Source organism: Pipra filicauda, unplaced genomic scaffold (assembly GCF_003945595.2).
Source record: "Pipra filicauda isolate LSUMZ 115617 unplaced genomic scaffold, ASM394559v2 scaffold138_size1969278_pilon, whole genome shotgun sequence".
Taxonomy (NCBI): domain Eukaryota; kingdom Metazoa; phylum Chordata; class Aves; order Passeriformes; family Pipridae; genus Pipra; species Pipra filicauda.
The window spans coordinates 1,689,754-1,820,685 of record NW_024103862.1 but is presented as its reverse complement, the minus strand read 5'-3'; the positions used below and the strand labels follow the sequence as shown (position 1 = coordinate 1,820,685).

Below are 130,932 nucleotides of genomic sequence, written 5' to 3'. Positions count from 1 at the left end.
TGTATCTTCTAAAGATTTGTCTTAGCCATTACATGGCATACCCCTATTCAAAATCCATATATGCAGAAATCATTCTATGCAAAATGTGTGGTAGTGCTTATGCAAGGGAAGCTCTTGAGATGTTGGAAGTAAATTTCAGTTCAATGTTCCAATCTGGAACTGTAAGAAATACAGCCATCAATGATTTTACACACGTATTTCCAAAAGCTTCTTTGAAGACAAGGACTTTTGTACTCCACCAGATTACTGCCATCCTGGAGAGTACACAAATGATTGTTTAATATTCTGAAAACAACAAAAAGAGTAAGAGACAAAACCACCTCTTACACAGGAGGGAGAACAAATGAAGTCCAAATTTAACTTCCAGAACATTAACATACCTTTCTACAGAAACATTTCCCAGAACAAGCAGCTCCAAGGTGTGCTCAGTTTGGATTCCACCACAGAAGTAAGGGCATCTTTCAAATCATCAGAGAGATGGAGATAGGAAACTTGAGGTTGGAAAGGTGGCACTGTCTGCATTTCTAACAAAGGTCAAAGCAAGAACATGATTGCTCATAGCAACATTTTGTGTCATTTTTCCTATATGAGAAATAAACTCCTAATCTTGGTTTCATTGGAATTAATCCCCCTGAGCCTTCTCTTCTCCAGGCTGGATAGTCCCAGCTCTCTCAGCTACTCCTCAAAAGAGAGATGCTCCAGTCACTTCATCATCTTAGTGGCCCTTAGCTGGTCTCCAGTATGCCCATATCTCTCTCTCTTGTACTGAAGAGCACAGAGCTGAACACCAGCACTCCAGGTGTGGCCTCATCAGTGCTGAATAAAAAGGGCAGGATCACCTTCTTCCACACCTGGCAGTACTCCTGTAGTGGAGCCCAGGACACCATATGCTTTCTTTGCTGCCACATTGATGGCTCATGTTCAATTTGGTGTCAACTAGGACCCCCACGTCCTTTTCTGCAGAGCTGCTTTCCAGCTGATCACCCCCAGCCTGTGCTGGTGCCCAGGGCTCTTCCTTCCCAGGGGCTGGGCTTTGCACTTACTCTTGGTGAACTTTTTGGGCTCCTCTTGGCCCATTTCTCCAGCCTGTTGAGGTCCCTCCGGATGGCAGCATGACTCACTGGTGTATGAGCCACTCCTTCCACCTAATTAACTGTTTTTTTAAGGCACTAAAAAGTGTGATATAATTGATTTAAAAAAACCTAAAACAAAACCCACAACCGGCAGCAATTTGGAATAATGTTTCATCACAGGAAAAATTTATTAAACATTTGCTAACACAGGAGGTTTTGGTAGCATTTTGCTGCTAAATACAGTATCTACTCAATTTATTAAACTATTAACCATTCCAATTCAAGCATGAGGGAAATTATTTTGGTTTTGCCAGTAATTCATATTTGCAAAAGAAAGGCCTGGCACGCAGGAAGAAGGGCAACACCAGATGTAAAACCTTCTAAAGAAAATTTAAAAACACATAGCATCATTAAGACATTAATAAGATAATGAGCTCTTTGTAGCGAGGAAAGGGGGAAGTTGTTCAAAGAAAATTTGCATTAGAAGGTTTCAAAGTTTTCTTCCAGGAAATTCATAGAATCCTAGAAGCCTAGAATCCTACAATGGTTTGGGTTGGAAGTGACCTTAAAGATCAACTAGTTCCAACCCACTCTGCCATGGGCAGGGACACCTTCCACTAGAATTCCTTGCCTACAGACTGCTCAGGTGGCCTGACAGACTCCAGCCCAGTGAGGGGCTGCCCTCCCTGCAGGGCAAGCCTGTGCCCCCAGCCTGTGGCACAGCAACGCTCTTCTGTCTCAGGCACAGCCAGGCTCCTGACTGCAGGGCAAGAAGCAACAGGCAGTGCCCTGCCCGGGCTACCACTGTGGGCACACAAGGGTACACAACCAGGGGAACAGGTTTGCAAGACAATACAAAACCAGGAGAAGCTGTTGACTCCATCGAAGGCAAGGAGGCCCTGCAGAGAGACTTCAACAAATTAGAGAGATGGGCAATCACCAACTGCATGAAGTTTAACAAGAGCAAGTGCCAGATTCTGCACCTGGGATGGGGCAACCCTGGATGTATGTACAGACTGGTGAGTGAGAGGCTGCACAGCAGCTCCACAGAAAAGGCCCTGGGGGTCCTGGTCAAGGGCAAGAGGAATATGAGTCAGCAGTGCTCTGGCAGCCAGGAGGACCAACTATGCCCTGGGGGGCATCAGGCAAAGCATCACCAGCTGGTCAAGGGAGATTGTCCCACTCTGCTCCATACTGGTGCAGCCTCACCTCGAGTGCTGTTGTCCACAAAATTCTGATTTGTCACCTGGTATGCAACAAGTCAATAATTACACATTGAAGAGAGACATTGATTATTTATTCAGAGTTGCCCAAGCCTGGATGCCCAGTGGAATTCCACAAATCAAGCACATGAACTATCAAAACTTTTTACTAGTCATACGTTTTAGCAAACAAAGGAATTACTGTTTTTTGGGTACAAGTTACAAAATTCTCTTATTAATTAGTTCTGTCATCTACTAGTTAATGATTCTCTCACTTTTCATGCTAGTAAGTCCGCATGACCAGTTTTTCCCTTCTTTTGGGTCGGTAGGCTTCTTGGGTCAGTGGTCTCTGAGTCAGTGGTTGTGGACCTCCTCCTGTCGGAATTATCTTTTACCCAGTTGGAACTGATTTCAGCACAATTGCTGAGCTGGGTTTATTAGTTTCTTCCTTATCTTGGGAGTTCGACCAGATGTCTTCATGGCTCATAAATTCTGCATTCTTTGCATCCACTATCATTGGACATCCTTTTTTTCAAGTCTTGTTAACCTCCCTCTAGGTATGAGATCACTGAAGCATGTCAAGCCCTAAACTTTAACAAGCTAATTCTACCAACAAGTAATCTGTTTTTCTAACACATAGACATCACTTAGAGCTTGCTTGTTAGCTGCCGTTTCACAGATTAAATCTCCCTTCTTGTTGATTAGGCTTGAAAGTATACAAATATCAAACATCAAAAAACATTCTTTCTTAAGAAAATTCTTACATATTTCACATTTTGCTAGAGTACTGCGTGCAGGCTTGGGCACCACAATATAAAAAAGACATGAAGCTGTTAGATAGCATCCAAAGGAGGGCCGTGAGGATGAAGGGTCTGGAGGGGAAGCCTTATGAGGAGCAGCTGAGGTCACTTGTTTAGCTTGGAGGAAACTGAGAGGAGACCTCCTAAGAGCCTACAGCTTCCTTGCAAGGGGAAGCAGAGAGGCAGGCACTGATCTCTCTCTCTGGCGATGACAGGACCAGAGGGAATGGCATGAAGTTGTGTCAGGTGAGTTTTAGGTCAGTAAAGGTTCTTCATCCAGAGAGGGTGGTTGGGTACTAGAACAGGCTCCCCAGGGAAGTGGTCACGGAACCAAGCCTGACAGAGCTCAAGAAGCGTTTGGACAATGCTCTCAGGCACATGGTGGGATTCTTGGTGTGTCCTGCGCAGCGCCGGGAGCTGAGCTTTGATGATCCTTGTGGCTCCCTTCCAACTCGGGATACTCCGCGGTTCTACGTTCACGGCCACCACAGAAAACCACCGGCCCGAGGGCGTCGACTGCGCAGGCGCAAAAAACTCCGCCCCTGCTCCCTCTTGTCGGCGCTGATTGGGCAGGGAGGGCGCGCGCCGCGGCCGTTGGGGGGAGCGCCCCGCCCCCTCGGCCGTTGGCGTGCGGTTGTCGTGGCAACCAGGGGCCAGCGGCTCGCGCTCCTCCGCCTGCCGCCGTCCCAGGCCGGGAGCGTTTCCTCCTGGGACGGACGGCTGGAGGAGATCCCGTCCCACACCTGCCATCAAGGCCGCCTTCCCGCCGGCCGAGCTGGGAGGCGCTTGGTGGTGGGGACGGGACGGGGAGAGCGGTGTGAAATCGCATGGCTGTAGGTAGGCAGGAGCTGGGGGACCGAGGGAGGGAAACCTGCCTGCCTTTCCCTCTGTTGTTACTGCTGGGTTTGGAAGGAGGTCCAAGAAAGGGCTCTGAAAGGTATTTTTTATTTAAAAAGCAAGAAAGAAACACCTTTCTCAGTAAAAAAGCCAAGCAACCTCACAATGTCCTTCCAGCTTTCCTTCAGCCCCTTTTAAAATAAAAGTAAAAAGCAAAACCCGCGTGGATAAAGGGGAGCTGCTGAGCTTCAGCTTTGTTTAGTAAGCAAGGAAGTTTTTCTGCCTTTGCAGCTTCAATCTCGGCTTTTCCTCAGTTTCTTCTAAATGTAATATTGGCAAGGAGGATTCTCCGTCCCTTGGCTTATGTGGCTGCGTGAGGTTTAGCACTGGGATGCTTTTTGGGATTGGCATGTTTTTTGCCGTCTCCTCAGTTCTTCTAATACACTGATGTAGGGTGTCGTGTATTGGCGAAAATATATAATGTACATTGGATTATGTACTGGCTAAAAAGGCAACGTTTTTCTTCTGAGTTATTAACTTATATTTGTTAGGGTATTTTTATCCCCAGGCTGTTTCTGCATCCAGTTCAATATTAGTATATTGCCGCCTTCTCTCTCCTCTATGCCCTGATTTATGAGCTCACTTGGAACCATAGTCAAAATATGAAAAAAAAAAAAAAGTTGTTGTTGTTATAAGAGCCTTTACAGTGTGGAAAAACTCAGTTTTTCACTGTGTAGAACAAACGCACGTGCAGTTGTGTGCATGACTAAAGTGCTGTGCAGATGTGTAAAGAGTATTGTAGCATAATATCACCTCTCACAGCCTTAAAACCTGCTATAGAGAGTCTTGTATTTTCTGACAAATAATTAGGTTATGAGCTTCCATTAATTAGCTACTTACATATTTCTTAAGTAAACTTAAGCAAACTGAAACAACCAGTCAAATATAACAATGTATTTTAAATGCTTTTTAACCCACCAAAAGTTTGAAAAATTGCCAGCAAAAAAAGGGGTAGATTTCTACAGCAGCAAAGTGCGTACATAAATGTGTCACTGTAAGCAAAAAGGGAATGGGTGAGGAAACATCAGATTTGAAGTACACATGTAAGCTTTGTTGAAGATCTGGGATACAAGTAGTAAACCATCTTCCTTTTCTGTTTTTAAGGCATTTTGTAAAACAACTTATAAGAGCACGTCTTAGAAGAAGCGGTAGAGCAGCTTGACCTATTACAGAACTATGGTTCGACTAACACTGGACCTCGTTGCTAAAAATGTTGGTCACAAGAGTCGCAATGAAGACAACTTTGGACAGTATCTGCAAAAAATAACTCATCTGAATTTGTCAGATAAAAATATAGACACAATTGTAAGATTTATTTTTCATTCCTTTTAACCTGGCTACTGAAATGTTTTGTAATTACTGTTATGCTGAGTTGGTTATAGTTGGGGAGACAAAAAAGCAAAGCCAATTTTCCGTTTTATAACAGCTATAGTATGTTTTAACACTTCTATTGGCTTTCAATTAGGTTTTAATAATGCATCTGTTTGGGAGCATGCTTCAGCATTCAGTGCTCCTACTGTGTGGAACACTACTTATATGTAACATGTTGAAACATGAAATGCATGACATTTGAAATGTGAAAATAAACTTTTAGCTGTAACTTTTAATGTAAAACATCAAAGTGACTAACTCCAACAGTCTGCAGGGGTTCTTATTATCAACATGACACTTGTTTCTTTATGTGACAAGTCTTGCTGAAGTATTTTACTTACTTGAAACTGCAGAAATATATATTATCAGTACACTGTTTTTGCCATTAATTAATTAAAATAGAAATCCACGAAAGCAATTACACAAGAGAGATGAAGTGTTAAAGTGAAGTATTTTTTGCAGTATTTCACAGAACTATTATATAAATATGCAGTTCTTAAACAAAAAAAAAAGAAGCAATTTACTACTTTGATTATTTTGTACAATTCCTATTTATTGATGATTACCTTTATAAAAAAATGATCTGTAGAATAGAAAAGATGTAAGGAACTAGTAATTTTGCAGATCAGATTTTCTGTTAAAGAAAGCAGTAATGATATTACATACTATTAAGCACAACACTTATTTTTGTTAACACCATTATTTTTGTAGTCTTGGGAATTTTACAGAGTTGTTAACTCATAGCACAATCTTTTTAATCTATCTGTGATTTATTCCTTAGATTTCAGAGGAAGTCTGAGAAAGGAAAGGGAAATTCAGGAACAGGATATAACCTGAGTGAGGTTAACAAATTTGGACTGGTGTAGTGGCTTTTTCAAATTAGTCAGGTTAAAAATCTGCCTTTTTTTTTTTTTAAATTGCTCCCTAGGGATTACTCATTTAAAAAATAACCCGTGAACTTTTCATTTTCAAAGACTAAACCTACAAACTCAACCCAGTCTTCCTTCCTCTGAGTTTAATAATAGGAAATTTATACAGGTCCCGAGTTAATTCAAATCGCCTCAAGATACTGAGTACATTTTGAAACTGCTGAACCCTGAACAACTACATTGTTGTGTATCGTGAATTTCTGCTTTAAAAGTGTGATTTCAGTCAAGAGGAAATCACTTGTTCTGTATGAACAGATCCCTGCAAGCAAATGGGTTTGTTTAGCTCACTCTTAGGAATGTTGATAGCCACAGCAAATTACTAATTGGATCAGATCATTTGATGAGGACTGGCTCATCAGATGCCACAGTGAAGTTTTACAGAAACCTTCATAAAAGGTGTGACCTTTTAGTTGTTTAATAGGAATACATTCAAAGACACTCAACATTTGAGTGCAAACTCAGGCTCAGAAACATACCAAAATACATTGAAGTACAAGGTTTTTGTATAAATCAGTATTCCTTTGCCAAGAACTGGTTTCCATTACATCAATGAGGTTTGATGGAGACAACTACACTAACAACTATGCTTTTCTGAAATCCACCTTATGAAGGCAGGGAAGGTAATGAAGTCACACAGGATGTGTGTACCTGCTCATTATGTCTGTAGTCCTCAGCTTCTGTATGGCAGAATAGTAATGACAAATTTCAGTCTTAAGGCTGATGATTGCTGACACTAACTGAGTTTTTCCAGGAAAAATAGTGTTTAAAAGTGTTTGTTAAAGGTGAAAATTTATAAATCGTGCAACAGAACTTAAATATAAGAACAATCAAAAGCTTCCCAAAGCAGGCATTGAGTGAACATTATGTAGCATTAATTTGTAATTGTTTATTTCAGGGTGTCCTCTCTTTCTGTAAAAATCTAAAGGTTCTATATTTATATGATAACCAAATCAGCCAAATCCAGAACTTGGACTTTGCTTCAAATATAACACACCTTTACCTTCAGAACAATTGTATTTCAAGTATAGAAAATCTCTCATCACTGAAAAAGCTTGAAAAACTGTAAGTTGAAAATAATGTATTTGTTTTACTAGTAAAAACAATAGTTATTTCACTAAGAAATTTTAAAAAATTATGTAGCTGTTAAGATCCTTTTAGTTCTTAAATTCTGCTTTTCAAATAAAAGTAACTGCTTATTATTTTTTTATTAAGTGTTCTGTGTTGTAAGTAATGACATACCATCTTTACATATATATTTGCATTTAAATGATTTTATTTTTTCGATCAATAATAATAATAATAATAGCAAGAGATAAAACTGCTAAAAAAACCCTTGGATCAGTTAACTGAATGTTCTACTCGTATGCTAGGTTCTTTCCTTTTCTAATTTCCAAATATTATTCAATAATACTTTAAAAATATTTTTCTTAATATATTGAAGTGTTGTGTTTGCTCTTACTTTCAAAGGGTATTAAATCTATTTTGGGTTTTATTCTGCAGGTATTTGGGAGGCAATTACATCACTGTAGTAGAAGGTTTGGATAAAATAGGAGAAATAAGGGAGCTACATATTGAAAGTCAACATCTCCCTCTTGGTGAAAAGCTTCTGTTTGATCCGGTATCTCTTAGGTCCCTGGCAGTAAGTACATTTTGAGAATTTCAGTGAGCCATTAATCAGTGGATCAGTATTTTAAGAAGAACTGATCAGGACTTGATCACTCCGTGTTTTCCTTTTCTGCCAATTGGTGGCATTCTTTCAAGTTCTAACAAGGAGATCCCACACCAATTCTCATAAAAGCTAGTGGTCCAGCAGATTCTACTTCTTCATTTTTTTATTATGAAGGATGAAAATGAAAAAATAGAGAGGAAATGAGGAAGTATATAGATGCCCTATATCAACAGAATGTGAATAAACTAAAAAAGGGGTAGGAATTTATCACTCTTAGTTTTCTTAGTCTATTTAGTTTGTAGTGAATTAGTTTGTTGGTATTTCTCCGATTTGATTGTTACACATTTTATTTACTGCCTTTTGTATTCCTCTCGAGAATGTAATGGAGAAAAAAAAAGTGCAAACAGCTTTTTTTTTCCTGGATAATAAGAACAACACATCAAAAGCATTCTGTTTTAGTTCTGCAGTTTTTCTATATTGTGGTATGTCATGATTTCAGGAAAGTCAGCTTTTGAAGTTGTCTTTCAATATCTTAGTTGCTCAGAAAACATAAAATGTACACTTGAAGAGGTTAAAGAGGAGGCTTTAGTTGCTAATGGATGTAGTTCTATACTAAAAAAAAATTCCTCTTGCTCTATTTCCCAAAGTGTAGTCAGTACTCAATGAGCATTTTTTGTGAAGATAAAGAACTCACTGAAAAGTGAGTTCTTTTGTTCACATGTATATCATAAACATTTGGCCTAGCTCTAATTTCTTCTCTTTTGAGATTAAGTAATCCAAGACATGTATTGCAGTTTTTCTTTCATAGAAATGAGCCATTACTGTGAGAGCACTTGTACTATATTGGAGAAATTGTCAAAGAAGAGGGGGATTATATAGCAATAATCCTCCCAGGATAATAATTTATAATAAACTCATCCATGTTTTTCAACATCCTGGCCTAGTCACTTGCATTTTGTTCTTTATGGCTTTTACTTAAGGCCTTTTGGTGTGGGTTTTGTTTTGTTTTCTAGGAAACACTTTGCATTCTTGACCATGTAACATCTTTGTGGAGGCTAAATGTAGAAGAATTCTATTTTATCCTCTGAATGCTAAGTGTTTAGACCCTTTTTAAGACATCTCTTTTTACTTCATCTTCTTCTGTCTTTTTCTGGCTCTTAATGCTGTCAGAGATGAAAGAGCCAAGAGCATGAGGCCATATAGCTCTCTTTGTACCACAAGCAAATGTTTTGATGATGACAATGTCATGAATCTGAGGAGGTTAGGTTTATGAACTGGGTGTATCAGGATGATACTGGTAATTTCTGTCTGCAGTGTAGATCTTGGTCAGATTTTTGAAGGGGGTTGTTTTCCTGTATACGCTGCTGAAATAGAGATTTTCCAACTAATGGTAAGTCCCATACCTTGTATAGTTGTAAACTCACTGTATTAGGTGTCCCTTTTCATTTCCTAGAGGTATAAACTTCTTCTTTCTTTTATGTGAAGCCTAATTTAATATGTCCTGGGATAAACACCTGAAACACATTTTGTTTTTATCTAAAATGTAAAGATATCTGTAACTATTGCTTGTTACAAAAGGCAAAGTGCATTATGTGACTCTCTATTGTTCCAAAGAAAGTTAAGGATCAGAGATATGTATGCCCAAAGGTTTGTAGGATCAAGCCTGAAAGAAAAACAGTTAAATGAGACTATGTGGGCATCAGATACAAGCTTCAGCTCTATGCAGTTCATCTGCAGTCTTGGGGCCCCCAACATAAGAAGGACATGGACCTGTTGGAGCAAGTCCCGAGGAGAGCCACAGAAAGGATCAGAGGGCTGGGCAACTGTGAAGACACGCTGAGAAAGTTGGGGTTCTTCAGCCTGGAGACAAGAAGGATCTGGGGACACCTTGTAGAAGCCTTCCAGTACCTGAAGGGGGCTTATGAAAAGCTGGAGAGGGGCTTTTTACAAGGGCATGTAGTGATAGGACACAGGATAATGGTCTTAAGCTGATTGAGGGCGGGTTTAGATTACACATTAGGGAGAAATTCTTTACTGTGAGGGTGGTGAGGCACTGGAACAGGTTGCCCAGAGAAGTTGTGGATGGTCCATTACTGGAAATATGCAAGGCCTAGTTGGATGGGGCCCTGGGCAACCTGATCTAGTGGAAGGTGGCTCTGCTTATGGCAGGGGGATTGTACCAGATCTTTAAGGTCCCTTTCACCCAAACCATTAATTCTATAAAATGCAGTCAATTTCCATGGCTGTTTCATACTTCAAAAATAGAGTTAGTAGCACTTGCAGAACTCTGGAAACCATTTGAACATGTTTAAAGTATAACAAGCATTCAGTATTTACTGAGAATTCCTGAAATAATTGAGAAATAATCTTACTTTGGTTTGACTTCAAAACCAAAATAATTTGCATTTTACAACAAGATAGCCAACATAAAACACTCTGTGAGGTATTTGATAGTTGTGTTTGCATGTTTCTGCTTCATATGCTTATTCATCCTTTACAATACTTTTCTGTAAGAATGTACAACTTGACTCACACATGACTTAAAAAAAATATTTCTTTTTCTGCTTTTCTTTCTTCAGAAATCTTTATCTGTATTGAATATCAGCAATAACAACATTGATGAATTAGAGGATCTGGCAGTTTTGGAAAATCTTTCTTATCTTAAAGCAGTTGACAATCGACTTCAACATATGAAGGTATTAAAATAAATCTTTGTTATATTAAGTATGGGTGATAAGAAATTAGTCACATTCATCTTTATCACTAAATATAAGAGTAAAAATAAATTTTACTTCTGCTGTTACTGAATCTTTGACTTGTCAAGCGAAGCTGTTTCTTCTCATCCAGAAATCTTATTGAGATTAAAAATGGAGAAGCATTAATGTAGGATGTCAAAATTTATATTTTTATTAATTAATACTAAAATGAATTGGCTTAGATAGTAACCCAAATCACGAAGACAAAGCCTTGATTAAAATAAGCTCTTTCATTACTATTTCTACAGTCTATTTCCTTAGAAAAGTTAACTTTCATTGGTTAGTAATTATTTAAAAAATTGTTTGTATTACTTCTTAGAATGCTTAATATATTTTTAACAGAATGTAACAGAATTTGGCAGTTCTGTTTACTAATGAGGAGATTGCAGTATTTGGTGTGCATAACCTATAAATAATCTAGGTCAATATACTTTATTTGGACTTTATTTTCTATACTTTAATATTAAATGTTGAATGGTGCATATCTGTTTTACTAGAGAACTATTAATGCTTTGTATTTCAACCTGTGTTTCTGGCTGGCAGTTGTGATTGAATTCACGTCAAAATACAATTCGTGTAAGTTTTTGCTGAGTAATTAAAACCACGTTATATCAAAATAACAGTAAGCTTTTTCAAATGGACAGTTTCTCCAAAGCTTCCCTTTTGAAAAGGATTCCCTTTCTAAATAAAACATATTACAAATATTTTTAATTGGCTCTTTCTTTTGTATAAATAAATATACTTCAGTTGTGATGATCTTAGAAGAAGATTGTTTTAGGCAAAGAACCAATTAATTTTAAGAATGAGGATGCCAGTTTGGAGAGTGTTTTCAGTATCTCAGAGGGAAAAACGGTGTGCTCTGAAACAGAATAAGGAGAGGTCAAGAAGACTGCACTATTCAGTAACTGTGTATGTATTATTTAATCATTATTAAATTTCATTATTTAATCATCAGGAAGATCAGAGTTAAATTTGCCCAAATCAACTAGACATGTAGATTTCTATGTTATATGGTCACAGCTTTTGAAAAATTATGTGGTTAGCATTTGAGTTTGCTGCTGCTGTCAGTTACACTATCAAGCTCTGGTATATTTTCAAAATTACTGTCCTGTGTGTTTTCTAAACAATCTCCAAGTTTTGAAACATATGGAACAGAGAGGATATTTCTTTTCATATGTTTGCAGACCTGTAAAACTAATGAACATATCAAATGTATTTTCCATACAGTGTAACGCACGTGGATATCCAGCTTTAATTAAAACAATTACTGTGTTTTAAGAGATCACATTTGAGTGGGCTCTACTTATCACTAATATAAATTCTTAAAGAAATAAAGACCAAACTGTTGAAAAAAAGCATTAAGCCATGCAAAGTATTTTTTAAAAAGTCAGTTTTAGCTCTGTGTAATGTAAGAGTCTTTAGCTCACAGTGGGCATCTAGCAAGAGAACAATCTTATACAGCCACTGACTGTTCAAAAAAAATAGCTGAGGGAAATTCTGAGTATGTTTCAATATTTTTGCAACCCTGAATTTCATGATTCCATGGCTTACATTATTCTACAACTGTGAAGGCTGAAAGGATTTGAGGGGTGTACAGTTCTATGCACTTCATTGGTTTTGTGGGCTGAACTTGTCACACAGAGCAAAGGCTCTTTCACTCCCACACAGGCTGCCTCCGCTCTCCTCCCTCTTGCCCCTCTGTTATCAAAACTCTGATGTGTACCTGTTTCTCATGCCAAAAGCTCTGTGTCCACTGTTTTCCCATTCCTGCTGTCCCATCACTGCCATTGAGAACGTCCCTGGGAATGTCTGGCATTGATCAGAGATCATGGCAGTGCTGCATGACAGGGAAGTGTCAGAGCTCTGTACCCAGCTGTGCTTCACCCAGTGGGAAGAGAAGCTGTAGAGGAGTCATCCGTATCCGCGTAGGGCTGGTCAACAGCAGGGACCTGTGCAGCAGAGGTAGATGGCTGCAGGAATAACATGGAGTCTTTTTAAAGGAGGAAAATGTGAAGGGCATAAGAAATGCACAAAATGCAGTCTTCTTATGTAGACTTTTTGCACATTTGTGTATTTAGTATAATTATTTTATATCTAAACATTTTTCTCACTTTTTTCACTTTATTATGAAAACCCATATTCTCTTGCTTTTCAACTATGCCCACTTGATTTCAGAGTAGTTGAAAATTAGGACTAGTAAATTCAATTGCTTAAGCTTCTAGCTAATTCAGGGCTTTATTACCATAACTAACAGACATCAGGGCATATGACCTTGTTTCACATGACTGAAGTTTATGTAATGCAGTCTGAACAGTAGACCGAAGTAAATCAAGTAAATTTTCTTAATTAATGCAAAATAACTATGACTAGCTACCACATGCAAAAAGCATAATTGATTTTAATAGAATTGGCATTTCTTTATTTTCTATTGCTTGCTACTTGATTTATTTATCCTTTTCACTTTAGTCAGGATCCCCAGGTCTTCTAGACTGCAGTGTATTTGGGTTGGAATACTAAGGGAGTTTTTTAAAAGCACTATATCTATTAAAAAAAAAACCACAACTATTCCTGTTTGCAAAAAGCCAGAATATAATTTATTTATTAATTAAATTAGTTTTGAGAACTAATTTAGTGTGTTTGGATAGATAGAGAAAATACATCTAGAAATACCTGTAAAAATCTGTATTTCACAAGTCTTTAATTTATTCAACCTCTGCTCAGTATTGATTATGACAAGAGGATATCACAAAAGATGAATTCATTCGCTTCAGAATTGAGTCGGGAACAAGAGAAAAATTATAGATTTTCTCAAATAGATTATGACAGGTAATCAAAATGGTGACAAATTGCTGTCTCTAGATGTATCGGGGCAGATGAACTAGACGTTTCCGATAAAAAATGGAGCATACTGGTCAGATACCAATTCTTAACTGACCATCGTTAATTGGTAAGAAATTGCCAGCACTACAGCTGCCTACTCAGGCACTTGCCCTTCCCCCTCTCCCTCCCTCCCCATTGGAATATAATTTGCTCGTCAGTATTTTGTAGCAGACCTCAAAGTGATAGCATGACATGATCATTTATCAAACGGAGCCTGCCCAGAAGAGTGTCTGGTCCCTTTAGTACAGCTTATTGAAAGGCTGGGATGTGAAAGCACTTTATTAGAGACAGGAAGGCAATGAACAACTAGAGCGTATCGAAAGGGTAATCATATTTCAGCACAGGATTAGTGCACTCTTAGATAAACATACACTGGAGTAAGCATGTTCTGGGTCATTTATCAAGTAAGTAACAGCTAACAAAAATCTTCAGGATTCTGTATACATTCATCAAAGTTAAACTGTATACATTTTGTTTCAATAATAGACAACTTTGTGTTGCAAAACTATTACTTGAAAAAATTATTTCTAGTGAAATCTAGAACACATTACAGATTTCAATGATAATGATGAAGGCTCAGGTAAGAATAAATAAATACATTTGCTCAATTATTTTTCTTTTTTAATAAGTCTAGCCTAAAATACTTCTTTCCTAAACTGTGTTTGTGATTCAGTGTTAGCACTTAAGCTACAGGGGTTATCATGTTGCTGTACTGATGCGTACTGATTAAGCTTTACTGTTCAACATTATGAGAATTATTAACATTTCTTCATGTAGACCAGTCCTCAGAGTTTCTTGCTTTGTTTTATCAATCTCGATCCTCACAGAACCAGACTTTTGCTCTCTATTTTACTAAAAAGACATTATTATCACTGAATAACAATATGACGATATCACCATCATCATTGATAGACCAAGAATTAAATGGTTTGGAGGTGTGAGTCTGTACTGCCACTTTCTCTTCCATATGATTTTTTCTAAACGTATGTTATATAACCCATAGAAATTTCCTAGGAGGATTTTCTACCAAGAGAGAAGAGCCTGCAAAAGCAGAATTCTCCCTGCTTGCATTACCCAGGCAATTTTCTAGATTTGGAGGAACTAAGAGATGCCTACATTGCTAGGTACTTCATTATTGGCATCAAGCTGCAAAATTCTACACACTTTGCAGTTTAGAATCTGTCATAGCATGATTTGTAGATTTTTCTAAATTATTACAGCAACAAAAGTTCTCTCTCCATGTATTTATACAGATTGTTTTGAATACCTCCTTAACCTTTTCACATATATAAGGAAAGCCTATCCAGAATGACAGTTAAATGAAATTTTGGAAAGAAAGTATTTCAGAAAGTAGGGTATCTCAGTAGAAGGGACCAATCTGCTAAGCTTTGCATGCTTTTAATGTGAATTTATTGTATTTAAAAGACAGAGTAGGTCATACTGCCCTTGGGTAACCAGACAGAAAGCCAGATGGAGAAGGGTATATTTCACAAATTTCACTGTTTGGGCCAGTACTGTAACTGACCACCCACAGTTATGTAGGGGGGATTACTGTTTCTCCTGTAAAATACATACATATAAAGAGAGAGGCAGTTTACTGTAGCTTTTTTTTTTTTTCCAGTCTGTTCTTTATCTGTATAAAGTATTTATTCTTCCACACGCTGATACTCTAAGGGCTCTGTGAGACCATAGGGATGCATTAAGAGACATTACATATCATACAGATTTTTTGGTTGGTAATTCCTCGGCATTAGGTGCTTATAAGAGGGATTGAAGTGGTCGTTTTCCATAGCTGACATAACTGTATCCTTAAAAATGCAGCTTCTTCCAACTGTATCACCATTTCTTCTGTGTGATTATGATATATTCAGGGGATGTTATGTACCACACTATTTGAAAATGTACATTCTTAATGTGCATATTCATACATATTAATAGTTTCATTGAAATTATTTCTGTGTACAGGATTTGGGCCTGGCTGAACAAATCACATTACTATTGAATTTTGTTTTGTTGTTATATCAACTGCAGGATTTGAAGGTTGTGTTAAACAAATGGACAAAGCTACGCAGAATGGATCTTAGAGGAAACCCCATCTGCCAAAAACCAAAGTACAGGGACAAGGTTGTAGTACAGTCACAAACTTTAGGTAAAAAATCAAACCAATAGCCCACCCATAACCCCCACTCTTTTAGAAAACAACTGATACATTAATAGTTCTTGAATTGCACTATGTATGTAAACACAGTTACTGCTATAGAAATTTATTTCAAGTGATAAATTTTTAATTTATGTACAAAGCTAAAACCGTTTATATAATCAACTTCACAAACCATGTTGTTTGACTTTTGCTATTAGTGGTAGTAATTTTTTTTACAATAGATGATTGGTGAGATTGTTACAAGATAATAAGGCTTTTTTTGTGTTCGTGTTCCAGATGTAGTGAAACTGATTTTCAAAGACAATTTTAATCTACTCCCCTATCAATCTGTAGCAGTTGCCTAGGTGTTTGTTGTACAGTGCCAGCTGTACAGATCCTACCTTACTGTGTTTGAATTTGTTATATAACTTTTGTCCTTAAACTTAAAAGCAATTTACATTTATGTTATGAGTGTATTTGTTAATCTTAACCTTATATATCCCATATACATTTTTATTATTTTGATATAATTTTAGCATAAAAGGAAGAAACTTATTCTTCTATACCTGAATATTCATTCTGTAGAAATAGGTTAAAAAAATCTGCTAATTTTTTTACTTTTTTGGATAAAGGTGGCAATTATCTTTCAAGTTGTAATTATAGAACTTGGTTTTTCTAAGAGTACAAAATATCATCCATTAAGAAAAAGAAAAAGCCTATCTGCACAATCAAAATAACAGTACCTTAGGACACTTCTAATGCAACCAAAATTTGTGGACATGTGAGGTACTTCATTTGGTCTGACTCAAAAAATGCAGATGCAACCAATGAAACACAGAGTGTAAACCTGATGGCACCTAAGTGAGTAAAGTTAACCTTAGAGAGCCAAATCTGTGTGTCTGTCTTCATGAGCAGTAGGACTCTGTGATTGCTAAGACGTAGTTTCCCTCTCAGTCTGAGTTTCTGTGTCTTATCTATATCTTGTGCAAGAGCATAGCTTTTCTTCAGAACTTTCTATAAGGTGCTGCATGTTAACCAAATCTGAAATATATATATATATTTCCCTTGAAAGTTATAAAAATAATAGATGTTTCTTTTGTAATTAAGACGTGTTAACTCACTCTTGCAGCTTGAATATGAATATCAATCTGTATTGGGTATTTTTTTTCTTTACCAGAATGCTAAAAAGAGAAAAAAAGATTTGAAGGGAGCATATATAGAACCAGTACATGTTACATACAGCTTTGTAGAACCCTTTAGTTAACTTTGTATCACAGAAAACGTTCACTTCTCTTTGACAGAATCCCTTGATGGGAAAGAAATTAAAGAAATGGAAAGACAGTTCTTAATGAACTGGCAAGCCTCCAAAACTGCCAGGAAAAAAAGCAAGGAGAGAATGACAGATGAAGGTACAGTCTATGTGCAATTTTGTAAGCAAACTAATCAATTACTTCATGCTTATTTACAATATTATAGAAATAATAAAATAGCAGCTAACAGTAAATATACTAAGAATGAGACTTGTACCGGTGCTGACTCCAAAACGCAGGAGTAGAAATTGAACTTTTCCAATATAAATTTAATTTTAGCACTAATTCATGTGTTGTTTTTTTTCTTTCCATCCCAATCTCCCAGAATTATGGAAGGGAGGAGCTAGTACATTTTGAGTGTGTAAATACTTAAGTTTGCTTTCCATATTTAAAGAAAGTGTTGGGCATTTGAAAGAAAACATGCATGAAATACATCAGACTTGTAAAATCTATTTGTTGATACTTATTTGATCTGTGTAAATTGCCAGTCCTTTGAAAGGGCTTCACGAGATACATGACTAGCAGAAGTACAAGTTTTACACTTGGGAAGAAAATAAATGTTTGGGAGGTAAAAAAACCTTAAACCCTTTTGGGGGCTTAAAAGCAACATGTTTTTGAAGTGGGAAAACCAATTAGTAGATTAGTTTTGAAACCGAAGGAAAACCTGAAGTATAATGAGATTTTTTTAAAATTGTGGTGTAGTAGTGGCTGTTACAGAGTTGACTGCATGTTAAAACATAAATGACTTAGTAGCATATCTTGCCATCTTGCAGAATTTGGAAAGAGACATTAGACTTCAAATTACTCAAAATGGTTTGAATGACCATAATTATAAAATAAAATTGATGACAGTTACACTGTTGCTTTTGGAAGATAAACTAATATGTTATTTTGAAGACATGAAGTGAAAACACTGCCTGTCAGCCCCAGCCCCCAAATAATTGTAATCTGCTCAGTGTTTGGAAGCCATATGTGAATGGCAATGGTTCTAAAATAATCATCTGAGTAACTACTGATATAAAAAGATGCTATGTAATTGAATTTACTCCCTTTCAAATAACTGTACCTGAATGGGAATACCTGCTTTAATATTCACCTTCATCAGTGTTTGCAGCACCTTCCATGATTCCATACAAAGTTTTCCATTCTCAATTATCAAATGCAAAGTAATTTACCTTGAGGCTTATTACACTGTTTTCTATAACAAGATATATTGGAACCTATGATCAATCACACTGAATATTAAATAGATATGGTTTGACCTGGCATATTAAATTAATCCTTTTTTTATTCTGTTTCCTGCAGCTGATTCTGAAACATCTCATCCTACTCTTGCCTTTCACCACAGTCACTCTGTGGAAGAAAAACCAAATTTTTTAGTTTTGTCTCAGAAGCACAAAATTGAAAGAAAACCTCTGCCAAGAATCCGTGAAAGAAAAAGTCAGATGAAAGCTCAGGTGTGTTCTTCAGACATCTTCCTTTTACTTCTGTTATTGCTTGTACAGCTCTTGCTGAATCAGTTGGAAAATGAGTACAGGAAGGTAGAATTTAATCTGAAATAATTTTTTTAACCGTGTTATATTTATTGTCTTTATTTCTTTAAAAGACAGGGTAATAGATTTCAGTTTCTGGTTATAAATCCATAGACTAGCTAACAGTAGTAACTTCATTGTTACTGATTTCTGTCATATGCATTTGATTGTACTATTTTTCTACAAAGGTAAAATAATATCAAGTTAATTTTGATTAATATCAATCGAAGTTAATTCTTGGAAGTACAGTTAAGGTGTCAGCACTATTGGAGAAGGGTGATCCTGTGCAGAGGAGAAACAATCAGTTTTCATCATTACAACTTACTTCTAACAGACGTGTCAGTGTATTATATATTTGATTAGCATTTTCCTGTAGCATCAGCTCAAGAACATGGAGACAATCGAGAAAGAAAAACTCACGTGTGTGCCTTACAGACGTTTAGACACTACATGAATTTAAACAATTCAGAATTTATGATATGTATTCTTTACTCATAGCCTTGTGCACTCTAGTGCAACTGTTGGTGGGAATAAAATCTGCTCATAGGCATTTGCAGTTTCACCTGTAGTAATAGTTTAATTTGGCATTTGGGATCTAATATCACTCCTTCCAGATTTATAATTATATTTTTAACCTAACTGTTTTATTATTTACCAGCTGAACTGGCCAACAACAAAAAAAATCATCATTTATGCAGTGCTGTAGATAAAATAAATAAATAAATGTAACCAACGCAAGTATTCTTTTGTAACTAAATTACTAAATGTAGTGTTCTATTTTACATTCAAATTAGACTTTATTAGTATGTTGGACAATTTAACTGAGCAACATTTAATGCTATTTTATTCTTGACAACTTACCACTTTCCATTCCATCAGTTTACTTCCTTCTGATTATTTGTTCTGATTAAAAATAACTGCCTTTCCCTTAATAAGAAGGGAAGAAGAAGAATTACAAATCACAAAGCTGCTCTCTTTCAAAGGATCATTTTTGTCCTTCACATGGCAATGGATACATTCTGACCTGAAAAGAAACTGAACTTGTCATATATATGTGCCCATTCTTGAATTTTTTTCTTGCTTCAGAAAGCAGTGGAGCAGTTTAAAAACAAGAACTGCAGGAACAATGCACTAGTTATCACAAATTAGTACTACTATTAGTACTACTATAGTGAATAGTCCAGGCTTGTGAGATTTAGAGGGGCACAGACTAATACTCATGCCATACAAACATGTTTGTGGGGTTTTTTTAATTCCATTATGAGTTTATCCACATGGTTAGTGTTCTGTCAGCTTGCATGTCATCTTTATTAGCATCCAGTCTTTTGGGCCAGACTGAGTAAAACTGCTTTTCATGTACCATTCCCCTTAGTCCTAAAAAAGGATGGAACATGTCTGTACAGCATCTTTTCTTCAGTGTAAGACCTTCTGCTATCCCCTGTGAGATAAATCATTCTGATTCTGCTTTACAATGTTGAAAAACTGTCCAGTTGTTGAGCTTCTTTGCTTGACAAAAGTTATCCCCATATTAAAAAGTTGGAGCACAGTCCTGTTGAAAACCCTTTTGACCCTAGAAAGGCAAAGATTGCATCTTTCATACTTGATTGGAATAAAATGTCTATATTTGTATTAATTTCCATTTGCAAATTAAACTATCCTAGTGATTTTTTTTAAACTGTTAGTCTAGAATATTTAGTCTGATTCACAGAAAGGTTAGGAGAAACTACAGTCAGATGACATGCATTTAGTATTTTCAAAAAACTTGTGAGAATTTTGTCTTAGATGCTGAAGGTTTCCGTACCTTACAATTTCATGTATAATCACTGATCCTGAGCTGTATTCTAATCTTGTTAGCAGAGGAATTCCATGGAAACCAAGAAGTCTTGGGAGTTAGTTAAAGGTTTGTGAATTCTTTAGAATGTTTTTGGGAGGAAAAAATACCCTCAAAATACAGAAATATTCATTCTCAGAGTATATGCATGTATGAAAAAATGACAAATCACAGTATTCCCTTGTCAGATTCAGTAATTAGGGATATACATAAATGTGCCCATATGTAAAGGAAGGAAATTTCGTCAAACTGAACAAATACCTGTATTGTTTAATTGAAATTCAGTATTGTACCAAAGAAATCAGTGAATTTTAATCTTATCCTCTATGTTAGTCAAATAAATTATTTGAACAGATGTTTCCTCTTTCCCTATACATGCTAGGTGATGTTTGACCTTGGCAACTGAAAAACAGGCATTAAATACCTTTTTAACCTACATCTTAGATCCACTGAGGATTGCATATCGCTTGAGCAATGAAAAAAGCCAGTTATTATGTGTCATTAATCTTTCTTTTTTTATAATATAAAAACAATAGTAGTATTGGATTTTAAGTTAGTTTTGAACATTTAGAGAAAATTATGGATATTGGCAGGAAGTAATTAAAAGAAAACAAATCACTTAACTATTTTAAAGATACCTAATACCTTGCAGTGAGATACACCATTATAAATTTTCCCAGAGTACAGAAGTTGTTGAAATTTTGATGTTGTAAACTTAATCTGTAACCAGCAGTTTCTGCCTGCATTTCTTTACTCATGGAATTAAATATTGTGGTAAGTATTCGTAGAACTCAAAATGTGGTGGGAAAGTCACCTTTTGTCTCTCCAGCATATGTTATGTGATTAGCAGTATGGTAATATCTTTAAATTATATAGTCAGTACGTAATGACACTGGATTGTGTCAGCTAATCATAAGCCACTCTGCTGCCACCATACACATCCTGCATAGTTCAAGTTCTAGTCCAGATGAAAGGAGCTTGCAGTGAGCAATGTTATGTACATGTTCTGCGTGTATACTGGGCTTTTGTTTAGATGAATCTAACCAGCATTATAATAAATAGAATTATTAAGGCCTGTTATATGACAGGTTTTTGGGGAGGGCTGATACTGAGATTTTAATGATGTATACTCAAAAGATTTACAATTGTATGCTTATTTCACATTACAGAACATAGTTTTCTCATTTGAGAGGGCAGTGGGGAAATAAATCTTGTTCTCTTACTGAATATCAATTGCAGCAAATCTGAAAATTCAAAAATAAAAAGTATCCTCAGCCTTGGCTTCAGGAAAAGAAGAAATACAGAGTTAAGATACAAACCAGTGCAGTTTTAGCTCCACACCCTGGAGCTCCTTTTAGCTGCTGAGTATCCCACAAGCACTCCAAATGTATTCAGAATTAGGTGCATTAAATGTTTGGAGATACCAGCTGCAGTGCTTTGGCAGAGCCTAGAGCGTGTTTTGAATGGACATGGAGTGCCTTTTCCAGCACCTACAGCCCATCTCACTGCCTTTCATTGATGATAGTGTTGAAGGAAAAATGTAAACATCTCCTTGGTGAGGTCTAGAAAGTATCATTCAGCATTTAGTGATGAAGGCTGGGGAAGAGAAATGTAAGGAATTTACTTGCCGTTGAATTATTCAGCCATGACATAGGATATGGAAGGAGTTGCTGCAATGCTTAATAAAGTGTAAGGATAAAGAGATAAAGTGAAGTTCTGAAATTAAATAGTGTTGCTGAAGCAGAGCCATTTGAATAAGGTCAAGTATTAGCAGTTTCTGGTTACTGTGACTCATGTAAGGTCTCAGCAGGCAATTCAGCCAATTGGTTGGTTCCTTTTCTTTCTGGAGAATATGCACTACTTGTAAAGGTGAGTATAAGTGCTTTCACAGGACCATAACTGACATTACAATAATGTGTATCTTCATGGTATTTTCGTATCCATGTTTTGTATCCACATGCTGGACCCATGTCCATTCTGCCCAGGATCATTCATACTGTTCATATACAAGGAAAAATATAACTCTGTTACCACAAACATGCAAGATGATATACAAATGGCATTGTAAACTTTCAGTAGTGGTAATTTAACAAAACAACAGAGAAAAAGTAGTTCTAATATATGCCAAATCTGTGGTACTTAACACTGCCACATCATTCAGCATCCTAAAAGCAGTGAAAAAAGGCATCCCTTTTTGACCATGCCCATGCCCGCTCCAGTTCTCCATGCTGCTGGCTGTGCCCAAAACTGAGAAGGAAAAATGACGTAAACACACACAAGACATGCATTGATAGACCCCCTGCACCCTTGAAAGGAATAAATGCTTTTCAAAATGCAGAGAGAGAGCACACATCTCCTGGTGAGCAGATAGACCACACATACTCTTACATGTCTGGCTGACCATATATATCAGATACACTTGATATATTGCCACTTGACTGGCAATCTGGCAGGAACACATTTGCTTGCAATAGACGGCTCCTTCTTCCAGGAAATATGGGCTATTTCCTAGACATTTAGAAGACCAAATGGCACATGTGACTTGTCAGCCAATAGGTCAAAAAATTACTGGGGCACATGTGGGTATGCAGGCTCTCATACACTTTCAAGAACATTGAAACCCTTCTGTTTTTTTCTGTTTGAAACCTTCTACATAAAATACATGAATATTTAGAATAATTTAGATTAGAAAAGGCCCCTTAAGATCATCAAGTCTAAATGTAGGTCCATTAACATTTTAAACAGAATGCAGAGAGGACTACTCAGCGATTTTAGAGTGAATTGCATCTTGTAACTGGCTCCATCAAAACTGTATCAGGAATGAAATGCTATTTTAGGATGTTAAATGAAAAGTAGATTCAAATCTTTGCATATCTATTTTTCAGGTGTTACTTGTTCACCCTAATAGTTAACTATATAAATGAAGCATTCAGTATGAAGTGTTTATTTCTTTCCTATCCTTAGGTCTTTATATGTATAAGTCAGTACTTTTAGACTACTGTTGAGATAAATCTTCAAAACTTCATAATGTTTTTGGTCTGCTGCATTAGCATTGCACACTTTTTATTGTGTAACTAATTTACAAAATTATAAAAATCACATTTGTAAAACACACATATGAAGAAAATAAACAAAGAAGTAATGCTATATTTTCAGGTTTTTAGAATACATGCCTGCATGGGAGATTTAAAAAGTAATTTGAGGCTAAAATAAAGACTGCTGCTTGAATAGGGATATATAAATAACTTCTGTAATAATTTCAGTGTAGCTCAGGTGAAGTCAGTTCCACTAACTTAATTTACTGCAATGATATAAATACTGTTTCAATATTTGCCTTCCTGTATTCTGTCACATGTTGTGTGGGCACACTCCCTTGTCTGAAAAGTTGAGAGCAGCTGCTTTAATAAACCTGAGGTGAGCAAGGTGAGCTGCTACATTTTGGAGGACAGCATTACAGTCACTAATTGCTCCTCAAATTCACTTCCATCACCTTGAGATTCATCCCATCCAGTTGCAAACACTTGGATATGTCAGATTTGCCTTAGTGATTCCTAAATCGATCATCATCTACTGTTGGTAGTATTTCTCTCTACTGAAAACTGTTCCTAGAACCCAGGACGTGTAAGACCAAGCCTTGCCAGTAAAGATTCTGATGCTTTAGAGCTTCCATGGTACTGTTGGTGTGTTAGAATTACCAAAAGGAAAAAAAAATTAGGGCATCAGCGCCTGAACACCTCCCCTTGGTACTTCTCTGATCAAAATCAGAATATATGGATAGATACATAAGCTTTATAATCACTGTGTATACCCACAGTGTTTGAGTTACTGATCTAAAGTTCACATTTGAACTTTAGAACCATAACCAATGAAAAAATCCTATTTTTCTTAATTATTACATTAAAAACAGTGCAAGGTGTAAGTTAATTTAATGTGGTATTATTTCTTTATATATGCAGGTATAAAGCAGTACACAGGACTGCCTGTGTATATAGCTTTTTATAAATCTACAAAAGCCCCACAATTCAAAAGTTCTGAGATAGGGGCAGAAAGGGGGAAAATACAGCCAGAAATGACTGACAACATCTTTCTATTCTCTTAATTCTGAGCAGAATTAAGTGCTGCATCAAAACAAGGTAAATCCAAGCCAGTCGTGAAATGAGCCATGTAACAGGCTAATACTTTAACTCAGAGAGAGATTTGAAGCAATAAGCTCAGCCTTTCTTGAAGAGTTAATGTATTAGACTGCCCAAAGTAATCACTAATTACATGTCCAGTAAAGTTGGGTATAATCAGTTACACTTAGTTTGTAGAAAAATGTTTTGGAATAAAAACCCGAGTCCTATCTGGTTTCATTTATATGAGAAATTACTTTGATTAATACTAAGATTTTATTTTTTATGGAACTTGAAAATTATCAGTAAGTATTTGATACAAACTTATGTGGAAAAAATGCTAACTATCACCATTTTTGTCTGTGGAAAAAGTCAGTCAATTTTGTAATAAAGGAATGTACAATGCCCCAGATGGTCAGATTATGTCAATTCAGAATAGCTTGGCCCCAGGTTTGACACTGGAAAAAAAAAACAACAAAGGATTTTCACTGCATCAGCCAATAACCTTGCAATAGGTAAAGGCCTTTTTGTTTCATCAGCAGCTTTTCATAACACTGCTTGCAAATTTTGTAGAAATGTTGAGTGGTCTCAGGAAGCACCAATGACAACAGGAGCAATGGGGGCTTTTGTGTGGTTCTGATATGAAGATCTCATCTATCTTCTGTGATCTTTCTGATTTAGGTTGAGGAGGCATCGAAAGTCAAGGCAGAAGCAAGTTGAATTCTAAAAGCCAGAAGTTATGAAGGATGTGAAGATTTGGCCATTACTGGATTTTTTTCCCCTCAAAGTTTGCAAAGAAAGATACTGGTGTCTCTATGGATATGTTATCTGTGTCTTTTTAACCTCAAAACCAGACAAAATTAAGTATGTTTAACTTCACACTGCCTTCTAAGAACATTTGGAAAAATAAGGGGACTAGTTATTTATTTAGAAGCAATACTTTGTATCAAAAGCATGTAAAAAACATCTGCAAGTGCAAGGTTAAACTGATTGCCTAGTTCTTAAACTTCCTCAGAAAATGAGCTGGTTTTAGGCAGTGCCTTACCTAGTAGCTGCTTCTTTCCATATGTGATACTCAGCCATTGCACAGAGGCACGTGCATAGCAGAGTCATAGAATCATTAAGGTTGGAAAAGACCTCTAAGATCAAGTACAACCTTTAACCTGACACTGCTGTGTTCACCACTAAATCGTGTCCCCAAGCACCACATCTGCAGATGTTTTTGACACTTCCATGGATGGTAATTCCACCACTTCCCTGGGCAGCCTATTCCAATGCTTGACCACCCTTTCAGTAAAGAAATTTTTCCTAACACCAAATCCAAACCTCCCCTGGTGCAACTTGAGGCTGTTTGCTCTTGTCCTATCACTTGTTATTTGAGAGAAAAGATCAACCCCCACCTGTCTACAACCTCCTTTCAGATAGTTGTGGAAGGTGATAAGGTCGGAGCCTCCTTTGCTCCAGACTAAAGAACCCCAGTTCCCTCAGCCAATCCTCCTAAGACTAGTGCTCCAGACCCTTCACCTGCTCCATTGCCCTTCTCTGGACACACTCCAGCACCTCAGTGTTCTTGAAGTGAGGAGCCCAGAACTGGACACAGGATTCGAGGAGCAGTGCTGAGTACAGGGGGACGATCACTGCCCTGGTCCTGCTGGCCTTGCTATTTCTGATACAAGCCAGGATGCCATTGGCCTTCTTGGCCACCTGGGCACACTGCTGGCTCATGTTCAGCCAGCTGTCGACCAGCATCCCCAGGTCCTTTTCTGCTGGGCAGCTTTCCAGCCACTCTGTCCCCAGCCTGTAGTGCTGCCTGGGATGATTCCGACCCAAGTGCAGGACCCAGTGCTTGGTCTCATTGAACCTTATACCATTGGTTTCTCCCTTCAAGCAGAAAGGAGCTATTACCACATGATTTTTGAGAAGATCTGTAGTCCTAATAAATAATTTCCATCACTTGGATTTTTCCAAGTTCTGGTGAATAATGTGGAACAATTAGGAGAGAAGGCACAATAAGATTAATGATGTCTGTGCTGGTTAATTTTTGGATTGGGAGTATTACACATTAATTTAACTTAAAATTCTGTTTTAAGTAACTGAGACTTGAGTTTGGCTTCTTTGCACTAGTTTGAGTAATTAAATGAATGCTCAAGACTTCTGATATAGGAAAATTCCAAACCTACAGGTAAGGAAAGGAAAACCCAGTTTACAAATTGCCCCTGGAAAAGAAACCTTTCCTAATGCACTTTCTCTGTATGAATGTCAGCTGAGCATCTTACACTTAAGACCCTCTCTGAAATAAGAAAGGATTTTTTCCTGAATAAGAAAATCAGGATCTATCTTTTTGCATGCAATGTTGTGTGTATTTTGTTATTGGTTATAAAGATAAATGTAATTTGATAGAATTTATTCAAATAAATTTAACTTTTGCATGTATTTTCCCCCTTGAATAACAAGATCTTCATCTTCATTATAAAGAACCAGATTTCCAAAGCTGAGGTAGTAAGTGAGTGGTACTGTAACTCTGAGGTGCCACATGCTTCTGTTAAACTGTTGTGGTCTAACCCCAGCCAACAACTAAGCCCCACACAGCCACTCGCTCACTCCCACACCAGTAGGATCAGGGAGAGAATTGGAAGGGGTATAAGCTAGGAAACTAGTGGGTTGAGATAAAGGCAGTTAAATAGGGAAAGCAAAAGACACACATGCAAGCAAAGCAAAACAAGGAATTCAATCACCACTTCCCATGGGCTGTCAGGTGTTCAGCCACCCCCAGGAAAGCAGGGTCCCATCACATGCTATGGTTACCTGGGAAGACAAATGCCAAACATCTAAACATCCGCCCCCACTTCACGTACTGAACATGATGTCATATGGTATGGAATGTCCCTTTGGTCAGTTGGGGTCACCTGTCCCAACCTCCCATGCACCCCCAGTGCAACCCCCAGTGCAACCCATACCAGCCCCTGTGAAGAAAATGAACTCTACCTCGGCCAAAACCAGCACATAAAGCTAATGAGCCATTTGCCTTCAGAATCAGAAAATTCAAATCACTAAATAAAGCTCTTATGTGTAGCTGTCATTGTTAGTCCTGAAATTAATACTAACCGAGAATGATACTTCTTGTTTTAGCTGTTGTCATCAATGATATTCAGATCAAGAAAGACAGAAAAGCATACATCAAAAAAAAGTTCATTCTTGTTTAAGCAATTCCCAGAGAAGAATGTCAATACTTTCAGTGAGCGTGTTCAAAGTGGCAGCTGCTCAATTGCTGACTCAATGCAGCACATTGGGAAGTTGCCTCCTGGTCTCTATGGCGTGGAGTTATCTTTCCATCTTACACTTCCCTCTGCCTTACACACACCCGTTTAAAACTGTTTAATGAATCATTGGTATTTCTTAATGTGGGTTATGCTGTGTCAGCCATCTAAAAAGTATGGCTTATTTTCCATAGGTTCTGAGTATTTCTGGATTAAAGATTTTACTTTCTTATATGTTAAATAAAACATTGAAGACCTGAATTAATTACTTCTGATACAACATAGGCCATGGGGTTTCACACAGAGAATCCCACAACCAAGCAACTCACATCCAGCTAAAGCAAACCCCTACCAAAATCTTCCTCTGATGAAACAGCAAAGTGGGTCTTGTTTTCACTCTGGATCTACTCTCTCTCTCACTTTTTGTATTCCATAATAGTTTGGCTACATCCCAGCTGCATACATGTATCATCAGGCCTATACTTTGGCCTGCCCTAAACCCCTGCATCCGAAGTCTGCAATTGCCCTTGAGTAAAATCATCCACACTGTCATTTGATGCATAAATATTCACACTTCTCTAGCTCCAGTCAAGCCTGCTCAGCTCTCACTGCTCACTCACACCAGCTACAATACTGTGCTTCTCACATGGCTGCTACCAAAGGGAAAATGGAGGGCCAGACCTATGGGGGTTCTCTTTACCCTGGTTTTCCTTTCTCTTTTCTTAGAGTGAGAACAGCTTTTACAGAGACCCTCCCAGATTGAACATGTACAAGGGAATAGTTTAGAAGTATTTCCTTAAATATGTGTGGGTCTGAAATGGAATTATGGTGGGATCTCAGTAACTCTAAATCTTAAAAAAAATCCCTTGATACTATGTTCTAACACTTATGTACACACCCATACAGTAGAATGGAGCCCTTCTGATATGTATTTTAGATGTATTTTGAAATTAATTATTACTGAGAAAATACAATAAAAGGTTTATTGCTACACTGTGATGTAATGTATTTAACACAGTTGCAGAATATGCTATGGTTCTACAATACACCATATTCTACAATTCAAAAATCAACATGGTATTTGAGACAAAAGGAAAAAGGATGTAATTGGAAATGTTCAAAATACTTGTTTGGCTTTGGAATGCATTCCCATTATAAACATTGAGATTTCCCCAAGAAGAAGAAGTTCTGAATTTCAACATATTTTTATTCTTCTGTGGCTGTGTCCTGCCTTTTATTTGCTCCTGGGCTAGAACTGGAATCTGTGGGACCTGACCAGATACAGTCCGCGTGTGGCTTCGTGCGGGAATGGTTTTATTTGGACAAGTGACATTTCTACTAGTCCATCAGACACCAATAACCAGTAGGCAAATACACTTGAGAAACCCTTATACAGTAATGGGAATGAGATAAAATGAACAAATTGGAAAGAAATACCCTAAATGTTCATGCTGAATTGTAGCTATAAAATCAGAGAATAATTTGACATGAAGGGAGCAGAGTGTACCTGGAAAAATATCACTCTGTCTCTGGTAGAAATTTTTCTTACCTAAATCATGCTGAAAATCTGGCTCTTTTGTGGCTCTGGCATTTCTCAGATTTGAAATGTACTTTTGAAGGTAAGGCAGGAAAGTAATTCTCAGTCATTTGGGAAAAAAGAAGAAGAAACAGCTGCAGCAGCTTGTTACAGTTTTAGACTTAAACAGTGTGTTGATAGAAAAAAATCACTGGATGTCTTTGTGGTTATAATGGTGGAGTTGTCTGGTGGGAGAAAATCTTCATGGACCAAAGAACAACTATTTCTACCTTTATATGTCCTTGAGTTTTTTTTAAATATATCTAAAGCACCTCTTTTATGGTAACAGGGTTAGCAGCCAGGGTGGTGTCTCCGAACTCTGACCACAAATCTCACCATGCCACTTCCCTAAGTGCACTCTGCAGCAAGCTGGGTTTGGCACTGTCAAAAAGATGGTAATGGGAATTCCATCACCACTTTTCTTCCAGCTCCTTCCATTGGATTTCCTGCACTGAGGCAGAACACAGTGTGTGTACAGTGGGAAAGCCAAAAAAATACGTAATATTGTGTCATCAATTACATCAGAGCAGAGAAGAAGAGCACAGCACTAGAGATCTGCTAATTTAGGGTGGCTGGGAAGTCCTGGGCAGTTGGGACACCTGCTGTTAAGTTCTCTGTCAGTGACACGGCTAAGTGTTCCATAGCCTAGTGAGAACACCTCTTTGGGGAGGCACTTGGGCAGGCAAACTGAGGACACCTCCCTGGGGGATGGGTCTGGGGTACCCCGGACTTGTGTGCTGGACCCAGTCAGTGCATGTTCGATGCTTACAGAATGACAGAGGAGCCCCAGTGGAACTGGGGCTGGAAGGCAAGTCTCCCTGCTCCCCAGGGAGTCTGGGGTCAGTTCTCCCACATCACACCACAGTGAGGATGTTTGAGTATAATTTTAAGGACGTGTTCAAGCTTGCTTGAGCCCCAGAGGCTGGCTGAGCATAGAGGTGTCTGGCTGCAGAGAGGATTCAGCAATTCTCACTTGGGCTGGAGGAAGGGTTGGAAACCTCGAGGCAAAAACGTGGCTCAGCACAGCTGCTTGGAGATGCCTCCCTGTCACCCAGGGAACCCCAGCCTTCACTCTTTTGGGCCCCGGGAAGCCAAAGAATGGTCTGTGGTGCAGGTGAAGTCCATCATCGTGGTCTTGCACATACCGACAGAGTACCTTTTGAAAGAGTAGCCCGTGATGGATGAAGGGACCCCCCCCCCCCCCGAGGCTGCCAGCGTCAGGCAAAGGTAAACGTTGACACACAGTTTCAGTTTTAGTTCCGTTTAATTTAGAATTTAGTACTTAAATTCAGAACCTTTAAAAAGCCCGACAGCATCCCTCCCCGGACAGCCTCCTCCGCCCGGCGGACGCGGCTCCGCGGTGCTGTGGGTACCAGCCCGAGAGCACAAAGGCTAGCAAGGCCTGGGCGGGGCGGTGGGCGCCAGGCAAGGCAGGGGTCCCACCCGCGGGCAGCCCCTGCTCGTACCCCTCAGCGCGGCGATGGTGGAACAGTCGGGCTGGAGCGTTTTGCTGGCACGGCCCGGCGGCTGCGGCGGGAGCTCTCCGGACACTGCCGGGCCGGGGCCGGGGCTGAGGGCAGGTGTCCGGCTCCCCCTGCGCGGCTGCCCCCGCCGGGTCCTCACCGGGTTTGTCCCTTACCGGGACTTCCAATTATCGCTGAAGCTTAAGTCCTTAATTTTCTTGGCTGCAAACCCGGTAACGAATCGCTCAGACTTTGTTTTTCCACTGCTCCCGAGGCTTGATTTATTGTGTCTCTGTTATCGCACAATCGGGCTTCGTTCCAAATGTTATTCTGAGCTAATTCTATATCCCGGTATTTATTTTGACTGTCCCTTCTCATTAGCGTTACTGATTTTTATTCGCTCCCCGTTCCCTGTTAAATCCCCCTCTCTGCCCGCCCGGGCTCCCCTCATGCCGTTCGTGTTTCCATCCCGCGTTGGACCCACGCGTGTGGGTCGGGCCCCCGAGTGGTGCCTGGGCAGCCACGACCCCGCTCCCTCCGCGCGTCTCACTCGGGGGAACCCTCTCGGCCCCGGGAACCTCAGCGAGCCGGAGAAGAGGCGGCAGAGCGGGGAGGAAGGACTTGCTTTTAACAGGGCATCGCCCGCGCTCCCAGCCCAGAGATTAAATTTCTCTCCTCCAGCAAAACCGTTACTTTATCCTAAGAAAAACAGCGCGGACGGGGCGAGCGGCGGCGGGACCCGCACGGACCCGGGGCCGGGCCGGCGGAGGGAGGGGAGCGAGGGGAGCGTGGGGCGCTGCCGCCCCCCGACAGCTCCGTGATTGATGACCCACCCGCCCGGGAAGGGGCGGTCGCTGCCGCCCGGGCTGGCGGGGGGAGCCCGGCGGCCAGGTGCGACCCAGCCCCGCCGCATCCACCGCCGCGACGGCTTATAAGTGGCGCCGCGGGGCCGGACGGGGCGCGACGCGACGGGACGGGACGGGAGAGGAGAGGAGAAGGAAAGGAGCGGAACGGGCTGCGCCGGGCTGTCCCGCTCCGCACTGGACGGGAACGGTAAGTTCATCCCCGGGCCGGGCACTGCGAGGTCCTGCCAGGTCGCGGGGAGCCGGGTTCGCCCGGCGGGGTGCGGGACGGGGGCGCAGCAGCCGCCGCGTCCCGCCCCCCTGGGCAGCCGGCGAGAGTCACCGCGAGCTCCTCGGTGAGCGCCGGTGCTATCCTCGCACATCGACAGGCAAGTTCCTATTTCCCTGCGCCAGAGAAAGGATTTTCCTTGCCTGTTACCAGAGTTATGCAGAGGGCAAGGTCATTTTAAAACCAATGCAAGATAATTCAGATCCGCTATATTCCCCCCCCCCCCTCCCCCAAGGAACAACGGAAAAGTTTAACTGAGGTTTCCACCCGTTTCTTTTCAGCCTATGTGCTCTGCTCTGGCGTTTTCCATCTTTTCCTTGTCTGTGTGGGCAGGTTGCCTTCATTGCCGTTTCGTTCACACGGAATGTAAGACTAAAATAAGTGTCGTGCCGGTTGTTTTGGTAAAAGATTTTAAACCAATTATGTCTTTGTAATGTCATGTTAAAACACAAATGCGTCTGCCCGCATTAGAAATACTGCACTAGAAATGCTTTAGAAACAATACAAATACTTTAACTTACTTTCACAGCCCCAGTTCTCTCTGCACATCAGGCGGCAAGTGGATGTTTGCAAAAATTACTCTCTTTCTTGTAAAATTCTGAAGGGAAGATGACTGTTGCCCAGAGGCATTTTATTTACTTTAGTTTTCAGCAGCATTTTTTGGATCATGAGGTTTTGGTGACTCCTGGGTTTGTGGTGAGCACAGCACCCAGAGTGTGTGTCCTGATCGCACAGGGGAGAAGAGTGATGCTGCCCAGTCCCAGCGTGCAACAGAGGAGATCCTGGTGCAGGAATCACCGTGGTTTGTCTACACATATCCACATACCTACAGCAGATCCTGTGTTTCTGCGTAGCAGATTTTCACAGACCATTTGCTGTTTGTACTTGATGAGAAGTCTGACAGTGGAGAAATTTAATTCAGAGTGAAATCTCTGATTTCCACAGATGAAGCCTTTTACATTTTTTTAATATAGGCCTAGGATTTCATCTGATGTAGATGTGAATCTCCTAAAACAGAAACTCCTACTCCAAGGGGCACCCAAGGAGATGAGGCTTTTAGGTACATGCATTACTTTGTAGTATTCCAGTTCTAAATCTGGTTATACACCAGCACGGCGAAATCAAAACTGTGTGTAAACCAGCCTTAGTCATGTATTTCATTAGAGGAGCAGGTATTTTTACTAACTCAGTCTGTCCATATCCTTGGATATTCTGGACTTCTCCAGTAATCAGGGAAGACTTCCTTGTATCAGTGGGAATTAGACGGTATGGCAAATGAAAAGTCCTGCTGACAAACATAAACTTCTGCCAGTTTTCATGATTGTCTTAACGATTGTCTTGATGTCATCTCTGCAATGATAATTTTTTTTAAACTAAAATGCATCCAGATCTGACTGTGCCTGACACAATGAGAAAACACCAAGAAAAAGCACATAGGATTTTTTTTATTTTAAGCTAGAGGCTAGGACCATTTTTCAGACCTTGCTCTAGACAAGCTCACGTAGTCTTAATGTGAGCTTTATTTTATATCAATCATAAATACTACAAGAAAAAAGAAGAGTGACATTTTTTCTCTTTGGTTTACAGTTACAATGTGCACAGAATATTTCACAAATAATTTCAGTCTAACCTGTACTGATATTGAAGAGACCATGACATGATAAAACTGTGAACATTATTATTATTAACATCAAATTAATCACAATAGAACACCAGAAATAATAACAATAATAATAATATCTTATAAATACCATCAAAGTATTGCAAAAAAGATTGTTTAGAAACCTTTCCTTGTTTTTGCTAGAAATCTTTGACTTCAGAGTGTGCTTGAAATGCTTTGCAAAATCAAGACCCAATTCTTGTAAATTTAGATCTTCAGTCACTTATGTGCATCAATTTTATTTAAAATTTTAATATTACATAGGGTTTTTTTATTAAATCAAAAGGTTTAATAACTTGTCCTTGCCCTTGTCTAGCCAGACTGTCACAGAAACACCTGAAAGCTGAAATCTGGGACTACCAGGAGGGCTGCTTGACTGAGGACAACAGGATCAGGTATTATTCCAGCTAAAAAGTGCTACACTTTGGGGAATATTGATCGAGGAACTGAATTAATTAAAAGATTGTGAGTTGTATTAGAGGCAGAACTGACTGCCCAGTTTTTCTGAAAGCTGGGAAAAGACCTTGTGGACATTATTTTCAGCTTTGCTCAAAATAAGTTTTTTGTCACTGTTTTCAAAAGGTTCTCTTGCCCTGCAATGGCTATAATAGAGGTTAAAAGATTCTTTTGAAATTCGAAAAAGGAGATGAAAAAAAGCACAGAAACTATTTTAGTAACATTAGGGGTGGGACGACAGGAAAAGTCAGTTCCTGATCCTTTAAAATTATGGACCAAATTTTGCCTTTCAAAAGCTGAGTCCGTGCTCTGTGGCTCCACTTATTGCTGCATCTGAAAATGATATTTTTCTTTCTGTAATCCATGAAGCACTGATCACCTGTGAGACTGTTGATGAAATGATTGCAGCTAAATAGAAAATATATAAATAGTCCCACATCCCAAACCATACGATGAATATGTTTTAAAAATTGCATTTAGCCTAATTTTTGGTAATTTGTAAACGGAAACCACTGTGTCAGTGCTGCTGAGCGGTGCCTGTTGGATTTTCTCAAAAGCCATTTCTGGGCTACGAGTAACAAAAAATTTGCTCAGTGTAATACTTTCAAAAAAAATTATTAAATCCCAATCATTGAAGAGTTTAACTTCTGTTTCTCTGCCTGTGTGAAATCAAATTTGTAAGCAGCCAGTAGAAAAGCAGCTCGCACAGCTGCAGCCCAGCTTTTCCTGGCACAGGCAGCGCTTGCATTTCTGATCATCTTTGTTTTTAGAGAGTTTCGGCGCAGTGTAGCAGCTGCCCTTAGAGATGCTTTTCTTGCTTGCAGGACCCTCCCTGCCAGGGAAGTCACCAATGGACTGTGGACACTTAGCTGGCAGCAGCGAGGAGATCTCCAGCCCGGGCGTAGAGCCCGATTCCCTGCTGCCTTCTGCTGCCGGCGGCAATTCCTGCCCTCCCTTGGTGGGTGGGCAGCGGGCTGGGGCACCCCCGGGCCGACCTGCGGCCGCCAACGCCGCTCGGGAGCGCAGCCGGGTCCAGACCCTGCGCCACGCCTTCCTCGAGCTGCAGAAGACTCTCCCCTCGGTGCCGCCCGACACCAAGCTCTCCAAGCTGGATGTGCTCCTTCTGGCCACCACCTATATCGCGCACCTCACTCGCAGCCTGCAGGATGAGGAGGAGTCACCGGGAGAGGGCTTGGGCACCCTCCGAGGGGATGGATACCTCCACCCTGTCAAGGTAGGAGAGCTGAGCAGCAGCTACCACCTTCTGTCAGTGAAGAAGGACATTGGCCTTAGATACGTAGATGAAACTAAAGATTTCAAACTCATGTATTGTTGGTAAAGGTAATACATGAAAATCCTGCCTGGACCAACCATTGTGCTTAGGTGCTAGAGGCCTGATGGAAATATTTTGGAGCTTTGTCCCTCTGGTTTCAGGGACTTTGCACCAAAATATCAAATATAATGTAGGTCCAAACCTAGTGGGACTTGGTCCCTTGGAATTGAAGGCAGAGGGCAGCACCAGAGAAGTACTGGCACCTCCTTGTTCCCCACATGGAAACCTTGGTGGTCTCCCACCAGACCCACTGGATTCTGCTGGTAGCGTGTGTTTGTGGTGAGGTGATGCACGGTCCCGCAGCAGTGACCCCAGCCACGGCTGAGCCTGCTCTTCTTCTCCTGCCAAGGCAGCCACAGTATGGAAGGTGGCAAGAACTACCAGCCATGTGTTAATTCCTTCCATAAAAGTGCTTTTCTGAAGCATTTATTTTGTCTAGTTGGTATATAGTCTTCCCTTCGTCAAAAAAATCACAGTGATACAGAAGTAATGAGAAAGGGGAACTGCTCTTGGAGAGGGCCTGGGGCTGGAAACTGTTTCCAAATGCATTGCTCACTGACTGATGGGGCTCAAATACCACGGGATATTTTCTTTGGCGCTGGTCACAGGGAATGACTTAGAGTGCTGAGGTGTTTTCTTTTCTTTTTTTTCTTTTTTTTTTTAAGAGTCTGAATTCAGAATGATTTAATTAAGTTAAATTTGTGAAGTAATCTCTAATTTCTATAAAGTGCCTAATTCACAGGGAGTTCCTTGTTCACAGTGTTGGTTGCTGTAAAAAGCATGATGTGAACGCAGGCTTCTGGGGCCATTTAAATGATTAGCAGGCTCATTAAGAAAGCAAAACCTCTACATCAATTAGAAGATGGCTATAATTTAAGTAAAAAAAAATTATTATGTATTTCAAAATAAGTTCAAAATAGCTTCTGTTCGTTTCCTCAGTCAAAGTGAAAGGACACAGGTACATTTTGTCAGCTGCCGACCACTAATGGCAGAAAAATACTCTTAAATAGCTGCTACAGCAGTTAAATGATCCAGATGCACGTTTCCCAGGCTACTGGAATAGAGCAATATTGGATTCACTTAAGCAATTATTTTTTAAAATTTTATTTATCTCTCATTTAAATGCATCTAGTTTTGAGATTCTATCAGCCTAACCAATATTTGTACTATTCCTGGTGGTAAGTGCATTTTTTTAGTTGGCACTGGATGAAAGTGCCACAAACAAATCCTAGCAGACGCTTCAAAAACCCCAAAGTGCAGGTTATGAGACAACCTGTACAGATAAAGACTTTAACTGCATTGATATACCAAGTACAGTAAATGCAATTAGTGAGAAAAGTAAAATATTCAAGTACATTTGTGCGTACACCAAATGAAAAAATATGATTAATGACTAAACTCAGATGTCTCATTGGTGACAAACCCATAACATCATACTTGAAACAAAATTACTAAATGAGATCGTACAGTCTTCCCAAGTCAGATTATCCTGCTGCTTTAGTCTTTAAATAAAAGACCTCAGATGTAACTCCAGTATTAAGCTTCTCTTACCCAGAGGTGCAGGACTGTTTGCAGTAAATAATTTGCTGGGGTTAAGAAACTCAAGATGTCAGAGTAAGTTTTTAACACCAGGGTAATTGATGATTCCAAAAATCAGTGAGTGGAAAGATTAATTGTCGCATCTGAAATAGCTGAGCAAGAAGCTGCCAGTGTTGCCAAGGAGCAACCACATTCAATTCCCTTTACCACACAGTTTTTAGCAGCCCCTGTGCTGTGGTCAGTGTTGTGGGAGTTGGCACAGATGGGTGTGCACATAGGGCTGCAATCCCTGCAGGTGCAGGTGTATCCCCGTAGTATCCCTGGTGCCTTGAAAAGGAATGTTTTGTTTTACTCTAACAGAACATCCACAACACAAACTGTGTGAGGATGACTGACCAGCACAGGCTGCTCCTGTCTGCTGGGTCACAGCGGGGCTGGGAGCTGTGTCTTGAGATTAATTACCAAAGCAAATATCCAGGCTGAGGCTTCCTTACCAAGCTCCTAATATTTTCCAACAAATGACAAAATGGGAAATGTCTGGTGATAGCAACAATTTCCTATTTTCTCGTACTGTGATTCCATCAACACTTTTCCATCAGCTGCGCTGAGAACTGCAGTCAGAGTGCAAAGCTCCCAGGTATCTCAGCTCTGTGCTTGTCTCCTCTCTTACAGAAGTGGCCCATGCGTTCCAGGCTATACATTGGAGCCACAGGACAGTTTCTGACTCACTCGGCACAAGGAGACAGCGCAAACCATGGGGAAACATCAACAACTTCACAAATCTAATCTCCCTTCTTGCTTTTAAAAAAATTGTTATTTATTACACCTTATATATATATTTAAGTTAAAAAATAATATCTATAGACAAACTATAATTTCTGAAATACTGTTTGTGGAGGAGAATGAATTGATTCTTAAATGTAATTAATACCTCATTAAGTTAACGTGATGCATTTCTATCAGAGGACATTGCTGGGATCTGAATGACGGGATCTGGAGGCGGCAACTGCAGCCACCAACATGAGCAGCAGCCCAAAGGCAGAGCTGCCAGCAGAGTAGGTATCCTTGTTCCCTCTGGGACAAGTGCTGAGGAAAAGAGGAGAGAAGGAGCAGCGGTACTGACCAAGTAGAGAGCAAAGAAGCTTGGGTGACAGGCAAAGGGCAAGTCTAGGAATAGCAGTTGCAATCCCACATGCACCTTCTCCACTGCTTAAAGCCGGTGGCAGAAATCCCCCCGACCACAGCCATCAGATCAGAGCTTTACCCTTCAGATAATCCTACATGTATGTAGCTATTGCTGGAAATGTGGATGCATGTTCACCTCAAGTAAAAATGTAATGAAACCTGTGTTGCACACAGCGCTGTATGTGGCAGCTGTGTGTTGGGCACTGCTTGTACCCATCCATAGGATTGTGCTGCATGTTATGGGGTTTAATGTGTGTTTGTTACCCTGGCACTATGTGTCTGCTCACAATACCATGGCTTTCAGTGGGTTCACATATTGATGCAAATGAGCCCAAAGTGCTGGCTTGTTCATAGCACACTTGTTCACTTAAATATCTTCTATATTTAGGCAAGAAAAGTTGAAACTATATGCACATATGTCATCTGATGTATCTGTTCTGTAAAACACTGTACTTCTCATATGGTTTGTTATTGCTGAGGTAAACATTTTATTAAATATTATTCAATGAACATTATATATTTTCTCAGTTCCAAAATCTGTATCAGTTTCTCATTGTATAGGACCAATAGTTTCTAATAGTAATATTCTGCATTTATAGATGCTGTCTTCTTTCTAAGGGCTTTACAGTTTAAATTTAAAAATGACATTTAGGAAAACAAAAATACTAGCCAGACCAGCTTTCATAAAAAAAGTATGGTAAAATCTGGAGCTCTCCAGCACCCCGGCAGCGTTCTGAGCTTTTAAGAAGATTGTTCTTTTAAATGGTAAACGTACTTTTAATATCTTGAATACATTCTATATATATTTATTTTAGGCATATTATTTACAATTGTAAGTGGTTTATTAAAAGATGATTATTACATAGCCAGAGCTACATGCAATACAAAAGGTACAGCATTTCGTGAACAAATTAAGTACAAAAGGGCAGTTTTGCATAGAAAAGAATCTGCTCAGAGGAATGTCTGACTTTCAAGAACTGTACGTACTTTCCATAGTAGTAAAAAGTGGGTTAGCACTACCTCTTGTTAGTGGGACAGCTGTTTGTACTTGGAGTTATTAACAGGGAGATGTGAAGGAGTGGCAAAGGGGGTGATAATTAAGATGAAGGTGTGAGAGGACAGTGAGGGATTCCAGGAGGATTACACCCTGCACAAGATGAGGGTGTAAAACACAGATTGCACTTCAGAAGCACAGAGCATTCAAACCAGTTTTGTATGTCACTGAGTTGTAAAGGAATGCATCAGGCCAGGGGAAGAAGGGCAAGTGAAATCTCAGCCAGCAGTCCATGTCCAACCTGAGCTGCTCTGTGCAGCAACCATCTGATAGTAAAAACAAGTTGTGGATGAATTGTGCATAATAGACTGGTGTGGGGAGAACACAAAGAGGGATGATGTTTTTCATCAGCTGCATGTGCTTACCTAGCCCAGAGGTGCTGGTTACTTCATAGGCTCTTAAATAATACACCTGGAAGGGACAGAATTCAAGAAAGGAAAAAAAAAAGACAGCTCCCTGGTTTTAAAGGCTTCTTCCTTTAAATGTAATTGAAAGATTCTCACTGCTTATCCATGAAGTAGAGGTTCAGCTTGGGTATGAGGAAGAATTTCTTCACAGACGGGTTATTAAGCATTGGAATGGGCTACCCAGGGAGGTGGTGGAGTCACCATTCCTAGAGGTGTTCGAGAAAAGACTGGACATGCCACTTAGTGCCATGGTCTACTTGACAAGGTGGTGATCGGTCAAAGGTTGGACTCAGTCTTTTCTGACCTGTGATTAAGCATGGAAAATTGACAATAGTAAAGGTCAAAAACATGGAAAGTTAAGAATGGATGGCACAGAGAACACATCTTTACTCTGACACTTATCACTGAGTTGCAAGATCAGTATCAGTTTCTCATCGTACATGATAATATTCTGAATTTATAGATGCTGTCTTCTTTCTGAAGACTTCAGTTTAAATTTTAAAATGACATCTAGGGAAGAAAAGGAAAACAAAAACATAGCCAGAGCAACTTTCACTAAAAACATACGGTAAAATCTGGAGCTCTCCACCACCCCTGCGGTATTCACAACGGAGTATTTACAATGCTCAGAAGACAGCCAGAGGATCGGAGCAGCAAACATTGTAGCTACTTTGTACCCACAACATTTGCAGAAATTGTGGCCACATGCGTAGGACTTTACCAGCATTTTATAGACTTATTAAAAGCCAATAAGAATATGCAGAATTACAGCAGCAGTTTTTGAGAAGAGCTCCCCATACTAATGAGTTGGGATTTTTTTTTTTTTCACTGAGACATATTCTGCATCAGAATTTTTATTCCTTTCCTTCCAGAACCAAGACACCAGGCAAGGCAACCCACTCCCTTTGACCAATACAAGAGCTCTTGTCTACCACCAGTTTACACACCAGGATCACAACAGAGCCCCTAAGCCTGTTCGTTTAAAACATGTTTGGTTCTAATATTACACTTCCTAGGAACAGTTAATATCCTCGTATGCTGAAATACAGGAATTTGGCATTTAGCACTGGAAATATGCAAGGCCTTAGGAATAAAAGTGTACAGTGTTTACACATTGCTATCAAAAGGTGGCGTTTTTCATGGAGTAACCTAAAAGACCTCCCTTACTGTCAGCACAGCTTTTCCCTCTGAGGGACGGGGAAGGTGAACTTCCCATGGCCACACGCAAACACCCTGCCCGTATAAAGCCGGCTGCGCAGGGACCTGTTTTTCCTAGTGCTCGCGGCTGTAACTCGAGCACCGTGCCCTGCGGTCACGCATTGCTCTTCCTCAACACACGGAACCCGCCACTCACAGCTCTTCCCCTTTTCCCTGTGCGCGCGCAGCCGGAAAGCGCCGCGCGCCTGTCCCGCCCCCGCCGCGCGGAGTATTTAGGGAGATCCCGCCGCAGGAGTTGCCTTTTCCACGCGGCCCGCGGCACCGGGGAGGGGAGTGGAGCGGCACCGGAGCGACCGCGTCTGCCCGCCCGGGACTCAGCGTGGGTGGAAGGGCGGATGGGCGCGGCGGGACCTGGCCCGCGTTTGCGGTGGCCGTGTCCCCCGGGAGCGCCCTTCCACGGGGATCCCGTGATGGCGAGGGGTGCCCGGGGGCGGGGGTTGCCCGTGTGCGGCAGCTCTGTGGCTTGTGAGCTGTTCCTCTGTGCCTCGGCCTCCGGCGTGGGAGCGGCAGCCTGGGAAGCCGAGTCTGGTGAATACAGATTGAAAGAGGGTACAAATGGGTACAAATTGAAAGAGGGGAAATTTAGGTTAGATACTGGAGGAAAATTCTTTACTGTAGAGTGGTGAGGCACTGGAACAGGGTAGTTGTGGATGCTCCAACCCTGCCAGTGTTCAAAGCCAGGTTGAATAAGACCTTGAGCAAACAGATCTAGTGGGAGGTGTCCTGCCTGTGGGAGGTGTCCCTGCCCATGGCAGGGCGGTTGGGACTAGATGATCTTTAAGGTCTATCCCAGTCCCTTAACATCCTGTGATGCTGTGATCCCGCTCCGCCGGGGCGGCCGTGCCGACCCCCCGGCAGCCGCACGGTGCTGTTTCGCTGCCCGTGGGGTGTGAGAGCCACTCGAGCTCTGCTGTGCTCCTTCGAGCAGTTCCTCGGCTTGGCAGTCCAGGCACATGCTCGTCTGAACAGCAGAACAACAGCTCGTCTTTTCAGAGGAATCAGACACTCCAGTCTTTCAAAGGAAATAGAAATGCCCCCAACTGTTTAATGTGAGAAATCCCGTCCTGGCAGGCCAGAGCAATGGCTGTAATCTCAAGAGTTGCAGGGATGGTTTGCTGGTGCTTTTCTAAACAGTCAAAGCCATCACTTGAAAGAGGAGTGACTGTCATGCTGTTGTGAGCATGTCCGTGCCTGGGTGCTGGAGTGGCTCTGCTCTCGCTGACATTCCACCCACACAGGCTTCCCAGGAGTGTGGCAGGCACGTGAGGCTGAGATGCACCTAATTAGTGTGTGCCACTCCCCTGGTAAAGCGTGGTGGTTACTTCAAGTTACCTCTTGGCTCATCTAGTCTTAAAAGGAATGACAGATTTGACAACTGAAGACACTTGGTTTTGCTGACAGATCGTTCTCATCAGCAAATGCATGTCCTAATTCTAAAGATAAATTACCTTCTTTTTCCTTTAGGGAATTTGGCAAGTGTTGTATGGTGACCCTGACCATGCCCTTTTTGGGTTGTAGGCACAGATCCAGAATGGTGGGTTCTGGCAGGGATAGGACCTCAGGGGCCTCAGCAGCCTCTGGGGTAATGCTCTCCTACCAGGACTGCAGTGCGAGCACTGACCTCAACTCAACTGGTGGTAAAACATCAGTAAGTTCCCCAGAGTGTGGCACGTAAACTGAGGTTAAAGGCTGTAACCTGCCAAGGTGCTCCTCTCCCCAGCCGTGGCTCTTCATTAGGAGCAGTGTAGTTGTCCTGCAATCAGTCATTCCTCACACTGCAGCTTGCTTTAGGAAAATGGTTGTGCCTCTGCTTAACCTTGATCTCATCTGATGCTCTCTGTAGTTTTCTCCCCAGGTAATTATAAAGGGAGCATGTGGTTGGTATTTCTTTGTCTTGCTTACTGTCCCCAAGGAAGTGTTAATGCTTTGTGCTACTGGCTCAGCAGTGGAGTTCTCTGAATCAAACATCTGCTTCTTTTCATTGTTTTAGGCAGCGAGTGAAGTTCAACATGAGTTTGTTACTGGCTTTTGGAATCTTCAGTCTGGACTCTGCCACGCTGTTGCCTTGCAAGCAGAAAGATGTCACGTGAATTCTAGAGCTACAGAAGTAAATATTTCGTACTGTACTTAAAGGTACTGAGAGAAGCTTCTAGATCTAGAGTTCTGAAGCTGTTTAATGGCTTGCAAATTCTCTTACAGATGGAACAGAACTACATATGATTGCATGTAGTAAGGTTGAGGTTGAAAGTCTAACAAAAGGTATTATGACAGCTATAAAATCTCTAAGACTTGCTCCCCAGAACAAAGCAGGTGCAATCCAATAATCCTGAAGGAATCAGAAAGGAGAGTTTTGTAATAATATCAGAGAAACTTGTTTTTAACTGGGGAGAGAAACATGAGTTCTGATTTGAGGCAGTAACAGACGCTAGTTGGAAGTGAGAGACTGAAGTGAAGAACAGTGTGTTCAGATCACCATCCCTGGCACTTACCCATGTCAGACTTGGAATATATTTCAAAGGGAAAAGCGACTACAGTACTGAACTTTACCTCTAGAAAGATACTTGACATCTGGGGCTTGAATGTAACAACAGGGAGAGTCCTGGATTTTTGTGCCCAAAGAGAGCTTTTTTTGTCTTGTTCCTGGCTATCCTGAATTCGTTCTGTGGTTAGCAGTTAAAACAGAGGGTCTGCTTCTGCTTATGGAAGCACACCCCTTGAGACAAACATAACCAATTCCCTTGTATTTGATACCTGGAAAAATGACACCAGTCTTACCAGGGGCAGGAACTTGCTGGCATGATGATGATGACCCTTTGCCGTTTACCCAGCTGAATGTTGTGATGAGCAGTGGTGTATCTGATTTGCCAGCCAGTTGTAGGATTTTTACAGTTTGATTTGCTCCCGTCATTTCTGATGTGTTACATATTCTTTTAAAGGTGACATCAGATGACCATCTCCACCGTCTCCCAGCCATGTGTATGCACTCAGGGCCAACAGTAGAGTCCACTGCTAGTCTTCCCATTTTTGCTTGAGAGATCATGGGAGAGACTGTGGAGAGGTAAGGATAAAATGTCGTGCTCTTTTTGCAGGATGTTTTTTTCTGAAGAATACACATTCCTTAATATGGCTTCTCAAAACTAGTGATTTATAAAGGAATTCTATTTCGGTCTATTATTTTGCTGGCATAATGATGAGAACCTTTGCCGTTTACCCATCTGAAGGGTTTTTGATGTGTATCTTTGAATCCGAAATGCCAGTGAAAGTAATAACTTTGTATAAAGATGGATTAAGGGTACAGAAAACTAACTTTTTTAAATTATTATTGCTCCTAGCTTGAAAAGAGCAGCCTGGCATGTGGAGTTCTAATGCACTTGGAAATGCTTCCATGGCCCTTCCTGCTTCTCAGAAATACCGCTTGATTCAATAATATTGCAGAGAAGTACCTGTTTGCTGAATATGTCTGAATAATCCTGGAATGAAGTTCAGGTGAGAGTGTCACTCCGGAAAGGGAACTGACCTTAGAACTTGGTATGAATATTTGAGTGTATCAAATAAATGGATTAAAAGTGAATACAGCAAGGGTTAAAACATGTAGGAAAACTCATTATCTTGGCTAGTTTACAATGTTAGTAGTGGGTATGAATAAAATCTTGGATTTCTGTTTTCAGTGACTGTTTTTTGTTGAGGGTATGGGAACAGTAGCACTGTGATACCGCTGGATGACATTCTGTATAGGAGTCACACAAGCCTTAAATATTCAGCTTGTCCAGATTGACAGGAGGTCTGTACAATTTTACTGCTGCTTTTTTATTTAACATATATCTCTTGGATGTAAAACTTGTTGAGGATTGTCTAGTGCTATATCCTTTCTAGGAAGATGAAATACAGAAAAGCCCATAGTTGGGGAAGCATACTGTACCTCAGACACCTCATCTTTTACCACACCATTCTTCACACTTGTTTTTGCAGTGAAGTAGAGGTGAACTCATTGAGCTACCTGCCTACCAGGTTGTCTAATATTACCTTTCACTCTCCTGTGGCATTCTGCTGTCCCCTGCAGCCTGCATAAAATGATGTGGAAACATGTGGGGAGGTGTTTTGTTTTTTTTTTTTTTTTATTGCAGGACCACACTGGCATCCTTGTCTAATACTATGTTGCTGTAATGTAAAAAAAGACACAAAACATGAAGCAGTATGGTGATGCTTTTATACATTTCAAAATTTATACAGCATGAGTAATGAAAGTTGGCTTAAACTAGGAAAAGTTTTAATGTACTTAAAACTACTTAACCCTCTGGGTGATACACTTGAAAAGAAGCAACAAGAAAAAGTGCAGTGAATTCACGTAGTTAAAAGGCGCAACATTAGATTCTGAAGTTGGGGTTTAAATTTTAGTTGTCTTACTAAAAACCCTGCTTAGTCCTCATTTAACAGTGAATGAACATTTGTAGCCAGGAAGAGAGGTTCTGATTGTGGCTATATTCTGGGGCCATGGCCTCCCAGGATGAAGGCATCCCTCCTGCCTTCAAAGAACACTGTCAAAAAACTAGCAGTTCAAATCCTGTTGGATATGCTTTATTCCTTATAAAACAGCACCGAACTGTCTTAGACAGCTGGTAAGTTTTCTATATTTTTGTATTTCTATCTCAATAAAATAGTCTCTCAAAAAGCCAAAGCTTCAGGCTTTACTCCACAGAGAGGAGTTTTTACTCTTCATTAGCGTTGATGTGAATTCCTGGACCATATGCCGCAATAAACTTCAGGAGTTCATGGTGACACTGCATGAGGTAAATATCTCTTTGTTGCAGGGAGTTTTCATCACTGAGGTCAAATGGAAATACGGAATTTGGTGCTACACATAATGCAGATGTGCCTAAGCAAAGAAGAAATCAAGACTTCGGCTGAAAGACTTGATAAATTTTAGCCAGTACTTTGAGATGAAAAAAGTGTGACACAGATTATATAGTAATGCAATCTTCTGTGTTACCATTTTTAACTGTTACATCATAATTCTAACCTTGTTTCTAAAGCTGTGTGTGAACAACTGTGACTGTGATGCTTGAAAACAAACTAAAAAATCCCAACCCTTGTTTTCAGCTTCTCCAAGAAGGGAAATCTATCCTTTAACCTGACCAGTGTTAGAGGAGCAACACCTCAAACCAGCATGAAGGACAGACTTGGTGCTGGCCTGTGGCCTAATTATGTAGAGCGCTGAGGCTCAGCAGGGAAGCCAATTGACAGACTTTTCCAATACCAACTTCAACAGTGGAAACTGGATTTTGATTTGAAATGACCTATTACTGCAATCAATTAATACAAACGTTTTTCAAACTAACAAACATGAATAACCTAAAGACTGAGTTGCATTATTTACCGTGTTTTAGGGTAAGAGATGACTCAAGTAACAAGATGGCAATCAACGCATCTTCCTGAAGTACTGTGTGTCTTAAACTTAGCTTGGTATGAGCCTTAGACAGTGAAATCCTAAGAGATCAATATAAACATGTCAGAAATAAAAAATACTGCAGAAGTGAATGCGATGTGCATTGCCCTGTTTCAAGCACTTGTGTAAATCAAAAGTTAACACTGAAGTGTTTTCATACTTCAGCTGTGCAGTTATACTTACCACTGACAAAATACATATTATGATATGAAAGCACTAGAATATTATCTATTGTTAATACTTGTTTTGCTCCCATAATAAAGCTGTGGATATTTAAATCCCATTTTTGTTTTTCTAGATAGCTTCAATAATAATACTTGTTTTGTAAATCACTTATATATTTTGCTTGGAAAAGTTCTTTGAACTTGGATTTCTTTCGGCATTCATAAGTGATAAATAAGATCCTTTATGCTTGACCTTTTCAAAACATAAGAGTTATCTAGATTTTTATTAAGCAAGCTCTTGACCAGATTAGCACAATTTCTCTTTGAAACACAGGCGTGTTTCCCTTACTGTGAAAAGTAGGACTCACAGAATTTTTAGTGCAGATGCTGATAATGTTGATCCATGAACGGAATCTCTTCTCACCCTGCGACTTGCAAGATAGTAGCCTTGAATGAGGTTCTCTGCTTCTGAACTCAGTTCAACATGAAGGTTCTTAGCAAACAAAATGAACTAGAGAGAGGGTATACAGTGAAAATATTTAACTGTAAAAAAAAAAAATTGAATTTTTTTCACACCTTTTAACATACCAGTGGCATAGTAATATAGGCTGTACAGTATTATAGAAACTATTGGTAGAAAACAGAGACAATTGTCACCATTTGACTGCTGAAAAGGGAAAATATTTAACATAATAAGGATAGATCTAGGATAGTAAACATAGGATGGGTTTGGGTGGGAAGGGACCTTAAAGATCATCTAGTTTCAACTCCTCTGCCATGGGCAGGGACACTTTCCACTAGATGGGGTTGCTCAGAGCTCCATCCAACCTGGCCTCGAACACTTTGAGGGAATCATCTCTTAATTATACTAGAGATACTGATAATTTATGTAGAATGGAATATTAACTTGTACCACTGGTTATAAACTTTTCTAGTCAAAAGTAGCCATAGAAGATCTGTTCTCATATGAATGTTAACCTAGTATGGTTTCCAGAAATATGATCAAACTGAATTTATTGTGCTGACCCTTTTAAAGAACTGGAGTTGCTTCTTTTGATGATCCAATTAGTGCTAGTGAGAATATGGGAGGGGGGAAAGGACAGAAAGTGAGTATCAAAAATAAGTAATCAGACTGTGCAGAGAGAACCCTCTGATGCCAAAACCAGTATGACATTCCCAAATATAATGCATGTCTGTTGTGTACAATCTGTTACCTCCTCATAATCCTGTGTTCTGAACTGCTGTGAGACTTTGTACAGCATGGCTTCAGGATTAATGGCTTTTTTCAAGATATGGTGTACAAGAGGAGAAGATAGTCGACCCAAAGGAAACTCATTGTATATCAAGAGCCCAAAAACATCTACAAGGTTAGCTGGAATCAAACTCATGTCCTAAAGAGAAGACCCAGAGAACAAAAACAATTACTTTATTTTGGGCTTTTGACTTGTAGAAACATCACAGTGTTTTCCATCTGAAATAGTCAATATTCATTATACTGCAAGATTATCCAATGAATTTACCTATAACAGTAAAATTTTGTTTCACTGATCCCTACGTTTGGGAAAGCTACCTCATTTTAGAAGATACTTGATTTAAAGTCACTGAAGTTGTGACTTTTCTGGAAATACTAAAAAGTTTAATTGTTTTCATTATTTTATCAGTTGAAATAACAATAAACAAATAACAGCTATAATACAGTTCCTGTCATAATAAGGCATGTGCTTTACCATTTGTCCAATTAAAAAGTTCTCCTTCTGTATATGTTTCTTCGAGGAAGAATCCACATCCACAAAAGACCAAAAATTGGTCTGAACTGAAATAGTAACTTGTTGGTCAGCTTCTTCTCCGTACTTCTTCCCAGGAATAAATACTGTTGTTGTTCTGCTCTCTAGTACTAGGATAAGATAAAACTCATCAGTTACATGATCGATTTAGCTTGACTATAAATTGTAGTACCACACACATTATGTGAAACCAGTCACGATTACGATTTCACAGAATCACAGAATATGCTGAGTTGGAACAGACTGACAAGGATCATCAAGTCCAACTCCTGGCTCTGTACAGGACCATCCTCAAGAGTCACACCACATGCCTGAGAATATCATCCAAATGCTTTGTGAATTCTGTCAGGCTTGGTGCTCCCTTCCCTGGGGAGCCTGTTCCAGTGCCCAACCACCTCTGGGTGAAAAGCCTCTTTCTAATATCCAACCTAAACCTCCCCTGACACAGCTCAGGCCATTCCCTTGGGTTCTGTCACTGGTTACCAAAGAGAAGAGATAAGTGCCTGCCCCACCTCTTCCCCTCACAAGGAAGTTGTAGTCTGCTGAGGTCTCCCCTCAGTCTTTTCCAGGCTGAACAGACCAGTCAGCTCAGCTGCTCCTCATATGGCTTCCCCTTAAGGCCCTTCACCATCTTTGTTGCCCTCATTTCTCTGAATTGCCGTGACTAATCGGTAGTGCAGCAAATACAAGTTTACAGGACCTTGGCTTTTTTGTCCTTATTTCTTACACAGACTCATTAAAAACAGCTTATGGATTTTTGAAGCATTTGAGGCCTGTAAGCTGGGGATCAAACCCAGCTGTGAATTTCTATGTTTGTTCAGTTCTCTCCCCTCGTCTGTTCGGAGGTGGGAGATTACCAGACTGTAGAAGTTCAAGTTTATCCTTTTTATATGAAGATAAGTCTCCTATGTAACAGACACCACCCTTGGCCAGCACAGCGCTGCAGGCTTGAATACTGGCACTTCCAGTTCCATGTTTATCTTTGGACACAGAAGGAAAAATTTCACTGGAAGGAGGGTGTCGTATGCCACGAGGCAGAAGGCATAAACTGTAATTCAGAAGCCTGCAGGATTAAATAATTCTGTCAGTCATAAATTCTTAAATTATTGTTCACTTTTAAAAAAACTTAATACCATACTTAATATATATAAATACCATTATAAAGTATTAAAGCTCACTTAGATACAACGACAAGAAAAAAACCCCTTAATATGAAACCAATGTCAAAACTAAATGTTTAACTTTGAATGCAAAGGTAGAGCTCCAAGCTTTCTCTCCAACAGCTGCCAACAGGATGGTATTTCTTATGGATTAAACATGAGGCAAACCATGGTTTGCAATATAAGTGATTTCTAGGAAGTCAAAGAAGTCTCGTAATAACCCCATATTGTTAACTCCTCTTTCTATTCTACAGATACTTTTCCAGTGATTTAAAAGGTAAGAGGATTAGTAATCCTGGCCATCTGGGAAAAATGAAAAGGCTGGAACTTCTAAGCTCTGCCTTCTTGGCTTACACCCCCACCTCCCCAATTCTTTTGGAGAAAGAAGGTGTAGAATATCTTTTTCATCCCCTGTACTATGTTCCTTGGCACAAAGATGTTGCAAATTGTCTGTCTGGTTCCACAATCAAAGGTTTCTAATGATTTTAAGATGTCAGAGCATGGTTTATCCTACTGTTAATACCAGGGAGAAAATGACTGAGCAAAACTGGTAAGTATTAGTAAATAGAGTATCACACCAATAGATATATGATGTAGGAAATGGCTACTTTGACAGGCTGCTGATAGTAAAATACTGTGCACATGCAAGACAATACAGATTACAATACTGATCAAGATTTACAGTGTGCAACTCTTTTAATATTAACCAGATGTTTTGATTCTTAAAACACTCTGAGCTCCTGCTTCTCCTATGAAATCTTACTCTAAACCTGGGGAAAAAAAAACCTTGCAGCCCACCTTTTTTAAATTTGAACTAATTTTTCTACAGTTAAATTTTGAAATGGTCTAAGTATTTTTTCCCCACAACATAAAATATTAATGAATTTTTTTAAGAATTTCCAAATTAAAATAAGGTTCGTGCCACTTTCAAAAATCTTTTTCAAAAATGAAAGTGAAGCCCTACTTTGATCTTGGGAAGAAGAAAGCAGTTTTGCTTAAGATAATGTAATTTTAAAGATGAACATATTGTACTTTTCAGCAGTTTATATAAAATTGTGTTTACAGTTCATAGTTGTACTAAGAGGTAAATACATAAAATGGGAAAATATAGAAAAATGTTTAGTTAAAGGCAACAATAACTGGATTTATGGTTGACATGTAAAGATGTGCGTGACTTGTGATACCTTATCAGTACAGTTATTATGAAAAAGAGAGATAAAAATGTGAGTAACGATTTACACACGGCTTATTAACTGAAAATGCTGATGGCTGGGAACCAGTGATGGAAAGGCTTCAAGTGACACAAGATTTTAAAAGTTTAGTCCTTTGTTTTTATCATTACCAGCTCCTGGGACAGTCTTCAGTTTTGATTTTAGAATAATGTTTTGTTTGAGCTCTGCTGAACAGTGCTAGTGCTGAATTCTTATTGCTATCATTATGAGAGTGGTAAGAGGGTTTATTATCAGTAAAGTTGTGATCTGCATTTATCATTTGAAAGAAATAAAAATGTCTCAGGGAAAAAAAATTATTATTTTTACTAAGTTTGAGCCTTGCATTTTTTTTATATATAGTCTCTAGCTTTTCATGTAAGACCGATCCTATTGTCTTTAAAAATACTAATTTTAAATTCTAATTTATGTGAAAAATAAGGAATCTCTTTACCTATCAATTACTAGTGTGTCACTTGTCACAATCAACAGATCCAGATAATCTGCATTTTCTTTTTCACATGTCTGTACTAGACTCAGCAATATTGCAAGTTTAAGAGTATTGTAAGTGCCTGGTGGAACAACTTGAGAAGCAAAGATGTTGGCCAAGACAGCAGTAAACCTCCAGCATGAACTTGAAGTCAATGAGAGCAGATACTTAAAATTGTCACTGAGAAAAGAAGGACCTAATGGAAACAAGGTAGAGGTTAACAAACACTTAAGAGAGACTTATGCAGATATATTGGAACAAATCACTAATTAATTCTAGTCTTGATACAAAACTTAATTAATATGTTTCTGTATTAAGCACAAATTCAGAATGTAAACATCTGACAACTGTACTACTAAAAAGTAGTAAAGGTAAAAACTAAAAAGGTTGAAGGGAATAACAAACTCAAATATCAGGTTCATTTAACATGATTTCAAAGCGCCTTCCAATGGATAGGAGAAGTTGGAAAGAGAAGTTGAAAAACTGCAGTAAATAATTAGGTAGTTTCCCAATGCATGGAAAGCGGGCAAAAGCAGATATTATCAAATAACAGCAAGTACACATTTCAGACTGCAAGAGGAAAGTCCCTGAGTGGTTTTGTAATCTGGACCTCTAGGGAATAGAAAACTATACCAATTCTCAAGATGTTGTTCCAGAAGGTTTTGCAACTTTTTTCAGTCAATTTTAAAAGGAACTTTCTTACCATTTGGTTTACAGAGCTGTATGCTATTTACTTCTATACATGCAGTAGCTTGTAAGCCATTTTGTACACAAGCTGGAATTCCTATAATCCTGTAGTGGTTTCCTATTGTCATTTTATTGGCCAGTTCATCTAGAAATAAATAAAAAAGAAAAGGGGGGGGAGGCGGACCTGCAGATATGTTAGGGCATAAAAATAATTTTAAAGACATGGTCAGAAAACTTCTTCACAGTCTGAATGTTTGATTTAATGATTTAACATCAGCAGAAAACAACAGCTGGATGCCAGGTTGACCATAATGGACTAGAATAAAATGAAGCATACAATTCTAATTAATTAGTGCAAAAGGTAAGGAAGGCACACTGGGTGAGGAAAAATAGTTTCCTGATAAAGAAATAGATGCATTTAGTTCTGCATCAAAAAGGAAATGGACAGTTGTTTGCGAGTATGTGTTTTTTTACCTGTAAATTTCTGGCAACACCATTTCAGTAACTGTTCCATAAAATGTCACAGAAAAAACCCCAACACAATAAAGAGTAGATACAGATTACACAGATTTCAAAAAGACTCACAAATAGCTTTGTGAGCCTTAGTATTTCTGTGCATATTTTAAAAAAAATCCATTTATTTTTTTGGAAATGAGAACTAGGTCCAACCAAATATGAATCAGCCTGTGAGACACTGTCTAGCCTCACTGATCACTGAAGCCACTGGAAATTTAATGCATGCAACTCACGGTATCTTACCCATAGATTGTTTTTTAGTAGTAGGTAGGTAGTGGTAATAGAAGCCAAGAATCGTGATGGAATGTGGAAAACAGCTAGATTGAGGAAGGATGTTAAAAAGGCATGAAGTTAGTACAGAACAGCATTACCAAAGGAAGTGGAAAGGAGGAACAAACAAATGACAGAAAGCAGCACTGCTGAGCTGGCCGAGAGATTTTCTTTAAATGGAGGTACAAAAGTGAACATGAGAGTTTTGCTTTGTGCTCTCTGCAATCACCTGTGCATACTGTTTTGTCACCTACCTAATTTCAATAAAATTAAGGGAGGGGAATACATAAAGACCTGCAATGTAAATTTTGAGTTCCACCGTTCTATCCAGAGAAATGGAGTTACAGGTAAAATGCAAGGCATTATTACAGTTCGATTCTAAAACATTTTTGACAAATCTCTAAAATTCAGCTTACCTCTCAAGAAAACTGTAAATGCCTGAATCCTAAAATGTGATTTATTGTTGGAATATCCTTTCAAAGCATTCAGAATTTTAGCATCAATCATTTCAACTATTTGTTTATCTTTCAAAACAAAAGCAGAGAAAAAAGTTAGTTCTCTTGAAAACATTTTTTTTAAAAGCTGGTTTATTCCGGGGCTTTTTCCACTTAACTGTTTTGTTTACTTATTGTGTAACAGAAATAGGAAAGTACCAGATCTGAAAATAAGATTACATAGATCCTACCACCAAGTACTCTAAATTTCATGTCTTCCTGCAGTGGTGAAGAACACAAGCTACACACAAAATCAGTCCTAACTGTGGCAGACTCTGTAGCTCCAGGACAATGCACTCTGATGTACCTAAACCCTAAAAAAGAAGTAACCAATTTACCAAACATTTCGGGGGCATAGCTTTAGTTTTAAAATTCTCATCAAGAACAGAAGCGATTAAAATACTGGACAGTGAAATTCCAAATTTATCATGTGTTTCTTTAGATGAGCCTCCCTTCGTATACGCTGCTTCCACTAAAATGATGCATATAATTTGTTGTGGCTTGACCACGAGATGGCAGAATTTCCTACTGCACATTCCCAAGCGGAACGGGTTGGCCAGGCTTTCTGAGGAGCGAGCCACTGGCGGCTTCTGCCTGGCGTGGGAATGACATGGGATACGGAGGTACGTGCCCTCATAAAGATATCTGTATGATTTATTCTGCAGTCTCCAAACTTTGAGATTTATAATCTCTTTTATAACTGTATGGTCTCTGTTACAGGAGGAATCAAACAAAACAGCCTTAAAAATACTTAAGGCCTCACCCCACAATGGTACAAGCAGTTCAGCAATATTACTCCAAGAAGTAGTTCCACAGAAGTCAGCTACTCATTAAAGCAAACTTGTTCTGTGCTTGAAGCCTTTGCCAGCCACTTAAGCATATTGTTCTGTGGTATTTTTATGTAATAAGAAACACAGTTTCCAAGGGAAAAGGTATTTTACTAGTTTAGCTCTTTTACTTTCAAATATTTTGGCAGCATATCTTTTCCCATATAAACCATCTTCTGCATTAGGAAAAGGGATTGCTGGCATAGCTGTGCTCCAGAAACATTTAATAGTGCTGGGCAAGGTCCACTGCTTTCGATTAATAAAAATCCTACTGTGCTTATTACAAAAATATATGCATAATAAAACTATATAGGAAAATACCTTTTTTATGTTAGGCTTTTAATCTCTCATTACCAAATTTATTAAAAAGCTTTTGAAATAGTACTGATTTTGATTTATTTTTCTTTTTACTACCTTCAGAGAAGGGACAGGTTTCCTCAGCACAAAGAAATCTTGCTCCTTGTGTGTATTTTGTTACAGTTCCCATTGCGATCACTATCCCTTCAGCCATATAAAATCTTTGAGATGTGTAATTGAAGGGATATGCAGAAAGACTCAGAACATAACTTGGTAAAGGTGGCAAATGTGTTGGTTTCAGCAGTATACTGATCTAGCAAGAGACACAATTGCGTTAATATAATAAAAATATATTTTTATTTAAAACTGCTTTACTTTCCACGGAAAAACACACAACATGATATCTAAATATTAAACATATTTTCAGAAACACATGAAGAGTAATTAGGGTTTGTATTAATTATCTCAAAATTCTTGCAATACGGCTGGGTGGAACTTCCAGCTATTTTTAATTAGAAATAATACTACAGCCAAAGGGAAAATGAAAACTTAATACAAAAACATTTGTTAATACTTAGAAGATATAAGATCTAAATGGAGAAAACCAATGCAGACTCACCTGGGCCTCTGTCTCCAATTGTTCAATTAATGATAATGTCTTAATAGCTATGAAGCATACCTATGAGAGAAAAATAACTTCATTTTAGAATGGAAGTCTTTTTAAAATATTGAAGCCATACTTTTGTTTACTCATGTATAAATATACACTTACTGACTGAAAAATCTGTGCAGCTTGTAGGGGATTATGAAGAATATAGTTTCCAAGAGTTGCATCCAATTCAGCAATGTCAGAAGGATTTATTGAAATAATGAAACGATAAACAGCATAACTTTGTTTTGAATCTGCAGGAGCAAAAAGCATCTTAAAATGACAGAGATTTGTGTAACATTATGTATCAATTTAACAGACTATGTATTAAGTGAGTGAATACCATTATATCTTTTGCAATCATGCACAAATTTCTGAAGACCGCCACTTCTGTCAAGGTAAACAAGGGCAACTTCCCTCATATTCTGTATTTCAGGATGCATCTTCCAAGATTTTTGCACTCTTTCTCAAACTGTGCGTATAAACTGTGAAAAAATTATATTAGAACTTCTACTTAGAACTTCTACTACTACTACTAGTATATATTAGCAAATCTATACAGAATTAAAATAGTCTTTTTTTTTCAAACTATGCAATTCTTTAAGGATTTTGAAATGACATGAATGGAAGTTGTTTCCAGTGGCTGAAGCATACTCCATTCCTAGAGTGAATTTCTGAAGAATGGTCTAACGTGTTTCCCCGCCCCTCCCCCCCGTGAATTATTTCACTCTCCTAATTCCCTAACCCGTGAAATTAAAGCTTGCATTTAATTTAACCTCCCCTGTTTATTTTATAGGTATAATCAGTCTATCAAAAGTAAGACTTAAAATTTTATCTCCCTTATTTGATAAGTCTGTCATAGCTGTTAAAAGTGTGAAATTGGGAAACATCTTTTCTCTTCTTTAAAATCTTTCCTACTCTGCTGTTACCTCCTGTAGCGCCCAGATGCTGATCTCGCAAACGCATATTTCCACCCATGTACACAGAAGATCAATTTTGATTCCCATAGACAAAACTTTTACAATTATGATTTTGTTTTGGAGGCTGACCATGATCTTCAGTGCTGTTTTCATTGTGTATTACCCACATATCTACTTTTTTTTTTTTTTTTAGTGTAGAGTCTCATACCACGAAGCACTGTTTTGCAGAATTTAGAAGAATTACTAAGGCCAAAATATGGCATTTTGTATATATGCATCTGTTTTACTGTCTTACAGATTTTCTTCTGCAAAGTGTCCTTTGTCCTCTCTATAGATGACCAATGTGAAATGCCATTCAAATCTTCAAAAGTAAGATTTAGCTACCTGGTAAAGGATAGGACACAGAATTACTGAGCTGATGAGGAATCAAAGCTCATAGCATATGGAAGATCCCCTGTAGGGGTTCACAGAAGTGGCTTCAGGAGGACAAACAGATCAACATCTAATACAGGAGTAACTGGTTTCCAGCACAATGTCAGTGTGGCAGCAATGTAAAACCCCGTGGCCTGAGAATCGTATGCTGCGGGCTGGGATGTGTTTAGTGCCTGAAGTAACGAATTATAAGCACAAATTGAAATAGAATTTATAATAGGGATTTTATTTTTTTCCCAGTTTCTTTAGGGTTACTACTGCACAAATCTTCAGCAAGAAGAGATTAAAGAAACACACACTGTAGCACCGTGGCCCCCCTGTTTCCTGGCCCAGAAAAACAGGACACCAAACAACTAGGAAGGATTAAGCTATGGCCCAGCTCAGTGTGCACTGAAGAGTCATCACCTAAGCTTCAAAAAATAAAGTCTGACTATTCCCACTACCAGGGTGACCGTGTTCACCAGCGTCCCCACAGCCAGCTAACCCTATTTGTGACTTGGCGTGGATACCCATCATCTCTCATCTGGCTTCAGGCTCCCGCCATCAGCACCCCTTCCTCACAAACACCTCCACCAAAGTATTCTCCGGGCTTCCAATGCCCCCTCCTAAGCACTGCTGGAGCGGCAGCAACGGGCACTGGCCATGGGCACCGAGGGGACCGGGCCGCCCTCACCACCGCGGGGCTCCGAGCCCTGACACTGCTCCTTGCGAGGCGCCGCTGTGCCCGCGGGGAGGCGAACGGGGCCGTGTACGAGGCGGCAGCGAGGGCTCCACAGCCGCAGGACCGGGCTCCTGGCGCCGCTCCCTCAGCCCCTCATGCGGCGGGAACGAGCCCCGAGCCAGCGGCAGCGCGGGCGGGAACGGCGCCACAGCCCGCAGGGCTCAGCGCCGCGGGGCCACGTCCCGAAGGGGAGCGCCTGTGGACACTCCCAAGCCCTCAGGGAAGGGAAACCCAGGCGCACACGACGCCCACAGATGCCCGAGCCTCGCTGCCACCATCGGGACTGGTGACTCTGCCCCAGGGAGCACATGGCTACTGCCTCCACCCACGGGCCAGGCAGGGCACTGGACAAGGGTCATGCACTGAGAGTGTATCAAGTACTAAAAGACAAAGTACTTATAAGGCCATTTTCTTCCATTAATACATATTGCATATTTAACTGCTTGCCTTTAGCATGCCAGCCACCCACGAACTTCCCTCCTGAGAGAGCACTTCTGAACTCTATTTCTGTTGTATTTCATTTCACACTTTTACAACCACTGTGCGTTTTCTTCAGTCCATCTTCCTGTGGTCTCTCTTGCTCCTCCCCCCTTCTAGACCAAAAGACTGGAGGGCACAGTGGCAGCACCATTCCTCGGCCTCCACACACCTCCACAGCAGAAAGGCCTGCTCCTCATGGCGTGCTTGGGTTCTCTCTGTGGAAGGGGAGGAACAATCCCCTTCTGCTACAGACCTGCATTAGTCACAAAAAGGCAAACTTTACCTTCCTTTATTACTTATATGCCCAAACAGGAAAGGAGTACCAAAGGTGGTTTCCTGTGCAGATTTGGTCTCCTCTAGGCTTTACCAAGTGCTTCAGATGTCACATTTCAGCTCAGCCCTGGGTGAAGGGGCTACGAACACTCCAAACCCATCTGTCTTACTTTGGAAACAACCCTCATGTGATTCAGAAATGTAGAACAAGAGCAGAAGTACTGTAAGGCTTTATTGCCTGATGTTGTACACAGAGTCTGTTAATCTTCAGAAGTCCTGATTCAAAGAACTTAAGTATTGCAAGTGATGCATTTAACATGTTGACACTTCACCAAAAAGGCAAACTCTACTGAAGGAAAAGCTTAATAAGCAATATTAAAAAGCTTAATAAGCAATTATTAAGCTGCTCTCCCAGAAATAACTTCAACTACCACTGCCATAGTATTTTCTTAAAGGGGAAAAAAAAAGAAGGAAAGAACCCCCAAATTTGTGGCCCAAAAGAAAAAACCAAAAGCCCTCACCCAGTCAGGCAGCTAGGTATGGACATTTTGGAAATACAAGACGAAAATTAAAAAGAGTGCTATCTCCCACAGCAACAATTTCTGAATGAACCCCTCTCCTTCCCACCTCTCTAGAGTAGTATACCTCCTTGCCATAAAGGAAAGGTAGTTACAGTAGCCACAATTTCAGGAGCATACAGAGTAAAAATTCAGTATGAGAATAGATACCTCCTTTCGTATCATCAGTTTCTGCTCTCCAGTCCATCAGAGACTGATATTAAAAATATATGTTAAAAAAACCCAAACCAAACCCCAAAAGAACCCCAAACCCAAACCAAATAACACCAAGGTTGTTGCTTCCAAATGATTTTAACTCCAAGAACACTATTCATGTAGTTGTTAGTTGTCCTGAGCAGGCACATAGCTATTTCCAATCCTTGCAGAAGAAAACTATGGAAAATGAGTGCCACCACTCCTCTCCCACAAGTGTTACAGTTCCTTCCAACCTTCCATGCCGACGTCAATTTTTACTTCTTTAACCCCATCACTGCTTCCAAAACGTCACATAGCAACTGCTCAGCATCACTTAACCACTATGCAGGAGACTGTGCTATAGGAGATACGCTTTGAGATAAGCAAGGAATCCTGTTTTAGTTTCCACTTACCTAATTTTTCACTGTTGATACAACATTTATTTCAAAAGAATTACAATTCAATATACTCTTTTCCCTTAAGTTCTCAATTTTTATCTGATCTTGATGGAATATAAAGAGTATTTATCTTAACTGCTTATTTTGTCAAAAACAAGATGATTTAGATACTGAAATTCATGTAACATTCATTCAATTTATGTATTATTATGATACATCAGTATCTTCTCTCAAATCAAGGCATTTAACTAAATGTAATTATGAACAAAAAACCACAGAACATTTTTGAAGTAACAGACAAAAATAAGTTGTTATTTACAAGTAATATATATAATAAACTACCATGATAGGCCTTTATACACTGTAACTGCAGTCAATTTTTGCATTGTTTAAAAAAATTTCCTTAAACAGAAATTGTTCAGTATTATCTGTTTGTCCATACATGTGTATGTTATGAGAAATACAACAACTTTTCACATTTTTAAAATTATCAGTGTAATTTACATTTCCCTCCCCCAATATCAAGTGAAGATTTAAAAATGGTGCAAACTGGAACAGAAAGACAAGTAGCTATAAATGCTGAAATACAATCAATTTGGAACACATTAGTGTTTTAAACTACAAATCCATGAGAAAAATCCCTAATATTTGGCATGATCCCCTCACCACCCACACCCAAAACATCAAAGCAAGATAGCCTTTTAAAGTAATGGTGATTATTGCATATTTTTATATCTTTGGAGAAGCAGAATTTTAACCAAAAATATTTTTAATGCAGTTGAAATATAGACATATTTAGCTCAGGAAGAAAAGTAGAACACATAATAAGTAATGTTATCAATCAATCCAGTTAATTTGTTCCATCCTTGCTTTGAGTTAATCCCCCATACCTCAGATAATCCAGTTGAGCCAACGGGTACTTCAGCAAGAGCAAGAGCAAGAATCCAGTTTTACATAACCAAGTTTTCATTCTGGAGAAGTCCTTTAAGAATCTTGGTCCTTAACTTATATTAACCCCTCATTTAAGTGCTGACAGGTAAATTAACACATTTCCAACTGTTAACAGGGAAAACATTTACCTTTTTTAAACCAGGATATACAAAAGACAATTTGCATAGTTACAATTCAAGCACAAAGTCACTGTAAATAAGTACAAAAGCATTTATAAATTTACTAAATTTGCTGCTGTTTGTGCCAGGCAAATTAGATAGGTATGAATGTAAACTTGAAGGGATTGAGGAGAACAGTCAGTGTTTTTGCTTAAAAAATATGTAGAGAATGCTTTTTAAAGGTTTTAAAAAATATTTTCTGCAGCAGGAACAAACAGTTCAAATCCCAAAGAAAGCCATCCAAAATGCCCAAATTCCTCCTATACAGCAGAGAAAGTTTGTTCATAGGTTTCAAACCTACATACAAAACGAGGCACTAGTTATGCTATTTTGGAATGTGTCCATAACCCTAACATTTCAGTTCACTCCAAGACTTCCAAAACATTCTTTGCTTTTAACTTCCTAGGAAAACATATCTTCAGAAGGTGGTGCGTAAGAAAATCCAACAAATGCATCATCTGCCTCTAGGACACTGGCATTAATGATGTTGTAATCAGAAGAAACACAAACTGAGTATGGGACCATTTCTTCTGTGAACACTGCATCAAAATTCCCAATATCGTCTGGTCCAACCTAGAAAACAGAAAGATCTGTTAGTTGTCATATTAATACGGTGTTTTAAACTTGTCCTTGTCCTTTAGATTCCAAACTTAATTCTCAAAGCTGTCTAGTCTATGTCGTTCTTTCCTATTTAAGTATAGGAAATTTAAGGAAGCACACTGCAGCATCCCTGAACATTACTATTGAAGGGGTGCTTTTTTCTTTTAGGCTGGAGCTTGGGCCAAACCTGATAAACCTAGAAAATATGAAGAAATGTCTCTTTCTTAAATGATTGTTAAGGAGATGCAAACACCAACAACCCCCCCAAAAAAACCCCAAACCCCAACATATCCAACAAACCAACCAACGTAAGAACAACCCCAAAACCCATCAGAAAAAAAAAAATCCCAAACCACACCAAATTCTTTTTCTCCCTTTTCCATCAATAATATTTTGAAGTGCTAAATTGTAGCAATGGTACTGTTAAGATAGATCAGCTTCCCAGTGAACACCTAAGAACTCAACATAGTAATATTTAGTCACAGAGAGAAGCAACAAGACAGCTAAGGCTTCTTTCATCAGACACAGGCTCAACAAAAAGTGATCCTCTGATGTGACTGTAGGAAGGATTTTCTCCCCACTGTTGGTCTCACCTCACCCTGAGTTTTTGGACAAGCAGTCACAGGTTGACCCAGTTTAAACTGATGGAAGGACAGAGAAAATTTGCAACTAAGATGTAAAAACTATTAAAAAAGCAGGAAACCAGTCTTTTGGGAAGTCTTTGATAAGTTATCTGTACTTTTTCTTCAATCTTTGGACCCCACAAAAATTGGCAGGACTTCGACAGGAGCTAGCAGAAGAAACAGGGATCCATCAAACCGAGTTTTAAGTAAAAAAAGACAGTATTGTGGCTCAAAAGTGTGACTGCTCAAAAAGCCAGCCAGCACTCAGCAGGGGGATCCCATTCTTCACTATTCTGAAACAAACACTCTTTGCAAATAGATGAGCCCTCAAAAGCAAAAATTTAGCACTAAACCAGCACCAGGCACCTACCACATTAGGATTAAATGGTGGCGGAATCTTCTTCTGAAGAAGATCAGTCCAGCTGAGAGATTCAAAAAACGGGTGCTTTTGAATTTCAAGCTGCAGTAAGGAATAAAGATTTTAGATATTTCAGAAATCCATCCTGTGCATCACAGTAACTACTACTTCAGACTACATACCCACAAGCAAGTGATTTATCAGTTTGTTTACTCGTAGTTTACTTTGCATAAAAATAAAAACTGCAGTTGGTGAAGAGGAATTAAAACTTTTTAGCCTGCCTCTATAAACTAGTTTCCTTTTAAGATCATACTTTCTGCTTTTAAGCCATAAAAACAACAATATTGAAGTCTACCATAGAGCAAGGATGTTTTCTGTTGGTATCTGTTCATGCCTTAAAGCTTTGTTAGTTTTTGTAGAGCATACCACTGTCTGAGAAGCAGCTGCTTCAACAACTCTGCAATGTGCTTACTAGTTATGAAGCAGCAAACAGCTATGCTAAATCATTTCATCTTGCTCCACTCCGTAAAAGGTATATGATATAATCTAAATGCTTATAATCTAAGGTCAGCAGAATATCTAACATTAAGATTGCAAATAGAAGACTACAAAGATTTCACAGTTAATGGACGGAGATTCTAGATCTCCTTCCAGATCATTCTTCATCACACAGTTCTGAAGACACCTATACTTTCTCACATCAACTTCTTAAAAACAAAGAAATAAAAAGAGGGAAAACAGAGACACGCATAACAGTGCAATCTCTATCTCCAGCTATTAATCCAGGGCTGTGCACGTGAATTTGGTGATGGCCCTTTACCTGACACAGGGCTTGATAAAATAGGATATCACTTACAAAATCTTCCCTTGCTCCAAGTCTGCTTTGTCGATCTTTTTCCAAAAGCTCTTCCAGGATAGACCAGGCTGTGAGACTGATTCCTGGGCGCAAAACCAGGGGTTTATGAAGAATATTATCGTACATCTCAGCAACATCACGGCAGTAAAAAGGAGGCTAAAAAATACAAGTTTACATGAATTTGAACTCACACGCAAAATTGTGTTGTATGATCAGTAAATGATTCTATAAGACATACGAGCTGCTAGCAGTGGGGAAATCTACTTCTTCTCACATACTGCTAACTTATAGTTCAGTCATCACCATTGCCACAACTTTACACTTGATAACTTCCCACCCACCCACCTCCTCTCCTCCTAACATGTTCTCACACTCATAAATAGGCATAGATGCCATCCAACTTCAAAGCACCCATTGAACCTGCCTGAAAAGAACATGAGAGCGGGAAAACAAATCTCTCTCCCTATTTAAGATCCTATGAGAGGAGATAAAACTCAAGAAAAGAACACATTGTTACTGGAGTAATTACATATGACTAGAAGCAGCATAGTAAGATTTTTTCTTCCAATGCTGCATCAAAAGCTAGAAAAAAACATAGGAGACCCAAGTAAGAAAAATTATTTAAATTTTATTTATTCTAGTACTTGACAAAATTTTAAGCTAAGTTTTTTAATTGGGTCTTATCACTGTTAATTCAGTTTACTCTCACACTGCCTCAAAGGGATGACTGTCTTCATAGGAGCTGATGTCTACAATTTTGCTTTTTGGTGAACTGCTGGACACCAAGAGATAACATAAAATCCAAAAGAGAAAAACATGTGCTATGTTAAGTACAAGACAATCTGTTCATCCATTTAAGTGGAGTATTTCAATATTACGCAAAAAGTTAGCATCTTTAACAACACTCGAGGGTTACTTCAAATAAAGGAGGAGAGAGGAGGAAAGCAACTCCTACCCCCCACATATCAGGTACATACCAACCCATAAAGCATTTCATAAAGAACTGCGCCAAGACACCACCAGTCTACTGTGTTGTCATAGGGCTGCTTTTTAATGACTTCTGGTGCAAGATACTAAAAAAAAAAAAAAAAAATACATATATAAAGAAGTATTTCAGAGCATTAGGCCAGCACAAATAAAACCTAGGTTTTAGTCACACCACAGTAAGCACCTTTAGGAAAAGCTGCTTCATCATAACAATTGCAAGTCTGTGAAGTATTTATCTCCTTCAACAAACCTGGAAAATAACTCCATCATCATCTGGTTGTTTACCAAGTAGAACAACAGTTTTCCCAACTGAAACGATACTTCCCACACACTATTGTTTTTTCAAACTACTTTAACACTTCTTATGAAACTTGTTTTACATTTCAGATAGGTTGCTGCACTGTTGCAGAGGGAACATCTCTCAGCAAGGTGGGTGACTAGCCATGCCTGTTCTGCCATCCTAAGCCTGTATGCTCCCCCATCCAGTACATAAAAATGAAACGAGAAGATATAAATGCTGCCTCAAATCTATAACTAATGAGAAACTGTATGACCTATATTAAGTTTAATTGTAAATCTTGATGAGAGCATGAGTTGTGAATTGCTGAGTTACAGATTTTTGTCAAACAAGTATCACTTGACTGATTTGTCATAAATATCAAATCCACCACACACTGAATGACTATGATAACTGGTTTCCATCTGCCTTGCACAAAATCTGCTCAGTTTCTCAGAGCTTACTAACCCTACAGCACAAGGACAGCCACTTCATAATACAAGACCATTACTTGTGAGTATATAGTATAAAATTACTACTACTGAGCATCATGTGAGTCCTTATCTACAGCACGGTTTCTAACCTCTCAAAACAAGAGGATGCTTACTTCTATTATTCTAGTATTCAAATTCTGAAATTGATTTACAAATAGATGATAGCATTGTCCAAAAAGGCACAGACTGAAATTAGATCACAGTTTAATTAGATCAGTATTTCCCAAACATTCTCTATATGTGAGTGCTTTGTAACTCACTTGTCTATCGGTGACCCTGGAAAAACAAGAAAAGCAGCTGAAGTATTTTGAAATCAACTACTTGACCTTTTTATTCTTTAGTTCAAATGTTTCTGCTAAATACTCACTCATGCTTCACTGCCCGCAAAGATCTCTTCTGTAATTTAAAGTATGTTTATCAAATTACCAAAGCTATTAATGCTGATATTTCAGTGAATCCCTCATATGTGTCCAAGACTTACAGAGTCTAAGTTTTCCAGTACAGTTTTCTCAGTAAAAAGACAAGAGAGTTCAATAACTCAGTCAGCAAGTTCAAAGTTTCATGCATATGCAATAACTTGCTCAGGAGTCACTGATACTAATTGCCTATAAACTTATTAAAAATCAGTGGCAGGATATGGTAAGTAGATTCATATTGACAAATCCGAAGCAGCTGTTACACAAGCTAACTGTCTTTTGTCTAGCCAGCATTTAGGAGACATAGGAGGAAATAATGTTTGGAAAGGGCTGGAAAAACAGAGGAAGGAAGAGATGAGTTATGGTGATGTAGGCAGTGCGCAGTAGACAATTATTATTGCGTATTAGTGAAAAGAAAAAGGAATAGATCTTCAGGAAGCTTGTCTTTGGTTTGGTTTCATGGAAGAGCTTGTTAAAAGAATGCAACAGTACAAACCACAATATTTGATCCTCCAGTTACACAAATACTAATAATAGTCAACAGCCATTAATTACTACAAAAAGCCCCGTGAAAGTTGTCAACATACTTCTGGGGTCCCACAGAAAGTTGCAGTGGTATCAGAAGTTGCAATCCCTTCTTTACAAAGTCCAAAGTCTGTCAACACAACATGACCCTGTTTAAGAAAGAGTGGTATTTTAGAAAGAGAACATGTGGATACACAAAAGTGTCAATTTTGTGAGCAAACATAGAAAACCAAAAATAATCTTGCATACTTACTAGTGAATCTAGGAGAATGTTTTCTGGTTTTAAATCCCTATTAAGAAAAAGAAGTATTAATTCAAAACAGCAGTTAAAAGAGCTTTGGAGGCAAGGAGTTTTATTTTTCAGCTGAAAGCTTCAAGTTTTGATCAAATTGTCAAGTTCAGGTTTCCCATAAGATGATTTCATGAAGTGTTTTTTATCTGGTAATTTGTACTAATTTGAACTTCTGCAGGACAATGATACATTTCAGAAACGTACCTGTACACTATATTTATGGAGTGTAAGTAGCCCAGTGCACTGGCTATTTCAGCAGCATAAAATCTGGCTCTGTGCTCAGGAAAGGAACGTTCTCTTTGTAAGTGAAAGAACAGCTGTAAATATGCAAATAGTAAATAAGAATATTACACAGACAAAAAAATCAGGTTCTAACATAATTTTAACAGTAAGAAATAACTTGTTTTGCTGTCTGCTTTTTTTAAATGTAAAATTAAATCAAATTGGTTTTGCTGCATGACTTAGTCATTGCTTTACTCTCTTTCTCTCTTCTCTTTTGTAGTTCAGAAATGGATAAGTAACTCAAACACATTCTCCTCAAATCAAGACTAGTCAAAAGGAACTAGAACAAATCAATAAGCTGTGAATAGAAGATGGCAAGACTAAATCATGCAAGAGGACCTCCTATCAGACTATAACCCGGTGTCAAATAAATAACCTTTCATTTCTGTTAACGCTTCTATTAAAGTTTTGTATAATTATTTATAAAATTGTATTCTGAAATAACCTAAATGTAGATCCCTTTGGGAGATGTATATTCCAAGCTGATTCCACAAATTCTCTCAGCTACAGAGAGTAGTCTGGCTTCAAATAATTTGAGCAGATACAGAAATCTAGTCAAAGATTAAATAATTAACATAAAGATTAAACTATACTACAAATTCAACTTCCAGATATTTTAAGAAAACTGAAGTTTTCTGTTTTCTGCCTACAAAGTTTGGGAAAAACTAAAAAGCCATCCTCTCTTTCCAAGCACTTCATTAAAATCTGAAAGCTGTTTTGAACTGTATTTTAGTTTGCCCAGAACAATATAAAACTAAGTTGTGGCCAGGAATTCAGAGTAGAGCAAACAAGGAGTTTGCTAATGCAGTCTAAATAAGATGACAGTAAATTAGACAAGAGAAAGGCCCATCTTGTCCCAATTGTGACACAGTGTAATAAATTCAGCTGTCAGTTTCCTTCCTTCCTCTTTTGAAACATAAGCATCTCAGCTAATGCAGATACAAGGAAAAGACTGTGTTACATGGTGAAAAATGTCAATATAAGATTAATTTGTAATAAAGGTAAATTTATGTAACTGTGGAATACATTGTTTGTATCTGACAACCATGAATAAATTTGGATTAAAGTTGTCAATAAGAGGAACAGAGTCTGTACAGCTATAGAAGTCTGCAGCAACGGCAGATAATAACAGGATTTTGAAAATCGGGAGAATGCTGATCATAGCCCATTGTAAAGGATCATTTTGCTCCTCCCACCTAGAATTAGCAGAATAGACAGACTCAAATGCAAACAAAACCACCACATACCTCTCCTCCATTAACAAAATCCAGGACAAAGTAAAGCTTTTCTGTTGTTTGGAATGAGTAATGTAATCCAACCAAAAATGGATGTTTCACATTTTTCAAGAGCACATTACGTTCAGCCATAATATGTTTTTGCTGTAAGAAGTAAAGGATCAATAAGTAAACAGGAATAATTTTGTAATTAAGGGAAAAAAGAAGGGAGGTAGGTGGAGAAAGAGTATTTTTCTTAACCTCTTTCCTATTGAGAACAATTTTTTTCTGCAACACTTTGACAGCATAGTATTTCCCATCCAGTTTTCGTTTTGCAAGAAGAACCTGTGAAATTAAAAAAAAGATGCAGAAATGTGATTGTTGAGGTTCACATTCTATTAGTAATAATTTCATCATTTCAGCATAACTGGAAAGTGTTCATGCTATTTTTTCACAATACAGTTTCTTTGCTTTTAATAGTCAATCAACAACATAACTGCAAATAGAGTCTTACAGTTCAGTAAAAATCTGTCATGATAGTGGTATCATGAAAGACTGAATTGTAACATTTATTTTCCATGACCTGCTAAATCTCTATCAAGACCAATTTCAGGTTTTTTTGGAAAAAATTTTAAAGATAATTTAATGAAAAACAACAACTTGAAAAATAATCCACAGGCAGAGAGTTCAAGAGGGATTCTCTGTGGCACCTTGTAAAAATATCAATATTTAAGTCACTTTTCAATGGGCTCTTGGCTCATATTGCTCCACAGCATCAGGGGTTTCACAAAATAGTCCATGACAACATGAGGAAAAACATGATTCGTACTCCAGCTGCTGCATAAGCACAGTGGTACCTCCCTTCCTCTCTGAGGGGAAACAGAGGATCCCTATTGCTCTTGATGAGAAAAGGAAACACTCCCTTTTGTTACTCCCAACAAGTGACTGAGGCAGCCAACAGCCGCACCAGGGAAAAAAACATGGCAGGGCCATAAAGCAGCAGCAACAGGGATCCAGTACAACAGTTTACATGCCACCCTAGGCTGACACCACTTCTAAAACCTCTGGTCAGGTCTCCAGCTGACAGTCACTATACATGAGAAACCAGTCAGCATCCTTGCACCAGGATAAGACACAGAAACAAAAGCTCACCTTGCCAAAGCTGCCTTTCCCAATAACTTTCAGGAAATCAAAGTCTGTTGGTTTAGCACTGAAAGATATTTAGGAAGGAGATAGGTCACCTGGGTAGAAATTACAAGCTGTACAGCAGTTTACTATAGCACTCGAGTTGTAATGTGAGGACAACAGCCTGCTAGCACCCTCCTTTTCCTCATTCCACCCAACACTTAGGTTTCTGCAGACCTGTCCTCAGAGACAACACCTCCTCTTCATTTTGCAATTCCATTTTCCTCCAGGGAAAGTGTTCAAATTGCATCCTTTGAGTTTATTTTATTTGGTAAGTTTAGCCTTAAGATATAAAGGAGACGCAAGGCTGTTCTTTTATTCTCCACAGTCTAGTTTCTTGTAATTCTTAAGTCTCCATTTCCCCAGGACTCTTCCTGCAGCTTATTTCTTATTTCTAGAGGTCCAAATGGATCCTCAAGCTTACATGAGGGAAGGAAGGACTAAGTTTGATATCTATTCCCTCTTATTTATTCCATTATTCCCTCCACCCATTCCTCCCTCATTTTAAATTTCAGTAAGAGGAGGGAAGTCCTAACACCTGCCTATTCTATGTGTGTATGTATGAATTCAGTCTCGGTTTTTCCACTTCCCAGATCACTCACTACTCATTTCAGTTTTTCCCAGGATTCCTTTACTCTTTCCTGAATACAATTCTGTCAGCAAAACAATTAGCCATGTTTTCAAACTCCAAAACAACAGTTACATCACCATACACCTCTCCATTTATTGTCCCTGAAGGGAAGTACTCTTAAAATTAATTTCTTACTGCAATCTATTAAGCACTTCCTCCTGCTAGCCCAGAACATATCTGTGAGGAAAGTAAAACCAAAATAACAGTCATCTCCTAGATGAGGAAAGCAGATTCACACAGAACTGAGAACAGAAACTCTACAGAAGACAGCAAACAGAGAAGTGAGTTACCATTGCAGTAAGTGGGTTTGTAACGTCAACAAAGCAAGCTGGTCCTTTGCCATTATTAAACTTGTTTTCAGAAGCTGTTCATATTCTTAAGATATGGGACTGTTCCCAAGGTCAGTCTAACTTTTCAGGTTTTAAAATTAATTTTAATCCAATTTAGTCAAAATAAAACATTTACAGTAAATTGAATTATGTTTTAATTCAATTTAATTGAAACCTACTGAGGATTTCCAGATGGTCCCAAGTTGATATTCTGTGAGGTAGAGTTTAACTGTTGGGAGAGACAAAGAGGTTTATTTGTAATCCCTTTTTTTTTTAAATTCTCTCTTATATTTCAACCAATACTTATTTCAAAATATTCTACTAATTTGCTCAATTCATACTTTTACACTTGTTATATTAAACATTTAGAGAGATCTAATATCCAGATTGGATAACTTTAAGTTGAAATATTTGGCCATCATCACCTTGACATGAATTATGTCTGCATACATCCCATTTAATGACGTAGGTCATAAAATAATTGTGTCCACAATGGACAAAATCAGAAATAAAAATGTAAGAGTTTCAACAAACAACTTGTTCCCCATTCAGAACTTAATGCTTTGTGTGTATTTGCTCTATGAATATTTTTTCTGCCTTTTATTCCAAATTTTCCAAGTTATTACTAATAAAATAATTTTAAACCCACACTGTTTGTATTAAAATTAATGACAGACACAGTGCTTTTAAAAACACAGAAGTGAACATTTGTCCCCCCCCAAGAAAAACACTACCAACCTTTTCTATCCTGACATTAAAGGTTAAATAACTCAATTCCTGGAACGCCATGAATCTTACCAGTACACACCCAGGCAGAATTTGCAAGCTACAGGGAGCAGAGGAAGCCGCTGTCATTTAGATAATTTTCTCCATTTTGTTTTTGATTTAAAAAAAGCAGTACTTGTACCCTCATTGTGGTTCTAGACTTTTATCAGAGAAGGGTAAACTGCACTCAAATACAAGTTACCTGGGGCCAGGCTGGTAGGCAGCACAAAATCAGAACTCCTACAGAAGCAGAGAATAACCTGACAGCAGAAATGGATGCTTCTACTCACTAACAAGAGCCAATGGTACTGGACAGTTTTAAAAAAGCTACTTTTTTTTAAAGCTTGTTTTTGTTCCTTGTTATTTGGCTTCATCATTTACAGTAACTATGAGAAGGTGAATTTTCTACCAAAAAGTATGGGGTCCAGGTCACTATGCATTAGCTCTCTTCCTATTTTGGAATTTGTTCTGGCATGGCACATTAGTAATTTTCCACGGAAGGTTATGACCATTCCACATTACTTAAAGTACCTTTCAAAGGAGGAAGAAAATGGTATTTTAAAACAGTGTCTCTGGAAATCAAAACTTTTAGAACACACTAAATCTGCTCTGAATCACACACAAACCAAAACAACTCTTACATCTTTAACAGGGGCTGAATAAGAAAAGTACTAAGATCACATCTGTTGGCCAAGTAGTAAGCCATTGAGAAAACAAGCTTAAATATGGCACTTCTGCCTTCCTAGAAATACTGCTTTTTTCCAAACAGCACTGTTTCTGAAGGCTGTAAACTAATTTTCAGAGAATCCACCCCTGGCCATAATAGTGGCTTTTGTGACAAAAGAAGCTTCAGACCTCACACAGTGTTATATGTGAACTGAAATCAAATCCATCCTTGCTCCTGAGTGACTTTTAGAAAGACTGCATTTTTTTCCCCTGAGAGAATTCTATTTCTCCTCTTCTTTAAAAAAGAACAACGCACAAGCAAACAAAAAGACAATTAAACATTCAATCTTCCCTGCTCCTTGCCAGATCATTTTAGCAAGAGTCTTTGAAGAGATTGCAAAAACTATGACAGCTAAGCTATGACTGAAGTTTTGTTTCTTTAACCCATATAGCAAGTGGGGAAGAAGCAAGACAAAGTCAGCAATCACTTTTACCCCTCTGCAATTCACATCTGACAGAAAACCAGCTTACAGCCCGCAGTGGAACTGAGTCGTTTAAAAAAGCAGGGAAGGTACTCATTGCAAAACCTACCAGTAATTTCCAGCAAATAATATACCTAAGATTGCTCTTAAGTAGCTAAAATTTAGAAGACTTTTCTGTTTTATTACCTTCCGACTGCTCCTTTCATCTTCATCTTCAGATGGATCTGACTGGTGTTTCGGGTTATCCATTTGAAGAAATGCTCTGACATCTGGACTAGAAACACAGTTAACTTCATTAGACACCAATAATCTACATGATTTTCAGCCATAACCAGAGAGCACAGGGTTAAACAGCAGTGTACAGAGAAATTACTAATCACAAGGTTTTGCATTTATACATAAATACATATTTATATTTTATATTTAAGGACAGTGCAAGTAAGGCTTTTATAGCAACATAATTCAACTGCTGAGTGTGCTACATACAGCACATAGAATTTTTCACTTGCAAAAACCTGACACGTTAAAGTATGTGTACGTGAAGACTTCATAACGAGATACTCTGCAGAACTGCATTAAAAGGTAATTAATAGAAGAAAGCATGAGTTTTAACTGGTTAGCAACTACCAGGAAACCAACTTTCTTTCAAAAAACTTAAGAGTTTAAAATTCTGTTGAATTTTCTAAAATTAACTAAGTACCAAGTCCAATACAATACAGAATGAAATACATCATCTATATCCCAAAAAAAGATGTATGTCCCAAGAGCTACATGGCAGTAACATTCCTGTCCCCATTCAGTTTAAAGCAGAAGATGGTGATCTTGCACCCAGAATGCATTCTGGCTGGGCACTGACAGTGCCAAGACAAGGTACCCAGTGACAAGATAGTGTTAACAAATCCTTCCAGTCAGCTGCAGGACACAAATGCTTCAGGAACCTAGAGACCTCCCACAGTGCCTAAGGAGATGCATTTTATCTTCAGCACCAGTTTCTAGCTCTGTCTTAGTGGGGCTGGGGGATGAGGACTGAGAGAAAGATGGGAAAGTAAGAAAATTCCAAGAACCCACTCCTAGGAAGCAAGGCTTACCCAACAGTTCAAAAGTATGTCACGTCTTTCTTAACCATGTAATACAACTGAGGCAAAATTAATTCCTGAAAAAAGGGGTATCATGTGTAGCCTAAATACCACTTGAAAAGATGACCTGAATCTCTCAAGTTCCTTCAGTTCACTAAAAGGGAACCTTCTTATCAAGTAAGAAATCTTACCTAAATTTCACAGATAAAACTCTCTGGGAAGGACTTGAGGCAAGTCACTGACAGGAAACTCCACATAAGCCGTTCAGTACAAAAAAAGCACTGACCTACAGAGCTGCTCTTTTATCCTGTCCCTAGTATATATAAAATAGGATGTGTTTTCATAAGAAATAGATATACTTGCTTTGCTATTTTCAATCCATTTCACCCTCCACACTTTGCTACAGTGAGGATCAGAAGTAAGAGATGAGCTGTTTCTGACACTTCTCCAGCTCCTGTATTTCATACCAGCATTACGGAACCTGCCTCATGTCCTATGCTATCTCAGGCTCCCAGTCTCCATTGCTCACATTCTGCATTCCTATGCCCTATTTGAAACCTGTTTCATTTATCTTCAGCCTTTCATGTTTAAAGTACAGCAACAAGACTGTTCACCATTTCCCACCACTGCTTCAGTTTAATTCTTCCCATCTTATATGAACTCCAAATTCTGATCTATTTCAGAGTCTTGTCTTGTATCCTGAGGTCCAGGAAGACAAAAATCACTGTGGTTTGAATATTGTAGTAATATTGGGTCAAGATTAAACAATTTAAGTTTCAGAATCTTTGGATATCATAATATCAAGAACAAAGAGGTATGGTTCATGTTTTTCACTAGACAGAACAACAGAACCAGACCTTAATTACCTTTCAGCATAAATCTGGACAACTGGCTGATTAAATAGAGCATGTTGTAATACATCTCAAATAGTTACCATAGTAACTCTGTCCATGACTGAAATCACAGCAGGAAAAAATAAATTAAAAAAAAATCAATTCACAGGAAAAGGCTGCTTTGCAGTTGCAGGGTACTCCACAGTCTCCACAATCCATGGCAGCCAGAGTTGTAACTGTGCAATGTTACAGTGTTCACATTTGCAATTCTAAAAGCACTGCAAAGAACCAGTGATTAAAAATAAAAAGTTTAATGTACCAATTTCTTAGCCAGAATTGCAGCACGTTATGCAAAATGCTATACAGATTGATAGGATGTATTAGTTCACATGTATTAACTCAATGTATTTTAAATACATGGAAACTATTCCTAAAATAACCTCACCCAAGAAATTAAAAGGATCGAGAAAACCATTTAAAAAGGGATGCTCAATATACATTTTACATAAACTATCAGCAAAAGTTGTTTTTTTCTAGATTTTTATGATTGACTATGTTTATTTTATGGATTATCTCTGAAATACACGAAAGGGTGTCAAGCTCTGCTTCAATACAATTTTTTCTGTAATACTTGTCATACATTAGTCTTCCTGCAAAAACAATATGCTACCACACAAAAATTTTGGACACACAGAGAAATATGGACAAGCCCAAAAAGTAACACAAATTTTGAAGCAAAACGGTAAAATTAATAGCCAGTGACAGAAACTTAACATTTAAGGCACACTTTATTTAAATAATGGTGCCCAGCTCTTCCTCCCTCTTCTCCACACACTTCATTATTTGATTTTCTTCTAGGGAACAAGTGCAGACCCCTGGCCTCTCACAGAACAGATAACTCATTTCCCCACCAGCTGTAGGGTATTGTCATCCTTGATTTCTTCCATGCATTATGCAAATGTTCCCATTCTCATTAAGGAGCTACTTTGCACTGCTTAAAAATAACTACATTACATCTTTAATGCACCTTCTATTCTACAGTTGGATTCAAACAGGTTTTATTTGGAGACGTTCTGATAGACAATTAAATGCATTAATATTTCAGTGAAGACCTACATTCGAGGGGGTGAGCAGCCCACTTTCAATAGTTGTGCAGTGATTCAGGGAGCCTCTAAGTGCTCACAAGGAACAAACTCCCAGCTCCCATTAAGGACAGCAGTCAGCAAGGGAGACACATTATCAGATCTCTATCCCTTTTGCCATCTTTTCTTGGAATATCTGCATTCTATCAATGAGAGTGTTGTCTATCACATTCAGTTAGCTGAGGAAATGCAGCTTGTAGATAATTTAATTCTCAGTATGGACTAAGCCAATAATCTCGCCCTGTATTCCACCTGACAGTGACTGTAGGAAAATCCTTGTCAACAGTCACAGGGTCTATACCTCTAACATACACAGGGTCTCTAATCACTCTAACACACTTTAGGTTTTTCTTGGGTTTTTTATTTATCAAAAAGGTTTGGCTTTGATACAATATTCAAGAAACATGGCCGATCCAAGAACAAAGTCCACTCAAGATAAATGAGAACACAGTGCTGTATCTTTGTATTATTAATGTAAATACTGCCATCTTGGACATACTGAATTTGACATTTGTGCTTTTCAATTCAGATGTACAAGTGCCTTCTCACCCAGAAATAAGGACATCATCTTGAACCATCCTTAAGCTTTCAGTGAAACAGTTTTTCTATACAGGACTTAAAATATATGACATCCTGATACTGGTTTTAATGCTTAAAAGATGCAGTGGAAGGTGGACTTCCTAATAGTTCTGTGAGAATGCATAACCCATTAAGTAGTCCTTGTAGATCACTAACTTTAAGTTATTTTAAATTATTTTACCCAATATCAAATTCAATTAGCACATTAAAGTAAAACCACTTAAGAAAACAAGGATGTGGACTATCTGTGAAGACAGTCACTACATATTCCTTGAGTAGTTTCTAGCAAATTTTACAAAAGAATCCCCAAACCACTAAGATCAAAGACTTGGTATTTCTTCACTAACACCACTCGTTAGCGCACCAAAAAGGTGACAGATTACACAGTTATATGATTTGTTGCAATGGAGCACTGCATAAAATAAAACAAAAGCTAACTTCAGAAAAACAAACTACCTTACATTTAGTAAGAGAGAAACAACACAGAAATAACCATAAAATGAAATGCTTTTGCACTAAATTGTCAATTAGAGGCTTGCTTTTTCTCCCACATTATTGTTTCTTTAAGGGTTGGGAAAATAGCACAAGACAAATTGAGGTATCTATTTTGTTTTTATTGTGGAACTATGCTAAATAAGCTTATTATTGAAAACACTTTCAACAGTACCACACAACTGGACCTATTTCTTAATACTGGTTTAAGTCAGTTTTGATGGATCAGACAAGCTAAATGCCACGTTAAAGAACACAGATTCAGATACAGATGTATTTGAGCATAAAACAATTTCAAAACCTTCACAAAAATTTAAGAAGGCAGGTGGATTTGAGGTTTGATGCCTTTTTTTTTAAGCACACCATTTTGTGCTGTGCATAGAAAAAGGTACCATTTTACCTCTGGAGAACAAATATAGTATTGGTTTGAGACAAAAATACTTGATACTTGGACATACTGACAAGCAAATGGGGAGGAGATTATGCTAAATAAACCAGTATCCCTTCCTGATGTAACACATCACATTAGCTTTCAATAATTTGTTGTATTAAAGTGCTTTCTATTACTTCCCAAAGAACAGTACTATGGACATAAACCTCATAGTATTTGTTCTGGTGGAAAAGTATCCTACCATAAAGAATTTGCCACTAATTTTTTTCCACTTATCATACGGAGGTATACATAAAACGGTCTTTTTAAAAAAAAAAAAAAAAGAAAAAAAAGGAAAGGAAGCACATATTTCAGGTTAACAGGATATTAAATAGTTCATTTGCTGTGAAGAAAGAAAATCTGACTGCACACTGCAAACTGCAGCAATATTCTGTAAGTTATTTTCTTCCTGTGGGAAATGGGCAATTTCACAGGCTGTACAGTTTGGCTAATTAAACAAAGTATATGCATAAAAGGCATTTAATTAACACTAAAGCCAAGCATAGAGATTTACCATTTTACTTTTTCAAGCAACATGGGAAACTGCATGGATTTAGCTTAAACTGATTACATATTTCAACTGAAAGAAGGCATTTTGTCCCCAGTCAGTTCACACACAAAGCGCTGTCCTCCAGATTTAACTCGAGCCAACTCTCTACTGCCATTATCCCACATGCACCACTGTCCCACCGATGGTGGTGAACACACCTGCGGTTCTTCTGCCAGAACACTCCAGGTGCAAAGCTTATTCATTTGCTTTTGGTTATCCATCTCAGCAAGCTAATTAAGCTACTTGGTTAACATGCTTAACACGAGTGCCAGAGTGCACACACGAACTGCTCTAACAAAAAGGATACAGGCAGTGACTTACTGCCAGCAAGGCAAGTACCAAGTGACAGCAGAGTTCTCAAGCAGTACAGCCATCAGCAAAACAAACACTGCCCTACAGCAACAGAGTTTAGAGTGGAATCTGCACCCCTTGAATTAAGATTAGTTAATTGCCTGCAAATTGATTTGTAGATCGGTTTTCAGAAAAAAACCACATTTTTACACTGTTCAGTCTGTAGATTTTTCCTGAACAAATAGCCATATTAAAGTTTATTTTTTATACTGAAGAGCTCTGAACAGGTAAAATAAGTTTTCCGGTTAAATACTTAATTTGCAATTTTGTATTTAACATGTCTTTTCAACAGCCCTTAAAAAACAGAAAGGAAACTACTTACTGGTTGCATAGCTCTGGCTGTCTAACTAAATTTTGAATGAATTCATTCAGTCCTGCTCTTCTCTGTTTAATAAAATCTGAAAAAAACAGATTTATTAGAATCATCAGTCAGCTTGTGAAAAAGACTTATTTTCTTACTTAGATTTTTTTAGGACTTAAACAGCAGTTAAAAAAGAAAGTGGTCCATGACTGGTTCAAAACAGGCTTGGTTCTACATATTAAAATTGCAAGCTTAAAACATTCAACTGAGGTGAGAGAACAGTTTTCAGTTTCTCTGTAACACTTCTTGAAAACGTAGAAAGCCAGGTGGATTAAAAGTGCAGTAAAGTGCTTCAAGAACAGTGTGTAACCACAGTGGGCTCACCTGTGCAGCCTTCCTTGCACGGGTGAGCCCTTCCAGACCTGATTCCACAAAACCAAAAAAACCAACGACCCATAGGCAACACCTGACATCAGTTACACAAGTCAAGTTTTTACATGAACAGTCCCACCAAGCAGCATATTTCCATAATATATGTGTGGTAGTGGAAAAGTTGCACGATTCATCCTGCCAGCAGGCACTCAGATTCAGGCATCAAAGATAAAGGAAAGTATTTTATTTAGTTAAGTTTTGGACATAATCTCCAATGTTAAAAAAAAACAATCCTCAGAATCCCCACCTTCATCTAAAGCTTAAGACACATAACTGTTCTGTAGCAATATGGAAAGATACACAAAGGATTTGGAATAGAAAGAGAGTTCTAAAATGAAATAAAACATAAAACAGAATAATCTTGTCTTTCATTACTCATATCAACAATAATTTGTAGGGGAAAAGAATATTTAACTTGTGTATTAACTTTTAAAGCATTCAAATGACTGCCACATACAGATTACTGCCAGTTATTATAACTTAAAATTAAGTTTTGATTAAAAGATGTATTTCAAATATTAAGGAAAAATGTTCGTAGTGTTTCAGGGATATAATCCTAAACCCTTGCTAGGGTATTTAATAATCGGAAACTACTGACAACAAACAGGAAGGTAAATTTTCATACAGATGCTATGTGAGTCACCAACATCAGCAGTTTCAGTGTGGCAGGTGCACTGTGTCATCAGTCACTCTAAGCCTACAGAGCCATCCATGCTGGTGAAGATAAAACACCTCTAAATTTTCAATTTCTGTATTCTGACTGGTTTCAGTGATTCTCCTTTGTCCCATTTTTTCAAGTTAAAACAAGATTAATTTTGAAATAACCTAAGTGTCAATAGAAATTGAGCCCTTAAACAACAATGTATGCTATGACAGTATTTTTGGTAGATTTTGGGAAAAGGGATATAAAGGTTTCACTCTGCTGCATTCCAGTCAAACAGCACAGTGCTGCATAGCCATGAATGCATTACAGAAGTAAAATACCTTTTCAGTATTTGTAAAATATGTGACTTGTTTCAGAAGTCAGCAGAAACATTACATCAAAGCTTCAATAAATCACTGTTAAGATAAAGAATAATTTACATGAGCATCATGGCTCCAACTCCACCCTGCCTCCCAGCAAGACACATCTTGAGAACTATTTAGTTTCTCATGCTTCAAGGATTTCAGCATAGTTCACAGAAATTTAAAACAAGTCTGAGGACTTTGTTTTACATATATCGTTTTAATAAAGTTTTAGTTTAGGGGTTTTTTCCTCATTAAAACTCCAGTTTACTAAATTTGACTCGAAATCCACCTGCACATTTGGCTGTACAGCAAACCAGACTCCATGACATTATCTTGTCTTCAGCAGATGTGTAGACACGATACACTTAGAACTTTTAGCAATCATTTACATCTTAATCAGAAGAGAACAGCAGAGCTTGGATACTTGTATTTGATTATTTTAATGAAAATTAAAAAGGAATTTGACATCAGGATCCAGATGATTAACTGTAACTGCCAAAAATTAGATTTGTTTGTAAGAACTTTAAAACACCCAAAACTATACATCCTAAGAGTTCAACAGCTTTGGACCCATTTGTTCCTCAGCAAAGGAGAAAATTAAATGATTGAAAGAGGTGCAGGAGAAGGTGAAACTACAAACACAGTCTGATCAACATCAGCAAGCCAGGGGAGGGTGGAAGGGTTCCAATGACCTTCAGGAAAACCCTTAAGTAAAAACAGCCTGAATGAAGGATATAAATACACAGAGCAATGGCCTGGCCTTCCCATTTGTCTTTTTGTTTATTCATCCGTGGTGCCACCTAGACTAATTCAATGCACTTTACAAGTGACTTTTTCATTACTATTTTGCTGTGTACAGAGCAAACTAAATTGGGACTTATCATTGGTAATTGGATCACAATATGTTCACATCAGACAGGCTTCCTGTTGCTGTTCCTTTTACAGAAGAGATTCGTTTTAATCTAAAGTATACAAAGAAGCACGTTTAGATACAGAGAGTTCCGAAGTCCTCAAAGGTAAATCCTTTAATTATTTCATTTTTCAGAGCTGGTCGTGAGGGAAGTCACATGAAGGAAATTTAAAACTAACTAGGCACATGCTTAGGAGAGTCAGAGGTTTGGCTTTGGCTTTAGCATTTACAGGAGAGAGATTATACCTGACAGTTCATAATCTGTCACAATCCTGAATAGCGGAGGGTTGGGAGGAGCTGTAGCCTTCAGTGCAAGAGAGGTGCTGGGCCACTAAGCAATACTTTGTTAACTATCACATGGTAGAATACCTACCTACGCTAGTTCCTGCTCGACTGAAGCATGACTAAACTTTGGTTTAGTCACTGTTTTGAGGACTGGTGTAAAACTCATCTAATATAGCTGCTTGTAGGCTGGAATGGATCAATTTTCATATAAAGAAACTGACAAAATGAATAACAAGATGATAACTTACCAGGATCAAAATTATCTCCAAATATTCTTTTAGCTGGAATCTTCAAGTTCATTGTGGGAAATTGCTTCTTTAGCTGAAAACAAAATACATACAAGTGGTTTACGCTTAGACGTCAAAGCACCTAGAAATAATTGCACTTTGTTTTCTGATGAACAGTTTGAACACCTGATTATCAGTAATTCTGCTCCGCTATGTCAACTCCTCTACTCGCATACTTGGGGGAAGAAAAACAAACCCAGAACAATCTGTACTCAGCTTGTTTGCACCAGACATACCCTTTTAAATTCAAAGGCAATCTCATCTTCATCTTATGGACTACTCCAGTAACAGTGCTAAAACAATTTTCCCCTTGCCCCAGGTTAAAACACACAGACTAGAATTTCAGTGTTGTTTTTATTTTCCTCTCTTCTCCCTTCCTCCATCAATTCTCTATCTCTTTTGGGTTTGTTTTTTTCTTGCTTGCTTGCATAGGGCTGTATGCATGAGGTTTAGGATGGGCTGGGGATACAGGCTTTTGTCCAAGTGGCATTCTTAACTTTAGAAACCATGTGGTCTGCCCTTAAGTCAAAACTGCAAGCAGATGAACAGCCTGTTTTGCAATCCTGCATTTGATAATTTGATTATATTCTACACTTGATAAACTGACCAGTTTTATTCTTACTCTCATCCCCCTTAAGAGAGTAATTTTCTAATAGAGTAGCTGGCAATTCTTCTCTCCTTAGCAACAACAGTATCTCTTCCAGTTAGCAGCACAAGTTTTTTGGTGTGCTATATTATATGAATTACACTGAATAGAAACTGATCTAAATGCCCTCCTGGTTATGCTTCCCCAGGACCTCACTCTCTGCCCAAGTTGAGAGACCAGTGCTGAACAAACTTCAGCAGAGCAATGCTAATCCAAATGGCCAGGGAACGTGGCAAAGGAATGGGATCACCAACACCCCTTCTGAAGGTACCGAAAAGGGGATACTTTGTTTCCTTCCAAGCCTACATCCCTGAAAGACAACAGGCAAAACATAGGATGGCCTATCCAGGGGCACTTAAACTCAGACCTCCAAGCTCAGCTCCAAGGTCACAGCCTACGTTTGGAGACCACTGCCACATGCAAATCCACATACAGTGAAGCAGAAGGGAGAAAAGCTCGACTCCTTCTCATAGAGACAATGGAAAGGAAATGGAGGCACAGATAAGCAGCTGGTAATTTTTTCTTATGGGGATCACAGGAGAATTACTTCCTCTTCTGTTGAAGCAAAAATTGTGGGATGAAAAACCGGAGGAAAGTATGGACACTGTGTCCAGTACTGTGTCCAGTACTGTGTCCAGTACTGTGTCCAGTACTGTGTCCAGTACTGTGTCCAGTACTGTGTCCAGTACTGTGCCCCTCAGTTCCGGAAGGATATTGAGGTGCTGGAGCAGGTCCAGAGAAGAGCAACAAGGCTGGTGAAGGGATTGAAGATAAGTCCTATGAGGAGAGGCTGAGGGAGCTGGGGTTGTTTAGCCTGGAGAAGAGGAGGCTCAGGGGAGACCTCGTCACTCCCTACAACTACCCGAAAGGAGGTCGTAGCCAGCTGGGGGTTGGTCTCTTCTCCCAGGCAGCTATCAGTAAGACAAGAGGCCATGGTATTAACCTCTGCCAGGGGAGGTTTAGGTTAGATATTAGGAAGAAATTCTTTACAGAGAGGTTAATCAGGCATTGGAATGGGCTGCTCAGGGAAGTGGTGGATTCTCCGACCCTGGAGGCTTTTAAGATGAGACTGAATGTGGCACTTAGTGCCATGGTCTAGTAACTGCAGTGGTAGTAGATCAAGGGTTGGACTTGATGATCTTTGAGGTCTTTTTCAACCCGGCTGATTCTATGACACAGGACACAGACTGCATATCTGAGCAAGTATTTGCCCTTATTGCCCACTACCTAAAAGGAGCAAAATCCTCTTCTAGCAATGAACCCAAGAAATCCATACTTGGTTGCTGAAGAGGATTATTTTATGTGGAGCACTGACCACATTTTTCTGTGAAAAAAAATCATACCTGATATTAAACCGCAGGTATGAATTGCCATAATTGACTTAATAGAAAATTTATATTAAGAAACAAGGACTTGTTCATGGCTTTCAGTACTTCAAAGTAAAATGCTTATTTTAGGAGAAACATACCTATCTAGATGTTTTGTGGGGTTTTTATCATGAACAAATGCACATTTCAGATGTTTTGACAACCACTAAATTGGAAGTTTCTCATTATGTTATGATCCCAAGCAACAAGGAAAAAAGTAACAAATAAGAGGATTTTGAGTTTGAAATTCAAACAAACCAAAGCTTAAAAAACCCACTCCATCATTATTTTTAATCAGGGGTCCTATGGTTATTGAGTCAAACTGCTCAAGAGGGGATTAACTCAAACCATAACACTGCAAACAAGTGCTACTCTGCTATTCTGGCAGGATTTCATAGCTTGCCTTTTGCTTACCGTATTGTAGAGTTTATCAAACTCCGCATATCGTCTTAAGACAAACCACTCATTTCTGCCAACAGAGACCAGCACTTTGTAAACCTGTAGTAGCAAACATAAAGTTAATGCCCACAAAATTTAGTAAAACATCCAAGGTTTAATCCTGTACTGGAAATAAGGGCAGGTTGTTAAAAGTATTGTGTAAATGCACTCGTTGAGCTATGTATTTCTTACAGCTAAGCCACACAGACATCAACAGAAATGATTAAAAGAACAACTGAAAGAATGTGGTACTTTACAGAAAATTTTTTAAACAGCAGGTTAGCAAAAACTAACATCAAAGTTGATTTAATGGAGTTTTGTAAATTAGTCCATATCCAACAAGAACATCTGACCATCAGATAGTAGTCTATTAAAATTTACTACGAAATTTGTTAGCAACTTGATAATCCATAACAAGACTAATATTAAAGAAGTAAAACATTTAAATACTGAAGATTGCCTTCATCAAAACCTAAAGAGAAAGTACATATAGAAGGCAATTACAAAGATAACTGTTCTTTCCAACACCTTGAATACAGAAGGATCCTGGCAGATGACAATTGTTCAGGGAGGAAAAAAATGGTGCTGTGGCTGAAATATAGCACAGATAACTTAATATACAGCACTGCGATGAAGGGAGGTACAGTTGAAACCTGCTGCACAGTTCTGGCCATTCAAATCCCGTGTCAGTAGAAGACTTCAGTAACTACACAGATTGTCAATGCCTGGATTCATAAATCTGGTTGACTCCTGGGTGTCCAGCAGGCTTCTCCCATCTCTTAGGCAATTAGTTGTCCTTGCTTTTCTACCTTCTTGTACTTCCAGAAAGAGCCCAGCTATTCCTTCAGTGGAAAGGATGGGCACAGAAAGGAAATGAGTGCAGAAGGCTGCTAATTCCCAGCGTAGAAATCTGGACCAATGCCTCAGTCTCTATTTGCCCTGCAACAGCTTCTTACTTCTCTCATTTAACTCTCACAGTGGAAGTGGCAGCCACCACCATCAGCTCCTCAGGCTGAGATCTGCATTCATGCAGCTCAAAGAAGCTGTTCTCAGTTTGAGTCCCTGGGAAGCTGGATGGAAGCACCCAGCAGAATGCTGATGAGACCCTTCTAAGAAAACTAGCCTTCCTTTACACTGCTAAACAAGCATTAATGTAAAACCTACCTACACACTTCTAGAGCCTCCCTACATGGTAAACCCTGAAAGTTTCAGCTGTGAAGACTTAAGCACTGTCCTCTTGACCTGGGTACCTTACACAGCAATCAAGCCCTGCAACTGCTGTTCAAGCACACATCTTCACTCCCCAGGAGTGCACAGCAGATCAATGCCAATACGCTTAAGCAGCGGGCCATGGATTTCTTAAATTAGCCAGGCAGAATGTGCACGGGCAAGCACAACTTAGGATACGAGGTGATATCACCTCCATGGCAACTGCAACAGTAAAACAGTTTTGTTCTCAGAGTAGCTGTAGAACAACACCACCATCAACATTTTTCACACAAGAGAGAATAAAAAACCTCCACAGGAGGTCATTCGAGTCACACCACCAACAAAGATCTTGCACACCCAACAAAGGGAAAGCTGCGAGTTCAACAGTTATTGAAGCACTGAGTGATAAGAGCACATACAACATCCACAAAGAACTGGTAAAACCTAAAAACACAGCATGTCTTTGGACTATATTACTGCTCTCAGCTACACCTATGTAATGATTAAAGAGATGTGCAATGTCTGCTTCTAGAAAGGTGGAGGGAAGAATCTAGCCTTACTTAGATAATAACCTTTTCAAATCTAATTATTCCTAATCTAAATTTGGTCTTAGAAAACTCCTAAAACATAGATAAGATGCATTCAAAACTTGTAATATGTGGATAAATAACACAAGGCTTTAAGAAAGGAAAAAGGAAGAAACAGAATTCCTGAAAACATCACCATAAATTATCTTCCAGATACAGATAGGACAGAGTCTAGATATTTCTGGATGTGACAGATTTCTTCACAAAAAAAGTCACTGAAATTACAAGGCTTCAACTCTGTTGAGGTAGCTCATGCTCCTGGATTAAAGATTAAATTTTAACTAAACAAAGATATGAAAAAAGTAGGCTGTTTTCCCATTTCAAGAGAACAAGTATCAAGAAAGTAAGGAAGGTATTTATTATGTGTCAACAAGTAAAAAAAAAAAAACAACACCACAATTTCCACAGGGCTGGGGATTAATCATATACATTACGGGTCTGAGATGAAGTTTCCAGATTTAATTAGACAAACAGCAACCTTGAAAGAGATTTTTTAATAAGCCTGTATATGATGGGGGAGTGAAGGGAGACAAGAACAGAGAAAATTTGATGTCTTGATTAGACCTCAGACATCAAATAGCATAGGGATAAAAGTGAGAAATCCAAAACAAAGCTATTTGTCAAAACAGGTAAAAGAATGACCCACTATGCAGCAAGGACAGAACAACAATTAATATAGCCTAGATATGGTCCAAAACAAGCAAAGATTTTGCTCTTCTTATGAAGAAAGTGAATGTTGAATCTTCAGAAAAATGCAGGACAGTGAACTAGTGTGGATATGCATAGAGGCTGGTTACCATGAATTCAGTGGAAGCAAAAAAGTTCCCCTGCCAGAACACCTGAAAAATTCAAACCTTTGTCAAGAAAAAAAAAATTGGTGGTATATATATCAAAAGTATGCAGTATTTAACAAAATCAAATCAAACATTCAATAAAAGGTCATGAAATCACTCAGGAGAAATGAAGACTTCACTTCCAAAGACAAAACTAAAAAGCTTGATTTAATCATCAGAATGAGGACTGCGCAGAGACGAGATTTGTTTTAAAAAATGTTTTATCGGAGCAAGTGTGAGAAGAAAAAGAAGAGCTAGCAAAAACTAAGTTGCACATACTTGTCTTGTTTCCATGCCAGCATTGAGTGAGACACTGAAGGGTTTGAACTGGAATTCACAATTTCTATTCAGAACAGTAATATTATTCTAGAACAGTCTCAGAAGCAGTAGTGATACACACTGTATGCAACAGTAAGGTGAAGATTATACAGTCACCTGAAGTCTTTCCTAGCCTTTTTCACTTTAACCTTTCCTTTCACCCTAAGGTTCTTACTGCTCTCTCCAGAAATGGCACTGGTATGGCCATCAAAGAGCCACAAATTTATTAAGAACTCTTTCTCCCCACACCTCTCTCTCTCTCCCTGACAAAGTACCGATGGGATCCAGGCATTACAACACAGCTACAAAAGAGCAGACACAGTAAAAGCACTGACACATGCTGGAATTCACAGTTCCTACCATGAAGTTTAGTATGACCCTCACTTCTGTTATCAAATCTTAAAATACATGTGATAGTACTCAAAAGCTTGGTTGTGAAAAGCAGTTCTTGTCAAGCTGCTAATTGCTGCCTGATGCAGAAAGCAGAAGCCAGCAAGATGAAGTGTAGCTCTGCACAGTGTAAACTGGGTTGGATTTCTGCTCCCCTCCTCCCTCACCCCCCAGTTTCTGAAGTTTCCTACTCTTGCTCGTGCAGCCAAACAAAGTGCCTTTACATTGCTCAGGTTGTCTCACAGATCTTTGGGTAAACTGACCTGGCAATCACAACACTAGTTACATATCACAATATACCACACTGGCCTTTACTAACAGCATAACTGCCAGCACTAAGGCAATGAAACAAACTTGTTTTGCTCAAATTTAGACTTTCATGAAGGTTTCCCTGCTCACTTGAGTTTTACATGCATGCAGTAGTTTAAAGTATTAGTAAAGTTCTCTTTTGTTTGCTCCCTTTACCAGCACAATCCTTCCCAAAATTACATTTTGATACACTTGAAGAATCAAATGTCATTATTCTTCTCTGAGGAAGGGAGGTGAAGAGGAAAGGTAGATGCATAATTCATAGTAAACCTCTCTTTTGTTGTATTCTTCAGACAGCAACTCAGTCTAAGGGTGTTTCCATTCCACATCTGAAGAGTGACTAATTCACTCGGCAAAAAAAAAAAAAAAAAAAAAAAAAAAAAAAAAAAAAAAAAAAAAAAAAAAAGCTTAGAGGAAGTTGCACAAGAGGAATGAAATAGTTGAACTTTTTAAAGAAAGTATGATGATGTTGTCATTTAGGGCTATATGTAAGCAAAACAAAAATCCCTACCACACTACTTTATTTTTCAGTGTGCAATGCAAAGAATTTCGCACACAATGGAAAGACTTCACAACCAGAAAGTCAAACTTGGAGGCAAAGAAAGGAAGAGGGAATGGAATGACAAGGAGTGGAAATGGAACAAGGATAGGAAAAAAGTCATAGGCATTAGAATCAGAAAACAGGAAGGAAGACAGAAAAAAGGTTTTGAAAAAATTTGATGGTTTATATTTTTTTTATTTTACACAAAAAATTACAATAGTATAATAGGATATTTATGAAAAATTATATTTTTCTGAAAAAAAACCAAATCTATACTTTACTCCTTTACAAAATACACATTGTCATAAAAAAATCATGTAAAATGCCAAAAGTGGTACCACAATATTTTCCCTGCATTTGGACACTTAGGTATTTTATATGAGAAATGCTGCTATTTAGGGGTAAAAATACCAGAAACTTGTAAAGCAAAGTTCTTTTTGCAGAAAGCAACACAGGTAAACACTGTAAAATATTCACAAATTCTCGCTCTGGACTTTGGCCAGTACTCACAAGAGCAAGGAAACATTTCCATAAACCTATTGAAAATAATACCAAGCTCAGCAGTGGGGAAAAAAAGAAAGCAGCACTTCTAGGCACCAACAGCCTATGGATTTGCCCACAGTGCTTACGCTCTTATATACTTACAGTAAATCTTTTCTTCTTCTCCCTGTGCTCGTCAGAGCTGGGAATGCTAACACTTGGGCAGCTTTCCTTGAGATCCATTGTATGTTTCTTTTGACAAATTCCTTACAGGACCCTGTTCTGGGTGTTGCAATCAGAAGGTATCTTCAACGGTACTGATCCAAGATACGCAGCTTTTCTTGAGAAAACGTGACTTCCATCGTGCAATCTTAAAGTGAACATAAAAGGAAAATTAAGTGCAGGAACACTTAACTCGCACTGCTAAAAACCTGTGTGACAAGAACTTTCCCTGGCAGGAAATGCACTTTAATATGCACATATAAAACCACAATCATTACTATTTTGTAAACTTTCATGCTTGTAGTCCTTTGTTGTTTCACTGAAATCACATTCTTCAACAACACAAGTGCATCCAAAAAATCACTGAGTTGTGTAGACATACTGGAAACAGATTTGGACCCACTACAGACAATACTTCAAAGGAACAAAGATAGGGCATGGAGAAATAATTGAAGATGACAACCTGGTATCAGACATCTGACAAATGCCACCAACTTGTATATTCAGAACAGTTTACTTCAAAACCAAAAGGTTTTCAACTGCATGAGTGTGTACCAGAGGGCACTTCGGATTTGCCAGAACATGCTGAGGGCACTTAAATATCACATCAGAGATTAAAGACAACATGAGAAAACCTAATTTTTCATGTGAATTTTAGAGAGGAACACAGGGAGCATCATGTGCCCGTCTTAATATTTACCTTCTCTGCCCTTCTTTCCCCATACTTGACATACTTTGTGTTTAGCAGAACACAGGGTGTAAGGTCATCCGTCCCCTTCACTGGAACACTTAAGTTTCCTTGCAGAATGTGAGAAGGGCACAACACAAGAGGCTGAGAATAAAGCCATCAAAAAGGCAGAGAGCTTGTATTAACTAGATGCCTCTTCACTCACTGAGGGACAGTACTTTCCACACCTGCCTTGAGCACACAAAAATTGTTCACTGGACCCCAGGGCAAACAACAGGAACTTCAGCAGTGCCCAAGAGCAGCTGAAATTAATGCTACATAGTTACAACCCTCTGTCCAGGCCTGCATAGCACAGCCACCTGAAGTGCTTTACTGAATGCAGAACAATACGTGTCTGATAACTTACAAACATGAGAAAATTGTTTTAGAAAGAGAGGATGTCAGTTCTCTTCAAAATAGCCAGAGGAAAAAGGAGCGCCCAAATCAACATTAACTCCCTATTTTCTTAAAACAGGGAAGTATAAAAGCGAACTCTATATTTTATATCATAAATTTCCAAAAAGCACAAACTAATCCACTGCAATTCTGCCATTACAGAGACACCCATATTTATGTTGGCACAAAAGCCAAACCCCCTGGAATCCAGTAAAAAGATTTGTTCCTGATACCTAACCACTCTCAGTCAGTCAAATGTCTATTTTTCTTGCTCTCAAAAGCCGGGTCACCAAACTTCATGTTGTTATTCCTCCTGCAGCCATTTAAAATTGAGTAATTTTCAAAGATTGATCTGGTGACTCTAAAGAAAAAAGGAATGTTTAAACCCACTGTAATCACAAATAAGTGATAGATCATCCATACTGCAACACATTCAGGAAATTATTTTTAGTTACATGTGCATTTACCTTAATTCAATTGTTCTCTATTTCACCATTATAGGGTTAAGGAGGGTTAAGCTTCTCCCCTACCTTTATTTGACTACAAAACAGCTCATCCAAGCCAGTTGCACAGATGTGGAGCTTCAAATTGATTTCTCTTTTCCTTTGGCAAGCCACTGTTAAAAGCTTTATTAAAACAAGGCACAGTTCCCATTTTCCACAATTTTATACTGGCATGACATTAAGAGCGTTCTTCACCCATTGCCACACACTAAAATTGAGATATGAAGGTTAACTGAGCTCTTCTCCATCCACTAAAACTGTCATTAGGCACCACTTCCAGTAAGTATTTCACTCAGCTTATACTTTAAGAAGCACTTGTGTCAATCTGTAGCCACTTCAGGTCGAGGGTCAGGAAGTGAGCACAAGTCGCTGTGTTTATCTGTCTTCCTGCTCATCACAGAAAAACAAGTAAAGCTTTAAAATGGATTAGGTGTTCCCTGATTAACATCATTCACTGTCTTTCTCCTCTTCTAAACGGACATTTGTTACAAAGGTTCCTGGCATGCCTGCATTCATTCTCACAATATAGGCTGTATTCCTCTTATCCCTTCCATTTTTCACTCTTAATGTCAGAGTTTTAAATGACAGTACAGGAGCAGTATGGATTAAAAGTTGTAATCTTGGAAGACTGAGCTCTATTTCCGATCTAAAGTTGAAGTATCTCTGAAAAACAAAAGGAGGAAGCGTCAAACAGATTAATTCAAGGAAGGGTTTATTCATCTTACTGTGGAGAAGAAGAATAAATCATCCAAGGAGCCGAGACCGTAATGTTCGTATTTCTTTCTTTAAGCTGCCTGGAAGATCACTGGCTGTGATTAGTTTTTCCCTGAGGCATCTCCTCTGATATGTGCCTGGGTCACCAACACTAAGCTGAACTGACAAACTTGGAAGAAATGCATTTTCAGTTTGTCACTAAGCTCCAGTGGATCAGAGCTTGCTTTCAATTTCTATTTGCCTTGAGCGTATCAGCTCTTGAGAGCTACTTATATATATGTGAACTGTAAGTCTGGCTACAGAAATAGGGATAGACTTGGCTTAATCTTTACCATGCTGTAGTTAGGAACACAGCTGTAGTTTTAGTAGCAGGTAAAACCACAAATGCTGTGGTAACTACATCAAGTAATAACAGAGAGAAAACAGTAGAAATATATTTTTATCCACAGCTTCAAAAGTGGAAACTGCGGTGTCCTGGAGGATGCCAGATACCAGTGAATTTAACAGACACTGTCAGTTGAGAAGTCTCTACCTCTGGTTATTGCTTTTCCTGTAACTAAGAACAAGGAGCTCCTGCCCTCATCTTTGACAACAGGCAGAAAGGAAAAGGAAACCATGTAGCAAAATGAATCCCCTCAAATCATACTTGGGCACTAGTGAAAGAGCATGTAGACTATGCAAGACAGGTTAATGCTGAGATCGCTGTTGTCTAGAAACAGCTAAAACTTTTGAGCTGCTACAGTATCTAGGCCTGACACAGGGGAAGGGACAAAGTTAGAGGAGAACAGAAGCTGCTGGTCCTCTTGGCACAGTTTCAAGCTTATCAACATCTACTCTGTCCACTCTCCCAATGGAGGCTGTCAAAATGCAAGCAGTATTTTCACTGTTTCCAGCAGGAAGCCACAACAACATTAAATTTCAGGTTGACCCTTGCCTCTGGTGAAGCAAGAGCATGGCAGTAACAGAACCCTGACACCAAAAGAACATATACAAACCTACTACCCCCAAAAATGAATGCCTTACAATAAAACTTTTTCTGCAGCCTCATAATAACTGCATGCAACAGGAAAATATTATGTACTTTAGTGGTATGTGGCAACCTCTTTTTACTCCTTTCTAAATAATTTTGGCTCAAACTGTATTTAAAAAGGTTTTTGAAGTTTAATCAGAGTATTTTATTCTGCACTGAAATCTTTTTTTTTTTTCCAATGGTAATGGCCTGAAGATGATACCATTGCATAACCAAAGACCCCTGTTACAGGTGCTTGTGCTTCAAACTCTGCCCAGAATTTTCAAAATTAGATTAGGAAGCTCTGTACTCACCTGCTGCCTCTCTGGTTGCAGACAAAATGCCTTAAATGCCTCTAAGGCCAGTGCAAATCAGCTATCATACTCTGACTGTGAGTAACACAAGGGAAGCAGAGACAAGAATAGTAAAAAACCCCAAAAGACTGTCTCCCTACAAGCACACTTGGAGGAATTACCGGGATCCATAATCACCCACTGGATCAGAACAGGCATTTCCCTATACACTAATTATTTGCCTAGAAAGACTTACTCTGGGACTGAGTCACCAGTAAAAACAACTGCTGAAAACCCCACCTGATTCCAGTTACAGAAGGAACCTGCATATAAAGAAACAGAAATCAAGATACAGGAGACAGTCCTATTATTCACTATAAACACCACCCTATTTCCTCTAACTTTAGAGAAAGTATCAACTTTGGCACACTTTTCATCACTTCCTCAGTCTTCTCCACAAATATCCTCGTAATAAATAGCTCAACATATCACTGGACCTTACACAATCTTGGAGAAAACCCAGAAAGTCAACTTTTTCTCAACCTGTGTATGAAGAAATAGTGTCCCACTCTCGTTACCAGACAGGCAGCTGACACAAAGGAAACAGGAGACAAGGTATTTAGAATCCAATGCAACAGAAATACAGGATGAGGAGATCCAGGGACTGGATCAGACACTTTAGAAAAAGCCAATAGTAAAATACAGGTTGCTAATCTGTAAAGAGAGAGGGATGGCCAGAAGCAGTTGAATAACTGGGTTCTAGATAAAACAGGTTTCATTCAAAAAGGCCATCTTTTTAAATATTACATACATTTGATTTTTAATACAGGGACACTAAACACCTCTGGAAATATTCCACCCGAAGAAAAAAAGAGACCACTAACCAAAATACTCTAATCAATCCTTGGCTTATCTCCACAGTCCCTTCTGACTACCATTTCAGAGGAGAATTGAGAATTCAGCCATTGGTATAAAAAAAAAAAAAGCCTGCTCCCTGTTTACACATCCACCCACTACCTAGCAGCTTTAAAAATTTCTAGTAGCACCACTGAGGAAAGCAAACCACTACTCTGCAGCAACACGGGTAAAGTCCAATTCAACTGAATCTTTCTACTTAGAGAAAAAGACAGCAGGTAAAGTGAAAACTCAGTCAAGGGAAAGAAATAAGTAACTACTCTCTTTCTGTCTCTATCAAATTTACTTTGGAGAAGTCCGGCAAGCATTACCTTCCCACAATTCTCCTGCACACAAGAACATCCCTTCTGCCCCACCTCCCAAAAGAAGCTCCAGTAAATTAACTGACATATAACCAGATTTGTGCCTTGGACTAGACCTATTTGCATTTATGTTTATTACATGACAGAACACAGGTTCTCTGCTGTGGCAAGAAAACCCTGAATAATAAAATGGCTCTTAAGAACAAATACTGCCAATAAGAGGCAGTTGTCCGAACACAGGTCCATAATAATTTCAACTTCAGCCTGCGTCCACAGTATCCAGAAGGGTCGCCATGTGCCTCTGATGGTACGACTTAAACAACAGGGCACATAAAAAAATCCAGTCTGCATTACACTTGCTACCTGCACATTTCTTGGCATGCTTCCTCAGCCTGCCTACACACTAGGTCCAATTAAAGTTTAAATGTAGATGCCTAAGGATAGCACAGCTCAAAGGTTGTAGCAAGAGCACTCTGAGCTACTTTCAAGAGGTCTTACGGACAGCTGACAGCAGCTCCCTGCAACACAGTCAGTTCTACATAAGAGGGCAGTCAGACTTCAGTAAACACAAAGCAAATAATCCCAGCCTCATTTTACCCCTCTTGATGAAAATTAAATGAGAGTACACCACATTTCAATTCCAGGTATACTGGACATGTTTTTACATGACCTTCAACAAAAGTCACCAACTGCTCTCCCTGTTTCACTACATAAACACAGGAGAATTCCAATCTATTTAAGACTGATGTTATTGCTAACACACTGAACATGCAGAGAGTTACTGGGTTTTATGTTCTATACTTGGCAAAAGGATAAAATACATACAATAGAATATACTGGATAATAACATAATGAAATATGAAAATCCAAGCTAGAGTTTGTAATCTAGAAAATACACTTTTGAAGTCTGTGCTTTACAGAATTCATGGCTGCCCAGAACCATAAAGCTGTTGGAATGAAAAGGCAACAACTTAAATATTGGAATATAAAAGGCAATTAAGAGAAAGAGTCTTTAGCAACATACAAACTGCACGTCCAGTTCACCACCAGTTGATTCATCATGTTACATCAGTGGAATTACTACTCGTATTTTATGTCCATTCTTCAAGGAGAGTTTAGAGATTCCTGCAGGTAAGAACATACATTGACCTCTCACATATTTCTGTGCTGCACAGAGAACGAGAAGGTTCAATTCCACAAGGATTCAGAGATCAGTTGTTTATGCACATATAACAATCTGGTGCAACAATGTTAGATGTGGTGAGGCTGTAATTTACATCACAGGTGGGAATTCAGGCTAGAAAGCAATTTAAACACATTATGTTGTTATTATTATTATGTTACATTATCATGTAACCACTAGGTGCCTGTGTCTTCAGGTTTAAGATTGTCGAGGTTGTTAAAACAACCAGTATTTTTCACTGAGATGGGCAAGTCAATCATGCTGCATTTCTGATCTCCAGGACAATCTCAAAGTATCTTTTAAGAAACAGGTCAGTTTTCTAACTTTAAGCTATTAGAAATACCATGGACGGAGACTATCTTAACAACAGTGAACTTTCCAAAATGCTTTCCAAAAGCTAGTAACAATTTTTCCTGAAATCTAAAGTATCTTAAAGCCTTCAGGAGAACACTCCTCCATGTGCAGCTTCTGTTTTTACCATTAGCTCCTATTATAGTCATTGAAGAGATTGATGTGCAGGTGAAGACCAGAACAAAACAAAACAAAAAAAAAAAACAACAGAACTATACTTAGACACTGAGACTGAAACAACACTAATATTAAAAGACTCCAAAATAGAGCAACAGCAACCTTTAAAAATACAGATTCATTCTCTGTGTGTTTATAAAAACACTTAAAATGTCTGAAAGCAGTTGTAAAAAAACCCAAAAACTTAGCTACAAGAATACTGCAGCAAGGGATATTCACAGAAATCTTCAATGCCAAAGAACAAGGAAGAACCGTTAAGGGCATTCAGGTGACACTGCTGTGTTGAGATGAAATGCAGTACCAGCACGACAACGTATCCTAAGTTGACAGGGGAGTAAGAAAGGCACCATTCCATCCTGCAAAACTACTGCGCGTCCAGAAGCACCACAGTTACACCTTTATGAGCCGCAAGAGGAGGAAAACTCACAGAAGGGCTGGGGGAAAAAGAAAAAAAAAAAAAAAAAAAACAAAAAAGGATAAGCTGTCAAAACAGCTTTAGCCATAATACTTTACAACTACCTTTTAATTAACCTCCACAAAATTAAATTCCTCGAGTGTACCTGAATCCCGACAAGACACCGCTGCCTAAAAAGCTTCAGTTTCCCAGGACCGGACCTCAGCGCTGCTCTCCCGAAAAACCAGCATATCCTGGCTGCGAACCACTCGGGGAAGGACGAACGAGACGGCGTAGAGGCCGCCCCGGGCCGTTCCTCGGCCCGGGTACCACAGACCCGTACTCACCTCCTCATCACCACCACCACCACCACCTCCTCCTTCTCCTCCTCACCGGCTCCGCTGCTCCTCGTGGTCCTCGGGAACGAAACCAACCCGCTCTCACCTTCACCCCAACAACAATTTCTCGGCTCCCCGACTTCTAGGAAGTTCAAACGCTTCTCATATTGGCGGTCCAGCGCCGGCCGGCGCTGCCCCGCGCGGCCATCTCCCGTCCCCGGAGCCCCGCAGGATAACGCGCAGGGGGGCTCGGTGGCGAGGGGAAGGGAAAGGCAGCTCCGCCCGGGCGCGGGGGCTGCGGCCGCCCTCCTCCCTACCGCCCTCTTTCCCTCCCTCCTTCCTTCCCTGCCTGCCTGTCTCCCTCCTTCCTTCCTTGCCTCCCTCCCTCTCGCCCCGGCTCCCGCCCCTCCCGCGCCCCTCCGCCCCCGCGGCGCCAGGCTGCCCGCCCGCCCGCGCAACCCTCCGCGGAGCCCAGACCCCGGCTTGCCCTGGGCTGTAGGACGAGGCCAGGAGGCGAGGTCCTCTCCCCCCCTCCAGCCCTTTATATATTAAAAAAACAAACAAACAAACAAACAACAAAAAACCAAAACCCAAAACCTTTGAAAATAGATATATTTTTTCTTTTTTTAAGGGCAAGTTTCCACTTTCCCCAGTCCCTAGGTTTCAGTCCCTCCTCTTTCCCACCAGTCCCTGGGGGATGCTCCTGCTTCTGCTGGGCGGCTCCCCCCCGAAACTCTGGAAAATCAGCAGCACTCCTGTAAAAATAACCTAAAAACATCGCTGCGCACACGAGGGGTTTCAGTCTAACTCTTCAACGTGTTCAGGGGTGCCCACGATGCACCGGCAAGGCCGTCATTAAACTAGCCAGCCTCTGTAAGGACAGCTTTCCTGCTTCTGGATGTGCAGAAGGAATGACACAGGAAAAATGAGATAGGTATGTGTAATATCTAGCACTATTTAGGGAACTATTTCTGCACCCTCTGAAATTTCGGATAAGTTTCAATGCCCCAGTTAAAATTCAACTAGACCTCTTAAAATAAAGTGTAACTTGGTAAGTTTTTCCTGAGCAAATTGAGGCCATAAAACAATTATAAAAATAAAAATTCCAGGAAAAAAAAAAGATCCTTCAATGGCAGTATCACTCACGTTTTATTCTGTTAACTACATCTAGAAGTGTGGGACAGACAGGAGTTAGCATGGATTCAGTTTAACAGAACAGACGACCACACCCATTAAGTTAAAACCTCATGTTTACTGAGGATCTGCTATGCTTTCAAACATTCAGACAGGGCTTCAGAGGCAGGGAATATCTAATACAAATGGTAACACTCAGGATGAGTTAAAAGCCTGTGCCATTTTAGCTTCCTCCCTATAAATACCTGAAATGTTTCTTGGGATTTCAACTGCCATGTAAAGAGTGAGCAAGTATGAAAACACCGCAGCCCATTTCACTGTCTTAACTGATGTAACACCTGGGTGCCTCCAGAACCCCACAGGTTTTCATCAGGAATTGTTCTATTGATTATGGAGAAGCCTCATGTTCTACAAGCCTGTCTTCACAAGACTTGTATTTGGGCCTGACGGGTCATGACAATGCTCATTTTAACAGTCACAGGTATTGGCAAGTATCTGGCAAGGAGTGATTCCGAAGATCCTGTTTCTGAGCACTCCTGCTGCATAAGTTTTCCTGCATAATACTACACTCATGTGTCAGGCACTGACAGTCATCCAAGCACTCTCCAAAAACAAATCAGAGAAGCAGTCTGGCAGTTTTTAAAATACGTCAGTGTTTGGATTAGTGTGTTGTAACTGTGTACGCACAAGTTACAAGTCAACTGGATCACAAGCTTCCATTTCAGTAGAGTATGCACAGGAAGAAATGAGGAATTTTCTCATTCTACCCTCCCCTTTCCTGATTTTTGAGTTTTGTATTTTTACCTGTATTTTTGGGTAGGCACTGCTAAACCTGAGGCTCTACATTGTAGCAACAGCCTTCTCTTGCTTGTTCAGATCTGGCAAGGTATTTGCCTTACATTCATAGGGAGGTTTGAAAGAAGCTTTGTTAGCACTTCTCATGGTGAACCCCAGAGCAGAATGCTTCTGAACTTCAGTCAGAATAACTCATGGGCAAATAATTTAATCAGGTAATCTGTACTCAAGAGCTATTTTATGTTGCAGTTGTTTAGCAGTGTTCGGCTTCTGTCTGCTTGATAGTTTTTGGTTAATCATTCACTTGTCAGTAGATCAGTTGAATGGAGCTACTGGACTGATTTACAGTGAGTGGAAAGACCTCAACCCAGGAAAGCTAAGAAGATGACCCTGGCCTAGAGATAATTTAACTTTGTCTACCTGGCCACATCGTCTAAGCCCTAAACCTTTGACTAAAGAGCAGCTATTTGCCCTTCCTCACAGTTAAAATCTCCCTGAAGACTGAGCTGTCAAGTGGTTCATTTTATGCAGTTCCTCTCACTATTCCGGAGTAAGTAACTAGTGATCAGGAATGTGGTCCTTACATTGTAATTTGCCTGAATAAAATCTGAAGCATGTTCATCTATCTGGTGTGTCATCCTATGCAAAACACTGCTAAGGTCCTAAAATTTAAATAAATCCTGATTTACAGATTTACTTGATGAGCTTTTAAAGGCTAATATTCTAATGTCAAGGTGGATACCTGGTGGTTAACTGCATAGCACAAAAGAAATGCATGGAACTCAACTTGCCTTTTAGTGAAGTTAAAGGTCAGCATTCACTCTGACATTTTTGTCCCCAGGAACTCCCTTACATTCCCCATTTACATTTCCTGGGCAAGTAATACACACAGAGAATCTCATTTCCACTGTTTTGCAGTACTTTGCTTCTAAAGAATGTTACAAATCCACGTACTGCGCTGTCATCCCAAGTATTTTAAGTCTTTGCGGAGGAATATCAGTGACTGGGTGGTGGGGGTGGAAAAGACAAAAAAAGGGAAGAGAAATTAAGGACCTGTCTCAATCCACTGCAAATATAAGAGGTCACAGAAATGCACAGTACCTTTACCATGTTTCTCCAAGCCCAGCATGAGTGGGTAACAACTATCTGAACTATTCAGTTCTATTTTTACTGAAACTGTCCTTAAATCAGTATGAAAACCTTGTCCCTGACCAAAGATCAAAAGTCTAGTTTTATAACATCAAGAGAACTATACAGACAAAAATAGAGCATAAAAAATTTGTAAAACAATGAAAAGCAGGAATGCAGATTACTTGCTTCAATGTAGCCAGTACCTTTACTAGTGAACACTGTTCCATATGTATATACTGGGAAATTTTAGTATATATTCAAATATTCACACAAAAAGCACAGTCAAGCCACTCAACAAGAGTAGTCCAATAGTTGTAATTACTGTTAAAACATAGTGGGTCATTGGGTAACAAAATCAGCTAACAGAGTAACACTATCAGCTTCAAACACCACCACCACAGCTTTCCGTTTCAGTTCCTACATCTGCAAAGGAGTATCTTAGCCTATCACTGTCCTACTCCTCACACTCAAGCACAACACAACCTCCTTGCCCCAGAACAGTCCGTTAATTAGTCATCACGTTTGCACACTAAGATGAGATGATGTTTGGAATTCGTAAACTCTTCTGTGGCAGTATCCCACCAATTGGCAACTCAACTTAAACAAAATGCTTGTCTGTTTAGAACCCTCCAAAAGGCATTAATGTGACACAGTAATACATGCAAAGTCATCTTTTAAATAATTATTGTTAGCCTTTAGCCTATCAAGCCCTGAACTTAGACTGCACTCAGGAGACAACTGATGGCCACTGTAGTTAACTTTGCATGTGCCCATTGTTTTAATCAAAGAACCCAATTCCCAGCAGGGTGTATCCACCTACACAGCATTGAGCAGTCTGAGGATATCACTCTTTGGAAAGCCTCGGGCTGCAATGGATGGGCCTCACAATCATGCAGGTAGAGCAACTCTGGGCAAATATTGTCTAACACCTGGGATTCTGGCAGCCACAAAGACCTCATAAAAGGTATGAAGACAGATACGCATCTGCCCTGTTCTATCAATTACCCTCCCTTTCCAGCCTCCTGTTTGGAGTCTAATTAATCCATATTCATACCCCACTGTCTGCTTAGGAACAGGGTGATGAAGGGGCTTGGCAGTGGGCCAGTTTGGGACCAGGCATTCAGCACTACAAAGTGTGATACCCAGAAGTTGTGTACTGGAGAAAACAGTCTTCTGTTAGACTCCCTAGACACATGGGCTACCATGGACAAAATCAAATAAGAGAAGACACTCAGTGGGAAGGTGATCTAGCTGAAAGCCTCAGAGTTAAAACTGTGGAAGAAATGCCAGATGGACAAGATTTAAAGCTCACAGAGCATGTGCAAGCAACAGTATCACCAGGTAACTGTTCTTCACCAAAGCTGGTTTTGTAACACTTAATGCTTGTATGCATATTAATAGCTTTCATTTAACTCATTTTCATAGTTGTGTGCCTGGGCTTATTAGAGAAGTCTGAGTAATGGCTCTGTTTTACATGAGCTGTGCAGGGGAAATGTTTTTTTCCCCTACTTTCTTTTTGTACACTATATCAACTACAGAATGACTTCAGATTACAGTCTTTCAGTTTGAAGGAATGAAATGAATAATTAAAAGACTGATTCATTGCAAAAATGTACTTCAACCCCTTCTCCCAAACAAACTAACCAACCCACCTGAAACTACCACAAGCCACTTAAACAAGTACGACTGAAAGATTTAATATTATATGCTCCTGACAAAATGTAAGAACTTGACACATAAAAGGAAGCTTCATTCATAGTGACATTCATAGTGAATTGCCAGTTTCCAGCACTCCAAACACAAAGAACATGATCCACATATTACAAGAAGAATGTCCAGGAGAACAGAAGCTAATGAAGATCAAAACCAGGATCTGCAACAACACTACATGGACTCTCACTTAGCATAGCAAACACCACAAACCAAAATGATGGAAAACTATAGAAAAACCATAATAAACTGCATAATTTCACAAATATCACAAGAGTATATATAACATGAACCAGAAAAATGACAGCAGCACCACATCAAAGAAATTCTTCACAGAAGCTAAGAAGAAAACTGGTCTAAATCAATTGAAGCATATACTAAAGAGGAATGCTAGTACACAAGCATGATGAAATTTCAATGTAAAAAAGCAGTGTCAGGCAGTGAAATACCATATCTGCAATTTCAATACAAGCATCTCTGTTTTCCTCACTTCACCCTCTTCAATTTCTTTGTTTCCCTCATGTGCACACTAAAATGTATTATTGTTGCCATACACGGAGTGCTTTTTTTCAGGTAGGGCACGTTGAACAATGTATTTCTGTTATAAAGCAAACCACTTAAGATTAGTTTCTAAAAATTACATGGCATGCAAGGCATTTAAAGTGAATGGTGAATTCAGTGCACATGAACTGTCTGCCCCAAACCCTGTTGTTTACATCCTGTTCACTTATCACTGCAATAGCTGGCAGGGTTCCAACAGGAGACGACATCCAAACATAGCTATGTCCATAGGAGAAGCACCACTCATGGAGGGCATGTGGCCCGTATCTCTTTTTGCCCTGCACTTACCCTCACTCACTGCAAGTGTGCTGGAGCAGGTACCAAGTGAAACTTCCACAAACTAGTTCAGCTACCAGAAACAGAACAACAGTATAAATGCAAACTCACAATAGCCTAGTTTACCTTAGTTATCAGTTGTCTTGGAGATTTACAGTGTGGATACTGCCTCAAGACACCTCCACTTGTTACATGGAGGCACAAAGATTTACATGGGTTCCAAGAATACAAGGAAAAAAAATACATTGGACCTGACTTACCACCAAGTCCTCCAAGGGTGGATACCCATATAACAAAAAGACAAAGATAACCGGCTGCTTTATAGGCATATAGCAACAGAAGTGCTTGACATGCCAAATACACAGCTTGTTGGTATATGCTGTCATGTTCTGGGACTAGTTTCAGCAGACTGGCATAAAACACTAATAAACTGTTAAACACTGTGAACCTGAGGTGAGACACTGCAGTTCATAAAGTACAAATTGATTAAAAAACTCCCAACTGATAGTACTGTACAACCTGCATTTTGCTCTTAATAAAGACTTTTGGGAATTCTGTTTATAAATACAGTTCTATAAAATACATCAAGTCTCTGAGTTTCCAGATCTGAGCATTTTGTGCAGGACAGTATACCAAAGCTAAGCTAAGTATAAAAGACAAAAAGCTCTCTAAGTGGTAATTCTGTATGGATGTTTCTTATTTCAGCCTCCTGAATCCCAGCTACAGCACGTTCTACCAGACTTGCAAATACAGGCTGGGGTGAACAAACATGCTTTGGTAAACAAGTTCTCTGGCACACAATGTTATGTAGGTGGGGTCTACCCAGAATGTCAAGAGTTCTTCCTCAAATTGTAGAGATGAGCATGAACACAAGGACCATGTTTGCATTTTCAAGCTATTTACCGGTATTCTATTCAATGAAACTGAACAAGGGCTTTGATTTGGGGTGTGTACGCCCCTTCACAAAAGGCTCACAGCCTTTTTCCAAAATATAAGCACTTTAAAGGCAGCCTAAGATTTACAGAATAGACCAGATTTGGTTTTGCTATTCTGTTAATAATACTTCTAAAAACTGTGTGCAGCAAAAGACACGCGCATTTCACTGAAGTACTGTTATGCACCAACTCAGAGTAGAAGAAAAAGGTAACAACAATTAAAAAAACAACTACCGAAGCAAGAAGCTGTATCTTATAATACAAAAAAGACACAGATTTAAGAAAAATGTTCTAAGAGTTTATTATTTGCTGTCCTTACTTTGTTTACTTGTTTACCTAGTAATTTCCTCACATTTGCCAGATGCCCAACCTATTCTTGATCCACAAAGGAGATGTATTTCCATCTACCAACTAGAATCTGCTTTTTGTTCTCCAAGAACATATACTCTAATTTTCAGTCCTGGGAGCTTGAAGGGTGCATGTGGGTCTGAACTATTAAGTGAGTTTCAGCAACAGATTTATATACAGGTACATCAGCGACAGATTTACATAAAGATACATCCAATCCTCTTATATCAAGTAAAACCAATACAAGAAGAAGAAGCGGGGACAGAGCGGAGATGATCAACTCCTGGACTCTACTAAACTAATTTTTTCTTTAACTTGCTTTTCTTTTTATAACATGGCAATCTATCAGAAGCCAGTTAATGGAATATTGTAAATCTACGTATGAAGCATAAGCAACAATTAAATAAATCCCTCTAATCTCATATTAGCTCAAGACCAGTGTTCCATTATGCAGTTTTAAAAAAGGAATAAGGCAGTATTTAATCTTTCAGGCCAGCAATTTTTTGATATTAGCTGGTGTTGAGTGGTAAGGACCACATGGAACAAGGAAAGATATTGTAGGTTACAGCATGGAACATGAACGCTAAGTAGGAGAAGTTATCACAAAATTGTATCTATTGACATTTAGCTTTGATGTACATACAGTCATTTTAAAAAGGACAATAAGAACCAGATTATTTAAAAGACATAGTATTTTCTTAGACTCATTGTTCAAATTACTCAAATGTTTCTTATGAAAATGTTCCTGCACACAATCCAAGCTACTCTTGGATCTATCAAGAGTAAATCTTATTCCATCTACAGTTTTCTCCAACAAATTATTTTTTGTAGATGACAGCACAGTTTTATGCTTGCACAAGAACACAAAGGAGCAAAATGTCAACATTTGTTAATTACATGCCAATCTTTGTGTCAGCCTGGTTCATTAAATGTTTTTTATAAATCTTTGAATTAAACCAAGAAAAAATTTTGTTCTAGAAAGAAGATAAAGATTTTGTAAAGCCATGAGAACTCAAGATGCTGTACACTTCCTGAACTAATGCTCTTGATAAATACATTGTTACTGCACTGGTAGTAAAATATGGGATCTGTGCAGAATCTGTGCAACCTTCAAGAATCTACCAACAACAATCTCTCTTTGGCTGCAACTGTGATGGTGATGAGGATATCCTAACTGAAATATGCACCATGCTAATGGATGCTAAAAGGAGCAGTGTTGGAGGAGGGTACTAATATCTCTCACTCTTAGATTAACTGATGAAAATTTAACTTGAGTCTGAATCAGATACCATGCAAGCACTCAAAAATCTCTCCATGCCACACTAGCTCTGTTTCCCCTCCAGTTTGGGATGAGTCACTTGCAGTTTTCTACATCAAATTGCTTCCGATTCAAATGTACCTTTCATTTATATAAAAAGTGTTGCAGTAAAAGCCCTTCAAAATACCCACTTCAGAAATAACGTTTCATTGTTCACCTTTACATAACTGTGGTTCTCCCAGGCCTACGCTGCTCCTTTTTTCCCCTTTGTTTGTCACCAGTTTACGCCTACCCACACACAGTTGTTTGCAGGCCAGAGCCTTGGGGACGCCTGCCCTGCTGCCACGGTCACCTCCCCTAGGGAGCCTGGGGTGGCAGGCAGATGTCCAGCCAAGGGGTCCTCACCACATACCTCTATTAAAATAAAGTTGGGGTAAGCACGGGTATTTTTATCCTTCACCCATCTACCTCCACTGATTGATTCAGAAGAGCATCCAAACTCAGAAAATACAAGTACTGCTTATTTCTCGCTATTATAAGAATAATGCCTAATTTTGAGAAGAGAAATGCGGAAGTACTGAGGATTCTCTTAAAGTCAGAGCAAGCAAGATGATTCTTTGTACTGCTGACTCCTATCTCCAGCACTCCAGTGTGCATAATTGCTCAATAAAGTTTTTAATACACGTTTTATTGCATTCATTGAGAACTGTCCTGGTTTTGGCTGGGATAGAGTTCATTTTCTTCCTAGTAGCTGCTACAGTGCTGTGTTTTGGATTCCTTATGAGAATAATCTTGATAACACAGTGCTGTTTTAGTTGTTGCTAAGCCGTGTTTACCCTAAGTCAAGGGCTCTTCAGGTTCCCATGCTCTGCCAGAGAGCAGGTGCACAAGAAGCTGGGAGGAAGCACAGACAGGACAGCTGACCCAAACTGGCCAAAGGCATATTCCGTACCACAGAACATCATGCTCAGCATATAAACTAGGGGTGTTGGCCAGGATTCCTGATGGCTGCTCAGGAATGGGCTGGGCATCAGTCAGTGGATGGTCAGCAATTGTACTGTCCCCCACTTCTTTCTCTTGGGTTTTATTCCTGTGTTTCTGTTTTCTCCTTTTTCATTATTATTGTTGTTGTTGCTATTATTATATTTTACTTCATTTCAATTCTTAAGCTGTTCTTATCTCAACCCATGGGTTTTACCTTTCTCTGATTCTGCACAGTTAAACTAGTACCACATTTTCAAATCCGGTTTACGGGAAGGATGTCTCGAGTCACACAAGTCAGATTACCTTAGCAATTCATGGGATAAAGGAGTGACAATAGAGTTTCCATCAGCTAACAAAAGGACCAACAGTTGAAGAAGACAAAAAGAGAACAAAAAAAGAACAAACAAAGCACCAACATAATACCAAAGAAAAAGACATTTTGGACTTTTCACATAAATGCAAATTTGAAAGCATTAGTATCCCTACCATGGTGAACAGGTATAAAGTCAAACTACACCTGTGTGCTTGCTAGATTTGTGGGAGTATGAAAGCAGGCATCTAGTGAGATTTACAAGGGATTATATGAAGTTTTTTTATTGCATGTCCAGGAAAGTTGAGAACAGAGACTATGATTTCCTGTAGCGTCTGGAGGAGGAGGTAGAAAAACATGCAGAACTTACACTCCTTTATGACTAAAAAAAAATATAATAATTATTTTGAGATTTTCTTTTGTAAGGAAAAAAACCACCCAATAAAAAACCCCAAGAATGTATGGGGGTAGGGAGGGGACAAATTTACTATGACAGTAAGTAAACTGGATACTAACAAAAAGTTATTTCAGAGAATAACTGTCAGTATCTACTGAACACATAAATTGTGGAATTTGTCTTAAGAATTTTAACCAGATCCCCTTCTTTTCAAAGCATGGCAGCACATGTCGCAGCTTTAATTCAGAGGATGTGCTGCACTGACTGGCTTCCCACATCAGGGTGGGAGCACACTTTTGGACTTTTTTACTCATCACAGAATTGAAGAAAGTCAATGGTAAGCCTTTAGCATCACTGGAGTCACCAAGGGTGAATATGCAAAGGTTCAGTTCTCTCTCAGGAGTGGAACACAGTGCAGCAGATTTATTCGTCATGACAGACACAGAATGTGAAAACATGGTCAAATTGCTAGCAATAAGAAGTACATAGTTATGAGAACAAGCATGGTTAAGTTAGAATTTTACTGAAAAAAAATTGTTTATAGCTTAAGAGCAAGAAAATCTTGCTACCCTAGACAACACAAAGAAAAGCTGATGAGAGATGACATCCAGAAAGCTATCATGGTTAGGACATCAGTCTTCACCAAAAGGGTCACATGCAAGCAACAATTAGCACAAATAACAGCAATGACAGGTAAAATTTCAAGGGGAAAGGGAGAGAGAATGTGAATGGAAATGTGTGCATGTGTGCACAATGGAAAAAACCTGAACAAACAAACTAAAGCAACAAAAAAACAGGTAAGGATATTAAAGACCCAGTGAGTCAGTTTAACTTCAAATTGCTTGGAAAAACAATCCAGAACAGATCAATTAGCAGCACCTGGAAGATAATCTTAAGTAGCAGCCAAAAGAGATTTGTTAAATCACATTGCTAACTTCCTCTGACAGCCTTCCAGATAGGTAGGAGAGAAATCACAAATGTCACATCTTCTCTTTAGAAAGGCTTTGAAATCACCTCGAGATATTTTAACAACCAGGCTACAGATGCAGGAAGAATAAATATTAGTTCTGGATGTGAGAAACAAAGGTTAAATATATCATTGTCAGGATGGAGTAGTGATCTGGAAGGATGGAGTGAAATGTAGCAGGTTATGTACAAGATACCACCCACAGGCAGGAAACACCTAATATAGAAAGACAGGATAGGAAACAAGGCGTCAGACTACAGCAAGTCACAAGAGACAAATGTCATGCTGTTCCAAGAAAGACAAACATCACTATGAGATATAAAATAAAAGTGTTGGGAGCGGAAAGCCTGTCCATAATCTGATGAATTTAAAAAAAAAATCCTTCTACTTGACTCTGTTTGTGTCTGAATACAGATGAAAGATGTGGGCCTACCTCAGAGGGTCTATGAAAGAGAAATGAGAATGCAAACTAATTTAGATTATATGACTTAGGGGGAAGTGGGATGGACAAGCTAGTTGTTAGTAGGGGAGGGGAGTAGGGGGTAATCCACTTAAGCAGTTACATTGGCAGATTGTTTCAAAGAGAAGGGAATTGTCTCTATGGATATGACAAGTCCTAATGAGTTTAAAATGAGCACAGGAAAGGTTCAGGTTAAACAATGGAGGAGGGGAGATAACATTAAAAAAATATTTGACGGGTAGTGAAGCACTGGAAGAGATTTCATCAGCAAAGAACTTTAAATACAGCTGAAGCAAATACTTCTTCATAAAAGACATTACATCTTTGGGGCAGAGACAGTTACATGACTTCTTGAGACTGAGACCTTAAGGCTGGGAGCAACATTCGACGAAAGCGATGCTGGCAAACCAGAAGTAAGAGGAAGGAAAAGAGTTTGGAAAGCACGGAGAGGAGAAGCACTGAGGGAAGTCAAGTGCCAGGCAGGAAACTGAGAAAAAGAAAGATAAAAAATGAGACTGTCATTTGCAGGGAGAGTCATTTCAGAGGTGTGTTACGCTTTCAAGAGCAACAACTAATGAGGCTGCACCTGAAATCAAGAGAAAAGGCAGGCTGCTCCAGCTGCTTGGATCTGCCCTTGCTGTAGTTTTCGTTCCAACATCTACCTTAGCAAGTAATGCAGTGCAAGAAAAGCATATCCACAGAGAGGAAAACAGTTGCTGCTGAAGACGCAGCATTCACATGACCCATGCTGGCATGGCAGGATTTGTATGTTCTGCTTCAACCTATCTCAGTGTCGTCCTGTGGGGAGGACACCCACATGGTCAGTGGGTGTTTAAAGCACTCCAGAAGAACATCTTCCAGTCTTGCTTCACCTGAAAGGAATCCAGCTCACATTCCCTGAGATCACCCAGCAAAGGGAATGGTGAGGGATGTACTCCAAAAGCAGCTCCTGAACTGAACTAATAACAGAGACTCACCCTAAGCCAAACCAGAGGAATCCAGGGACCAACAGTGGCATCCATATGGCAGAGAGCAAGGCAGGAGGCATCAGCTGTAGCAGACCAGAACAACACTGCTTTACTCAACTGTTAGACTGATCTAAATGCTATGCAGCAATAAGCATGACTGGAGTGACAGCGTGAAGTGTCTGGGCACCAGGCACTGACTGGTTCAAGACAACATATTGACCATTTTAAATGACATCTGACGTGACATATGGACATCTTTGGCAGATCTGTAAATAAACTGTAACAAATCATCACAATGTTTTAATATTTCAACTGCATTTGCTTTAAAATAACAATGCTAATCATCTATCTTATTTTTCTTTCTTTTCTTTAAATGAGGACCTATGTCTGGGGACTTTCTGCCTCATAAATTAAAACAGCAGAACCAAAAAAAAGGGCCAAGCACCCAAGCCATCCATCTTTTCCAGCTGCCGAGTAATAGAGCAGTAACCAAGACAAAGAATGTTCCAGTTTCTCCTTGGCAGTTCCTAATATCAACATATTTTCATTTCATCAACTTTCTTTTCCTAAAGAAGTGTCAAATTGTGCACGTCTGTGTGCGTGCCTGTTTAGATTCTGAGCTGCAAGGCCATCCTCTGTTCCTTATGCTCTGTAGCTTCTGAAATATTCAGTCCCTTTAGATTCCTTGTCAAGGGCGGTTTTGTTTCTTACTCTGTGCACATCACTCATCCAACATGGTTCCCTGAATAATCATCTGGGATTTGGCTGGGTGGTTGATGATAAAATTTCTTTCAGGTCACTTCAAGTGATGCTCCTATGTAAAACAGTAAAGTGATTTTTGCACATATTGACAAGTTTGCAGTTTAATTCCTGAGTAAAACCCTGTGTTATGAGAGTCCTCCTTCCACCTCTAGTCAAATTCTTTATAAATAAACACACATTATAGTGTAAAAAAACCTACAAACAACCTCAACTAATACCAACAAATACAATTAAAATGTTTGCACAGAAATTTGAGATACCTTTTAATACATGAGAGAAGCGACAGAATTCTGTTTTTATTCCCAGATAATTAAACAACAGGAAGAATGGCTGAGGGTATCAAACGTAAGAATATCTTAACTGAGGATCCGAGCCAGCTCATGTTGCAGAGCTATGTCTGCGAGACAGGCATTATTTACACATTCTGGTGAAGTATTCCTCAAGTTTAACATTTTAAGGCAGTTTATGAATTTCTAATGTCAATTCACACAAAATGTGCTTAAACACCCAGATGCCATGACCAAAACCAAATGAATCATAAATTTGGAGTTCATCTGAACTGGTGAGGTTAAGTCAAACTTCTAGTTTAAATTTACATTGCCTTGGATGTGTAAATTAACATCCAAGCAGCAAAATGTACTTTTAATTGGCTTGGACCACATATGAACTCTTTCCTTTTTAGTATGCCTTCTGATTTTAATTGGGTGGAAAACTGTTCTAAATATTTTCTTCTTCCTCACCCCTTCTTCCCAAGGTTTTTTATAAACAAGTGAAGTATTGTTTAGCTGCTGTGCTCTAGACCCCACACACCCCAAAGCAAAACAGAGAAAAAGTATGTGTTCAGATCACTACAGAGCAGGGTTTTATACATTTTTTGATCGCACATCAACGAACAATTTGTCTACCTCCAAACAAATTGATCAGTGCAGCTTCTAGTGTCCTTTTAGCTTTGCTTCTCATCATCTGTGTAAGGAGAGAAAAGTAGGCTTGGAAACTCCAGCAAATGAACCTAAACACATTTGCTCAGCGGTCTCTGAGTCTCTGGTCAACAGCTCTGTGCTGTTCAAAGCCCAAGTACAAGTGCATCACTGTTCTCTCATTTAAATGTAGAATAATTCTAGGATTCATGGCAATGCCAGCTTAAACTTAGCTCTAAAGAAACCCTTTGTTTTCAAATAAATCAGTGCCTGGTTTTAGATAATTCTATAAAGAATCCTATTCATCCACTACATAACGTATTAGTTAACATGAAAAGAGAACCAAAGAGACAGCCAACCTCCAAAAAATTCTGAAGAAAATTGAAGTTAAACCAATCTATCTGGCATATGCCTTTAGAGTTACATGCAATGTGTGTGGACACATACACAAGACTTAAATCTGCATTGGAAATAGCACAGTTCATTCTTGATACAAACACTTTGCACCAAGACAGTTGAAAATTTTGGAGCACACTGGCCACGCTTTCTCACCATAGCAGTGTAATTTCTCAGGTTTTCTGTCACAGCTGGAAGTATGACATTATTTTCAAGGGACACAACAAAGGGACAGTTTTGTTGGTCCCCTGACAGAAATTCCGTATGTTTTCTATCAGGGCTCTGAAAACAAAAGGATGGCAGGGATGAGTTGTTAGTCCCAACAGTTCCAAAGACACCAGATATTCTCTTACTAAGAATTTGGGAATGTGAAATTCAGATGCTTTAATATTAATATGGTGCTTAACCATTTCTATGCTAGTCTGAAAAATTGAGGACCCCTTTTAAAGATCAATTGATAATGATAAGTTAGTTATTTACAAGAAATTTATTGTAAATACTAGGCGAATAAATTAATACCATTATGTTAATTATTTAAATTAAATGTTTAAATGAAAAAAACAGAGAAAAATAATCAGGAGGCAAATTGGATTCTAGGCTGTCAGTATCTACTATAACTCCAGATAACCCTCTTCTGTTTCACTTCTTACCTCTCATAAAACATTGCTATATACTCTTTAATACATGTTCTTTTTACTTACCTTTTATGAAAACATAGCCCTTTTCTTTTTTTTTCCTTCCCCACTCCCCTAATATATTCGAGATGCACCACTAGTACGGCAACAAAGAAGCACAAGTCTTCTAGTTCTTTGGTGCATTTGTCTTCAAGACCTTTGACAGTCTGGGTATTTTTGCCAGGTAGCTTTTATTTCTGAACTATCCTAAGTTTTCTCTGGTTTGTAGTTTTTGGTAGCATTCCAAACTCGTAGACTTAACGCATCTTGCTTTTGCAAAGTATGGTTATGTCCCATCATTTTTTTTCTTTAATTGCCTCCTGTTCATCTTCTATGTTCTTCCCAGCATTAAAGCAAAACACATACCATAAAGTGGAAATTCCACTGAGTTTGAGTAAAAGCATTCATTTTCTGAATGCTCAGTCCTTACTTATTTACTAAACTTAGTATGAAATATATTTTAGGCCTTGATAGCGATCCCAGTTCATAAATACCTAACACTAAGATGCCAAACAAAAAAAAACCTCTAAACCTAAATTATCACAGTATAAATACAGTTGTTCAGAGTCCTGCAGACCGAGCACACTTCCATCTAAATACATACATCCAACATTCCTGCTCTTAAGCAGGAACCACACAGGGCATGGAAGAGGCGAGAACACAGATAATCATGGGCTGCAGCACATGGTCTAGGAGGTGAGTTGGAGGCAACTGGACTTAGCCTTGAGAAGAGGAGACTTGAGGGGCACGTAACAGCAGCCTCCCGATGTCTTCAAGAAAGGTACCAAGGCAGACATAGACTCTCGACGTTGCATTGCATGAGAAGGGAAAATCCAACGAGGATAACTAACCACTGAGGCAGGTTGCCCAGCAGGGCTGTGGAGTCTCTGTCTTTGGGAGGTTTTCAAAACCCAGCTTGACAAAGCCTTGAGCAGCCGTGTCTGAACTCGGGGTTAACCTTCTTTCAAGCAGGAGGTCACACTTGCCACCTCCCAAGGTTTCTTCTAACTGGAATAACAGCATGATTTAAGATGTTTAGCCCTAAGCAGCACTTACCCCTTCAGCTTATCTTCCTAGCTGAATCCAGAAATTTCACTGTAATGCAATGTTATATGCAACATCACAGGACAACAATTCTTGCAAGTTCCCAAGCACTTATATTTTCTCATTAAAATATCAATTTGAGCACAGATTAATGATGCAAAGCTCTGAAATAGCCATCAAGACAGTTTCTGAAAAATAGAACTGTTTCCAACTGGTGCCTTATTTTAACAGCAAAGAGAAAAGTTACAAATTCTCAAAAATTGGCACATGGTTTGCATATATTTAGACATCAGATTTTGCATCCTACATTATATCGATAAATACAAATACTTGGGGAATGACTTCAGTTCCATAGATGTTCAGTAAGCACTGAAATATGAGTTATAACTCTGTGGGGCACTGCAAATCTATTCTGACGGACCTGCTACAGTAGCAATATTGGGTCCAGAATCAGAGGCAAAGCTTTTCTTGGTCTGATGTCTGTTCCAAAATATTTTGCAATTAACAATACAGTGAAGATATTTTAAATAGTTCTGTTTCCTTGGTTATTTCACAACAGTAAACAAGAGACAGTGAAGTACCACTGAAGGAAAACTGATTGCAAGAGCTGGAAGAGACAGCAGCAGCAAAGCAACATGTTGGTCCCTCATAAGCTGATGGAAACGTGTCCATCCTGCTTCTCAGCAGAGGCAAAGGTTCAGAAGCTGGTACCCCTTTGGTTTACTCCAACAGAAATATAACGGTCTGTAAAGTTATGCAACTTCTTCGCTGGCAGCATTTTGCAATAGTATCTGGCAAGGCACTTAGCACTAGCAGCTTGCCAGTTGCCCTCACAGTTTCAAACAAGACTGCCAAGAAATAAGATGTGACATCTCTTTGAATAAAGGAGCTTTGAATCAAATTTAGACACCAATCTTGCTTATAAACACTCCCCCTTCAACCAGGTGCTTTCCTGCCCTAAAACAAAGAAAGACTGTAGTTGCAAAGCAAAGCATTTCAAATATGAGGAAATAAGAAGTTCCCTTTCCTCATCAGATGATGCTTGCAGGGTGTCTGAGAAATGTTAGTGAAAAGATCACATGAAGATACAACCTTACTTTTTCCTTTGCTAAAGGTTAGGGAAGAAGACTCTCAACACAGAACTGGATGAGGGAATTGAGTTACAGGTCAGGTCACAAACACCCAAATCTGTGGTACGGATTACTTACAATGACACCTAAAAATCTGCATAATACAGAACTGGCAGGCTGACACTTATCACCATACAGATAGGTGTAACTGTGCAAGAGAGGTGGCTCAGGATGGAAATTCCTGCGCTGGAAATGGGGCTTTCTGGTAGGAAACACTGGACGCTTTCCCCACTTCAGCTTGAGGGCTTAAACTTCTAAACCGGGACTACGAACAGCTGTCACCACTCACTGCAGATCTCTGAGCCCATTCTTCTCCTAGGCCCAGTTTTCTCCTAGAGCAATTAGCCAAGTCTTGATCCTCTCTTGAAACGTAGAGGATGTCATGAAAATGTTCACCTCTGATAACAGTCTCATCATGAGCAACCAACCACTAGATCCCAGCCCTCCTCCCAGTGGAACACACAAACTGCTGCGAGAAAGTCAGGTTCCAGTGCTCCCTCATGTCAGCCTCAGGCAACCTGCTGCATCTTCCACACAAGGGCCCAGGTTGAACACAAGGAAAGAAACGTGCCTTCTCACTTGTCCCTTCAGCCTATTCAACAGCTACAGAGGTGGGAGAAGATGTGGGCTTGAACCCCTTGGGCACATGGATCAGGACCAGAACACGGTCTACTCTTCAGACAAGTCTTACCACCAGGAGCTCTCAGGGAAAGGTGAGCACTGGCTCCTCTTCTGGCAATGTTTTAAAAAAGGAAGCCTAAACAACTGCATTTCAAGACACAACCAATCCCATCAGGGTGTGTGTTTACAATGTGCTTGCCAGGTGTCCTAGTTTCTTCATCTCCTAAGGGCTTTGATGCTCAACTGCAGCAGCTCTAGATAAGGCGCTTAAGAACTTTCTGCTCAAAGGGAGATCCAATACATTTAAGACACTTTCAGAGTCAGGCAGGCACAGTGTTAGGTGGTTTGGAAGACGGGGGAATAAATTCTGTTTGAGAACTAGGAATGCAAGAAGGAACCTGATTAACACATTTTAAAATGTTCTTACAGTATGCTGAAGCCTTTTGGTTCTACTTTGGAAAGTGTAAGTGTTTGCTCTGCAGGATATTCTAGCATATGGATACTAGTTAAACTGGAACAAAATGAATCCTTCAATATAAACACTCATAGAGCTGGATTCAAATAAAAACAACATATTGCTTTACTACAGCTCAGTCTATACGAATACATACATTACTTATGCTAGTTTCTAGTTCCTTGGTCTACAGAAAAAAAAATTCATAGTAGAATAAGTCTTCACTGACTTAAGGATGTCCAAAAATGAAGTCACAAAACCAACCAATAGTGACTTTCCTTTTGGGAAGCACACACTCCTTTGAAATAACATTTTTCTAAATGACAAATTAGACAGCCGAAACAAAAAATTAATTTGCAACTGCAAATATGTGTAATCTGAGCTCTATTTCCATGCAGAAATGCAGGGCATTTGTGTACAAAATGGCTTGTAGCCATGGGACAAAAAAGCCCCAGTAACTTGCATGCAAATTATAAAACTGAAACCATCTGGAAAATGATCTGGGTTATAGGCAGGATAACCCAGGAGAGAACTGATGTGTGGATGTGGCTGAAGGATCACAGCTTATTAGAAGCTTATCCTATATGGATGGGATGGAAAATAAGATTTGACATACCCTCTTAGAGAGTGATGATTAACATGAACCTGCAATTAGCATGTGTGGCATTATAGATTGACAGATGATTTCCATCATAAACCCTAGATCCTAGGAGAGACAAGAGATGCTTTGCATCTATTTTTATTTGCTAATACCTAGGACAATTTATTTCATATACTTTACTTTTGGCCCTCAGCATACCCAATTGAATTATCTTATTGGTGGGTCAGGTCAGCTTTGGAGGCTTACAGCTATTCCAGCTAGCTAGGCTGAAGCAATTCTGCATATTAAAAACCAGCAATCACTATTTTAAACACATGCCATTACAGTCAAATTATCCACCTACTAGTGGGTTGACTTTAAACAAGTAAAAAAATGCAGAGAGTAGTAATTTTAAAGTGCCCACATCTTAAAACTTGAACTACGAGCTCCCTGCAATACATTCTTTTATAAGCAGAGTGGGCTAGGAACCATATAACTAATGTCCCCTCGTAGGTCCTTTGAAGACTTCTGTTCAATGAGACTTGAACATCCAGCTTTGTCAGGCTTCTTTAAAAAGATACCTGTCCTTAGAGAATGAGAATGCAGACAGCAATAGTAAAAAGCAACAGTGGCTATGAGCTGTTGATTATCAGAATGAAGATCCACTCTGAACAGCATAACCAATGAATTGCAAGTCTTGCAGCACTCTGGATGCAGCCCATGTATACACCAGTCCGCATAACTCTCCTTTCCCTCAGGAAATGTTTAATCCTCTTTTCAGATTATAATAGGTACTGAATTTATTAAATTAGCATGAAAGAAATTAAATGCAAGGGCTGCCAACATCTATTTTGAGTGCCCAGTATAAATGTCAATGCTATTTCAATGCTCAGAGCATGTAACAAAGGGGCTGTAGTACTTACTAGACAGAAATACAGAGATCACTAAATGTTTTTTGATGCCAACTAGTGCATATTCCTGCTCTTCATACACTCTCAAAAATTAAGGGAAAGAGCCTGGAAGAATTCACATCAAAAAAGAGCTTTGCAGGAGCATGTAAGGGTCAGCAAGGGGAAGTCAAGGAGTTCTGACCAATGTTCATGAAAGCACTGAGCCAAAGACATCCTGCAAATACAAAGTCGCGCAGGTGAATTTTATGGGATACCCTTTCAAGCTCGACCAGTTCTCCCCTTAATGCAAATCCTCAAAGTCTGCGTCAGAATTTTACCTTCCCGTAAAAGACCTGTGCAGGAAGTACCAATACTTTGCAAGTCCTTCTGCACAAGAGGAGGAAACATTTTAATTCTCTCCCTGCCTCCAACCCTCTCTCATACTGAAGGTGTTTAAAGGAAGGGAGAAGAGGCAATTCCAGCCCTTGCCTGTCTAGCACACAGACCACTAAAAAGAGGGACCTCAGACATGAACTATGTCCACTTCTTTTCCTCCGTGAGGCACAAAGCAAAGCGAGCCAGATCTCTTCATCCTACTTGGGCACGGGGCAAAGGCTCTCTGGGCAAGGGTCCCTTCACCTGCTCTAAATGTAAATGCCAAGCCATCCTTCACCTCTTAAAAGTCTGCAGCATTACTGTCTTTACTGAATTAAGTAGTGGAACTGAAGTGGAGTTTAGTGGTGCCTGTGGTTGCAACCCAGAAATCAAACCCTCCCACACCCAGCCAGCCATGCAAAATAAAGCATAATAAGTAAAACTACACATACATGCAGTAACCCATAAAAACATTCGGGCAAGAGTACTAGCAGGAGCCAAGTAACACTACTGTAGAAGGGTGGGAATAAAAAAAAAAACCAGGAGAGAAGAATGTGAAATGCTGAATGACTTTGCAACTTCTTTGCAAGTACAATATCTAAAATTATAGTCGCTGGGGGAAAAAGAAAAGCAGAAGTTTCTCCGTGTTTGTTTACTCGTCTGTGAGCACTTTGCCCCGTGTCTGTAAGTGGATCCCTGCCGCTGGAGCCGCACGCCCACGCGGGGAGCAGCGCTTTCCTGCGGAACACTTCCAGTTCCCCCGTCCCCCTCCTCAGAAGCCCCCCCGTGAGAGCCACACCGAACACACTCCACGGGAGCGCCGGAGGTGCGGGCAAAGCACGAAGGCGTTTTCGGGCTGCAACAAAAGGGAAACAAAACGTCCTCGTGTCCCGTATCCCCGCGGCCGCCGAACCGCCGCGGCGCCGGACGGCCTCTCTTTCCCATGCCCGTCGGAGGGGGCACGGACCCCTGGACAGCCGGACCCCGCGTACCTGCTTCCCTCCGACCCCCCGTCCCTCCACTGGCCGGGGCGGGCCGGTGGCGTCTGTCCGTCCGTCCGTCCGCCCGCCCGAGTTCCCGTTTCCTCCTCCCCGCCGCGTCAGCCGCGCTCCTCCCGCCGCGGCCGCGGGATGACGCGGTCCCGCCGCGGGGCTGCCCCCTCCCCGGGCGGCCACGGGCGGCAGCCGCTTCCCCGCTGGCGCAGGCAGGGCCGCTGTCGGTGTCGCTGTCGCAGCCGCTTCGCCGCCCCCGCCGCCGGCCCGCCCCGACCAGCGCCCCCCGGGCCGCGCCCGGCGCGGGGTCAGGCGGGGACTCGCAGCCGGCCCCGCTCCCGCCCGGGGCCCCGCGGCTGCAGCTCCCTGAGGGACCGCAGAGCCTGCGGCTGCCGGCTAACGCGGAGACGTGGGATGCAGGGGCGGATTAGCGCGATCCTCCCGCTAAACCTACGGATAATCCAGGGCGACGCGGTCCTCCCCACATCCAGCGCCCAGCGGGCGCGCTGGTCGCGCCTCGGGAGCGGGTTCCGAGGGCTGGCGATGCTGTGAGGCCGCGGGCAGGGATTGTGCTTCATCGGGACGTACACGGAGCCTGCACAGGACCGAGCCGCTCTGTCCCCTGCAAAGCTGTCACTGCCGGACGCGGAAAGCGAGGATGGATTTTCGATGCCAATATTTCATCCATCTGGGCAGCAAAAGTAGATTAATAGGGCTGGATGGAGGAAAGAAACATCGGAGACGTCATCTAGGGTGCAGAAGTATCCTCCCCCCTCTGTCTTCTAGGCATTATTTTGCCTTTTTAGTTCAATAATCGCTTTCAGTATTCATTTCTCACAGCAGGATGTGGTAAAAATAGAGTTATCAGTTTGCCTGAAGCAACATTTGCTGTCTCTTTTCTGGTTGCTTCTTCCATGTTTCCTGACACACTTTCTTCACCACATAATACCACAGGGTGCAGCACACTAAAACCCACCCCACCCTTAATTTGTGCAATTCTGCCTCAAAACACTTCTGTCTATCAGATTCATGGTTCTGGGTATGACTAGCTGAGGTTCCCATGTGGCACACCTTAGAAGATGGCACCAGCCTGGAGGCCTCACAAAACAAGGAGAATTTCAGGAAGGCCTCAGAGACGGGATGTGAGACAAGGGAGGTTGTTCCAAGCACACTCAGGGCGCAGGCGAAATTTGCTGAGCGGCAGTAAGAGGAAGGGAAGAGACTGCTGAGAAAGTAACAGCTCTTGCATCCTGAGATGCTGGAAATAAAACAGAGACTTTAGTACGGGTAGAAGTGAATACCAGACAAAGAGCTTAATATGATGGTCTGGTATGGTTAACCTGATGTCATAGCATATCTTAAAAGAATCATCGTCTGTTCAAGACAGTTTGGATAGTACCTTACTTCCCAGCTTTTAAGGACTCCCAAGCAAAGGAGTGAAATGAAAAACTACAGCTAAAAGCCACATCTTTGAGGAAAGGTAGGAATAAACAGCTCTTGCCAAGGTGGTATGTTTTCATGCAAGCTTCCACTTTCACTCTCTTAATTTAAAGATTTTGCTAGCACATTTTTAGTGGGAATGCTGATTTAACCCATAATTATGCCCAGTCATTTGACCATACCTAAAATTCACTTCTGGTCTTTGTCTTTTCTTTAGTCTACCACCACTCACTGGAATTGTACACTTGAACTGCTGCAACTGCTATTGTGTCAAACATTTTTCTTTCTCACTGACAGCATCTTTAAAACTGTGCTAATGGTCAAAAATATGAACTCGGAAAATTGCCAGATTGTTTAGATAATTTAAAATAGAAGGTTGAAGTACATTTAAACATCATGGGAACTACTGACCTATCAGCCTCACCTCTGTGCCTGGGAAGACCATGGAACAGATCTGCCTAGAAGCTATGCTAAGGCACATGGAGAAGAGGGAACTGATTTGAGACAGCCAGCCCGGCTTCACCAAGAACAAGTCCTGCCTGACCAACCTAGTTGCCTTCTATGATGGAGTGACTACAGCAGCAGACAAGGGAAGGGCTCCAGATGTCATTTATCTGAACTTTGTAGAGCCTTTGACATGGTCCTCCACAACATCCTTCTCTCTAAATTGGAGAGATGTGAATTTCATGGGTGGACTGTCCGTTGGACGGGAAATTGGTTGGATGATTACATCCAGAGGGTAGTGGTCAATGGCTCAACATCCAAGTGGAAATCAGTGACAAGCTGTGCCCCTCAGAGGTCCGTATTGGGACTGGCACTGTTTAATGTCTTCATCAATGACACAGACAAAGGCATTGAAGGCACCCTCAGCAAGTTTGCAGATGACACCAAGCAGCCTTCCAGTACCTAAAGGGGATACAAGAAAGCTGGAGAGGGACTTTTTACAAGGGCATGTAGCAATAGTACACAGGGCAATGGCTCTAAACTGAAAGGGGGTAGATTTAGACTAGATATAAGGAGGAGAATTTTTACGATGAGAGTCACGAAACACTGGAACAGGCTGCCCACAAATGGCAGATTCCCCATCCCTGGAAACATTCAGGGGCAGGTTGGATGGGGCTCTAATCAAGATGAAGATGTCCTTGCTCAGTGCAAGGGGTTGGGCTAGATGACCTTTAATGGTCTGTTTCAGCCGAAACTACTCTATGATTCTGTGATTCTGTGATCATCGTAACCTTCTGTTCCTCCTAAGTCTGCATATATTTAACAGGAATTATTCTTTCATCTTTTCACCTATTTCTGCATTGGATTAAATTAGTAGAGCAAGACTGACTAATAGATGTAACCATTCCTCCTTTCCTTTCTCCTCCAAATAACCTGAATGATGAAAAAATCTTGGAAGGTCTTTTTCCCATATGAGGGAAAAATTAAAAACACAACAAAAAGTGCTTCTTTCCCCTCCCTAAAAAAGAAAAGATCTGCCCCAAAGTAGGCTATAACCTGATGTATTATCACAACATACTTCTACTTCTTAAACACTGGATAAAGTGCCTACTGTCACTGGGATTTCTACTACCAAAGGTCTATCCAGGTATTCTTGTATTGTTTATTCCTTATCTGAAATTAAAAATTGTGGAAAGCATCAATTTAAAGTGAAATCCACTTCAGTTAGCTAATAATAATACGCAACTCTTTCTAGAGTTTTCCTGCCACTTAAAAAAACACAGAGCTGGTAGGAAGGAACACAAAAGGTCAGCTATAAATAACAGCATTTTATCAGTTGAGGAGTCTGAACCACTGGAAGTCTCTTCTCATCCTTTTTTGTGTGGGTGTATGTGTATAAAAACACCACAAATCTTTCTTTGACCTGATATAATCCATTTTTTTCCTGCTTCACATGCTCTTTGGCACAAACTAGGCAGCTTGAGAAAGACATGGTCCTCTTGCAAGTGCTGGGTTGTCATGCTGACAGCCTGGAGAAAAGCTTCCAGTTTAGACCACGATTGCAGATTGTGGCCTCTCCATGACATTGCCATAGTGGTGTAGTCCCTGGGTGACTAAATTCATGCTCTTTCCATGTTCATTTGTCTGCACCAGAGACTCTTCTGTTGCTACTCAGGCTACTGTCCTACTGTACAGCCAGAGCAGAAGACCTAAATACCAAAGAGAATCTGAACTGTCTTCCCTTCAATGCAAGCAAACTTCACCTATGGTAAAAGCCTCTTAAAAAAAAAAAAAAAGGACAAAGGGAAAAATTACTTGCCGGTACATTCTGCCTCCTTTTCCATTGTAATTTCTCTGTAAGAATGGCACGTTTTCCTCTTGCTCTGGTATTCTGCGGGGAGGACATACGTACACACTCAAGGTCCCTAATGCTATGTCATCCATACTAGGCAGCACTAAATCTAGAAAATCTTTAAAAGGTCAGTCTCAGGCCTGCTGCTGAGCAAACAAAGCTAATAGATGTGCTCATTTGTTCCCTCATGTTTGCTCCATTGTTCAGTTTCTGTTCTTAGGCATTTCCTTACAGACAGGTTGATTTATTTAACTAGACACAGGCCAATGTCTGAACAGCACACCTAGAAGCACCAGCAACACAGAAAGAGAAAATGGGGGAAAAAACCCAGATGATGATAACATACTGCTTTTAAAGCATAACAAAATTCCTGTTAGTATCAGCAGTCTGGTGCACAGATTAAGGTCAGAGCAAACCCGTAGTGCAGTAACTCAGTAGTTGTGGAGATGATGCATTCTCCACCTTATAATGAGAAACCAAACAAAGGGCAGAAACATCTTTTGCGAGGTCACCATGACTTCTCCCTTTTTGCTATACCTTCTTCCATTCTCTTTGTTGCTTCACCTATTTGCATGTCTCTGCCTTTCTTCCCTTTTCACTTCTTTCCCTGTAGCAACTCTGCCTTCGTGCATCCTACTTCTGCCTCCTCCCACATAAGGAAGCCCCATAATAGTGTGGGCTGAACTTCAGAGGGGAAAATGCAAAGACAAATGGTCGTTAGCTGATGTAGACTTACAGCAGGCTTTCTAGGACTATAGGCTATGAGCCAAAGTAGGGATGAAAGAAATAGACTGAGGGCAAGTGGAACAAATAAAGTTAAGAAAGTTTTAAAGCAGAGAGCAGAAAGTTATATAAGATGATCTTTCACCTAGGATTGTCTGTTCAGCAGACCTGACAGGACACGTTCAGGCTGGTTAGATTCCCCACAACCACATGCTAACAAGGAAATAGATGAATGATTACGTAGCATGAGAAAGGCTTGTTGTGACATGGCATTCATCTGCCACTGAATCCATGTTCATGAGGAGGTTTCTATCTTCAGGCACACAAATTTCCATCTTTTTGGAGCAAGGTCCCAAAGGAATTGTAAAGTTCCTCTTCAGGGGACTAGCAGCCTGGAGGAGACTGAAGGGAGACCTCATCACAGTCTACAACATCCTTGTGAGGGGAAGAGGGAGGGCAGTCACTGATCTCTTCTCTGTGGTGACCAGTGACAGGACCCAAGGGAATGGCCTGAAGTTGTGTCAGGGGAGGTTTAGGTTGGATATTAGAAGAAGGTTCTTCACCCAGAGGTGGTTGGGCACTGGAACAGGCTCTCCAGGGAAGTGATCACAGCACCAGCCTGACAGAGTTCAAGAAGCATTTGGATGATACTCTCAGGCACATGGTGTGACTCTTGGGGATGGTCCTGTGCAGAGCCAGGAGTTGGACTCAGTGATCCTTGTGGGTCCCTTCCAACTCAGCATATTCTGTGATTGTGTGATATTTCTAATTAGCATAGAGATTTACAAGGTACAGGTATTGATTTTACTTTATTCCAATAAGGTAGTATAACACATTTTATTGAACATTTGAAATATGGACTACAGCAATTAAGGTGAAAGTTCAACAGAAATCTTAAATAAGAAGAAACTTAAATGCTTTGTTGAACTCCTGGAACTTAGTTGCAAAATCACATCTGGGGATCCCTATCTAACTCACATTGTGCCTCCAAAAAATGATCTCCAAAGCATTGTCATTAGGCTTTCACATCAATACCCAAATCACAACAGGTACAGAGGTGTGGAGGTCACCCTTCTCATAGCCACCATTTTAAGTTGGTTATATTTCCTACATTGTTGGAGTTTTGTACTGTAGTTTGTACTTATCCGTGCCATGAGTAAATCTAGATCAGATTTTTGCAGAATTGGAGTTCATCATGGACAGATATTCAGGTGAGGTGCCCCAGTCCAGAGTGTAAACAGAGACTTTTCCAAGTCTTAGTTGTTATTTAGTCATTAGCTGTTTGATCTTGAGTTAAGTTGAATACTGTTGAATAGGAGGAAGATATTGCCAGTTTCTGATATTTCAGGACATGTAAGCACTGTTGCTTAGCCCTTAACTAGGAACGGCTTTCAAGTAAGTACACTTCTGTTCCTGAAATGGTGAGAGGTAAGCAGTTAATCATGGGATCCTCTGTCCAGGTAGCTAGTAATCACACATAATTTTCTTCCCTTCTTCCAAAAAGGAAATTTGTAATTCCTTGATCATATCCTGTTACTCAGCTGCTGTGGCATACTGTGCTGCTATTTAACGTTGTAAGTGTTTTCTCTGTAAAGTTCGAAGTTAATTAGACCAAAAAGCCCTTTAGCTTTTGTTACTGGATACACTGTAAGGTTCATTCATTCACACCACAAGCCTGTTAAATTTTTGCATTCAAAGCAGATCCCATTTTTGCATTCAGGATCCCTGCTGCTTTGAGCTATTTGTCACATGAAACACCAGTAACATTGGCTGCAGCATCTAACAGTCAACCTCTGCAAGCACAATCAACTAAAATAATGGAAGACAATTTATTCTTTAAATCTGTTGTAAACTTCTTTAAAAAATTATTTTTAAATTTTAAGTTGGTTTTAGATTTTTAAAGCTATTTATTTAAAATATATTAAATAACAATTTTCAAGCATCCAGCCAAGAATTAGAAGCTATTTCTCTAGAAAAAAATACAAGAAAAAGGGCAGATGACGTGTTATAAGGGTGCTCCATTATTGTTGTATCAAGATATGCTGGTTTAAAGGTAAAGCAGCAGGAGAAGTGAACTCAACTCAAAAGAGAGATTATAAGTCAGAATAACAATTTAATAAAATAATACAATAGATACGATTATACAGACAAACAATTGGTTTTAACCCACAACCCCCAAATATATAACCCAGCACCCTGGGGCATGACCAGAGTGGTGTTCTTTGGGCCCCCTGAGTCCAAAGGAAAAGGAGAGGGGAAAACCTGTTGGTGAGAGTGCTGTTGCAGTCTGGTCAAGAGTGGTGATTGCAGTCTGGTTGAAAAGTGGTGGTTGCAGTCCAGTCAAGAGTGGTGGTCTGCAGTCTGGTTGAGAGCAGTGGTCTGCAGTCTTCCTCTGGATCCCACAAGTGGTTAAAAAGGTCCCAAGACTCCAAGATTATATATCTTCCAGTTCAGGCAGGAATGCTCAGTACCTCCCTCAGGGCAGGGGGTTCCTTAATGGGTGTGAGGACAAGAGCAACTCCTATCTCACAGGCCTCTTAGCACCTAGTTTATAGCCTGAGGAGTCAGGCTCTATGTGCAGATGGTGTAAATGGTTCATTGATAACGGTTTCTGGGAAATGGCATGGAAGGCTATAGAATACACAGTTTTGGGTTACACCCATCCAGTGATGAACTGGTCTCAGCTGTCCTAACTAGGACACAAGATGCTTCCAAGTTGAAATCCAAAAAAACAGACCAAAGAAAACATGAGAGGACAAATAGTCATCTTACTCAAAGCAAGATATAATAATTAAACAGATGGTGAATTAGAGACCCTAAGCAAAACCCAAAGTCCACTTTTGCTTCTTTTCATTTTTTTGTAAAAGGCTATTGGGATTAAATCTTAGTGGTATAGGAAAAAAAAATGCATCATGTGATACAGCAATGAAAGTTTCCAAGAAGCTGAGATTGAATTAACTAACCAAAGTTTCAGTGTAAGAAAATACCCCATTTAGAAAACAGATTTATTTAATGAAGGGGGTTTTTTTTGTTTCTTCTCCCTTTTCATTTTCATCCCAGCTGCGGTTGCCATTTTGGGGAACAAGAAAGTCCCTGCCTCAGATGTTTCCCATGAGTTATCGGGAAGTAACAACAATGAGGCAACAGCTTGCATGGAAATAAAATTTCAAAACCTACCACAAATTCACAGAGGTGTTCTTATTTGTCTTAATACAGGAGTTAGGGTGTAAAATCTTGAAAAGAAGAGAATAAGCCTTTTGAATAGGCAAGAGTAGAAGGCCGTTAGCCATTTCTAAGTGAAGTGGAGGGGTTGCAAAAATGATCTGAAATCTTTCATATGTGTGTCAGTTGGAAGTGTTCTGACTTAATGTGCACGCGTCAGTAATGCAGGCACTCTTTTCAGCCCTGCTGATACTGTGAGTTCAATTTCAAAGTTAAATAAAATTTTTGTTTTCCTTCAGTTTTGTTCTGCTTTCTCATCTTTACTGTCTTCTGTTCTATGAACTTTCCCACGCTGTAATGCAATACAGATACAACCAATTAGGGAAATGGATGAAATTCTGTTGTAGGACAAAAGGGAAAGACATGAAGTTACTCTTTTTTTTTTTTTTTTAAATAAACTCACACACAGAAATAAGTGGAGTGAAATACGATGGCTATGCAATGAAAGGATGGATGAATTGGGCAAGTGAAGAAGAGATATCTGTGTTACCAAACCCTGGGGTTTCAGTAACTCTATTCTAAAAACATCCATTCTGTAATCAACTCTTGCAGACCTCCAGCAGGAAGGATGGAGTTAGTGTCCCAGATGTGCTGAATAACTGGTACAAGGATCTGCTGCCCCGGATGTGCTGACTAGCTGGTACACGGATCCGCTGTCAGTAAAGCGTGTTTAAAACACCAGTAGCTACCTGCTTCTGAAGTTACTTCTTTGCTGGTGGCAGCTGCTGGAAGTTTATGAGAAATCCTTTTGCACACATGATAGGAGATGGCTGCTCACAAAAAGTCTGTTTGGGAAGTGTCTGTAGTCCTAGGGAGTGACCAAGGCACAATATTTAAAATAGGGATTCGATGAAACTCAGCTTTCCTAACCCATATACAAGAAAGTAAGCTCTCAGTCTCTTTTTCTCAAACTCTTTTTTTTTTTTTTTTTTTTTTTTTTTTTTGTAGTTTTCAGTGTAGTCAGCATGTTTTTATTTGTTTTCATCAGGAGCATTCCCCCAGATTTCACAGTTCACCTTGAGCACTGGGCTGGCTGCTCCTGGTATAAACAGGAGGTTAACAAAATTTAACCATCAGAGGAGTGGATTTATCAATCATGGACACAAATAGAAAGATAGAAAAGGTTTGTGAGTAGAGCAGGCTATTTATCATGAAGCAGTATTATCTCTAACAAATTTTTCTCATATTCTCTAATTCTGTATCATCATTCTTTACTAAGATCTTGATTCTTACTTCCAGTCTGTGTGTGATACCTGCCTCAGTTACCTAGCTCTTGCATGAGGACATCCATTCTTTTTTTCAGCCTTTTTTTTTTTCTAGACTATGAGTAATTTTTTTGTTCATTTAGCTTAGTCTTTTCCCTGTTGGTTTTCATGAAATGAAAACACATTGTGCTTGCTGCAAGTTGCCATGTTGATCCTTTTGTCTACCTGTGAGACTCATTCTCTGAATCCTCTAAAAGGCTTTGCTTTTTCATAACAATATGACATGGCTGACTCACAATCAGTTTGTGATTCACTGTTGCTCTGATCCTTTCTGAAGAATGCTTCTAATAAATTTACTCCTTTATCTTATGATTACAATGAGAACACAATATTATATATGCTGATTTCTAATCCTATTTATTTCACTAGATTGTCAAGATAATTTTGAACTATAAATTTCTCCCTCAAAGTGCTTGCAACTCTTTCCAGCTTAGTGTTTCCCACAAGTTTAATAAGTATAATCTTGCATGTAATTAATGAACAGACTGAGGACAGATGCTTGCATAACCTCATTTTGATATGCTTTTACAGTTTGGTAGTGACCAGCTGCTCTGCATATGTTGTGATTACGTAAGTTTGCTATAATCATGGCTTTTCTATCTAGCACAGCATTAGATCAGTGCATTTTCTGCCAGCTTGATTGTAAGGTGTAATGTGAGAGGATACCAAAACTCATGAATGCCAAGACCAGGCAGCTATCACTTCTCATGTTTGTGGCCTGCCCTCACTGAGAGAAAATATTGGGCTGGCATTGTCAAGCACTCCTCACTGTAATAGAGAGCTTGCAGAATGTCCTCTTTTGTTTGTGGGATGGTTTTTTGTTTGTTTGTTTGTTTTGGATTTTTTTGTAGTTTTGAGGTCAATGTCATTGTTTAACCAAGCTGATTTTTCTATACTTTACTATTCCTTGGATCAGGAGGGTTTGGGCACATGTAATCTCTGATTTTTTCATAATGATTTTTGATTTTTACTTTTTTCACATGCAATATTATCTAGCAATGTGGAGAGTTTCAAAGATGTTTTATTGAAGTAAATTGTTCTTCTTTTGCTCTCTTGTGATTTCTTGTGCAACTTGTTTGATACTTTTGTTTACTCAGCTAGATTTACTCAGATTCAAATCTAGAAAGCCTTCCCTATAGGATGCCTTATGTTTTCTATACTGACAGAATCTCTCTTATACCTTCTACCTGTTAATGAGCTTTCTCATTAACAGAGAAAGCTGTTAATGAGATACCAACAGATATCTCTTAATCTGAGTAGTGAACTTGATGGTAATGAAGGACCTTAGTATGATTTTATTTGAAAACCTCCCCTTAAAATTATATTCCCTGAATCTTCTGTATCCGGTGCTCTATAGTAAAGTCATACCATCTTTCCTCTGCCTTCTCTTCATCCCCACTTTTTTGCAGTTATTTGAATTCTGGATGATAAATTCTGGACCTCAGAACTGGCACTCATGTTCCCAATGTGCAAGTCACGGTTTCCCATCATTCTCCAGCACACAATGTTCCTCGATATCAGTATCTGTCTTATGAACTCCCCTCCAAAGCTTGCTATGCTAACTGAAATCTCTTGCGTAAGCAAAGCTCATCTTGCTTATTTGCTCGGTGTGGTAAAATCATATAGGATGTTCAGCAGCTGGCCCCCCTGTTTTTCTTTATCTGATTAGTCAGATTAAAAGGCAATAGAGTGACAAAGTAGTTGTGCCCTACAGCACTGATGTATCATCCGTGTTTCCAGGGCGAGTGGGAAGGTTCCCTTCCTTGGTTGCTGCTGACATCTACTGCCAGAGCTGAGTGCGGCAGAACAACCCAGGAAGAAGCTTTGGCACTCTGTCCCACGATTCGTGCTCTGTAGCTTTGGATTTGGACTACCGATATTGTATATACAGAGAAAAGCACCATCCTTGGTCTTATGGAAATAAGAGTAATATAGGCCAGGAATGGAAAAGTCTCCAGGAACAACTTGTTGGTGGGGTTGTTTGTTTGGTAGGTTGCTTTTTTGTTGTTGTTTTTTTTGTTTGTTTGTTTTGTTTTGTTTTGTTTTCCTGTTTTTCTTGTAAAATTAGTGAAGGACACGAGTTAATTGAAAGTCCCTTCATGCATTTTCCATGATAGAAGCTAATGCGTTTATGGTGGGTAAATACTTCTCAAAAGCAAAAAAAAATGTAATTTTTTTTTAATAGATGATACGTCTTCATTGTTACTGTGAATGCTCTTTATATCAGATGCAGGAAAAAGCTTCTCTTCAAATAAATTCCTACCCCGCAGTAGGGGCCTGTTTCTTTGTTTTTGCAACTAATTGCAAAAAACCTTTGCTTTTTCTCTAATTTCGATACCTAGAAATCACATCCAGGACAATGAAGTGTGGTAGAAGATCCCACTTACTGGAAGGTTGTTAGTGAACTGCAATGAATTCATGAACACAAGAGCTGTAGTTTAGGCATTTAAAGGTGTATTAAAGGACCAAGAACCTTCTGAGCTATTGGAAAACTAGAAAATATTGGAACATCTGGCTACTGGTGGTAATGATTTTTGTGCATTTTGGAAGGTGGGGCATTATGCTCAGCTTAGTAGCCAAAGGACAGGGCAACAAACCAGTTTGAAGGGTTCATCTAGTTTAAATTTGAACTGTAATAACATCTAGGTTAAAACCCTCAGGAGAAAATCTAAGGATAGAGTGAGTGACTACATTGGTTTTTCTTTTTTTTCCAGCCTGTTGATCCACTCTCAGCATTTCGAATTTGTGTATCAGGTTCTCTGCTATGTCTTCAACTTTGAAAAATACGGGCTCTGAACCTGTGAAATACTTCCAAATTTTAAGCATAACCGCAAGCCAGGCATCACTGCTATGTGCTCTCTGTAAGAAGTATTTGTTGTCTTTGTCCCCCATTTATATCCTTGACTTGGGAATTCTTCTGTACTGGAAATGGCAGTTCATTCTTCCCTGCTAAACGGGGGGTTTGCAGAGAGAATGTCACTTGGGACCAGACAGTTAATCGGGACGCTTAAATACGTGTGGTTATCATATAGATTTAAGTAAAGCTTTAACAGCTGATGAGATCAGTGACACTATATGCTGTGAACATACAAATCAATAGGGCAGAGAGTGTGTTAGTTGCCCAACCTATTTTATTTTGAGGCATTTATCTTTTCATGTAATGGGATTGTACCATTCCTTCAAATTGTATTTGACAGAGCACTATGGAAAGCAGATAAATATTCACAGTAATTGCTATTGAGGCGTCCATATAATCAGGTTACACATCTAAGCTAATAACACTTACATTCTCCTTTTTTTTAATGGTCTACTGCCCTAAAGATCGATTTTCTATTGACAGTTCCTGGACAACGACAGTCCTGATTAATCCATTTTGTTTGCCAGTTGTGCTGACATCAATTCGCAGAGGGATATTCAGAGTAAAAAAATGTGGGGGCTTAACTTTGCAGAGGAGTTTGCATGTGAAATCAATTTAAAATGCTTTCAAGATAGGCCCTCAGAACCAGATTTTGAGCCAGGAAATGAAAGGAAAGCATTGGCAAAAAACCCCAGTTGTCTTGGATGCCCCGTTTGTCCCTGCATGAGAGTCAGCTGTCAAGCTGCTCTTACTGGACGAGGCTATACCTGAGCAAACATTAGGAGCATTGACTTTGCAGCAGCAAAGCTTTTGAGCAAGTTATTTGGATAATGGCAATTAGTATTGGAACCTCTGCCTAGTATTTCCCTTTTCATGTTGTTTTCCTAACGAGCTCGTGTTTTGCTAACACACATACCACATTCTGAGCAGCCCAAATTTGGTCTTGTGTGTAGGAATGACATCAGTGTTAACAGAGAGCATCTATTAGTGGTGTGAAATGCTGAACCTGTTGCAATGGCAGCAGTTCAAGCTCTGTGAAAGCACCGAGGGAAAACGGTTGTTCGTTTTGGACATCATTGGGAGGCAGTAGAAGAGGGATGTGGAAGTTATTCATCTGGATGTATCCAGGACAAGAGTTACCAATCCAGGGCCCATGGATAGGTCAGGTGCTGTTTTCTAACCACCATCGAGTAACTATTAATTAACCCAAAGCTTTATGAAAGCTGAAGTTGCTCAGTGGTCATTCCTGTCCTGCCAGAACACTGCTGGGCTGCACTGCCTCTGAGGACAAGGACATGAGGAATCCTGTGACCAATACCCCTTTGTCATGCCACAGTGTAGTGGTTAGTGCTTGGGCTTTTAAAAATGCCTGCTCAAGTGATGGGCAAAACAGTCCAGCAGCAGTTTGGAAGTGAGTGCTGAATTGGTTTAACAGGAGCGATAAATACAAAGTCCCCACTACACAGGACTCAAAGCTGTGCCATGCAGTGGAGCACATGCTGTTGTTGACTCCTTGTAGATAGCTGGTACTACTAATAGTACTTTTGATATCATAAGTACAAGCCAGTTGCAGTCCTACACATGCTTTTTAGACACTAGAGTGTCATATCTAAATAGAAATGGGTTGCGTTCATTGTGAGGTGTGATGATATTGCCATCTTCCCCTCTACCTCACACTTGTGTTTTCTCTCTCCTTTTTCTCAGGTGTAAATGTAGGGAGCTTTTAGGGCCGGGTCAGACTAAACTGCTAGTCTTGCAGGCTAGGCAGGATCAGCTCTGCCAGTGTTTCAATGAAGATAACACCAGATTTTAGCTATCCTTTCTGTAGAGCATGCTGAGGTGTAGCTGAAGGCTGAAAATAACTTTCACTTCTTGACAAAATAGAACATCCTCCAGTTTATTGTGATCTGATCTTTGGCATGATGCACAAGCCTCTTGTTTCTGTTTAGCTGGAAACTTCTCATTGCTCTTCCAAAGAAACAAGTCCCTCTGAGAAATAATTGCTTTGACCTGGGAATGACCCATTTCCTGAGGGTGAATGACAAAAAAGAGAGGGAGTAGCACTGGGTGAAGATCAAACTGAGCTTTTTACATCTCGCATCATGAGCCTGAAATGAATGCCCAGTATTTTGACTGGCAGTGCTTGGTTCTCATCAACAAAGTGGCACGGGTTCAGATATATCCTGTTGCTGACAATTAATCACTCTTCTGACCCATTATAAATAGATTTAACTTTGTAATGAGTGTGATCTTCAAGTATGTGGTGGATGTGAAAGTAATCCTACTTTCTTGACTGTGATGTTGTTATTTCCCTGTGAAAATAGTGTGGTTCTTGCTGTGATCTTTGGGAGAACTCATTGCTACGCTTCTGCAGGGTACCTACTAAGGCAGCAGACACTATATTTCCTGAATTTTTCTTTAAGGTTGCTTAAAGATTTAGTTACTTGCATAATCTGTATTCAGAGATATAACACAGAAGTTCCTTATCCTGTTTGCCAGATACAGTGTATAAAGCTTGTAAATAAATATGCATTTAATTTGCATAAATTATTACCTTGCCAGAGAATTGTTATTTTTATCAAAGATTCTGTAATGAAAGTTTATTGTTGTGGAAATTGCTTGGGCAATCAATCTTGATGATAAGTCTGCATATAGCTGGAAAACTTGCAAATGTCATTCATCGAAAACATCCATGTTAATTAGGGTCAAGTCACCATAAAAGATAGATTCTTGTATTGAACATAATTTATCAGTGAAATTAATGTAGGGAATAGGAAGGAGAAAGAATTTTGACTTTACAGTCAGAGTGCTTTCATAAAAACATCTGGCTAGAGAAGTAAACAAAATATCATAAGTTCCATTGGCTTTGACAGTAAAAGTGAATTATTTCACCAGGGTGCTCCCTATTATTTACTGCAAAGTACTATCAAACAACAACAGAAGTGTTTATTTCCCACCTGCAAAGAAATGGATTGCTCCAGAGGCCACGATGTTACAGAAAAATTCTTTGACATTTCTTCAAAACACGGGACGAGTCAGCACAGGATTGTCACCGGCTGATGCCCTGAATGGTGCCCATTCTCAGTAGCTGCCACAGTTTCACAGAGGACAGAGCCTTCCCTATTTGCATTTTTACTGCGTCCCTGCTACTTATGAAGGGAAGGCTACAGAATGAATGGGCACAGACTGCTGATTTATCCCCAAGTGCAAGGCACATTGGCAGGATTATGGAGCTGGTGATGCTGCTACCTTACTGTCATACACATAAAAAAGAATTAGTAGCAGCCAAGAATGAACATCTGTCTCATAATTTTCACCTTGTCCTCTTCAAATCTGCCACATGTTTTGAAAGATCAGATAAAAGATTATGCTGTGGAATGCATACACACACACACACACACATACACACACATTTTCTACGCTTGACAAATTACTGAAACCGAAAGGGAACGAGCATGCACAGCTCAGCTGCTGTCACTGGAAGGTGGCAGTGCTCAGTCTGTCACGGGGCCAGGCCTGGAGCCATTTTTTTCCTTAAGCCTGTGATAAAGCACAGAAACAGAATTTTTCTCTATGTATTAATCATCTGAATCTTTTTAATTTAAATGTCATATGCATAAATTATTTGCTTAGGTTAATGAAAATGTAACATGCCCTTTGTCTTGGAAAATACAAGCACAATACATTCTCTATGATTTTTATTCTAATTTTTGATCATTTGAGTGACTCTAGAATAGGTAAGGCCTTGGGATATAAATGTCAGGCATTTGTTTGGTAGAAACAGGATGATGGAGGAGGGAGGAAGTGGTAATTTTTTTTGCCCTTATATCTGTAGGGCTGGGTCACTCTAGTACTTGGCAATATCCCGTGAGGTCCCACCTTGTCCTCCAGAAGTTCAGCTTCAG

At 39.5% G+C, this 130,932-nt stretch overlaps 4 protein-coding genes and 1 long non-coding RNA gene across 21 annotated transcripts; 3 read left to right on the top strand and 2 right to left on the bottom strand.

The window, feature by feature from the left end:
- Positions 1-3,726: 3,726 nt before the first annotated feature.
- Positions 3,727-25,322, top strand: PPP1R42 (protein phosphatase 1 regulatory subunit 42). The gene is made up of 9 exons (XM_027748220.2): positions 3,727-3,912; positions 5,077-5,277; positions 7,168-7,334; positions 7,773-7,911; positions 10,521-10,637; positions 15,609-15,726; positions 17,019-17,126; positions 18,333-18,484; positions 25,184-25,322. The coding sequence occupies exons 2-9, from the start codon at positions 5,149-5,151 to the stop codon at positions 25,220-25,222; spliced, it is 969 nt and encodes a 322-aa protein (XP_027604021.1). The 5' UTR covers positions 3,727-3,912; positions 5,077-5,148; the 3' UTR covers positions 25,223-25,322.
- Positions 25,323-31,628: 6,306 nt separating this feature from the next.
- TCF24 (transcription factor 24) lies at positions 31,629-38,638 on the top strand. Of its 2 annotated transcripts, none has more exons than XM_027748148.2 (4): positions 31,629-31,851; positions 33,910-33,984; positions 34,870-35,279; positions 37,590-38,638. In XM_027748148.2, exons 3-4 carry the CDS (start codon positions 34,896-34,898, stop codon positions 37,701-37,703), a joined length of 498 nt encoding a protein of 165 aa, XP_027603949.1. In that variant the 5' UTR covers positions 31,629-31,851; positions 33,910-33,984; positions 34,870-34,895; the 3' UTR covers positions 37,704-38,638. The 2 variants fall into 2 exon arrangements, with proteins under 2 accessions (XP_027603949.1, XP_027603951.1); XM_027748150.2 differs by having other exon boundaries at positions 33,906-33,984.
- A 2,378-nt stretch (positions 38,639-41,016) lies between these two features.
- On the top strand, positions 41,017-46,507 carry LOC114002260. 4 transcript variants are annotated; one of them, XR_003545810.2, is made up of 5 exons: positions 41,017-41,309; positions 42,772-42,914; positions 43,718-43,839; positions 44,114-44,267; positions 45,879-46,507. It is a non-coding gene; the product is annotated as an uncharacterized LOC114002260 (long non-coding RNA). The 4 variants fall into 4 exon arrangements; XR_005562446.1 differs by having other exon boundaries at positions 45,590-46,507; XR_003545807.2 differs by having other exon boundaries at positions 44,114-46,507.
- MCMDC2 (minichromosome maintenance domain containing 2) lies at positions 44,972-57,739 on the bottom strand. Of its 11 annotated transcripts, none has more exons than XM_039378429.1 (16): positions 56,796-57,063; positions 55,986-56,074; positions 55,114-55,255; positions 54,894-55,024; positions 54,741-54,800; positions 54,239-54,434; positions 53,189-53,311; positions 52,920-53,027; positions 51,734-51,862; positions 50,995-51,226; positions 49,030-49,235; positions 48,116-48,282; positions 47,603-47,779; positions 46,757-46,899; positions 46,156-46,265; positions 44,972-45,654 (listed from the first exon to the last, which is right to left on the bottom strand). In XM_039378429.1, the coding sequence occupies exons 3-16, from the start codon at positions 55,211-55,213 to the stop codon at positions 45,488-45,490; spliced, it is 2,049 nt and encodes a 682-aa protein (XP_039234363.1). In that variant the 5' UTR covers positions 55,214-55,255; positions 55,986-56,074; positions 56,796-57,063; the 3' UTR covers positions 44,972-45,487. The 11 variants fall into 11 exon arrangements, with proteins under 11 accessions (XP_039234363.1, XP_027603944.1, XP_039234362.1 ...); XM_027748143.2 differs by lacking the exon at positions 56,796-57,063 and adding an exon at positions 56,607-56,789; XM_039378428.1 differs by lacking the exon at positions 56,796-57,063 and adding an exon at positions 56,632-56,789.
- Positions 57,740-58,922: 1,183 nt separating this feature from the next.
- LOC114002258 (serine/threonine-protein kinase Sgk3) lies at positions 58,923-115,393 on the bottom strand. Of its 3 annotated transcripts, none has more exons than XM_027748145.2 (17): positions 115,225-115,393; positions 86,797-87,001; positions 81,941-82,024; positions 79,475-79,547; positions 76,613-76,688; positions 71,024-71,111; positions 69,104-69,153; positions 67,932-67,989; positions 67,041-67,124; positions 66,813-66,944; positions 65,488-65,600; positions 65,245-65,281; positions 65,054-65,140; positions 63,270-63,365; positions 62,293-62,448; positions 61,449-61,538; positions 58,923-60,428 (listed from the first exon to the last, which is right to left on the bottom strand). In XM_027748145.2, exons 2-17 carry the CDS (start codon positions 86,872-86,874, stop codon positions 60,258-60,260), a joined length of 1,473 nt encoding a protein of 490 aa, XP_027603946.1. In that variant the 5' UTR covers positions 86,875-87,001; positions 115,225-115,393; the 3' UTR covers positions 58,923-60,257. The 3 variants fall into 3 exon arrangements, with proteins under 3 accessions (XP_027603946.1, XP_039234372.1, XP_039234373.1); XM_039378438.1 differs by lacking the exon at positions 115,225-115,393 and adding an exon at positions 94,165-94,432; XM_039378439.1 differs by lacking the exon at positions 115,225-115,393 and adding an exon at positions 88,507-93,447.
- Between the last annotated feature and the right edge of the window lie 15,539 nt (positions 115,394-130,932).

Coding starts and splice junctions, on each gene's coding strand:
- TCF24 (XM_027748148.2), top strand. CDS start 34,896: ATGGACTGTGGACACTTAGCTGGCAGCAGCGAGGAGATCTCCAGCCCG. Junction 35,280..37,589: donor GATACCTCCACCCTGTCAAG/GTAGGAGAGCTG, acceptor CCTCTCTTACAG/AAGTGGCCCATGCGTTCCAG.
- LOC114002258 (XM_027748145.2), bottom strand. CDS start 86,874: ATGGATCTCAAGGAAAGCTGCCCAAGTGTTAGCATTCCCAGCTCTGAC. Junction 76,689..79,474: donor TGGAGATAATTTTGATCCTG/GTAAGTTATCAT, acceptor TGTTTTTTTCAG/ATTTTATTAAACAGAGAAGA. Junction 69,154..71,023: donor ATGAAAGGAGCAGTCGGAAG/GTAATAAAACAG, acceptor CTCTCCCAACAG/TTAAACTCTACCTCACAGAA.
- MCMDC2 (XM_039378432.1), bottom strand. CDS start 55,213: ATGCATCCTGAAATACAGAATATGAGGGAAGTTGCCCTTGTTTACCTT. Junction 53,028..53,188: donor GAAATTTAGAGTACTTGGTG/GTAGGATCTATG, acceptor TTGTTTTGAAAG/ATAAACAAATAGTTGAAATG. Junction 49,236..50,994: donor GACACACTAGTAATTGATAG/GTAAAGAGATTC, acceptor TTAATCCTGCAG/GCTTCTGAATTACAGTTTAT.
- PPP1R42 (XM_027748220.2), top strand. CDS start 5,149: ATGGTTCGACTAACACTGGACCTCGTTGCTAAAAATGTTGGTCACAAG. Junction 5,278..7,167: donor ATAAAAATATAGACACAATT/GTAAGATTTATT, acceptor TGTTTATTTCAG/GGTGTCCTCTCTTTCTGTAA. Junction 7,335..7,772: donor CTGAAAAAGCTTGAAAAACT/GTAAGTTGAAAA, acceptor TTTATTCTGCAG/GTATTTGGGAGGCAATTACA.